This window comes from Xyrauchen texanus, chromosome 50, assembly GCF_025860055.1.
Source record: "Xyrauchen texanus isolate HMW12.3.18 chromosome 50, RBS_HiC_50CHRs, whole genome shotgun sequence".
NCBI classification, from domain to species: Eukaryota; Metazoa; Chordata; class Actinopteri; order Cypriniformes; family Catostomidae; genus Xyrauchen; species Xyrauchen texanus.
The window spans coordinates 19,162,136-19,293,057 of record NC_068325.1 but is presented as its reverse complement, the minus strand read 5'-3'; the positions used below and the strand labels follow the sequence as shown (position 1 = coordinate 19,293,057).

Below are 130,922 nucleotides of genomic sequence, written 5' to 3'. Positions count from 1 at the left end.
ATTACTAGTACTAATTACATCTTCCACTGTTTAATTAGATTACTGTACTAATTACTCTGTCTGAAAAGTAATTGAATTACTTATTTCTAATTACTTTCTAAAACGCTGATCAACCTCGACCAGGTGAAAAATATAAAATAGACATGAAACTCTTTGTTTAATTCTTTCAAATAAATCATATTAATTATTCATGAACTGGCCAAAGAATTTAAAGGGGCAGCGTTCAATTATAAAACATACATTTTAACATTAGACGTTAAATTTCTATTTTAAATTCACTATTGTTTTATATAGAATTGTTCTGTATGTGTCTATACAGTATTTAACAAAATTACATCTGAAGTAACTGTAATTAAATTACTAAAAAATTAAGAGTAATCCCTTACTTTTTCCAATGAAAAAGTAATTTAATTACAGTAATTAATTACTTAGTAATGCAATATATCCAACACTGTATTTAAACACATATAGAGCCTTACTAGTCCCCAAATATACATATATATATTGTTTAAATAATTGTCTTACTATACTTATATGTTAAATATATATTATATTAATTAATCTGAAATTCTCTGTAACCAATGTATTCTTCAACGCAGCATTTAAAGGTACATTCAGTCATTTGTAAAATTAAAATAAAAATTTTTTTAACACCTTTACTCTTACTCAAACTCAGAACGTTCCCCTAATGTTAGCATATGGTTCCGCTTTGGTTATTATTTGGGGACCAACTCCTAACATTCTAGTAATGTTCTTTTTAGGTTATATATTTGTGAATATTTGAGAAAGTTCTGGGAACCAAAAATTATTATTTGGGACTATGGTACCACGGTATAGTGAGTGTATGATATGGTACTCTGATATATAGCAATATTCATTAATAATATGGAACATGTCCAAAACTATAGTGCTACTATTCGGTAGATGTCTAATAAATGAATAGATAAATAGTTTGCCATAATCTCACATGTTTGCCACGTTTAAGAGGGTTCTGTTCAGCAGGTGGCGCTACATTATAACAGAAATCACTTCAGATGTTCTTCAACTCAGAATAAGAGAACAAATTAGCCTATTATATATATATATATATATATATATATATATATATATATATAAATAAAGATAAATGCATTAATAAATATAGAACATGCAATTGTTAGCTTGTTTATCATTGTTATGATAAAGAGTGTATCATTTACAATACCATTGAAAACAGGCATTATTATTATTATTATTTATTTGTAAAGTGAGATATAAATGGTTTAGATGACTGTGCTGTAAAAAGGGCCATTGGGACAGTAACGGTTGTTTTAAGCTATAATAACTCCTAGACATTAATGCTTGTGTTGGTAAGGGGGTCCAACAGAAATGTACAGTCAGTACAGTGAGTGTGTTGGTTACACAAAAACTACTCTAAGAGTGACAGTGAAGATAATAATAATAACAATAATAATCATGCTTGTCATATTGGAATAATTTGCTTTGCTAAGCAATGTCAGAATGACAAAAATGATATTTAAAATAGTGATAAAAATTCAGGCATACTTCAACAATGAATTAACTACAAACATTTGCACATTAAGATTTAATAATAATAAGCGTTTAATATGATTCATATTACTATTTAATAATACATTTAATATTGGAATAGTTTTTAATAATAATAATAATAGTTTAATACTATTAGTATTAAAATATTAATATTGGAATCGTTTTTAATAATAATAATAAGAATAATCGTTTAATTAGCCTACTCCAAAAATAAATATATTTTTAATATTAGTAGTTAATATTAAAAATATATTTATTTTTGGAGTAGTTTTTAATAATAATAATAATCGTTGGTTTTCACAAAGTCTAAAGGGTGTCTCATTGGAACAGACATTATTTTTTCACAAATATTAAAAACATCGCACACACTTGCATGCTTACTCATTCACCGAAACCATTCTTTTAATAATAAAGCGCGTCCTAAGATCACCTGCTCCGCCAGGATTGGCCATTGATTGGAAGAGGAGGAACGACGGAGATCCTGACGTCACACTCATTCAAAGCTCAAGTCACTGCAGTAATGTTCTCCGGTGTGTAGCAGGCGGATCGGGAGGAGAAGTGTTGGATCGGTCTCAGAAAGAGACATGTTACTACTGAAACCCGGAGCACGAAGTCTTAAAGTCATATACCTGCTTTTGACAGTCGAATGCATACTGTGAGAGTCCGAGTGAGGAATAGAAATAAGGTAAGGTCATATACTTCTTTTCTCCCAACAGTTTTGTGTAGAACTAATAATATAATCGCGGTATTTGTTTTTATCACGATATTAGACTTCTAGCGAATATCGGTCACTTTAGCGTCTGCAGATTCTTATTTATTAGTTATTTATTAAGGATTTTTAAGTGGTATTTAAATTATTTAGCATGTTAAATGCACGAGATTGCACTAAAATACAGATAGTTGCTACAGTTACTAGTGTTGTACAATCATAATAAATTAATATGGGATTTTCTTCAAACAGTGTAATCATTTTAAATAATTTTTCTGCCATTTTTTTGCCCATGACAGCAGTTTTTGTGGCAATAATTGTTGTAAATAGGGTATTTTAGCTGAAACTAGAGTTACTATGGAGGATTTAAAGGTCTTTATAATCTTGGTTGATGCATCTTCAAGATAATGATGTTGTGGTGACTGTGTGAAGGCTTTTTGAAGGTTTGCTTTGGTTGATTCTTGTTTTTCATCTCCAAAGTCACCTTATTATGTGCACTGTGTGTGTGTGTGTGTGTGTGTGTGTGTATATATATATACACATATACACACACACACACACACACACACAGGCGGACAAAGTTTGGAATAATCTACAGATTTTGCTCTTATGGAAAGATTTTGGTACTTTTATTCACCAATGTGTCATTCAACTGATCCCAATGTATAGTCAGGACATTAATAATGTGTAAAATTACTATTACAATTTGAAAAAATGTAACTTAAACTACTTCAAAGAGTTCTCATCAGAAAATCCTCAATGTCCAGCAATGACAGCTTTGCAGATCCTTGTTATTCCAGCGGTCAGTTTGTCCAGATACTCAGGTGACCTTTCACCCCACACTTCCTGTAGCACTTGCCATAGATTGTCAATGATTGACTGATGAGTTTCTAGAGAAGTTTCTTTTTTGCCATTTTGACCTAATATTGACCTTAAGACATGCCAGTCTATTGCATACTGTGGCAACTCAAAAACAAACACAAAGACAACGTTAAGCTTCATTTAATGAACCAAACAACTTCAGCAGTGTTTGATATAATGTTAGTTTGATACAATTTAGCATGATTACTCAAGGATAAGCTGTTGGAGTGATGCTGCTATCTAGATTTGATCAAAAATTACTTATGTTCAAATAGTGATGGTGCTGTTTTTTACATCAGTAATGTCCTGATTATATTTCGTTTTTTTCTCCCCTATGTGGAATGCCCAATTCCCAATGTTCTCCAAGTCCACGTGGTGGCTTAGTGACTCACCTCAATCCGGGTGGTGGAGGACGAATCTCAGTTGCCTCCGAGTCTGAGACCGTCAACCTGCGCATCTTATCACGTGGCTTGTTAATAAGCGCGTTACCGTGGAGACGTAGCATGTGTGGAGGCTTCACGCTGTTCTCCGCGGCATCCACGCACAACTCACCAAGTGCCGACCGAGATCGAACCACATTATAGCGACCATGGGAAGGTTACTCCATATGACTCTACCCTCCCTAGCAACCGGGTCAATTTGAGACCTGACTGGGGTCAGTCAGCACATCCTGGATTCAAACTTGTGACTCCAGGGGTGGTAGTCTGCGTCAATACTTGCTGAGATAGCGGTAGTAGGGAGCGGTAGTGTAGCGGTTAGCTTGCTGCGCTATGAACCTGGCGACCTGAGTTCGATTCCCGCTCATGGACAACACCAGTGATGATTATCTGAACTGGTCCCAGGCCTCCCTAGGTTGACTCAGCCTAAATGAGTACCTGGTGCAGTGTATATACATCACCACTTTGGGATGACACAGGTGGTGTGTGTGTGCTGGCCACCCACCCCTTGTGTCCGTTCGGCCTTCATAGGTGCTCGCTAACAGCACTTGCCTCTACAGTCTGTTAAGGCTAAATGGGGGCTCTTTGTCTTTGTTTGTGTATATATATATATATTTAACAATGGTGAAGCAATCATGTTAGGCCTACTTCACTACTTCACTATTGGACTACAGTAGTGTTAGACAATTAAGTTCCAAGGTTCATTCTTCTGTGTATTTTGGTAGGTTGTTATAAAATTGACTGAAATGATAAAATGATTAGCAGTCCAATAGCAGTGACTTTATCAGAGATCAAAGAGGTAGGTGATGATTCATCTCTTGTGAATCATTAACCCTTGTTCTGGAAAGGAGTACAAACTCAAGGTGAACTAAACACTGTAATGCTTTATTGACGGTTAACAAACGATTATGAGTTCACAGAGGTCCAGTGTTGTTTAAAGGATAGTGTAATTACACTTGGAAGTATGATGATACATCCATTGTGATGATTTGAAGTTTTAAACCTTTTCAACAAGGAAACACACTAATCTATGAGGAATCTGCTGGGAAGTAGTGTAGCCATGTGTACCTGTAGCCCAACTGGTGGAAAATGCAGCTTGCAAAGCCGGGTTGTGGGTTTGATTCCAAGGGAACAGACATACTAAAATTTGTTATATATTGAATGCGCTGTAAGTTGCTTTGTATAAAAGTGTCTACCAAATGCATAAATGTAAGTAATCTCACATATTTTGTTTGTCTTTTGTCTAGTTTAAAGATGTCTGTCAGTAATCACGAAAACCGAAAGTCAAGGTCAAGCTCTGGGTCTATGAACATTCATCTGTTCCACAAGACGTCACATGCAGACAGTCTGCTTACTCACCTCAACCTCCTCCGCAAGCGACGGGTCTTCACCGATGTTGTGTTGCATGCTGGACATCGGGCTTTCCCATGTCATCGGTTGGTGTTGGCCTCGTGTAGTCGCTATTTTGAGGCCATGTTCAGTGGTGGAATGAAAGAGAGCCGTGACGCTGAGGTCAACTTCCATGACTCTATTCACCCAGAGGTGCTGGAGCTTCTGCTAGACTATGCCTACTCCGCCCGGGTCATCATTAACGAGGAAAATGCTGAGTCTCTGCTGGAGGCCGGCGACATGCTCCAGTTCCATGACATCAGAGACGCTGCCGCAGAGTTCCTGGAGAAGAACCTGCATCCGTCCAATTGCCTTGGGATGATGCTTTTGTCCGATGCCCATCAGTGCCAGAGATTGTACGAGCTTTCTTGGCATATGTGCCTGGCGAATTTTGCTAATCTGTACCACACAGAGGACTTCCTGAGCCTGCCAAAAGATAAAGTCCAGGAGCTAATTTTTAGCGAGGAGTTGGAGGTAGAGGATGAAAGTATTGTATACGAGGCTGTTATTGACTGGGTAAAAGCAGATATCGGGAGGAGACATCTTGATCTTCCTGACCTTCTGCGGTGTGTTCGCCTCGCACTGCTCCCGGAGACCTACTTGCTAAAGAATGTTGCATCTGAGGAGCTAGTCATGGGGCACAAGGTGGGCCGTGAGATTGTGGAAGACGCCGTCTGTTGCAAAATGAAGATTCTTCAGAACGACGGAGTTGTTACAGGCCTCTGCGCCCAACCCCGTAAGGTTAGCCAAGCCCTTCTGCTTCTAGGGGGCCAAACATTCATGTGCGACAAAGTTTACATGATTGATCACAAAGCAAAGGAGATCACACCCAAAACGGACCTCCCCAGTCCTCGCAAAGAGTGTAGCGCTTGTGCCATTGGCTGCAAAGTATACATTACAGGTGGACGAGGGTCTGAAAATGGGGCTTCAAAAGATGTTTGGGTCTACGACACCTTGCACGATGAATGGTCCAAAGCTGCTCCAATGCTCGTTGCTAGATTTGGACATGGCTCAGCAGAACTTGACCACATCTTGTATGTTGTGGGTGGACATACATCCATTGCAGGATCATTTCCTGCATCCCCATCTGTGTCACTAAAACAAGTGGAACAGTACAACCCACAGTCCAATAAGTGGACATTAGTAGCGCCTCTTCGAGAGGGTGTGAGCAATGCTGCTGTTGTTGGTGCCAAAAACAAGCTCTTTGCTTTTGGCGGGACTAGTGTCAACAGGGACAAGTATCCCAAGGTCCAGTGCTTCGACCCCTGTGAAAACAGGTGGACTGTCCCCGCCACTTGTCCTCAACTCTGGCGTTACACAGCAGCGGCGGTTGTTGGCAACCATGTTGTTGTCATTGGCGGTGACACAGAGTTCTCTGCGAGCTCAGCTTATCGCTTCAACAGCGAGACGTTCCAGTGGACCAAGTTTGGGGACGTCACTTCCAAAAGAATCAGCTGTCACGCAGTGTCATCGGGGAATCGGCTATATGTGGTCGGGGGCTACTTTGGGGCGCAGAGGTGTAAAACCTTGGACTGCTATGACCCCTCTACGGACTCATGGGACAGCATAACTAGTGTGCCTTATTCACTTATCCCGACAGCGTTTATCAGCACCTGGAAGTACCTCCCATCTTGACGAAAATATGTCCCTTATTGGGTGAGTATTGCCACAAACTCCATAATATACATTGTAAGAAGCAGCTATTGTACATTTTTAATTATAACCATTATTAAAGTTAAGGCCAAAGTATACTTCGGTTTTCCGCATAGCGGTAAATCTTGTGCTAGGTGCGTTTGGTGCAAATTTCGTCATCAGCACAGTACGTGCAGACTGTTTGAATGCAGTCTAGTTTTTCTAGGCACCCTGACAGTAAACGTCTTTGTGCGCCATCAGCGTATGCACCTGGTGTTGACTGCTAAAAGAGTACCACAAACAGTGCGTTGAACACATCCATATGGGCTTGTGGTTAAAAGAGGATACTTTGAAAGGCTACGTTCTCGACTGTGTATGTCACAGAATGGCATGCAGGAAAAACTAAGTATATCCTAGCCTTTGAACTTGAAAAAGTAGAGAGTCAAATAGTGTCCTGTACCAATTAACAACATTTGCTTGCAATACAAGTCCCAAAGACCTCTCGTATGTACAAAGCAGTCATTTTGTTTGTTGATTTAAATGTCTAACCCTAATTAGTGCTGTAGGGTGTCAAATAAAGAAGATATGTTGCTTAATAACATAAGAAGGAATGTGGCAGCACAAATTACAGAGTAAAAGCGTTTTGGAGCTCACAGGCTTTTCCAGATGCTTCAAACAAGAACAAAATCAGGTTTGTGCTTGTAGTTATGCCATTGGTTGGCTAGTACTTTTTAGACATTGACCTAAAAAAAAAAAAAAGATAGTTTGTTCGGGTATCTGGCCGATGTTTACAAATCTTCCATCTTAGAAATAAATGGTCTAAAGTAATGTTCTCGCAAGGGCAGACAAAAGCAAGACAGATAACTCAAATAATGGTTTCACATGGATCGGCAATGTTTGAAGGAGGTGGGTTTGTTTGAGATCGAGGGCCAGTGTTTGGCAAAAAGATTCAAGAATGGAGACGGCACCATTACTGGAAGCTTTCAGCTCTGTTTTACGCATCTGACATTAGTACAGAATGTTTCTTATGTTTGTGAGGTCTTTCAAAATGTTCCCTTCATTTATTCTTTAACAGGTACTTGCTAGAAGTCGCCTTAAAGGGTTAGTTCACACAAATATCAAAGTCCTGTCGTAACTGAATCACCCTCTTATCGGTCCAAACCTGTATGGCTTTCTTCCGTGGAGGCTGTAGATCAAGGCACATCTAAAAACAGCCGCTAGCTCAACTTACAAAACAGCCCATTCTGCTTAGCACACTTGAAGCTTGTTGCTGAGAGCTAGGCACACACATAATGGACAGATGCCTAGGGGAAACTGCTGTTTGCCTTCCCTCAATAAACAGATGGCTTAGGTGGAGACGGACAGAGGCAAGCAGGCTGCAAGGCCCCAGATCTGAAACAGAAAAGTCTGTTTTTAGATTGAATATGAAGCAATTTCAGCTCTTTGAATCTCACTCATTTGACGTAGATTTTTATTATGGAGCAAGGCATGCAGAACAGAGGGCGGCTATATTTTGCATTGTTTGGCAGCCAAAATCTAAATCTGTTGCTTCAGAAGTTGTCAGGTCTTAACAAGGGTGAGAAAAGAACTAAAGAAAATCTCCATTGCTTTGATGTTTTACAACAAAACGACTTGCAGTACACCCTACAATGTTGTACATGCATTGCACCTAAGGTGTAAACATGCTTTCATTCGCATATTTTCTCACCAGTCAGTCACGCCTGTTTAATCGCAAATTAGCTTTTCTATTGTCGTTGCATGTCAGCACGGTGAGTCATTTGTTGATTTTGAGTTAGTGTAGGTCAAGTGACAATGTAGCATACTACAGTTTGAAACCGTTTACGACGCATAATGTTTCACATCCCAATTTATTTGTTATCCCCTTTTCTCCCAATTTGGAATACCCAATTCTCACTACTTACTAGGTCCTTGTGGTGGCGCGGGTACTCACCACAATCCAGGTGGCGGAGGACGAGTCTCAGTTGCCTCCGCTTCTGAGACCGTCAATCCGCGCATCTTATCACGTGACTCGTTGTGCATGACACCGCGGAGACTCACAGTATGTGGAGGCTCATGCTACACTCCATGATCCACACACAACTCACCACACGCCCCATTGAGAGCGAGACCACTAATTGCAACCACGAGGAGGTTACCACATGTGACTCTACCCTCCCTAGCAACCAGGCCAATTTGGTTGCTTAGGAGACCTGGCTGGAGTCACTCAGAACGTCGCGACTTGAGGGGTGATATAGAAGGTGTATACTGTGCAGTATTCTTTAAGTAGTAAGCCAATATACCATTCCGAACACAGCCATGTTTACAGTTGAATATCTCCTGTCAAGTCTCTTCAGGCAGCTACAATGTTGACTAGTTGGCAAGACAAGTATCCCAAACTATAATGTAAGCACCAGGAAGGAAGTTAACAAGATCCTCTGACTCTTTAGCTCGCCATATAAACTGGCACTAATCAAATATACACAGCATGAATCTATGTTTGTTGTATGACACACCTGAACAAGGCCAATGGACAGTTCATGCCTCTCCAGATGGCTATTATCCATGAAGCTTAGAGAAGGGGGGACGGAGTGACCCTCACGGTCAATACTAATGTTTTATTAATGTCTGCCCTTTTAAAAGCCATCCGAAACCCAAACAGAAAGATCCTTTATTGTTAGTCATCTGTGTCCTCCAGGCACATGGACATTATTCAGGGTAGCAAGCGTTTTAATTCTGGGTGGAAATGAAAATGACTCAACGAGGCTGTGAGGGATAGAAGTAGGCTACAGTCTCATCCATTGGTTGTGCCGTTGATCATTCTGCTGATGAAATATTGGAAAACTATCCTCAAGATAATCAAATATGAAGCTAGTCTGAATAAGGTCAACGCGTCGCTCCATCCCCTTTCTGCCCCGTGGTGCAATTTGGATTTGCATAAAGTTATTTGAAATGTTCTGACTCTTTTGTCCCTGAAAGGAGGATCTGCTCAAAGAAATGTAATAATACAAAGGCTTTAAATTGGTCACCAGCCGTAACTAGATCAAGCATGTCACCCAACTGCGAGCTCGCTGGGTGTGATTAATTAGAATTGCGTAATATTAATACATCAAAAGAGGTGAAAAGGTTGCGATTCACACACTTACCACCTTTTCTAGCCGGGGGTGCACAGACTGAAAAGACCCTGTTTTCCTGGTTGTTAACAGATCAATTAGATCTCAGCTCAGATATTACATAAATGAAAATGCCAATGCAAATTTGTTAGATTTATATGTTAACATGCTCCGAGTAATAACCCGTAGAGTAGTAATGCTCATTAATAAACAATGCCAGCATAGATGTAGGTGCTGCATAATACAAAGGCCGTTAACTTAATAAATAAGGCTCTAATTTAAAATCGATCTGATAGATGAGTAGATGTTGGATCGATCAGATGAATTGCATAATTAAGGCGAACTGATAGTCCATATGTGGTCATTATTTAACCCCAGTGACCTTACCAATCTAACACTTATCAATTCACTAAGTTGATGAAATAATCGTTTATTTTACGTTTTATCAATCACTAAATCCCTTGTGTTAGTCTAAACAATTTAAAATAAAATAAAAAAAATTAGAAAAAAAATTAATCAAATTTTGGCTGTTTAAATATATTTGAGATGTAAATCAAATGTATTATTAAAATGTATATATTTAGTTTTATTAATCATGAAAATCCCTTGTGTTGTCATCCCTTATAAAATAAAAGCATTTATGTGATTAATAAATCAAATGTATTATTCCAGTTTAAATATTTAAAGTTTTGTTTGTCACCCCCCCCCGATTTGTTTATTTTTTTTTTAACCAAATTTAAGCTATTTTGTCATATTAATCATGAAACAATCTTGTGTTGTCATCCCTTATAAAATAGACAAAATCATTAGGGTAATAAATACAATTTATTTCAAGTTTTATTAAATCACAAAAAAAAAACATACGTTTATAAATATTTATTACCCAAATTCACTCAAATTTGATTAATTATTAAAAACCCCTTGGTTGTCAAATTAATTAAAAGTTTCATCACACAAAAATGCCTGTGTCTGTAAAAAAATAATAAAAAATATATTGTTTTAATAAAATATAAATAAATGTATAATTTTTAATTATTTATCAAATATATCAATACAATAAAGAAAACATTTATATGATTAATAAATAAAATGCATTATTCAAATTTAAATATTTAAAGTTTTGTTAATAACAAAAACTCAGTTGTGTTTCACCCCTTAAACAAAATAAAAAATAACATAAATATATATATATATATATTTAGTTTGATTAATCACGAAAAATTCTTATGTTGTAATCCCGTTTTAAAATAGATAAATACATTTGAGTATTTAATAGAATTTATTATTCACATGTATATATTTCAAGTTTCATTAATAACAAAACTCAACTTTGTTGTCAGCCCTTACAAAAATAAAATAATATATATATTTATAAATATTACACAAATTCACAGATTTCTAAAAAGTTTTATTGATAATTAAAACACCCTTGGTTGTCAAATTTATTAAACGTTTATTCACCAAAAAAATGCCTGTGTCATTATTTTTATTTTAAATAAATAAAATATAAATATAATGTCTACTTAAAATGATTTAGAATCATTTAAATGTATCAATACAATTTATATATTTTTTTATCTTTATATTTCTATTCCATATAATTAATAAACTTTCAAAAAAGTATTAGTGCAAATACTTTACAAACAAGTCAAAAGAGTAATGCAAAATAATACAAATATTTTACTTTGAGAACAGAGACTTCGAAGCATAAACAGTATTTACAGTTTAGGCCTGACTATTAGATGTATTAAACACAAGCTGACTGAATCCCCAGCATGCTTTAGGGTCTTTAGGACTTGCTCTAATTGAATTTCTAAGGGCAACAAACTGGGCCAAAAGTCACCTGCCCTGGTGCTGGTTGAGGGGGGTGAAACCAGTGACCCTTATGGACAAGCAGTGCTTAAACGATCTGAAACTCAAGTTATGCAACACTCAAGAGCTCTTCACTTTACTGAAGCCTTCATGTGGTTTCTGTAGTATAGCCTGTCACTTCTTAAATTAACGTGTCTGCCATGCCACCCAGAAATAACAGGTTTGAAATATGGGATGCTTAAATATAACAGAATCTGAAGCCGCTGTACTTGTTAAATAGTGAGAGCTCGCAAGTATTTTTAATGCTTCTGCAATGTTGATTATTTCAACAATGGTAAAAAATAGGTGCCATAGAGGATGCAATACAACCATCTCTCGGGGTGTCACATGAAACTACAGTAATATTGTTTGATTTTATTTGCTACGATTAAATTGTATTTTATACACATCTGCATTTTATCGACCACTAACCGTTTACATGTACCCAATGCAACCCATGATGAAATCTTTGTCCAAAAATGTCATCTAAAGGATCGGCTTGTTTTATAGGTTCATTACCGGTGTTTTTCGGGGGATGAAAAACATTTAATAGAACAATAAAACCTTTATAGAGCGTGTTTAAATAGCTTTGCTAAATTAAATGCAGGCTTTAACATACCGAAAGTGATCTCATTAGTATTCGTAGGTATTCATGCTTAAGGATTTGTTGTAGTTCACATATATTTTAGTGTTTAGATTTGTACGATATAAATGTATGGACCGATTTTTACACATATACAACTTTAGAGGCGCTTGTTTGTAAACCTTTGTACGTCTCTTTAATTGTTTACATTTAAGAAGCAGTGAATACATTTATGTTGTATCAGTGTCTATCAAAACGTATGCGTACAATTTATATATAAATCCTAATGCGATTATGCCGATATATCAAAAACATTTTGCCCAACTGAGCAAAAGTCTTAAAAACGTACATCTCTAAAGTTGTACATACGTAAAAAGTTGACGTTTTAGAAGCTGTGCATATGTTACTATTTTACGTACCGATGTCTACTCAAACATCCAAAAATTAAATACATTTAAATTAACATATAATTTACGTAGAAATACTAACAAAATCACGCTGACGTTCCAAAAATATTATGTGCATCTAAGCGAACAAACTCTTTACATCTCTTAAGTTGTACGTATGTAAAGGATTAACGTTTTAGAAGCTGTCCACACATACATTGATATTGTATCAGTGTCTGTGAAAATATAAAAAAAATTGTACGTTTACAATTTACATACGAACGCTAACAAAATATTTTGCGCAACTAAGCAAAAGGTAGTCTTAAAGTTACATTCTAAAGTTGTACAAACCTAAAATGTTTGTTTTAGTAAATCCATACATTACTATTTTATATACCAGAGTCTATCCAAACATATATATATATATAAAAATATATTTGACGTACAATTTACTTACAAACACTAAAGATCGTGCTGACATCTAACGAAAAAAAGTTGCATCTATAAATTAGTACATTTAAAAAAGTTTTTAACGGGTTTATATTTTAGATGTTGTCCATATGTTACTATTATACGTACCAGTTTCTGTCAACATATATCCCCCCAAAAATACAATTTTATGTACGAATAATAAGATCATGCTAACATTTCAAAAATATTTTGCGCATCTAAGTTAAAAAAGTAAAAGTTGTACAAACCAAAATTATTTACGTTTTAGATGTCCATATGCTACTATTTTACGTACCACTGTCTATCCAAACATATAAAATAAATAAATAATAAATACATTTGACGTACAATTTACTTAAACACTAAAGATCGTGCTGAGATCTAAGCGAAAAAAGTTGCATCTCTAAATTAGTACATTTAAAAAACTAAGTTTTTAAAGTTTTAACAGGTTAACATTTTAGACGTTGTCCATATGTTACTATTATACGTATTAGTTTCTATCAACATATATCCAATATATATATATATATATATATATATATATATATGCATATATTTTACGTACAAATAATAACGAACATGCTAACATTTCAAAAATATTTTTGTTAAAACAGTAAAAGTTGTACAAACCAAAAATGTTTACATTTTAGACGTTGTCCATATGTTACTATTATACGTACCAGTTTCTGTCAACATATATTTAAAAAATATATTTATATTTTACGTACAAATACTAACGATCATGCTAACATTTCAAAAATATTTTGCGCATCTAAGTGAAAAAAGTTAAAGTTGTACAAACCAAAAATGTTTACATTTTAGATGTTATCCATATGCTACTATTTTACGTACCAGTGTCTATCCAAACGTACATTTTATGTAAAATACTTTTTTTTCTGTATGTAGAAATCCTAACGATCATGCTAACATTAAAAAAATATTTTGCACATCTAAGCAAAAAAAAAGTTGCGTCTCTAAATTTGACATTTTAGACGATGTCTGTATGTTACTATTATACATATCAGTTTCTAACAACATTTGCACATATATAAAGGGTTAACGTGGTGACTACTACATGTATCTGTTTCTATTCAAACATATACAAAACAAATTTACATTTTACATAAAAATGCTGACAAGATCATCGGACTTCCAAACATATTTTGCACATCTCAGCGAAGTTGTACAAAGGTAAAGGGCTTGTGTTTTAGACGCCGTATGTACATTACTATTAAATGTATCAGCTTCTATTAAAATAAATATTATTATAATCATTTTTTAATTTTAAGAATGATTACCTACAAAAACCAATGAGCTCATGCTGACATACCGTGAATATTTTGCCCAACTAAGCGTACGATTTTGTCATGTGTTCAGATTCTCATAGAAATGTGTAGGTGAACCATGTAAAGTTCACAACATGTGTAACTCATTCGCTCTTTTTCCGTCCTTAGATCTTTGGCGTTCTCTGGAATGCTACGGAGTGATCCCCCCCGTAAGGCTTTGGAATGTTGGGGGAAGGGGAGGCGGTTTTCCTACTTCACATTCACATGGACTTTGCACTGGAAACCAAGCCTTAGGTCAGGGTAAATGACGGAAGGGGATCCACGGCAACCGGAGCCTATCCCAGCTCACTTCCCTTTGCCACAGCAACATCACAGCAAATGTTCTGCCTGTAGCCACCAATGCAAAAACACTGTAAACAGATGTGTACATAAACTTTAGACTTTATTTAGGTTCCACTATTCAAGGGTGCAACGGCTTTAGTTTGCATTTTAAACATCTTGCTCACTCACATGGATCCTTTGCATTCATAAGTCAATCATTAACTCTTGCCTCTTGGTACTAAAATTATTACATTGGACTATTCAAAACACTTCCTGCATCTGAACTGTATTCTGGTTTAGAGGTATAACCGATATATCGGTGATTAATCGGTACCGATAGTTCCTTTTTAAAACTATCGGTTATTGGCAAAAATTCCCCATTGTGTTTCGGGCTTGTTTATACTTAAAAATTCCACATTATGCCCCAAATCTTAAAGTTTTCTGGTTATTATTAGGATTTTGGTTGAACAAAAACTGAATCTGGGATTTTATTCATTTTGGAATCTTATTATTATCCCGCCATTATAAAGAAAAATACGTTTTTATAACAATCTATAACCGATTAATCGGTTATCGGCATTTCCCATCACCGTAGTTATCGGTATCGGCAAAATGACTATCGGTTAGGGTTGTGAACCGTTCTTCGTTACTTTCGGTTCCGTTTTCCACCAGTTTTCCACCGATGTGGCCGGAACACCGTCCTTAAATACTCTAGCAGCGCATCTCTGCAGCAGCGCTGCCCTCGACTGACTCTACAGCATATAAAACACAGTTCTACCAGTGTATTTAATTCCCAATCGAACGAGCCTCAAACCGGCTATTTTTAAAGCGCGAAACATAGGCGCTTCCGGTACAGTTCGATTCCCAACATAATTATTCAAAGGAGCCAGTTCTTTTCAATCAACAGCACAAAACGTATGGTGCTTCCGGTATAGTCCGATCCCGAAAGAACCATTCCAATGTATAATTAAAGATACACAAGTTTGGTTGTAATAAGTGGAATTTTATACAATTATTAATGAATTAATGAAATATACCATCACATTTCGTGTTGGTTTAGATTTCTTTATTTAAAATAGTGTAAGGATCTATTATTGGATTGTATTTATGTCTTTAAAAAGTCTGCAAACACACCTTTTACAAGAACTGTATTAAACGTATTTCTGATTTTTTATATCGGTAAATGGTCTGCACTTATATAGCGCCTTTTTAACCTTAGCGGTATTCAAAACGCTTTACACTGCTTCTCATTCACACACACACACACCAATGACTGCAGATGCCATGTAAGGTGCTAGCCTGTAATTGGGAGCAACTTGGGGTTCAGTGTCTTGCCCAAGGACACTTCGGCATGTGGAGTCATGTGGGCCGGGAATCGAACCGCCAACCCTGTGATTAGCAGCCGACCCACTCTACCACCTGAGCCACAGCCGTTCCATAAACAGAACGCAGAGGGTAGTTAATGCAATTAGAATTGCAATTCTCATTTCTAAGGTACTAAAAGAATTACCGAAATCGTTAAGAGGATCGAAATCGTAAAATTCCTTACGATTCCCAACCCTACTGACAATCGACCTCTATTCTGGTTATCATAGTAATAGCCTGACTGAACATATAAAACCAGTCAAGATTATATTTGGGTAATTAATATTAATTAATATTAATATTAATAATAATTTGTGGGAAAATGTAAAAAAAGCTGCAATGCAAAAGATCCTAGTTTTCTTTATGCAATAAAACAATTGAAAAGTACGATTTCTTTCAATCTTTAGGTAAAAGAATACTCGGACATGTTTCCGACTATTAAATAAAGCGTTGTTTACAATGTGAATGACATTTATTGAAAAGCTTTGACTCAAACATTGTTTAAACAAAGTTTTTGTTTTACAATCTCTCCTCAGTGTACAAAAATCTAGCTAACTTTATAATTGTGGTTGCCGTACATGTAGCTTTAATGATTTACTATGGTTGTATGTACATTTGTGATATTTTATTATGTAGATTTTGCACATTTTCTTAAGACGCTGTCCTCCTTGTTGAACGCTCATCTCATAAGGGTGTTTTTCTGAAAATGTTAGACATTAGAATGTGTTGCCCGAGGCCAAAGAAAGCAGCACAGATTTAGACATGTTACCAGCTAAAAGTTGCATTTGCAAGTTTGTTATTTTGTGTTGTTAAATGTCTTAATTTGTTGTTTAAGTGAACAAGTGTACATTTTAATATTTTTAATATCACTGTTTTTAGCATATTTTTTAAGGTTGCCTTTTTAACATGATTTGATTTAACGCCAAATATAATGTCTTTCTAACTTCTTCCAGTAAGACAATAATGTTTTTTAAATAAAATATGTCTGTGAAAACGATAAGCAAGTGTCTTTAGTCCTTGTTCTGTTTAAAAGACCCATGAAATGGATCAGTTTTCTGTTATGTATTGACGAATTTCCTGTTAAAACAGGAAGCTTGTACTGCACATATTGAGAGGATCTTTGATTGGATTTACATTTTTTTGGTCAGGTTGGGTCTGTTTGTCTCGCTATTGCTCGTTACCGATTGTTTTTCTATGTTACTCAAACCACTGGTATACATTTCACAATTTATCAACTGAAATGATGTCATGAATTCACATTTATAGTAATGATACAAGCACATTTTAGCAAACAATTCACAAGGTTGGAACATAACAGTGAAAATAGAATTCCACATATAAAAATTTGACAATGGTATTATAAAAAATATAATTAAAATAATACTGTATCAAAAGTAACGTACAAATTTTTGATTTTGTAAAAACTTCCGCATAGATGCTGCAAGAACCTATTTGTCAAATTCTTCCAATATTTACAATGAAGTTAATTTATTTTTATAATATATTATTATCCCCATTTATAGGTACACATTTATTACACTTACTACATCCATCCATCCATCCATCCATCACACATCTATCTATCTGTCATGTCTATCTATCTGTCTATCTATCTATCTATCTATCTATCTATCTGTCATGTCTATCTATCTGTCATGTCTATCTGTCTATCCATCCATCACACGTCTATCTATCTATCTGTCATGTCTATCTATCTGTCTATCTATCTATCTATCTATCTATCTATCTATCTATCTATCTGTCATGTCTATCTGTCTGTCATGTCTATCTATCTATCTATCTATCTATCTGTCTGTCTATCAGCCTATCTATCTATCTGTCATGTCTATCTATCTGTCTATCTATCTGTCATGTCTATCTATCTGTCTGTCTATCAGCCTATCTATCTATCTGTCATGTCTATCTATCTATCTATCTATCTATCTATCTATCTATCTATCTATCTATCTGTCTATCTGTCATGTCTATCTATCTATCTATCTATCTATCTATCTATCTATCTGTCATGTCTATCTATCTGTCATGTCTATCTATCTATCTGTCATGTCTATCTATCTATCTATCTATCTATCTATCTATCTATCTATCTATCTGTCATGTCTATCTATCTGTCTGTCTATCAGCCTATCTATCTATCTGTCTATCCATCCATCACACGTCTATCTATCTATCTGTCATGTCTATCTATCTGTCTATCTATCTATCTATCTATCTATCTATCTATCTATCTATCTATCTATCTGTCATGTCTATCTATCTGTCATGTCTATCTATCTATCTATCTATCTATCTATCTATCTATCTATCTATCTATCTATCTGTCTGTCTATCTATCTGTCTGTCTATCAGCCTATCTATCTATCTGTCATGTCTATCTATCTATCTATCTATCTATCTGTCATGTCTATCTATCTGTCTGTCTATCAGCCTATCTATCTATCTGTCATGTCTATCTATCTATCTATCTATCTATCTATCTATCTATCTATCTGTCATGTCTATCTATCTATCTGTCTATCCATCCATCACACGTCTATCTATCTATCTATCTATCTATCTATCTATCTATCTATCTGTCATGTCTATCTATCTGTCTATCTATCTATCTATCTATCTATCTATCTATCTATCTGTCATGTCTATCTATCTATCTATCTATCTATCTATCTATCTATCTATCTATCTATCTATCTATCTATCTATCTATCTATCTATCTATCTGTCATGTCTATCTATCTATCTATCTATCTATCTATCTGTCATGTCTATCTATCTATCTGTCATGTCTATCTATCTGTCTATCCATCCATCACACGTCTATCTATCTATCTATCTATCTATCTATCTGTCATGTCTATCTATCTGTCTATCTATCTATCTGTCTGTCTATCAGCCTATCTATCTATCTATCTATCTATCTATCTGTCATGTCTATCTATCTGTCTATCTATCTATCTGTCTGTCTATCAGCCTATCTATCTATCTATCTATCTATCTATCTATCTATCTGTCATCTCTATCTATCTATCATCTCTATCTATCTATCCATCCATCACACGTCTATCTATCTGTCTGTCTATCTGTCTGTCACATCTATCTATCTATCTGTCTATCCATCCATCCATCACATGTCTATCTATCTATCTATCTATCTATCTATCTATCATGTCTATCTATCTGTCTGTCACATCTATCTATCTATCTGTCATGTCTATCTATCTATCCATCTATCCATCACACGTCTATCTATCTATCTATCTGTCTGTCACATCTATCTATCTGTCTATCCATCCATCACACGTCTATCTATCTATCTGTCATGTCTATCTATCTGTCTATCCATCCATCACACGTCTATCTATCTATCTGTCTATCCATCCATCACACGTCTATCTATCTATCTATCTGTCATGTCTATCTATCTGTCTGTCATGTCTATCTATCTATCTATGTCACGTCTATCTATCTATCTATCTATCTATCTATCTATCTATCTATCTATCTATCTATCTATCTATCTATCTATCTATCTATCTATCTGTCATGTCTATCTGTCTATCCATCCATCACACGTCTATCTATCTATCTATCAGGGTTTCCGTTGTCCGGTAATTACCGGACATTGGCCGGTAAAAAAATTAAATGTCCGACAAAATTAAATCTCTCCGGTCAAATTGTCCGATTAAAATTGTCTAATAATCCCGTCCCCCTAACACAATCTGAATTTGAGAATAAGCCTAAAATGTATAAAGCAAAAATACACCGATCTCTTGCTATGTTATAAAGGAACAGGCTCTATCGTTTGAAAGTTATGAAACAACATCGCATGCTGCATTTCAAATAAAGCGCACGCCTAAAACGGCTGCAATATAGACCTAAACAACGAACGATTGAGTGAGACGTTTCAAATATGGCCAGGCCCAGGCAGACTAGCTTTAAAAGCTTTTTTCAGAGGCCAGACGAAGGTGAATCAGGAACATCTCATTATAGATAGATCAGTGCTTCTAATCCGCGCATTCGTGCAGTTTTTTTTCTCTATCATCAAAACTGAATAGCCTATGTTCATCAGTGCATGGTTACAGTCTATATCAAGCAGGGACACGTTTGTGTGCATTTTATTTTGTGATTTCACCGGAATTAATAGAGAGTCTCCGCAACGGCGATAGATTGATACGCGCGTCCTAGTGGAGATTGCGCAACTCGCGCAGCGCGTCGTCCATGCAACTGATAGCAGCGGACACGAGCGCTCAGCTTGATTTCAAAAACAACAGATTTTAGCGCTAGATCTCTTATTTAATAACGGACTAAATGAATGATCTGCTAGTTAACTGGAGATGTTTTATTTATTTGTATTAGGTACATCCGTGCCTCAATGTTTCAAAAAGTGAATGTGTGTGAAACCACAGTAAAAAACAATTGGCGTTGATTGACGCCAATCGGACGTTCATGATTTTTTTTCGTCTATTTGAAAGTTAAGCTAATAATAATATGTTGCATTCTATACGGCCTGATTATGTCATTTTTTAAGTTACATAGACTGCCTCCAGTTTTCCTCAACTTGACTAATTAAGAGGCGATATATTTTACCGGCATATCATCAAAATGTCCGTAAAACGAAACCTCTGCCGGTCACTTTGACCGGCACCATTTTTTTCTAGCGGAAACTCTGCTATCTATCTATCCATCTATCTATCTATCTATCTGTCTGTCTGTCACATCTATCTATCTATCTGTCATGTCTATCTGTCTATCCATCCATCCATCACACGTCTATCTATCTATCTATCTATCTATCTATCTATCTGTCATGTCTATCTATCTATCCATGCCACGTCTATCTATCTATCCATCCATCTATCTATCAGTCATGTCTATCTATCTGTCTGTCTGTCTGTCTATCTCTCTGTCTGTCTGTCTATCTCTCTGTCTGTCTATCTATAATTGCCTTTTAGACACTCAAGGGTCAATATTAAGGGTTCAGATATCTGTTAAATATAAAGTGTGATTTCTGGAACTTTATGTCCTCATGGCAGATAATTAAGTTCTCAGTTTTGGTGATGAAATCAAACCTTCACTTTGCAAAACAATTACCTTTTATATTGTAACCACAATTCAATCATTCCCAAATCAAATCCATGGCTGAGCTCCAAGAGAGTAATAGATCAAAACATTGATACAGAAATCTGGCTATAATAAGAGCCTGATGCCGGCAGACGACTCTTAAATAAGTTATGTTTGCAGAGGTCAGAATCCACGGATCCGTGCACTAATAGACCCGATCAGACGGGGTAAAGAGAGATGCCAGATGGGAGAAATCTCTTAAAACAGCTGGGTGCTATCCCATGGGGAAAAAAACTGACCTTTGCAGACAGATGTCTTGGTGAAAAATTAGAGAAATTAATTAGCAGCTACTGCAGCCGTTGAGAAGACAATAAATATCATGAAACAGCATTTAGAGATGACATTTAAGTCACATTTGGGTATTTCTATGGGCTATATGGACATTTAGAAAATGCACTCCCTTAAAGAAATATTACCTGTTCAATGCAGGTTAAGCTCAACTGACAGCATTGGTGGCATAATGTTGATTAATCGTCCCTCCTTTTCTTTAAAAAAAGAAGCAACAATCGAGGTTACAGTAAGACATTTACAATGGATGTCAATGCAGCCAATCTGTAAACATTAAAATACTCACTGTTCAAAAGTATAGGCACAATACAAACAATATGCATGCTAACATGATTTTTTTTGCCAGCGTAATGGCGTAAACCCTAAAACAACGATTAAAGAACTTTACAGCTCAAATAATACACAAGTTTTACCAGAAGAATTAATGTAAGTGCTTTTATAAAATTATAAACTTCACATTTCTGCCTTTAATCCCTTAAAAAATTGGCACCATTCACTTCCATTGTAAGTGCCTCACTGTAACCTCGATGTTTGAAAAGGAGCGACGATTCGAAATGATATTTTGTGCTTATCAACATTATGCCACAAATGCTGTCAACTGAGCTTAACATGTATTAAAACAGGAATATTCATTTAAAAAATAAGATTGTCTTCTTGGATAACAAGTAAAATAACTTTTGAAAAATCGATATTGGGAGCAAAATTGTTGGTCGTGGTGGAAATTACGCCAAAACGGAGGGACAGTTGTAATTTGTCAACGAAAGAATAATTTTATCATAATAAATTATGAAATTGTGTGTTTGTTTCAATTTTTGTTTAGATTATCACAGTTTTAAGAAGACTTTCATATAGCAAATAGAAAAAAAGTCAAATATGTTTAATAAAAGTCAATCCCTGGGACAAGAAAGTGCCTGTAGTTGAAAAACACCCACTAAGGACTTCAGATGTTAGCGCAGATGGGCAATGAATGCGACAAAACACAGAAACACAAAAAGACACAAGTATGTGAGACATCTTCCTTTCAAAAGCATTCTGGCAGAGTGTGTATGTGCGCGAGTGTTTTTTGTAAAGGGCTGCTGAGACCACTCAAAAGCTCCATTGTCATGCAAAATAAAAACCGGAAAATTCAAAAACATTCTGCCGGCAATGCAATTAATGCGCCTCGGATAAATGGACATTTGAAACTTGGCAGAAGACAAAAGAGCTCTACTGGATGGCCATTGTGGGGTGGGGGGGGGGTTGTGGTGGTTCCGAAAGGAAGAATCTCAACAGCATGGATGGAAAGATGAAGGAGTTGTTTGGTTTGGGGTTAGGGGCCAGTTGGCGTAATCGGCTTCTGTTTGTATAGTTGGTTAACGCTTGTTATGACCCGGCCTAGAAAGGGCGCACTGTGGTGTAACGGCCACAGAGGGGGGAAAGGGGTTGGGAGGGGTCAATCAACCCCCTCCACCCAAATATTGGCGTGTGTCTGCCAGGCGGATGCGTGCAACTGGGGCCCCCAGGAGCACAATGATTGCAAATTAGTGGAGAATCAACATCCAATCGTTGGCTCCCTTGGGGATCTTACCTCGAGGGTCCAGAAGCATCCGTTCTAACCGCCCACATCTGAATCTGTAATCAAACACTATATCAATGAACTAACAATAATATTATGTGCCCTACAGCGACATCCAGCCATGCACATTTGCAATTTACATCTTGTTTATGCTCAGAAAAAAATCAGTAGCCTTAGGCACAGTTGAGGAAAACTAGCGTTCAAGCTGAGGTTTAATGCCCAACCAACAGAGCGATTGCCATTCTTTAAAATAATGCAACAGTCGTATAAAATGTGTTGTTGTCGACACTGCCAGACAAGTCAGTGCAATGCGTATGTTAAGTGTGGCCACAAACAGATGCAATTCAGCCGATCTTTGACCACAAGCAGCTCGAAGTGCTGATCCCTCGTGCATCCTTTGAATTCCAAGGTGTGTTTGTGGTGTCTAGCCGCAGGTACTTTCCTTAAATCGAGTCAATCAGTGAGGAACGTTAATGGTTCTAGTGTACCTCTAGTAGTCCTATGGTTTACACCACACTATGGCAACAGACCTCAAGGTTTGTTAAGCAACACTGTAAAGCTTACTCAGATGATTTTATGAAATAATTGTTATGTTGAACTTTGAAAAATGCATTCTTGCTGAGGTTAATGGATCCAAATCCATACGCAAACTAACATGCTTTAACATGCGTTGCAGGTTCTCCAGGAGCATAAATCTTCCCTCAGCAAAATGCACATCACTCGGCATTAAACACAAAAGAAGTGGGCGTTCGTGGCTTCATCCTCCTTGTCAAAATATCCCTTTGTCTACATGCCATAAAAGAAGCCAACTATTGGTGAAAACAATTGTGCACAGAAATATGAGTCTTTAACAGTGGCGAGAAGCTTCTAAGAGCGTTCCGACAAATACGGGCAGCGAAAAGGAACAATGTTTTGGGGGGAAAACGGTAATCACTGTTTGCACAATGGAGCAATTACGCTGAACAGTTGGAGGGCAGGAAAGCAGCAAGGAGGTGGGGGCTGGGACAGAAGCTTTCGTTGACAGATCTACCAGTGGTTTGAGTAACATTGAATGTATTATGCAGAGATTTCGCTTTGATGTCAGGCTCTTTTTGGTTGATGGCCCAGGGTTGAGGCGTAGCATCACATTCATTAAAGTGCCTCAAGTCTTTATAGGTGAACAAAGGGGGGAAATTATTGCGTGATGAAAATTGTTCCTCTAGGTTCATCTACATGCAGAAGAATATTGAAATTTGCAATAGTTTAAGCAGGAACAAGCCAAGGAATATTACAAGATGAAACCGAATTTACTGTTCCAATGTGGGAAGTGGATTCTTTTCCTCTTTGCTCAAATGGGGATAAAGATGGCAGCTATTCGCATGCCACAGTACTTATTCGCATGCATTCCATGGACGTTTCGAATGTTTGGATGCATGCTTGAAATAGTTCCTCCCCACCATAATACCCATTGTTTGTTTGGGATGAGTGGGATTCAATGCTACTTTCCTGAAGGAAACCAAAAGGACAAGAAATGAGAGCGAACTCGATGGCCCGTAAAAGTCAGAAATGTTGGTATATGACTTAAACACAATGAAAGTGAATAGTGACTGAGATTGTCCCAATCCAAAATCATTACCATGGCAACCAGTGTGAACAAGCCAATTAGAAACATCAGATGTATCTTGATTTAGAGAATTGAAATTGGACCTTTTGTGTGATTTTAAACAGGGTTTGGCCATCCTGAAATGGGTCTGGTTGATAATTATGGGCCACTCAACTGAACAGGCACTTGAAAAGTGACATCAGGATGAATAAAACAACAAAAGGAAGTGTGGCGACTGTCTGTTCCCGTCTCTAGGGTGCTGGTGCGTCAACCTCTTCAACTCACAAGGTTAATGAAGCAGCTGCGAGCAGGGATGGATCGTCTTTTTGTGAACGCTGTGTTCAGTAGCACCACCTGATGTACCCATAACAGCATGTGGCTTATATTTCTGTTAAGCAGTCCACTATTCTGCAAACCATCACAAAATTATATAGTTTTTAAATTGTATATAAAAAAAATGTAATGGGTGGTGATAGGCAATAGATTAGAAAAGCTCACCAAAAGAAAAACAACAATGTTGAAAGCTAATTTGATTTTATGCACACAATGGGCCTCAGTCATGAAACCCAAATGGGTGTGTATATTTTTGCACAATGGTGACAAATTGTTTGTAAAACCATTCTTATGTAAATTGTTGCTTAATGGCAATAAAACATCGTTAAACCATGCCTATGTAAATTGTACATTTTCACATAAACAGTTTTTAAATAAACATTTTTATGGATTTGTTTCCATAATGCACCATTTATTCAAAAATGTTTTACGAAGCAATTTAGCTGCATTATGCAACAATTAAAATAAAAACGGTTTTACGTACCACCCCTAGAGTCACGACTCCAGTCAGGTCTCCTAAGCAACCAAATTGTCCCGGTTGCTAGGGAGGGTAGAGTCACATGGGGTAACCTCATCATGGTCACGATTAGGGGTTCTCGCTCTCAATGGGGTGCATGGTAAGTTGTGCGTGGATTGAGGAGCGTAGCATGAGCCTCTACAAAAAAAAAAATAGAATGACGGTTTTTACAAAAGAAATTCATTGTCATGTGACAATTTACATAAGAATTATTTTACAAACAGTTTTTCCCTATTATGCAGCAATTTATGCAGGAATGGCTAATGAACAATTTTTCCCCATTAGTAACAATTTACGTGACTTTCAGTGACGCTTTTTGTTTTACAAACTATTTTTTGCCATAATTTTACAATTAATTTGTCCTTATCACGAGACAATTTATGCAAGTATAGTTTTAAGAAACATTTGTCCCCATTATGCAAAAATGTACATATGAATGGTTTTACGAACACTGTGTCAACATAATACAATTTGTCATCATCCACGTGACAACTTACGTAAAAATTTGCTGTTCGTCGCAGCACTAAACTGCTGTAACACTCTTCCAATGAAATAATATTATGAGATATTGAAAGCTGTAATGCACTCCACAATCAGATGAGACAACAAAGAAAAAGACCAACAGCGTTCAGTCACCCAGGCCTTTGACATTTATAGATCATACATCTGGCAGGAGCTCTGCTTGGTGTGACTTATTTTCCCCAACAAATATTTGGCAAAGAACGGGAGTGTATCAGCAACTTTATCAGAGACTGTCGTCGGCACACACCAACTTGAACCCAAATAAAGATTTGCCATCCTGTAACTATATACACAAAGATTTTACTATGACAGCACATTCCTCTCAGGCCACTTTACTGGATTACACCTCTACAAACTCATGAATAAACACAGTGTTGCTTCAAACTATCAGCCAGAAGTAACCTTATCTTCATGGACATATTCAGTTATTCCTGCCAATAAACAAATAACAATAATTTAATTCATTAAACATTAGACATTTTTATCAGTCCCATTGAAGAGTTGGCTGTCAAACACAACAAAGTATTATCGAAAAGCAATAAACACAAAGTTGTTAAAGCCGTTTCCATAGACACAGCGGGCAAAACAAAGCAGCACAATGCCCATTTACTTTTATTAGTTCAGGACAGGAAGTTATACAGCCCACATGTGTTTTAAGCGCCATGCTGTTATTCAATCGCTACGAGTGAGAGCACAACAGTGAAGATATTTTAGACATTATCACGCTTGGTAAAGTGTTGGCCTAGCAGCTTGTCTATCAAATTATCACTTCTAGTGTTGACACTGCAAATGCGGAGTCAGAGAAAAATAAAGACCACTTAAATGGAGGTTAAAATGAAGTGATATTATGATATTTAAATATGAGTTTGGGTGTACGTTGCCATTTCTGCCATGTCATTTATTTAGAAATGTTCACAGTTTTTCTTTATTTTCGTTCTCCAATGGGAATGTTTCAAACAAATCATGTTTTCTTGGAAATATTTCAAATATTCAATATTTAATTTGTGACCTATTTGATAAACAGCTTATATGTTTTTCCTGTGTTTTCAATATCACTTTCAATCCTGTTCAAAAAGCCAGTTCCTTGGGGGCCTGGGTAGCTTGGCGAGTATTGACGTTAACTACCACCTCTGGAGTCGCCCGTTCGAATCCAGGGTGTGCCGAGTGAATCCAGCCAGGTCTCCTAAGCAACCAAATTGGCCCGGTTGCTAGGAAGGGTAGAGTAACATGGGGTAACCTCCTTGTGGTTGCGATTAGGGGTTCTCGCTCTCAATGGGGCGTGTGGCAAGTTGTGCGTGGATCGCGGAGAGTAGCATGAGTCTCCACGTGCTGTGAGTCTCCACGGCGTCACGTGATAAGATGCAAGGATTGGCAGTCTCAGAAGCAGAGGAAACTGAGACTTGTCCTCTGCCACCCGGATTGAGGCGAGTAACCGCGCCACCACAAGGACCTAAGTAATGGGAATTGGGCAAAAGAAGAAGCAGAAGAAGAAAAAAAGCCAGTTCCTTAATGACATCATCCTCCAGGAAGTGGCATCATTTTTGGCGGGAAAAAAACAAGCACAAACCTCAGTAAGTATATGATGATTTCTGTGATGTTCTGTGGTATTCAGTTGGTTTCTCTAACTCTAAAACATCCAATCATGTTTAAAATAATTACATTTTAATATCAAAACGTCAAAAGATGTTAAAATTAACGAAGTTGCCACCCTCATGTTAGCCAACTCGCTAACCGTACGTTCACACCAGAGGCGGCGAGAGCGTCAAATCGACCGGAAGTCATTCATTTTCAATGACAGCCAGCGTCTCTCCGCGGCGAGAATTGGGCGGCGTGGGCGTCAGATGGAAGTTCAAGTGCAGTCAACATTATGGTAATGAGCTGTGATGCGGTTCGGCGGCAACCTATTGGATTATAGAAGTGCTCCGCTCTAGCGAAGTCTAGAGAGCACAACCGTGTAAACTTTGGTTCCCACCAAACATTCGTTCCGAAGATAAAATGGAGGAGAAACGAATTATTGCCGTGGCGGGTTTCCCTGTAATATATGACCAAGACCACAGTTATTACTACAAATGTATTTTATTTTTTATAACAAACAACTATAATTTTAATTACTTACTGCCATCGATCGATTAATTATTTTCACATTTTAAAGAGTACATGACGATATACGCTACTTGTGATAGGTCGGCAAAAAGTAAATGGTCGACATGTCTGGATGTTTAAATTGCGGCCCCTTTAAATATAGTTCACAAAACAAAGCATTCTGAACAAACGTTGCCGCCTATTTCAACTACGTCAGAACGTCCACGAGCGTCCTTGAGCGTCGAAGGCAGGGCAGCCAGAGCGAATTTTGACGCTCTCGCCGCTTCTGGTGTGAACGTACAGTAAGCAATGGCCAACTTTAACTCTATATGTCCATTCTGTGAAAATAATAGTTATAATTATTAAAGTTGAACTGATTGAGCTTGACAGAGCATATTTCTGAAAGTCTGCCTCACCCTTTTATATAAATACTTAAATCAGCATATTTATTTCTTAAACGTTACTGAGTTAAAGAAGTACGGCATAACAGGAATGATGCGGCTAGTTTACCGCCAAAACGACAACCAGCATAACACAGACCACACGTAGTTTGTTTTTGTTTGTGGACAAAGCCCTTTACACAAAATAACTACAATTTAAAAAAAGTGACGTGACTACAGACACTTGTGAACCAGACGCGGGTTGCTGTGGGAGGAGAGACTCCTAGCAAAGCATCTAAAATTAGCATAGCACACGGGGACACAGACGGAGAGGAAACCATTACCAGGGACAAAAGCAAGAGACATCATCTGGTGAACAATTACACAGGAACTGGTCACACTACAGTCACATTCCGATTGGATAAAAGGAAAACCACAACACCTGAAAATAGCATTGTTCCGCCACAACACTACAATTAGCATGGCCGGAGAGACGGCCACCAGGTCCTGCTTTGTCTTTCCCTGTGAGAACCGAGCCAGAATCAACACACACACACACTGCCATTACAGTCACGCGCACACACGTGCGAGATAAATGCATATAAAATGATATTGTCCATACACATGAGGATACACTGCAAAAAATGTTTTTAATCAGTATTTTTGTCACGTTTTCCAGTACAAATATCTAAACATACTTTTAAAAGAGATACATTTACTTGAAAAAAAATATATATATATATTTTTAATTTTTTATTTTCTTACCCAGTTGGCCAATTTTTCCAAGCATAAATTCACAAAGGGTTAAAAAAACAAACACATTCCAGTTGGTACTCTGCAAAAACTGCATTAACTACTAATTCAAACTAAAAACCATGTAACTCCAGATTTGGAATTAGGACTGGGCTGAAGCCGAGTCGTTTCTGAGTTATGGTATCAGGTTTGTCCACATTATGCTGACTCACAAATAAGTGCCATCTCCTATCAGACATGTTTGCATAGTGTTTCCCCTTTGCAACAGCAGCATGGGAGAGTTGGGTTCAGATCCCAAGTTGAAACCAGGAAGCAATCATGTTTGCATAATCAGTAATGATCGTTATTCAGAGCTTGCATTTCCCCCCAACACAAAATTTTTACTTCACTGATGGTTCATTTTAGGTTTGGGGGTAAAGTTGATAAATGATGCATTCCTCTTCACTGTATTACAGCCAGTACAGCTGAAAACAACTCGCTTTTTGGCGCCCCCCTGTGGACATTCCTCCCACACTTACCGTTTTCGCCATTGGGGTGAGTGTTTCGAATTTCGGATTTTCGAATTCAGATTTGCATTTAAGCACAGACCGATTATAGCTAAAGAAAAGTCAACATGCCGTTTCCAATTTCACTCTTAGATCAGTCTGGATACATCACAATATTATAATTTTTTTTTGGTGATATTGTCTTGATACTTTAGATCCCTGCATCGATAGTTTATTAATCTATTTGTGTATTCATATCGCGATCAACAGCTTAATAATAAAGAAGTTGGCATTCTAAATAGGACTGGGTATTGATACAGATTTACTGATTTAAATCAGATTAATTTTGGTATATTTCATTTAATCCCATCCGATCTTACTATACAGAGACAGCCATAAGCCGTTTATAGGTTAATTGTCTTGAAAACTGTAAACAGTGTCTCCTCTTGGTGCTATTAAAATTCCTCTTTTTGTTTTGAGCGAACCATCTCGAGAGAGACAATAACATTGACTCGACCAATGGCGTGAGTTGAGGGGCGGGACTATCTGTTTGTTCTATATGTTTGTTTGGTAGCGCAAGTGCCGCAGAAATTACATACTTCAGCTTCAAGTCCATTTTGTTTACATATGAAAAATTATTTTGGAGGTAAATTCATTGGTTTTAAAATTTTTGGTTACATTTTAGCCTTTTACAAATTTACAAACTCCACGATTGCCATCAATAAATGTGACGTCTTTAAATTGTAAACATTATATTACACACACACATATATATAAAACTTGTTTATTGTTTACATGCATAATTTGTACTATTTACAAGAATTTACATTGATATGTAAAACAAGTGCTAAAACGGTGCTGTCTCTTTAAGAAAAGCGGCAGTTCAATATTAACATTAAAGTAGTCGAAAGACTTTTTAATGCATCTGTGTTATGTGTAATTAAAATTTGAAAATTATTATCGTTTTTGATCAACAATTGACTGTAAAGAACAGAAATGGTATTTCATGAAATTGCGAAGATTTCGTCTTTGGACACACATTATACGGAATTAGTCAAACCAAATTTTACTCTTAACATTCAGTGAAAAGATCTCGGTTCTGAATTGTTTACCACTATACCACTTAATCATGGTGAGCCAAATCTGAAAATTTACAAGCCAGTTGTTAAATTTGAAATTTTTAGATTTATCAGAAAATCGATATTTTTACTCAATATGCGCAAACTCTAAAACAGACATTTCTCTGTGTGGGTCGAATCGCTTCAGATTCACTCTTTCGTTCGTGGACACACTGAGTCTCTTTAATTTAGCAGTTTCCATCACAGTCCAATTACGACATTTTTATGCATCACGATTTATTCGATCGTAACATACGTATCGCAACGCATAGCGCTGACATGTGGTGTTTGCCGATACTTAGCCCTAGTTGGCAGTTATTGCATTTTGCTTTTATAGGACAGATTTGTATGACGTTAACCTCATGAAGTCGTTTATTACTAACTCTTCTTAAAATTAAACAACTTGCAGTCACATTATCGCTGTCAATGTGAACGCGTATGCGAGATTATGAGAGGTACGGTGCTTTAAAAGCATTTTCTTACATACACAGTGATTAAGTGTTTTGAACTGCCTCTGAATGCATGAATCAGACACGCAGAGATGTTCTCACATATTTTATTACTAAACCGTCTCTAAAGGCAGCAGTTTAAAGTGTTCACAAGACTATTTTGCCTTCTGAGTAAGTACAGTGCCGTGGTAGAAAAATCACATTGGCCTTGTGTGCTAAAAACTTCATTACAGACATAAAACATCAACCGAAATCCTATTAACACTTGAGACCCCCTTAAAGATTGCTTGTAAACAAAAGTGGCTAGTGTAAATGGAAAGGGAAAAATCATACTTCTTAAGACATTATTGATCATTTAACTAAATAAGACTCTTCATGAAGAAATTATGCTTGTACAATCACAAACATCAAATAGCTACTATATTAGCTATTATACAGTGGCATGACGATGTTTTAGCAGGTGCAAACGAAATGTAGCTCACATCTGAACAGTTATAAAGCCGAGGTTAAGTGCACTGCAGCTACAAGAGTGAGAGAAAAAAAATGGAAAATGTCACTGAAAGGCTTCGTTAAACATCATAAACACTGCCGACATTATTTACGATTTGCGGTTGTTAAAGTGGTCAAAAACAAACTGCTACAGAAAACGTTCATTCACTTGCCCTCTGGAAAACTCATGCAACAAAATGTTGGATAAAGTCAATTCAACTGGCCATTTTTTAACTCGATTTTATACAATGGAGTTTTCTTTTTACATCAAGTACAACAGGCGAAATATTACTCAAAAGCAATGCTGTATGGGAAAAAATAACCAAACATAAAAATGGTGCCATAGCCATCTTTAATTCCAGTGGTCATATGACATCCTTTCATAATATCTACATATTAACTATGTTAGAACGAAACAATATGTACAATTGAAATACATACAAATCACATGGTCGTCACTTTCGACTTCATACTTGCAGCTCGTGGGTCAAGATTTAGTTTAAGAGTGCTTTAAGTCCTAGTCTTTGGTGGCATTACTCTGAAATTCAAAGTAATAGGAATTATACCACACATTTTGTTACTTGGTCAGCTGGAGAATACTTGACAACTTTAGGACATGAAATTAGAAATGGAATGAAATGAATGCGGCTCAGATTCAATGCAATAAAAAACTGTTTAGTGAAACTAAGATTAAAAGAAAGCATTTCATTTTGAAATGTGGAAAAACCAGGTTTGTGGTATACAAGTCAGTGAGCCTATATATATATATATATATATATGCCTTATTTAAAACTAACAAAAAAAGTTGCCAAAAATTACATTAGTAACTCATACGCTATTTTCATGCTTATGTTCTGTTTGGCACTAAACTTTAAAAGAAACTGTTGGTTAAATCTCATGCAGAACTGGTCAGGTTACATTATACAGAGCATTCAGAAAGTATTCAGACCCTTTCATTATTTTCACATTTTGTTGTGTTGCAGCCGAATGCTAAAATGCTTAAAATTATATATTTTTTTCACATTAATCTACACTCCATACCCCATAATGACAAAGCAAAACACAGTTTTTTGATAACTTTTAAAAGTAATGAAAATGTATTAAGAAGAAAACACTGAAATATCACATTGACATTAAGTATTCAGACCCTTAACTCAGTACTTGGTTGAAGCAGCTTTGGCAGCGATTACAGCCTCGAGTCTTTTTGGGTATGATGCAACAAGATTTGCACACCTGGATTTGGGGATTTTCTGCATTCTTCTCTGCGGATCCTCTCAAGCTCTGTCAGGTTGGATGGGGACCGTTTGGTGAACAGCCATTTTAAGATGGGTTCAAGTCCGGGCTTTGGCTGGGCCACTCCAGGACATTCACAGAGTTGTCCCTTAGCCACAATCGTTTGCATTGTTTTGGCTGTATGCTTAGGATCATTGTCCTGTTGGAAGGTGAACCTTTGGCCCAATCTGAGGTCCTGAGTGCTCTAGAGCAGGTTTTCATTAAGGATATCTCTGTATTTTGCTGCGTTCAGCTTTCCTTCAACCCTGACTAGTCCCCTGCTGCTGAAAAACTCCCCCACAGCATGATGCTGCCACCAACATGCTTCACCGTTGGGATGGTAATGTGCAGGTGATGAGCGGTGCCTGGTTTCCTCCATACATGATGCTTGGCACTGAGGCCAAACTGTTCAATCTTGTTTCATCAGACCAGAGAATCTTGTTTCTCACAGTCTGAGAGTCCTTTAGGTGCATTTTTATGTGTCTTGCACTGAGGAGAGGCTTCTGTCTGGCCACTCTTCTATAAAGCCCAGATCGGTGGAGTGTTGCAGTGATGTTGTCCTACTCCAAGTTTCTTCCATCTCCACACATGATCTCTGGAGCTTAACCAGAGTGACCATTGAGTTCTTGGTCACCTCTCTTACCAAGGCCCTTCTCCACCAATTGCTCAGTTTGATCAGCTCTAGGAAGAGTGCTGGTACTTCCAATCTTCTTCCATTTAAGAATTATGAAGACCAATGTGCTCTTGGGAACCTTCAATGCAGCCAAAGGTTTCTTGTAGCCTTCCCCAGATCTGTGCCTCGACACAATCCTGTCTCTGAGCTCTGCGGGCAGTTCCTTTGACCTCATGGATTGGTTTTTCTCTGATATGCATTTTCAGCTGTGGGACCTTATATAGACAGGTGTGCGCCTTTCAAAATCATATCCAATCAATTCAATTTGCCACAGGTGGACTCCAATCAAAGTGTAGAAATATCTCAAAGATGATCCACAGAAATGGGATACACCGGAGATAAATCTCAAGTGTCATAACAAAGGGTCTGAATACTTATGTCAATGTGATATTTTAGTTTTGTCAATGTGATATTCAAGTTTTTTGCTTTGTCATTATGGGGTATGGAGTGTAGATTGATGGGAAAATAAATAAATAAAAGCATTTTATCATAAGGCTGCAACAACAAAATGTAAAAATGTCTGAATACTTTCTGAATGCACTGTATATTACTTAAATTAAGTTTTACATTGCCCCCCAATTGTCATTAGTGTAATATAAAACAAATCACATTCTCGTTACTGTAATTCAGTAAAATAAAAATTACTATAAAGTAAAAGGCAATACAACAAATAGTACCATTATATCCTCATTATGGTCATGAGAATTTGGAAGGTTAATTTGCTCAACTATCATGAAAATTGTCACAATGAAAAATAAACAAACAAACAAACAATTGTCCTTAAAAAAAGGCTTGATTTTCTATATGAAATACTTTTTCCCCTGACCATTTCCATGAGATTCCCCCGGTTATTTTTCAAAGCCAAAATTACATCTAGACATTTATAATCATTTGGCCATTGAAGCCAAATAAAACATTTATGCTATATCAAGCTAATTTTAGGATGTAAAATATCTAGAACAAAGCTATTAACATAGAATATAAAAATAACATGTTGTTTACTAAAACCTTAGTCTCTTGTCACTTTTGCTATAGTTAATTTTGTGATTACTTGGAATACTCTATAAAAAAATAAAATAATGCACAAATAAAACAACAAAGTTTGAACTGATGTAGAGTTATCCCAAAAATCCAGCCAACTTGTGGACAATTCAATATCTAGAATGAAAAACAAAACTATGCACATGAATGCAAACAGGCCAAGTATCTTCTTCAGGCCCAACTTCGAAGCATTTGTGCTTTTTCTATAAGCGATAATGTTCAGGAGTGACCACAACGGTGCTAACTGTAATTGAAAACAAAATGATCCAGCTTCTGTGGAAAACTGTTGGCCTACATACAGTATTTGCAATGAAATGGGACATTGCTGCAGTGCAATATTGCTTCCCACAACAAAGAGCCACCCAAAAATGTCCACGTCGTCTTTATTTAATCCGTTTGTGTTTGTACGCTACAGAAGTGTGACACATGCCTTCATTAAGTAACTTCACTACCATGAAGTCACCTTCATTTATACAAACTGCACTCTGTCAAAGTCTTTGGATTCTCTGGGATGTACAGTGAGCATATGTTGTATTTGTACATACAACCTAAAACATTTTTCTTTGTCATATTTATAGACTTCAATCAAAGTTGTTTGTTGTTAAGATTGGGTAAAAATCTGCTCTTTTTTTAAGTAAAAACATTTTTAAAACAGGCCTGTTCATTTAAAGAGCTAAAACGTGGTTGCAACACAGCAAAATCAAATTCTTTCCTTTGAAAATATCTAAACATCCTTGGCAACATGATTCCCCAGCATGCAATGTGGCGTTCAGAAAAAGATAACGTCTTCCTTGGCGGCTTCATCGCTCACAGTGTACGGTAGGGTGTGCTGGGACGTCTGGGGTTTGAGAACAGCGGGTGCAAGGCTGGACTGGGCATCCAAATATGTGTCTGGTGGGCTGAGGGATTCTGTAGGGCAAGCAAACAAAACAACAGGGCTGTCAGCAGGGCAAAATGACTGTTTACACAGTGGAATGAGTCTGGTTCAGGCCCGGCCAGGAATGTCGGGTGGGGCTGTTTGTTTTACCTGGGTTTGTTTTAACAACCCCATGTTGTGGATGGGGGTGCTGCTGGTGGGGGCTTATGGGCCGGCGTGCTTTGAGGCTTCCGTCAGAATCTCTTGTTGTCAGCTTGATGGGCAGCATATGCTTCATGTCAACGGAGGCTGTAAAAACATGGAAGACTGTTTTAGGAATCATCGAACTGACTTCCAAACAATCCTGCAGTTCATTGGTGTTGCAAGGTGGTTGCTAGTCAAAGGAGTCCACCCCAAAGTCTCTCTAAATAAAAACATTTTTTGGGGTGAACTATCACTCTTTCAGTGACACTCGTGTGTGCGGTACTGACCTAAACTATCGGTGCGGTGTGAACTTTTGCCTTTTCCACTCTTTTCTTTGCCCTTGCTGAGGGCGGCGAGTTTGGTTGGTATCTGCTGCTGGACGCCGCCCTGTTTGTGTAACTGGTTGGTGGTGCTGATGAGGTGGATGGGGACCTCTGTCTTCACCGGCAGGGTGTTGCAGGAGTTCTCACGGCGTGAGTGGACTTCAGGACGCTCTGGGTAATCGGCGGGGGAAGCGGAAAGAGTGGCTCGCAGGAGCGACTTTTGAGGGAGGGTTTGGTCCCCAAGCAATAGCTCGCCATTGAAGCTAGTGGAAAGCAAAAGCTGAAAAATAAAGAAATGCAAATATTTAATAGTCTTAAAATCCAGACGTGGATAACAACAAGTCCATGCAGAGGGGTTACCGTTTAAATGTAAACTATAAAACTTCTAACTTCTAAAGCGAAGCATGAGGTAAAGATTATGATAGTTACTCATCTGGCTACCCGCCAACCAATTTAACCCAAAGGGACATAGTGTACACTATTTGGAGGTGCAGTTCACCTGGGACAACTGGAAGGTAACATGCCTTGCTCAAGGGCCCAATGGTTATTTATGCAACTTCTGGGATGTACCTAGAACTAAAACTTAAAAATGTAAGCAGTCCAAATCATTAACCGGGAGGCCACCAACACCCTAATAATGTGAATATGGAACAATCATGTTACTGTCCATAACATGTACTTAAAGGTGTGGAGAACATTGGCCTGAAACTAATGCCACCCTCCTGATTCCGTTCATCATGTTCCCACAAGTCAAAATTCCACCCTACAATTTACATAAAAACAAATACAATACACAAAGAGGCCCAGCTAGCATGTTGTGGATGTACCAACTTAAACCTAGCCATGTGCTGTCCAAGACAACACCCAATGGGATATTCCTTATTTGGTAGCTGATATTGCAAAACGAAACAAAGATAGTCGGAGCAACTAGTCGACAAAGATCACTCTTAAGGAATCCCTGTATAATTAGACTTGTTTCGGGTTCACCTGACCCCAACATGTACATTTACATTTATGCATTTGGCAGACGCCTTTATCCAAAGCGACTTGCAGTGCACTTATTACAGGGACAATCCCCCCGGAGCAACCTGGAGTTAAGTGCCTTGCTCAAGGACACAATGGTGGTGGCTGTGGGGATCGAACAAGCAACCTTCTGATTACCAGTTATGTGCTTTATCCCACTATGCGCCACCACCACTCCAACATGCACTTAACACGTAATTCTTCCTTTCAAAAGCAGTTTGATAGAGCGTAACGTAAAGGAACAGAATGCAGTCTCGACGTTTTTAAAAGATGGACTATTTTCAACTTGGCATGCCAATTTAAAAATGCAACGCTCGTTGCAAGGCGCTAAAAAAGCAGTGCGACACGCCACACAACAGACAAAGACAAACGTCTGGATGTGTATGGCATGTGAATTTAAATGCAACTTTTTCAAGAGGGTTTTACTTTGCACAGCTAATGCACGGCATGCCGTTAATACGCTAATTGAAGAATCACCACTAAACAAATAAAAACTAACAAAAATAAAAAAGAACACCCCCCACACCACCCCCAGATAAACTAGTCAACCTCACTAATCCACTAGTCAGCTGTTGGACCAGCCAACCATGGTGACCTGTTCCTATTAGGCAAGAGACGTTCTTCTGGAGATGTTTTTTGGAGCCTCATTCATTTAGCATCCATCAAGAATTTGGAAAAGCATGATATTCTCCAACTCAGCCAAGGTGCTCTCAGCTTGAACCAGTGCATAGCAGGGCCTTTGTGGAACAAGTCGTTTTCTCAAACAGCAGAGTCCCAGTACAGATGCTCTATTGTTTATACTCCTTAAGGTGCCTTCAGAAAATATGAGGTTTCCTGAGTGTTTATGAGGGGTGTGCACAGGGTCGTGCAGGTTTTGGGCACAAAGACTTGACTGACATCACATAAACAGTTAGCATTCCAGCACTGGTATTAATGAAAGGGTGCTGGCAGGTATTATATGTTGTGGTTTCCCCAACCCAAGGTTTCCCCAGATACTTCAAGCAAATATTCATTTGGAGCTTTTCGACTGTGCACAGGCTGGTGGGAAGAATGTTGCTTCCCAAAATGTGGCTCTTAAATCATGGTGCTAAATACCTGTTTCTGAAGGGTTGTTTTGCTTTTTAACCCCAGAAACTGGAGCCCTAAAATGAAGTGAGTGGAGGCACCACAAAAACTCCAAGGCAAAAATTGAACTCCAGTTGAGTTAACATATATCTTCCTAAAGTAAATAACATTTTAATAGGACTAATTTCGGGTAATCTGATTACAAGTGGTAAATGCTAAGTACAGGTGTAAAAGCAGTCCAAAATGTTTTGTGATATTATAACTCAAAACACATTTGAAGGTAAAAAAAAATGGCATCAATTGCCACATTTCCACTATTGGGCCAGTGCGAGCCAGGGCTGCATGCCTACCATTTGGCCAATAGCCCAGCAGGGTTGCCCCAAAACCTGCCCTTAATACGCAGACCTGGTGCCAACTTAAGACCTTGCCAACCATTTAACAAGCAAAAGGGAAGCTCAAGCTGAGGTGTCAGACTGTGGAGACTATGTAGCCCTTGAAAAGAACATGGTGGAGACTGAAGCTGCCATATGTTTGCTTATTTTGTTCTTTGCTTGGTGGAAAGTGAGACCTGACTCCGCCTTTGACATTGACCCCGCCTCAATCACCAGTTGGCTTTCTTTGGGCCAAGGGTAATCGACAGGCCAAAGGTGCTTGGCCGTTGGCCCCCAGGAGGTGTGATGAAGCCCCGGAAGTGACAGCGGAAACACGGCTAATGACCACGTAATTTGTTTTTTAATTGCTAATCTGTCCTGATGTGTCCAAGACAACATCCAAGGGGCACCCATCACCTGTCAATCATCCACTGCACTAAAACAAGTGCTTTAAAGTTTAAAAATGGCAACTGTTAAAAGGAAATACCCGTCCAATCGAGAAGAGAAAAAGAATTGCCACATTAGCACGCAAGACTATTCTGGGTTTGCAAACACAAAGATCATATGAAGCTGGATTTTAATTCTAAATGAAACATTTGTGGGTAATGCAGTATGTAACTGGATTAAACCAGATGCATAATAGTATCAGGTGTAAACAGGGACTATGACCTTGTTACAGAGATATTTCTAAAGCAGAGGGAAGAGAGAGATTTAACGATATTTCAGAGTTAAGCCCAGCTAGGAAACTCTATAGCTTGAAAAAGGAAATTACTTAAGCCGTAACAAAAGCACATGTCTCGCCCAGGTCAAACAACTGCAATATATCCAACTTGCCAGTTGACACTGAGACGGACAATAAAACAATATAGTGGACGATAAATCAAATCAGAGCGGAACATTGTAACTCAGAACAAAAGACGAACGGCCCAATTAGAAGACCGTAAAATCGTAAAAACGCTATATGTAGCCCGGAGTGCCATTTGGAATTATGCTAATATGGTTCTTTCTCTCGACTAACATCCGGGGGGGTGGGGGTACATTAAGATGTAGACTGCGGGTTATAACCTCTGAAGATAAATGCTCTCAAGTGCTCATTTGGAGACAAAGCTTCCAGACAGACCGTCTTAAATGAACCAAAAAGAGCTGGTTGGGTCAAAAAAACCAACCCTACAAACTATTAAATGGTGTAAAGGGACTGTTTGTACCACTGGATATTCAGAGAGTGGTAACCAGGCACAAATGAACTTTTCCAATAACCCCTGAATTTAATTTTCAGTGGCATTTTATACCTTTAACAGGGCTTTTTTCTTCGGGTAAATATAAGGTGTTGTCCTTTTATGCCAAATACTCACATTTATTCAATTGGTTAACATCAAATCTCAATATGAATAACTAGATTGAATTTGATGGGAAATAAATGATCAATCAACACCAGCATAATCTATGCAATAATATGCACCTAAATAGAGGAATTCATTATGGAGAATATTTTTGCCCCCATTTTCTTTTTAATTTTGGGGGCATTTTTGTCACTTTCAGTGGCGTTTTTTTCCATGTGCCATTTTTAAAAATGCCTCATTGGCCCTACAATAGCCTTCACTTTCAACTGAAACATTTTATTACAATAAATTATAATATTATATGATTTTTAATTATTATTATGATTATTTTCTATTATTTAAGCCTTCGCGGTGCCATTTAAATAATATCTGAATGGCTCCAAAATAGCCTTCATTTTCAATTTAGGCATTTTATTATATTATTACAGTATAATATATTATAATATTGTTTTTATTATTTTCAATTATTTAAGCCTTACATATAAACATTTCTTGATATTTTGTTCTTCTGGAATTTTCCTTTAAAGTCCATCTAAAAACTGAGCTAAAATGTAGGGCACTGTTTATATAACACAGTTCTTGACCTGTCGGTTCTAATAAAGAGACACAGTCTCAGTTCTGCTGAGAATTTGCAGAGCAGGTCAGCTGATCACACAATATGTCTTTGTTATAATTCCTGTTTACAGAGACTGGCTCTTCTGTTTTTAATATGGTTACGACTGTTCAAATAACACTTGTCCGAGTGTCTTTTTTCCCAGAGAGCAATCCGAGAAATCTGGCAAGCTCATCTGCAAACAGGTAGAACAGGGTGGCAGGTAACTCCGCAAGGCTTTAGAAGGAAGCTGAGCGGTTTCTATGTTACTTCACAGTGCCACATTGTTCTGCTCGATTGTACTGGTACAGCAGAGCAGAAAGAGCGTGGGAAAGGCAGATGCGCACTCATCTGGCACACCTACACTTAAAGGTAAATTATCATAACATGTGACATTAAAAGGGACCAGAAATGTGACACCAATCAAATTTTAAGTTGGCCAGCTTGCATTTCTTTAAACGCTATATTACATTAATTGTGGCTAATAAATCATTTGTACTGCAGGTACAGTATAACCCATACATTAAGCTGTGTAAATGTACACATGTATGATAATAATTACACGGCTCTCTGGAACCCTTGATTCCGATTGGTCAATCGCGGCACTCCGCGGTCAGATATTTAGAATATTGATGACTAGATTCTGCATAATTTTAGTCCCAAAAATATAGAAACCATAGTTAATAATCATGGTAGTGAGGTGTTTTGGTAATAATTAATACATTTGATACTTTTTGGTGTTATATAGGACAAAGCTTGATACTGTTGTCACTTACTTCATGGTGATTGTGGTGATTTTAGTAACATCCCTGAGACAACTTTGGATGTTTTTATGTCTTTAGCTTGTGGTCATTCAAAAGAAGCCATTTTTTATACTGACATAACATGGAGATGGAATGTTAATGTTGCTTTAGCTTGTGACATCATCATAAAGCGTGAAACAAAGAAACTAGAAAGGCCCGAGTCTAGAGCCATGTGGCACACCCTCACCTGCCCAGCTTCCTGTGCGTACAGCGCTGCCGTGTTCGGTAATGTATTGTGCTTCTTCAACTTCCTCTGCTGTTCGAGTCGTTCCTTCTCTTTCTCAACAGTTCGCGTCGACTCTCTTAACCTCTCTAGGTCATGCTGGTAAGTCTGCCTTTGCTTCTCCAATTCCTGTCTCTCTTCGGCCAACCGCATCTCCAGTTGCCAACACTCCTCCTCCCGCTCTCTTAGCCGCTGCTCGGCCACCTCGGCCTGTCGTCGCTGCTTCTCGCGCTCTCGTTCCCACCGCGCCTGCTCCTGCCGGTGCTGGTTTTGCAGCCGCTGGAAGTTAGCAAGCTCCTCACGGTGCTTCTCTAGGTTGCGCTGTTTCTCCTGCTTGAGGAGCAAGTTGGTGCCGCGGTTACGGCTGCCGGGCCGGTCCCGTTCAACAGTGAGGAGCGACGCTCGCTGGACCTCAATGTGGCTGTCCTGCTGAGAGATGATGGCCTGAAGGAGATGAAGGGGAGAGAATAAAGGACTTGTTTGGATAGCTGTTAAAAGCTTCTTGGTGATTAATGCTTAGCAGCTTAGAAAGTGTTATGTAATCTTTTTGTCATTGTATTTGCCAATGACATGATTTGTACACTGTATTCTAAGTAACGTTGGTAAAAATCTAAATTTCAAGCAATGTGAACAGGAATGAAGGAAGGAAAATAGACAAAGAAAGGACAAATGAAAGCATAAAAGACAGAAAGACCAAAACAATTGAACAAAATAAACAAAAGAACAAATAAAAGGAAGAAATAAACAGAAAAGAGAATGAAAGAATAAAAAATAAGCAAAAAATAGAGAAACATAAAGACAAAAAACAAAAGAAAGAGCAAGAAAGAGACAATGAAAGAAACAAAGTAACAAATGCGCAAATTAAAGACAGAAAGAACAAACAAACGAAAGACAGAAAACAAACAAAAGCACCAAATGAAATAAATAATAAATGAGCCAATAAATGCCAGAAGGAACAAAAAGACAAGAACAAACAAATGAAAGACAGAAAGAAAAACAAACTAACAAATATGCAAACGAAAGAGCAAACAAACGATAGAACAATAGAGTGAACAAAAAACAGAAAAATATTATGTATAGGGTGGGGGGGAGGGTCATTGGTCTGGCATATTTCCCCCAACATCACTCAGTGACCAGAGAAACCTTAAGGTTGAAATTCCTAAAACAAAGACATTTCCCTTCTTGCTCTTATCTTGACAACATTATGGGGTGCATTTCCCTGTGAATATCTGGTGATGATGTTATCTGCTGAGACATCAGTGTGGTCATTCTGTTTTACCTGTAAACTGTACAGCTTCTGAGACAGCAGCAGCACTCGCTCATAAAACTGGTAAAACAGGAACACAAGGACGATATCAGTGCCAGGATTATTTAAGCATTCATATTCAAAGCCACATTCCTGCCAAGTGTGATAAACTGGGTTTACAGCCAATAAGGTGCAGTGACCACAAAGGTTATGATTTGAAAAATGCATTAGGTGGCTTATATGAAACAATGTCGGCATGTTTTCTCACGGGAAACTATTAAACAAAACTAAACAAGCAATACCAACATATCCAATCCAATGTGCTTTGTTACCTCTGATTCTGGAAATTTAGAGGCGGAGCAAATTTTGTTCAAGCAAGGTGAGGAGGCCTCATCCTGAGAAAGACAAATAGACAGCAGTTAAACTAGCGATGCTTCATATAATTTACACTATATAATCTAACAATGATGCATTGACATTTTGAAAGCAAAAATGAAAACAATAGGAATATTCCAGCCCAAATCACCCGATCTGGTTGCTCTTATTGTTTAGTAAACACCAAATCATATTGTTGTTGTGTGTTGGGGAAACAGGAGGAGATGTATATTCATAGGAGTCTGTATGTGTGCACTCTCACTACCTCGTCCTGATCCTGACACGCATACACCTCTTTGAGTTGTGGGTCTGAACTTGCCCGTTGACCTCTCTTTCTGGTCCGACCCGCTGCACCGGACAGCTTCATATCCATACTGCTGTCTGTGATAACACACACATATGCACGCGTATTACTAAATAATATAACTAGAGTCTAATCACATAAAAAGGAATAAAAGACATAAATAAAAAAGTGTGGTTCTAACTTTTGGGCAGAATGGTAGGAATGCTGTCGTAGCCACCGAAGGTGTCCGCTCTGCGTGGAAGCATTCCTGATCCTGGACTCTCAGTCTGTGGAGATGATTCCTTCACACCAGATGCCAGGAGATTCTGAAGGTTCTCCACTATTAGAGATGCAGAAATACACTTCACTAAATACACCTGGGCATCATGGTTAGTCATGGAGCAAGTGCAAGAGTTCAACAAGAACCCAATGCTTAAGACTACACATTGACTAAGTTGAACAAGGTTTGGAACGAGCCGAACTTTGATCCTTCTGTTGTGCATTGTGAATTTTTGTGCAGGCCAACTTAAGCTTCAAAGCACTTCAACAGACCCTGGAACAAAGCGTTATGCCCAGGCGTGTCACCTTCAGTGATGGCTCCTTTGAGCAGTCGCTCCCCCTGCTGGAGGTCAGAAACGTCCCCACGCAACAGCAGACGAGAGCGAGATCCGCTGTCTTCCAGACCGGCCACAGATTCAGCCAGCTCTGCAAACAACTGGAGCTTCTCTGTGAGACTCTGAGCGATCTGAGCGTCCTTCAATGTCAGACGCTCTAGAAAGGAAAGAATGAGAAATGATAAGGAGCCTGAACAGTAAAACAGACATAGAAGCTAAATAAAACACAAGGAAAAAGACAACAAAAGACACGCTCAGTTGTGCAGGTTTTCAGTATGAAAGTGCAAGTGCGCCCTCTAGTGATACAAGATCCTCAAAGCTTGAAAGGAAAACTGTATCAGTGTGAATCTATCAAAGAACCCCCAGAAAGCTGTTCCAGATCAGCAGATTGACAGAATGACATAACGACTGAGGAACTTACCGTAATACTCTTGAATTCTGGCGACGCTGGCCTCCTCCTCTTCACTAAACAATCTCTCCTCTGTATGTGGACAGCTGACAGAAGAAAACAAGAGTGGAAGAATGATTAATAAACGTAAACACCAATGCCACCGTTGTTTTTATTGGTAACGAAAACTAAGACTACATTCATCCGGATAAATGTGAAAGCGCAACGTTTTGGCCTTCCGTCCACACCGATACGGCGAGTTTTGTTGTCCAGCAAAAAACTGAGCTTTACGAAAACGATCTCCTAAGTAGATACTTTTGAAAACGGCATATTTGCGTTGTATTGCAGACTAGGAAAACTGAGATATTCATATACGATTACAAATTTGTTGTCATGTGATCCAATCAACCCAAAATAGTCAAGATGGCCGCCCTTCTTGTAGCGGCGTTGTCGTGTCTGCTAGCCGCTTTGATAGCGTTGTTATTGATAAACGGGTAATACTTAATACTATACAATAAGTTTCCATTTGTTAACAATAGTTAATTGCATGAAGTTTCATGAACTAACGATGCATTTTTTAAACATCGTTTATAAATATTTGTTCGTGTCAATTTGATAGTGTTCATTGTTGGTTCAAGTTGCATTAATTAATGTTAACATACAACTTTGAATTTTTAAAATGTGTTCGTAAATGTTGAAATTAACATTAACCAAGGTTAATAAACGCTGTAAACGTATTGTACATTGTTAGTTCGTAGTTAACGAATGTTAATAAATGGAAGCTTATTGTAAGTGTTACCGAAAACCTTCACATTGCATGCCTTCAGAGGTGATGGGGATTTCAATCGGAATTGCTGCCTGGTGGCGAAACACGAGGACAATTGCATTGCATTGCGAATTTGCATGCACAGTACAGGGATTTAAGCCTTTTCAGACATTTCGAAGTCGTCAAGCAACTTTTGGAAAACGCTTGAAAACGGCAGTATGGACGAGAGTGTTTCAGATTTATACAGATTAATGTGGATGTAGTCTAAAACGAAAACTTAAAATGATAAAATTTTCGTTAACTGAAATAAAAATAAAAACGTAATTAGAAAAAAGCGAACTATACTACAATGCATACACGACTTTCATTTTAGGTTTTGATTCATTACAAAATTTGAAACCTTTCAAACTTGCCTTCATTAAACATGAAAATGCTTCTAGATAGCAAAAACACTGAACCGCCCTTAGAAATGTATTGTTGTTAAATATATATAAATTATATTAATTTATGCATTAATGTTTGCCGCTCTAAAATACTAAAACTAAAATAACAAATAAATATACTAAAACTAAAAAACACTGGGAAAACTCAAACTGAACTAAAACTAACAAACATAAGAGTGAAATCTAACAAAAACGAAAATAAATAGAAAGATCAAGCTTAAAACAATATAAAAACTGTAATAGAAAAATATACAAAAATCAATAAAACTAAATAACCAAATTTTCTAAACTAAAATAACCCTGACATGAACAACAGTTGGGAACCACTTTATATCAGGTGTCTTTAATTACTGTGTACTAACATTAAAATACATACAATGCAATTTATTTATTGTGTAACTACTTTGTTCTGCAATATTCTCGCAAGATTCACATTTGCTGCTACGGAGGTTGGGGTAGGGTAAATGTTGGGGTAGGGTTAGGGTTAATGTTGAGGTAGGGTTAGGGTAAATGTTGGGGTAGGGTTAGGGTAAATGTTAAGGTAGGGTTAGGGTAAATGTTGGGGTAGGGTTAGGGTAAATGTTGGGGTAGGGTTAATGTTGAGGTAGGGTTAGGGTAAATGTAGGGTTAGGGTAAATGTTGGGGTAGGGTTAGGGTAAATGTTGGGGTAGGGTTAGGGTAAATGTTGGGGTAGGGTTAGGGTTAATGTTGGGGTAGGGTTAGGGTTAATGTTGGGGTAGGGTTAGGGTAAATGTTGGGGTAGGGTTAGGGTAAATGTTGAGGTAGGGTTAGGGTTAATGTTGGGGTAGGGTTAGGGTTAATGTTGGGGTAGGGTTAGGGTAAATGTTGGGGTAGGGTTAGGGTAAATGTTGGGGTAGGGTTAGGGTAAATGTTGGGGTTGGGTTAGGGTAAATGTTGGGGTAGGGTTAGGGTAAATGTTGGGGTAGGGTTAGGATAAATGTTGGGTTGGGTTAGGATAAATGTTGGGTTGGGTTAGGGTAAATGTTGGGGTAGGGTTAGGGTAAATGTTGGGGTAGGGTTAGGGTTAATGTTGGGGTAGGGTTAGGGTTAATGTTGGGGTAGGGTTAGGGTAAATGTTGAGGTAGGGTTAGGGTAAATGTTGAGGTAGGGTTAATATTGGGGTAGGGTTAGGGTAAATGTTGAGGTAGGGTTAGGGTCAATTTTGAGGTAGGGTTAGGGTAAATGTTGGGGTAGGGTTAGGGTAAATGTTGAGGTAGGGTTAGGGTCAATTTTGAGGTAGGGTTAGGGTAAATGTTGGGGTAGGGTTAGGGTTAACAGTGTAACTACAGATATAATCAGCCGTTTTCCATTATCAGGCCAGAGTGTACCAGGGCTATCAATAGCCTCGAACCTCAAGACCAAAATCGATCTGCATTCCCACCACTGGGCCAATAACTCTGCGTTGCCCAAAAACCCGCCCTTAATACGCCGCTGCGGTACTAACTCATTTGCCATCATTTGGCCCGATAGTGGAAACGTGGCTATTAAATGTAAATATAATGCTTATGTACATAATATTACATTGAATCAAATGCTTAAGTACATAATAGTTAAAGACATGTAATATAAAGCGGGTCTCAACAGTTTAATACACATGTACCTCTCCACAGCTTGACGAATTTGTGCGATCCAAGTGTTGCGGTCTTCTTTTGAAGCAGTGTGGATTTCGTACATCTCAGGTTCATTAGAGGAGGCACAAATGAGGAACATGGCCCGTTCTTCATGCGCCACCTCACGAACAATCAACTTCTGAAGCGAAACCACGGATGGCTTATTGTCCTAGTGGAAATATGACACAGCCATGTCAGTTAAGATATGTATAAATCGCATGTTCTGCACATACATGGAATATAACACGGCAATTGTACCCACCACAGTTGAGAAAACGTATCTCTGATCCTTTTCTTGCAATAACACGAGAACATCTGTTAGCAGTAGAGCTAGAATATCTGAAATGAAAGCAAGAGAAGAGTCAGATAAATAGATAATCCACATAGTTAACATTACATGATAAAGACAATCCTATCGTATATATACACACAATACAGAAGAGATCAGTACCTTTGAGTCGACCAGAGGCAGCTTTCCAGTAGACCGTGCCCTCGTACAAGAGCCTGCGGCGACCCTTAGAAATGTCCTCCTTACGGAACACACGACCGTCCTTGATCTTTCCCAGGGTCTTGGGCTCCATCTTGGAGGAGATCTCTCTGAGGCGCACTTCCTTCTCATATAAACTGACCTGAGAATCCACATGTACGATGGTATCCTTGATCAGACAGAGAGCCTGTGCCAAGCCTTCATGCTCTTCTGTTCCAGCTGGAATGATGCAAAGAGAAAGTTCGAGACACTGATTCCCAAAGTGAGCAATAGTAATGGTTGCCTTTCTAGAGAACACTGAGAACTAATGACAAACCTTCTGTGTTGAGTAGGATTCGCTCTAGTAGTACTGGATACTTGGTGATTCGTTGTGTCACCAGCAATATGCACTCTGGAATCCCTAACCGCCGTACAATTGATGAATTACTTATTTTCTAAAACAAAACAAAAAGCAAAAGAAACCATTCAAAACAGTGCTGAGGACAACAGAATTGAAGTTGGTTAAAGCAACATTAAGGTCTCTTAGGAAGTGCATTATGTACCTTCATGAGGTTCTGGAACTTCTTGTTGCTCTGCAGTTGTTCTTTGTAATAGTTCACCGCTTCAGTGTGGCGACTGCAGAATTCCCCATAGCTTTCCTTCATCCGCTCTCCAAGCTCTCCGGAAAACTAAACAAACCAGATGAATAAACAAATGATATAAAATTAGACTATAAAGGGAAAGCAGACCACAAAACCATCATCGATAAAACGGGTCCTTTTTAAATTATAAAGATGCAACATTTACATCCGTCCTTGAGCCGTTACCCCGGATACTGATTCAAGTCCGCCATCATGAAGGACGTATCAATTCTCTAAACGCACCATGAGGAGGTGAGGATCAAGAACAGAGGAAACTTCCAAAAGAAGCTTAAGCAAAGAAGCACAGGAGTATCCTAGGCAGAGGTCTTTTTAGTCAAAACACATGATCAGTTCTCCTCCCACATCACATCTGGCACAACAGTTTCACCTTTGCAGTTGTAACATACGTCAACAGTGCAACTTGAATTAGTAGGCTTTATTCTCAATATATGAATAACTGAAGTTTCAATAACATAACGACAAGCACTTCGAGGTAATGCGGCTGTGCAAAGACGGCATTCTAAAGTGACATGCGTGAGCAGGACATTTTATTTTAAAATACATATTTCTTCGATATCTTCATCTTCATTTATTTTCCTTGAATCCTCTCCTCGTTTCAAAGACTAAGAGGGTGGCGCTAGGAAGCAAGGAAAGGAGACAAGGATGCAGGACGTGTAGGGCAGGAAGTCTAACAATGGGAAATGTGAAGTGTGCAGCAGGAGGTGTACAACAGGAAATCTCAAGCAGGAAACGTAGTAAAGGTAGTCTAACAACAGGATGTATAGGGCAAGAAGTCTAAAAATGGACAACGTGAAGGAAGTGTGCAGAAGGAAGTGTACAACAGGAAATGAAGAGCAGGAAGTGTTACAACAGGAAGTATGGAGCAGGAATTGTACAAAAGGAAGTGTAAGCCAGGAAATATTGCCAGGAAGAATAATAACAGGAAGTGTGAAGTAGGAAGTGTAGGGCAGGAAGTATAACAACAAGAAATGTGAAGCAGGAAGTATGGGGCAGGAAGTATTGCCAGGAAGAATAATAACAGGAAGCGTGAAGTAGGAAGTGTAGGGCAGGAAGTATAACAACAAGAAATGTGAAGCGGGAAGTATGGGGCAGGAAGTATTGCCAGGAAGAATAATAACAGGAAGTGTGAAGTAGGAAGTGTAGGGCAGGAAGAATAATAACAAGAAGTGTGAAGTAGGAAGTATGGGGCAGGAAATATAACAACAGGAAATGTGAAGCAGGAAGTATGGGGCAGGAAGTATAACAACAGGAAATGTGAAGCAGGAAACGTAGTCTAACAACAGGATGTACAGGGCAAGAAGTCTAAAAACAATCAATGAGAAGGAAGTGTGCAGAAGGAAGAGTACAACAGGAAATGTAGAGCAGGAAATTTACAAAAGGAACTGTAAGCCAGGAAGCATTGCCAGGAAGAATAATAACAGGAAGTGTGAAGTAGGAAGTGTAGGGTAGGATGTCTAACAACAGGAAATCACCCTAAACGCATCAACCTCGTACATCTCTCCTGTCATAAAGCTGCAGAAAATGTGAAGCAGGAAGGCTAACAAAAGGAAATGTCAAGCAGGAAAGGTAGTCTAACAACACAAAGTATGAAGAATTTAGAGTAGTATAGAGCAGGAAGTCCAACAACATGAAGTGTAGAGTTAGAAGTCTAAGAACAGAAAATGTGAAGGAAGTGTGCAGCAGGAATTGTACAAAGGGAAGTGTTAGCCAGGAAGTGTAGCCAGGAAGTATAACAACAGGAAGTGTGAGGTAGGAAGTGTACAGCAGGAAGTCTAACAACATGAAGTGTGAGGTAGGAAGTGTACAGCAGGAAGTCTAACAACAGGACGTGTGAGGTAGGAAGTGTACAGCAGGAAGTATAACAACAGGAAATGTGAGGTAGGAAGTGTACAGCAGGAAGTCTAACAACAGGAAGTGTGAAGTGTGCAGCAGGAAGTGTACAACAGGAAATGTCAAGCAGGAAACTTAGCAATAGTAGTATAACAACTGGAAGAAAAAATAAAGTATAGAGCAGTAAGTCTAACAAGTGTGCAGGAATTGTACAAAAGGAAGTGTAAGCCAGGAAGAATAACAACAGCAAGTGTGGGGCAGGAGGTATAACAAGAAGTGTGAATGAGGAAAAGTGGAGCAAGAAATGTGACAACTGGAAATGTGAAGGAGGAAGTGAAGGCCAGGAAGCGATCGGCAGTTACCTGTGATATAAGGATGTCTGAGAGTCTTTGTATGGCATAATTGTGCTCGCTGCCTGACTGCAGGGACTCTGTGCGACGCTCCTTGAGGCGGGACAGGAAGTGACTGTGCAGCTCTAGCAGGCTGTCTAACCGTGGGAACAGACAGTCCAGCCTCTTGTCGTCCAGCTGTAATCCCTCCCGCAGTTCTCGAGCATACACACGCAACATTATCTTGAGCGTTCGCACGTGATGCATCTCAGTCTGGATGAGCTCTGGAATAGACAGGGAAAATCTCGGTCTTGGATTTTATATTGAAAATGTCAAAGGATAAAACCACTTGAGAAGAATGAGTTGCATTTAGGAGCAATGTCTTGAGTAGGTCTGTTGTTCTTTTATAACACTAACCATATATAACGTCCTGCCTCTTGGTCATTTCCTTAGAATGTTTCTTTAAGAAGTTTTGATCCACGGCCAGACTCCAGGACTCCACCTCCAAATCCTGCGCAATAGCGTCCAATTCCCCTCGCACAGTGCCATAATATGCATCTGCACACAAAAAACGTTTAAAACAACATTTGTAGATTCCTACAAATGGTCTGCACTTATATAGCGCTTTTTTTTTTTAACCTTAGAGGTTACCAAAGTGCTTTACACTGTGTCCCATTCACACACCAATGGCGGCAGAGCTGCCATGTAAGGTGCTAGCCTGCCATTGGGAGCAACTTGGGGTTCAGTGTCTTGCCCAAGGACACTTCGGCATGTGAAGTCAAGTGGGCCGGGAATCGAACCGCCAACCCTGCGATTAGCAGCCGACCCGCTCTACCACCTGAGCCACAGCCATATCAGTGTTTAATCAAATGTTCTGCTTGTCGTCTATTTTGTGGCTCTTATAAATGACCTCTCACCTTCAACGATGAGTGATTCGGGTGTTGTGGAGGCAAGAGATATGGCGTCCTCAGCGGAGCGCTTCACCCTGAACGCATCAACCTCGTCCATCTCTCCTGTGATAGAGCTGCAGGAGAACGTGAGCAAGCAAACGTTACAGTAATTATGGGAGATTGTTCTCCAGTATTCTACAGCATCTATATGCAGCATGAACAGTAAGAGTTAAAAAGCAATGCGTGTTATGAACATCACTTTATTCTCTAAGACAATTTGAGTTGACAATTTTGTGCTACAAGATTAATCAAGCTTAATTTCTACACATTGATGAGTTCTGATGATATATAATGCATATCCAGGGTCTGTTTATAGCCGTTTATAAACTAGGTCCAAGAAATAAAGTTTTTATTATAATTAACTTTTAAAAAATAAAACTGCAATAACCACTGACAAGGCTGTAAATTATGGTACTGCTTGTGGAACCGATTATCGGCCAAATCTTTTTTATTATTATCACCAACTGGAAACGGACAAAATTATCAGTGCATCCCTAAATCCTGTAAGTATTGCATTGCAAGTTTAAGCACCAGATTCCAGATTATACAGTCTGTGTAATAATACTTTTGAACTGATATAAAAGGGAACTGTTAATGGGTCAAGTGGACTTTAGGGATGCTTCGATCAATCGGACACTAATTGGTATCGTTCGAAATACACATCCTATGACTCGAATTTGGTGAACGGTAATTTGGCCGATCGCATAAATCGATCGCACATGTCGCAAAAGATGCGTTGCTCCTTTAAAGCTTCAGTAATAGTGCTGGAAGACAACAAACTTAATTCAGCAGTTAAGAACGATGCAGTGGGAGAGATATGGCGAATATGAAACGTTTGTGTAATTTAATGTCCATGTGGTGCTTCACATGCGACAAACGCAAGGGTAAAGCAGCTTCTCTGTCTCCGCCGGGCACAGGCATCTCGGTAATAAAACGAGTTACAAGATGTGGTGTATTTCAAACATCTTTATTAGATATTTCCTGATTAAATTACATTAACAATAGTAGCACCCGTAGGGTCCAGAACCATGCACGCTTTCATCTCCTGCCCTCACGAAAGAGCGTGTTCACTTCATTGAAGTTCAAGCAGCAACATGTGAAATATTAACTATTAATACAATCATCCGACTAAATGAAAAGGCAATGAAGGAATATATAAATATAATTATTTATACAATATTAAGAATACATAATATAATGTATTAAATATAATGCAAATCTAAATAAAATGAGGAATAATAATTTGAAATTGTTATTTAAAAAAAGTATTTGTCAGTAAAAACTACGATAGCTAAATTCTGGCTTATTAACAATTATATTATTGTTACTATGAGTATTATTGCGACTGCTTTGAATATTACACTTTTATACAGTAGTAATATTTTTCTGTCGTAATGTCTTCAATTTCACGCAATCAGTTGAGTAGAGCTCATATTTGATCAGGACTTTTATTTTGATTCTTCCTGTTTGTGAAGAGTTCGTTATATCAAGATTCCCGTGACACGCGAGCTGAAATCTCCGGGCTGAAATGGAGTGTGTTAATTTGAGAGTTTGCAGCCGTTTATACACTCAAAACACTGATCTGTGGATCTGCAGATGGATACTATTGGACACATTGCATGAAAATCAAGCATTGGTAGTGTGTTGCGTTTGTGTGTGTGTTAGTGTACGTGAATGAGTGTGTGTGTGTGTTCGTGTGCGTGCCTCTTTGAAGGAGATGACAGGGCAGAGAGGCACCTCTTATTCATACTATGGCGCGCAGTGCATTTGAGTGTATATTATTTCATTAAATGACATCCTTCTGATGTTTAATGATCACACTTGCCCATATAGAGGCTTTTTCATTATTATTTTCAAATGGTCTTTCATTTAATCTCAAAACTCTCACATTACATTAAATTTAGCTAATGGCAGCATACTTTAATATGGTACTGAAATTAACAACAAGATGATATCGTACCATTAAAAATTTTTTGGTTTTGCAATATTTCGTTAGTACTGGAATACAGCGCAATTATACTCTGCAATTATATCAATTACCAGCCGTAACACAAAAATTATCAGCAATTGGTATCAGACAAAATCTTTATATAAGTGCATCCCATGTCCTGGCTGGTGTGTGTCTGAAACCAACAAAAATGCCATGCTCCAAATCACGGAGATCACATTTTTTCCCCATTCTGATGTTTGATGTGAACATTAACTGAAGCTACTGACTCATATCTGCATGATTTTATGCACTGCTGCAACACGATTGGCTGATTAGATAGTCGCATGGCATGATTGTTGGTGCCAGACGGGCTGGTTTGAGCATTTCTGGGTTTTTCACACACAACAGTCTCTAGAATTTACTCTGAATGGTGCCAAAAACAAAAAACATCCAGTGAGCGGCAGTTCTGCAGAATGAAATGCCTTGTTGATGAGAGGTCAACAGAGAATGGCCAGATTAGTTTGAACTGATAAAGTCAGCAGTAAATCAGATGAATCTCTGTACAATTGTGGTGAGAAAAATATCATGTCAGAATGCTGTTCTTAGATGCGGGTTGGCACTGCTATGGTGGCACGAGGGGGCCCTACACAATATTAGGCAGGTGGTTTTAATGTTGTGGCTGATCAGTGTCTGATAGAAGATACCCTTACTTACCCTCTGCTGTTGTTATGGGTGATTGACGAGTTGCTGGACGTGGCAGGCTGGGCGCTGTGTCCTTTAGGTGGAACGGTCATACCTGCAGCACAGGGAGAGGTACGAGACGAGCCATCAACGGCGGGCGTCAGGGCAGAGCAGGACTCCCGCAGAGCTGCAGAGAAACGAGTCGGGTGAGTGCGGTAATAGTGCCCCAAAACCGAGCGAGGTAATGAATTGAGGAAACGACAGGTGAGGAGGTCTCGATGGAGTAGAACTCGAACCCCAAGCCTGCGAGAGAGACCACAGGAGGCCGGGGGATCAGCGTTCTTCCTCTGAGAGCCACGGACTTTGGGTAAAGCCAATGCCATGATGTCTAAGTCAGAAGTGAAAGACACTACCTAGAAACGAGAGCACACTGACAGAGCAGAAGGTTGCCACTCAGCAAGCGGTGGGCTTTATAACGTGGCAAATGGGTTCTAGAAATCACGCATGCTCCGTCGCTCCTCAGTGTTTCTCTCTGTAGCTCTCCTGCATCCTGCAGGATGTTTTGATGCAGCAGGTGAGAGTCAGTGTCTCTCAACCAAATTAGTGTGAGCAAGTAAACCATTAAGCTCTATTATCATCTCCAGAGAGAATCGCACGCTTAATAACAGCCTCATTTGTCTGGTACAGATCTACCTCTTCACTGGCCAGTGCAAATGTAATATTTAATTAATATTAATCGTGTATTAAATTAAATATGACTGAATATTACCGTAGTAAATTATATTCAATGTAATATTTAAAATGTAATTTGCTATTTACTTCCTGCATATCATAAATGTAATCTTTTTAGCCCATGCAGAACAACAAAAGTGATTCAAATGAAATAAAGGGACCATCTACAAGCTTCAAAATTCAGTGATCACAACATCCCATTTATTTCCTATTACAATAAACACGTTTTAAATAACAAAATATTAATATTCAATTATTACAAAATTTGACTTTATATAAATAGATTTTTCATAATTTAAAAAAACTTTTTTTTTGTTTGTTATAAATACTTAAATCTTAAACTATAATCCTTATTAAACCTTAATTAGCCCATGCAGATTAAACAACATTTTGTCACCAAATAAATGGCTTTTTCAAATAAAATTAGAAATCGCCATTCCCTTAATGAATTACTTAATGCGCTCATTAGCATGATAAAGTGACAATCCTGTATAAACTAAAAATTATGTTGTGGATATTCTGTGCATTTGCAAGCTCTTCCAGAAGGTTCTGGGTGACGCAGGAAATTTCTAGATATTTTCTGCCAGTAAGGGAAGCATTACAAGTTTTATCCACGCTTCTTCAAGCAATTACCACCTCAGCCGCAGTCACAGTGGGGGCCATGTAACAAGACGTCCAGAGCTCTGAAGTAATCACCGCAATAACTACTGTGGCAAATTGATAATCTTCAGTATACAGAAGGGTCATCCTGCAACTGGACTGAACAAACTGAGTGTTTGGCAAGGAATAAAGGAGCTCTAGAAGGAACGGTTCCTTGACGTAATTTAACCTTCTTTCTTAACGATTGTTGAGCATGATTTGTACAGTAGCCTGAACTTTACAATTGCGAACAATGCCGCCATACCAGTAGCATGAACAAAACAACGTCTGAGAGCCAAGATCAAAGACAGTGAGGCGCCATCAACCTCTTTGTACACAATTTACAAATATTGGCCAAGCAGAACAAAACATTACGGGGTATTTAAACTTGGTCACTTCACGCGTTTGTCCCCAACCTGACAAGATTAAGTGCCTTCTAATACGCATTCGAGATGGATTGCAATCCGATCACTCAAACCATCTCAGGAAGCTTTTTGAGACATACAAGACAAGTTCAAGACGCGACCTGCATACGTCTAGCCACATACGTAATCTTTTCTCCAACCCAATCATTCTAAGCACTTGAGTAAACGTACAAGTAGCATTTCCATTATAACACTGTTTGGTTCGGTATGATTGCACCAGTTCCTTGCACAGATTTCTCAGAATGGTTAAGGCTAGGTTATACTTTGTTTTTCTGCCTGCCATTTCATCTTGCGTGTGGTCGAATCAAGTCATTTACTGAGAGCCCATACGGTCGCTTCCGAAGCATGCGCAACTGCTTTGTGACACTCATTTAGCAGAGTCAGTGACCGGTGCGTTCGACAAACTCTGCAAAGTCTACGCGTACCATGCTAATGATGAAATTTGCATCAAGTTCACTGTGCGCGAGACGTAGCGGCATGTGGAAAAGCGAAATCTACTTTGGCCTTTATCTAACCGTACAAAGAACTGTGCTGGTGGAACGGCTTTAGGTGGATGCTGTATTTTGGCTTCGCTATACGAGACGCATAATTTAAATGAATTTAAACGGCCTGATCTCAGTTCAGGAGACTCTGTGCGGTCAGTAAAAGGTTACAGTTTCAGGGGCCTGGGTAGCTCAGAGAGTAAAGATGCTGTCTACCAGCCCTGGAGTCACAAGTATGAATCTTCCCAATTTGGAATGCCCAATGCGCTCCAAGTCCTCGTGGTGGCGTAGTGTCTCGCCAGTGTCAATCCGAGTGGCGGAGGACGAATCTCAGTTGCCTCCGCGTCTGAGACCATCAATCCGCGCATCTTTTCACGTGGCTTGTTGAGCGCGTTACCACAGAGACGGCACGTGTGGAGGCTTCCCGCTATTCTCCACGGCATCAACACACAACTCGCCACGCGCCCCACCGAGAGCGAGAACCACTTTATAGCGATCACGAGGAGGTTACCCCATGTGACTCTACCCTCCCTAGCAACCAGGCCGATTTGGTTGCTTAAGAGACCTGGCTGGAGTCACTCAGCACATCCTGGGATTCGATCTCACAACTCCAGGGGTGGTAGTCAGCATAGAAGTTTGGAGATCAGTTGACTTCTCAAAAATGCCAGAATGAGTTGATGCCAGAGTTTATATACATTTTCATGATGTTGCAGAATTCTGACCACACCACAGCAGCAATGAATAATGGCCGATTCCTTGAAAATCTTCATCAGATTTGCAGGGTAATTAATTGGGGAACTGTGATTAACATTATAATTGCTTTTTTGTGCAATTGTGAAAGATAAATCGCAGAGAACAACAGCCAGATAACAATAATTTGCTATCAGGGGACTCTAATGAGCATGTGCCTGCAAAGCATCTATTTAATCCACCAATTACACATGAGATGACCACAAAACAAGCCCAAGATAATTGTTTTCCTGCAGCTGCAGACATGGACTACAGCATGCAGCCTTGCAGAGGAAGATCTCAGGAAATTAATGCCTTTGAGATCTTATTTCTCATCAGAAATGTGTAAAACACGTTTAAATTCAAAAAACACATGCGACACAAAGAATTACGACATCTGGGGCTTCATTTCGCTACACATTTACTTCTAAATCGTTGCACGTGTGCAAGGGAAAGTATGCAGTTGTCACAAATGAGATCTCTTGGTGAAGTGGTGTAATTGTTTTAACATAAATATACTTTAGTTAACATGCAGCGTGAACTTCAAGCAGTTTGGTAGGTTGCTTTCCCCTTTACATCTTTCGCGGTTTAAAAGTTGTGTACCTCTGCGGTAGATAATCAAATTATTGATCCCCAACACTGAACTCTGCAACATCATAAGGTGCTATAAAACAATCACAAACATGCTTACCTTGATTATACGACTGAGCTGCAGCAGTTGGCGCCTTCTGTCCTGAATCTTTTGTCTGCGTTGTGGAAAAAGCAAGACTTTACTAACACCGTAACGCAGTGACCCTCTTGTTGTGGTTGATCATTTACCACGAAGCGTACGATGACACACCCTTCCGCTCCTCTAACCAAAGACAAACTCTTTTATCCTCTTAAAGAACTCAATTAATTTGGTTCAACACATAAAGAGTGCAGTTTTGCATGTTTAGACTTCATTAAACATCCATTAAATCTATTCAAACATTACCAGGCATCTAATAAACTTAGAAATCAATTCTTTAGCCTATAAAACAGTGATCAAATAAGGTTAATGCATTTCAGATATTGAACAAAAGAGAAGTTTTAAATGAAATGTATGCATTTAAATGAATCTTACCTTGTTTTTACTGCTACACTCAGGCAGCAGACTTTTACAGCTCTTGTGGACATTCACAGCGCAGTCTGTCGAGTCAAACACAAATCACAGCGGTTAGTGTTTTCCTGATCGAAACCAGTTTATTAGCATGCAGGTTGTTCTCAAGGAACTGGGTTGCTGTCGTAAACATTACGGCACTGGAGATTAATATAACGTTGTTTTTCGCAAAACATTATGAATGTGTACGAAGGAAACACCTGCTGAATCTCTACCTTAAGGAAGCTGTATCAATAATAACTAATATATATATATATATATATATATGCAGTTATTAATGCAGTGGGACCCGAAAGTCCACATTGAAAATTGAAGATTCAAGATTTTCAGTGTAACTTTTCACTTGAATTGTTATGCTGATTTATTGATATAATTGTTTTTTTTTCGTATAATTTTTTTCTCTTTATTTTTTGCCCAATGTGCTCCAAGTCCTCGTGGTGGTGTAGTGACTCGCCTCAATCCGGGTGGCGGAAGACCAATCTCAGTTGCCTCCACGTCTGAGACCGTCACTCCGCGCATTTTATCATGTGGCTTGTTGAGCGTTACCGTGGAGACCTAGTGCGTGTGGAGGCTTCACGCTATTCTCCACGCACAACTCACCACGTGGCCCACCGAGAGCGAGAACCACATTATAGCGACCAATGTGACTCTGGCCCGGTTGCTAGGAAGTGTAGTTTGGTTGCTTAGGAGACCTGGCGGGAGTCACTCAGCACGCCCTGGATTCAAACACGCGACTCTAGGGGTGGTAGTCAGCGTCAATACTCGTTGAGCTACCCAGACCCCCCAATCTATATAATCTTGACATTTTAGGGATATCCTGATTCCATTCGTTTTTTTGGAGACCGAGTACGAGTACCGGTACTTTTATTTTTTTGGTACTCGCCGATACAGTGAATAAAAATAATATATCGCGATAATCTTGACATTTTTGGTCAATATCGCAATACATCATGAAATAAATAGACATTTTTATGGAAAGTGATTTAAAAACGTCTAAAACATAATAAAAGTTATTTAAAAGTAAATAACGTAAAGTATAATGAAAGCGCTGACATTCAAGGTCGCGAGAATCTTTATTTAATGCAATAAAATAATGGAAAAGTAACTAATGACGGATACAAATAATACAATGATTATAATTTAAAAAACAATTTGTAGCGCAACCTCGGATTGGACAGCATATTCCCAACTATGCGCCGGCAATTTTCACAACCGCAATAGAAACGACACTAAAATAATCCTAGCGGTTGAAACATTTCTAAAGGTATATTGATTTAACCAGTATATTGCCCACCACTAGTAAAATAATATAATCTTTAATTTACATTTATATATTTTTTATTTATATTATATATATTTATAGAGCTGGGGAAAATATTGATTATCCAATTAATCACGATGCTAATTTGAACAATGCCAATTTCGATTCTAAAAATCCCAAGATCGGTCATTTACTTTATGTGCAACCCTCTACAAGGCAAGTAATCACAATCATTACTGGGCACACTTCACAAGTAATTATTTCATGGATTGTATAAAATGCATGAATAAATCTGTAAGCTATTTGTATTTCAATGCATCTCGGACATGAAACGTTGTTTATTTCTCCATAAAGCTGTTTTTTTTACCAATCTCTATTGGTTTATTACGGATAAAGAGCTTTCACAGTACGTTAAAGTGTTCGTTAGCCATTCAAAAGACCTCAGCTGTGCCCTGCAGGCCATTTTTCACTCCCCCCCACAAAGTGACAGATTCGATCCATTTAGTCAAACCCAAACAGAAAAACATCAACTGATCAATGCCTACTGCATCACAGGACCTCCTATCAGCTCATAGATGTTCATTTAAAGCAGAATACATCAGGAGTTTTAGATACATTTATAGGGTTTAAATATCATGTCACCCATTAAAACTGTGACTTTCAGTCCATGTTTATTCGTTTTAAGGCTATTAAAATACTCGGTCTGTGGTTTTTGTAAACTGTAAATGCTAATGTTGTCATTACTGGAAAAAATCAAGTTGTCTTATTAAAATATTCTACTTGAAATGTCAAGTTTTGGGCTCATAAACAAAAAAATGTAACCTTAAATGTATTTATCACAAAAATCCATAGACTTAAGACTGTAAGTGTTAATAACTCAATATATATGCCTTTCTGTAGAGGATTACGTTTATTTAATAATTAATGAAACCTAGAATAAGTTTTCAATCTTTGTATTTTAAGATGTATTATTGCATGTTCTAAATTTGAGTCCAATTAATTACAATTATTAAGTAGAAGCAACAACAGTTAAATAGCAAATCTGAGTTAAGCCAACTTGCATCTAGTTACCTAAACTTAAATAGTTAATTTCATTCTATATAGACACCCAAGTTAAGTGAACTTTGGAGACGCCATTACTCGATTCAACTGTGGGAATGAGTTAACTCATTTAATTGAGTAAAGTCAACATAGTAAGGTTTTCAAACTGGTGTCCAGAGAGCGCTTGGGGCCACGGAGAGAAAATAAAAAGATTTTACACAAAGCTGTTTTGGAAGGAAACATTTTACCAAAAAACTATATCAAGAGATTGACAAATAACTTTCTGGACCGTCACACCAGCTTGAAAACGGAAGAGGAACAAGAACTCTGTGATAAGCTTCACAAGGATCATTCATAATCCTGTTACCACATGATCTGCTCGCTGGAATGTGAACGTAGGCCAAATGCGAACCCTGTTTAAAAAGCATGATGGACAAAGAGCCAAAAAAGCTTGTGTAAACAAACCACATGCATTACAGTCATTAAAAAGCAACTTCAGAGCATGCCGATGGGACTTATGCACCTGACCGGGTAACTAAGTTCAGCTGTGGGTGTGAGAAAACTTTCAAATGAAAACAGCAAGAATTGAACATAATTTAAAATATGACACAGTAACAATCAAGCTTACGATTTTTGCCAAACTCACAACCAATTTGGTGTATGTGCATTTACTGGTACATTAGCTGTTAGCACTACAAAAACAAAAAAAATGCATTATGACATATTTAACCAAAGACATAAAATGAGATGTAAACATGCAAATGTAATCACAGCAAATATACAGAATATATATCTCATATTTTTTTTATATATAAATGCAAAATACCAAATGTATAAACATTTTCAAATCTATTTTTATTATAGAAATATAAATGTAAAATATAAAAATATTACAAAAATATATATTTACATTTTTTAAATAAACCGTTTTCATTTCGGATTTCAAAAACAGCTTAAGTTTGAAAAATAAATATGACATTTAATTACATAAATATTTTGTAGTTTTTTGTCATATTTTCTACATATATACATGGATTTACGTGGGTGTATTAAATAATAATAGTAAATGGTTTTCGTTTCTGTATTTAATTTTCTATAAAATACCAAATGTTAAATCTATAAATATTTTTTTGATACATTTTCTATATAATTTCTTCATTTTTATATAAATTGATGAGATAGAAAATTATACATGTTATTTGGATTCTATATATTTACTTTTTATGTAAATATTAAAGTGTTACATAAAATATTTTCAAATATATATACAGTATATATATATATATATATAAAATACTTTCTCCATGTTTGCACTGATATACAGTAAATGGAAGGATGAGATTAACATTATTTATATTGTAATTATTATATTTTATTTAGTTTATTTTTGCACAGAAAGTATTGAATACATATGCTTATTTGCACATTTTTGAAGGACAGCACTGTAAAACGTGAAATAATAACATTGCACTATATAAAAAAATGTGTTAGCTATGAATTTTAGTTACTTTTAGCACTTAATAAATACATTCTGATGGACAACTACTGTTGAAGTCAGAAGTTTACATACACCTTTGCCAAATTCATTTAAACTCAGTTTTTCACAATTCCTGACATTTAATCGTAGGAAACATTCCCTGTCTTGGGTAAGTTGGGATCACTACTTTATTTTAAGAATGTGAAATGTCAGAATAATAGTAGAGAGAATGATTTATTCCAGCTTTTATTTCTTTCATCACATTCCCAGTGGGTCAGAAGTTTACATACACTTTGTATTTGGTAGCATTGCCTTTAAATTGTTTAGCTTGGGTCAAATGTTTTGGGTTTCCTTCCACAAGCTTCCACAATAAGTTGCTGGAATTTTGGCCCATTCCTCCAGACAGAACTGGTGTAACCGTGTCAGTTTTGGAGGCCTCCTTGCTCTCACACGCTTCTTCAGTTCTGCCCACAAATGTTCGATCAGATTGAGGTCAGGGCTTTGTGATTGCCACTCCAAAACCAAATGATAAATATATATATGCCTATATGAAAGTCATTGTCCATTTGGAAGACCCATTTGCGACCAAGCTTTAACTTCCTGACTGATGTCTTGAGATGTTGCTTCAATATATCCACATCATTTTCCTTCCTCATGATGCCATCTATTTTGTGAAGTGTACCAGTCCCTCCTGCAGCAAATCACCCTCACAACATGATGCTGCCACCCCCATGCTTCACGGTTGGGATGGTGTTTTTCAGCTTGCAAGTCTTGCCCATTCTCCTCCAAACATAGCGATGGTCATTATGGCCAAAAAGTTCAATTTTTGTTTCATCAGATCAGAGGTCATTTATCCAAAAAGTAAGATCTTTGTCCCCATGTGTGCTTGCAAACTGTAGTCTGGCTTTTTTTTATGGTGGTTTTGGAGCTGTGGCTTCTTCCTGGCAGAGCAGCCTTTCAGGTTATGTTGTTATAGGACTTGTTTTACTGTGGATATAGATACTCGTCTACCTGTTTCCTCCAGCATCTTCACAAGGTCCTTTGCTGTTGTTCTGGGATTGATTTGCACTTTTTGCACCAAACTACATTCATCTCTAGGAGACAGACTGCGTCTCCTTCCTGAGCGGTATGATGGCTGTGTGGTCCCATGGTGTTTATACTTGTGTACTATTGTTTGTACAGATGAACGTGGTACCTTCGGGTGTTTGGGAATTGCTCCCAAGGATGAACCAGACTTGTGGAGGTTCACAATTTGTCTTTTCTGAGGTCTTGGCTGATTTCTTTTGATTTTCTCATGATGTCAAGCAAAGAGGAACAGAGTTTGAAGGTAGGCCTTAAAATACATCCACAGGTACACCTCCTATCAGAAGCTAACTGGCTAATTGTCTAAAGGCTTGACGTAATTTTCTGGAATTTTCCAAGCTGCTTAAAGGCACAGTTAACTTAGTGTATGTAAACTTCTGACCCACTGGAATTGTGATTATAGTCAATTAAGTGAAACAATCAGTCTGTGAACAATTGTTGGGAAAATTACTCGTGTCATGCACAAAGTAGATGTCCTAAACGACTTGCCAAAAGCTAATATTAAATCTTTGGAGTGCTTACAAAGTTAGTTTTAATGACTTCAACCTAAATGATTATAAACTTCTGACTTCAACTGTATAACCAAAATGTATAAACTGAGACGTAAACATGCAAGACTTTGAACTAATGACTGTTGAATGGTCACTTTACATTCCAAACAGCCAAAGACATTTTATGTACAATCAAATATAATAAATCCTTCCGACTCTGACATACCTAACATAAAAAAAAAATCACTTATAATATTTTATTTTGAACCCAAAGTCATGCGTATCATGCAACTGACCAGCCAATCTAACATAAACACTCTGACCTGTTAGCCAGCACCTCTATAAACTCAGCTAACTTTCAGTTATATTAAAGGGAAATGTCACAAATAAATCACACAGGTAAAACAGACACCTGCTACTCAACATTCGCCTGTGTGGAATTAATAAAACGCGTTCATAACTGGTTTTAACGTGTTTTAGCAGCTCTGTTTAGCTGCGTTAGCTCGCGGACAAACACCTGCTACACAGAAACAAACTCACCGTTCCGCGGGAAACGCGTTAATGACGCCGCCGGACACTTTTTACGTCTCAGTGCGTCACTTGAAAGAGCGTCCGTGTTACTATGACGCCAGCCGCTCAAAAACACAACTGAGCGCCAATCGCGAGCGCTGTATTCACATTCACTTTCTGTCCCCGATGACCACAGCACGGGATTGTGGGAGATGCGGCGCATTCCACAGGCTGCTGCTCATATTTAAAGGGACAGTACTGCATTTATAGAACTCATTTCATTGTATGGAAAAAGGATGCAATGAAAGTGAATGGTGACTGAGGCTAACATCGAATAACATCTGAATAAATATATATAACATCTGAATATATATATATATATATTCAGATGTTATATATATTTATTCAGATGTTATATATATATATATATATATATATATATATATATATATATATATATATATATATATATATATATATATATACATATATATATATATATATACATATATATATATATATATATTTATTCAGATGTTATCCGATGTTCACCTCAGTCACCATTCACTTTCATTGCATCCTTTTTCCATATATAATATTATATTTATATATAAATCCTGAATAGATTCCATTAATCATATTGGTGGATGAAATAAAATAATAATAATAATAATAATTAATGGTTTGGTTTCAGATTTCAGAAATAGCTAATGTTTTTCGATTGGCCAGGTTTGTAAAATAAATATATTATATATAATTATTATTATTATTTAAATGTAAAACACCAAATGTTAAATCTATAAATATTTTTATATCTATAAATAAATGTTCATACATTTTATTTTTCTCTCCATATTCTTATATGATTTTATATGAATTGATTAGATTCAAAAATATTATCTGTAATATGGATTCTATAAAGTTAGTTCAATATATTTACACCAAAATGCTAAATAAAGAATCTTTTTTATAATTTTATATGTATTGAAAAATATGTAGAACATATGAATATGTGAGATTTTTGTATTTAATATTTACATATATTTCTGAAATGTAAAATAAATAATGAGATACCAAATATACTAAATAATATGAATATATGTAACAGTTTTTTTAGAAATCTAAAAAACTAAAAGTTCATAATAGGAACACACATTTATCATTATATTAGTTTATTAAAGGAAACTTTTAAAATGAACTTTGATATGGTTTTAGTTTCATATTTCTAAAATACAGGTACATATATTCATATTATATAGTATATTATCCCAACATATATTTGTTATCCCATTATTTAATGTACTTTTCAGAAATGAAAATATATGTAAATATATTTAAATATAAAATACTAACATTTGACACATTTAAAAGTTTTTTATTTATTTATATTTTCAATACTTCCACTGATCTAGATGGATGGATCACAACACATTTGCACAAAACACCACAAACAGTTCCCCATACATCTATATTTCTACCTCTTTATTTACTAATATGTCCAGGTATTCATCCATTGAAATCTGCTGTAGATGATGTCATGTTCTTGCATTAGTGGAACCAGTTTATGAACTTGTAATATTTCAGCCGCACATTAATAATGACAGTGTCTCTCCAGTAATAAAGCTGTACTGCTGAATGTCCTCAACTGCTTCTAATAAATTAGACATTGGACAGAGAGGGACCCCCTGCCCTGGAAGCCTGAAGTCTGAGCATATACATCAGCATGACTTGTTTAATAAGCAGTTCTATGCTTAAAGTCATAAATAATATTTCCCAGTCACCACCTAATGGCTTTAGTTGTACAGTTGGCACTGGGTGATTGTGTTTTTGTCACTCTGAATAAACACAGAGTCCCTCTTAGGACATGCACTTCTGAGACACTGTCGGTTACCCCCACTGGCATTAAAACAATTCCAACTTCCTGTCGTTTGATTGGCTGTATACAGCCTTACTTGCCTTCCCCAAAGCTAAATATGCCTTTTAAAAAGTGTATTTGATAGAATAGAACGTCAGGGGATTTCCCAGGGTGTTGAAAACTTAAAAGTAACAGACCACAAACAGTAAAACACATCTGAATTAAAGTCATATATTTCTGTTTCTCCTTTTCTGTAAACAGCTGAGTATGAAACTGAAGCCCTGCCACGATTTACAAAGCACTGCGTGTATAAAAAGGCCAAAATAGGGAAACAAACAGTCAACAAATGAACTGATGGTTTCAAAATGAACATCTTAAATGACTTACTGTAATGAACTGCATTTAGAGTAAACAATTATTTACTTGGTAGAGTATTACTAAAGTAAAACTTTTAGTGATTAGCTATTTATTGTTGAACAAAAATATTTACAATGCATTTCTTACTAGACTAAATGTCATTAACAACAATAAAAAATCACTTACATTTCTGCTCAATGTCTGTGTCCATCAAGCACAGACTAAGAACTCTTTGTTCATTCTATAAATTGAATTTAAAAACTATCGTCCGATTAATTTGTTATCATCTATTTTCACCACCATAGTTATTTGTTTTGGCTAAAGGCACTATCGGTTGTCCTATACTTGGAATATGCCCACATGGGACACTTTATGATACTTTCAAGGTGCTTTTTTGTCATTATGTTGGCTTGACAAATCCAGACATGGTTTGGGGTTTTTTCAAAATCCCTAAACAAAGACCAACATTTCTGACCATAACTCCTCGTAGAGCTTTCAAGCTACATTCACCAAATTTGGCACAGACCTTCAGACTGTTCTGACATGGGCTGCTATCTATCATCTATCTGTCTGTCTGTCTGTCTGTCTTTCTGTCTGTCCATCAGTCCATCCATCATCATCCATCCATCATCATCATCATCCATCCATCATCATCATCCATCCATCATCACATAGCTATCTATCCATCCATCATCATCATCATCATCATTATCATCATCATCATCCATCCATCATCATCATCATCACATATCTATCTGTCCATCCATCATCATCCATCCATCATCATCATCCATCATCATCATCATCATCATCATCATCACATATCTATCTATCCATCCATCATCATCATCATCACATATCTATCTATCCATCCATCATCATCATCATCCATCATCCATCCATCATCATCATCCATCCATCCATCATCATCATCATCATCATCCATCATCATCATCATCATCACATATCTATCCATCCATCATCATCCATCCATCCATCCATCATCCATCCATCCATCATCATCTTCATCATCCATCCATCATCATCATCATCCATCCATCCATCATCATCATCATCATCCATCCATCATCATCATCCATCCATCCATCATCATCCATCCATCCATCCATCATCATCATCATCATCATCCATCCATCCATCCATCCATCATCATCCATCCATCATCATCCATCCATCATCATCATCCATCCATCTATCCATCATCCTCATCATCATCATCATCCATTCAACATCATCATCCATCCATCATCATCCATCCATCATCATCATCCATCCATCCATCCATCATCATCATCATCATCCATCATCATCATCATCCATCCATCCATCCATCCATCATCATCATCCATCCATCCATCAACATCATCATCATCCATCATCATCATCATCCATCCATCCATCCATCCATCCATCCATCATCATCATCCATCCATCCATCATCATCGTCATCCATCCATCCATCATCATCATCCATTCATCATCATCATCCATCCATCCATACAAATTTTATTTGTATAGCGCCTTTCACAACACACATCGTTTCAAAGCAGCTTTACAGAATATCAGCATTAACAGACGATAATGCTGATATTCCGTAAAGCTGCTTTGATGATCATCCATCCATCCATCATCTTCATCATCCATCATCATCATCCATCATCATCATCCATCCATCATTATCCATCATCATCCATCCATCATCATCATCCATCCATCATCATCATCATCCATCCATCATCATCATCCATCCATCATCATCCATCCATCATCATCATCATCCATCATCATCATCCATCATCATCATCCATCCATCATTATCCATCATCATCCATCATCATCATCATCCATCCATCATCATCATCCATCCATCATCATCATCATCATCATCATCCATCCATCCATCATCATCCATCATCATCATCCATCCATCATCATCCATCATCATCCATCCATCATCATCATCCATCATCATCATCCATCATCATCATCCATCCATCATCATCCATCATCCATCCATCCATCATCATCCATCATCATCCATCCATCCATCCATCCATCCATCCATCATCATCCATCATCATCATCATCCATCCATCATCATCCATCATCATCATCCATCCATCATCATCCATCATCATCCATCCATCCAGCCATCCATCATCATCATCATCATCATCATCCATCATCATCATCATCCATCCATCATCATCCATCCATATATCCATCATCCTCATCATCATCATCATCATCCATTCAACATCATCATCCATCCATCCATCATCATCATCATCATCCATCCATCATCATCCATCCATCTATCCATCATCCTCATCATCATCCATCCATCCATCATCATCATCCATCCATCTATCCATCATCCTCATCGTCATCATCATCATCATCCATCCATCATCATCCATCCATCTATCCATCATCCTCATCATCATCCATCCATCATCATCATCATCATCATCATCATCATCCATCTATCTATCCATCATCCTCATCATCCATCCATCCATCATCATCCATCATCATCATCCATCCATCATCATTATCCATCCATCATCATTATCATCATCATCATCATCCATCCATCCATCCATCATCCATCATCATCATCATCATCATCATCATCATCCATCCATCCATCCATCCATCATCATCATCATCCATCCATCATCATCATCATCCATCCATCCATCCATCATCATCATCATCCATCATCATCATCCATCCATCATCATCCATCATCATCCATCCATCATCATCATCCATCATCATCATCCATCCATCATCATCCATCATCATCATCCATCCATCATCATCCATCATCATCCATCCATCCATCATCATCCATCATCATCCATCCATCCATCCATCCATCCATCATCATCCATCATCATCATCATCCATCCATCATCATCCATCATCATCATCCATCATCATCCATCCATCCATCCATCCATCATCATCATCATCATCATCCATCATCATCATCATCATCATCATCATCATCCATCCATCATCATCCATCCATCTATCCATCATCCTCATCATCATCATCATCATCATCCATTCATCATCATCATCCATCCATCCATCATCATCATCATCATCCATCCATCATCATCCATCCATCTATCCATCATCCTCATCATCATCCATCCATCCATCATCATCATCATCCATCCATCTATCCATCATCCTCATCGTCATCATCATCATCATCCATCCATCATCATCCATCCATCTATCCATCATCCTCATCATCATCCATCCATCATCATCATCATCATCATCCATCTATCCATCATCCTCATCATCCATCCATCCATCATCATCCATCATCATCATCCATCCATCATCATTATCATCATCATCATCATCCATCCATCCATCCATCATCATCATCATCCATCCATCCATCATCATCATCATCATCCATCTATCCATCTTTCTTTCTTTCTTTCTTTCTTTCTTTCTTTCTTTCTTTCTTTCTATCTATATATATTCAAGGCTTTGTCAAGCCACACTCAAAGTTTGTCTTGAAAAAAACTGTACCTACTGTATCTAATTTGTGAGTTTGACAGCCCCACTCAGTTTCATTACATGAAGAAAAAGAGGATATTCTATAAAGGTCACAAGAACATGCCATTCAAACATCCACATAAAGAGCTCAGTTACTCGGTAACCTGATAAAATCAAGCTCTGTTAGTAGACCTGCACTTTTCTGCTCGTTGCAAAACAACTGAAGCCCGAACAATGCAACATCATGAGAACGAACATCTCACAGCTGAGATAACGTTATTAGCTATACCAAAAAAAAAAGAAATCACACATCTGATTGATTTTCGACACGTAAAAAAATAAGAAATAAGAGCAAGTCTTAAATTTACAAATTTGTGGCTTGCAAAAAATAGCCTACTTAATTTTTATAAATATATATAAATAGTTCATATACACTAACAATGAACAATACTTATACAGCATTTATACATCTTAATAAATGATATTTTTATAAATATACTGATACATTTAACAGTAAACGTTTTATGCATGATAAACAAACACGAACTATCAAAGAATGAGTATATTTACAAATCAACCAAGATGAATAAATGTTCTTCATTGTTAGTTCATGATATTTAATGCATTAACTAATGTATATTAATGTATCGTAAGTGTTATCAAAATATGTTATTGGTTCTTTGATATATAGGGATTATTTAATCACACTTGTTCTTAGTGTAATATAATTAGCTGACTGTCTAGTTCAAAGAAGATGTCACAACCTCCCACTAGCATGCGTATTCTAGTTTAAAATATGAAGTAAAAAGGGAAGTTCCAGTCCGTTCTCAATGCAGCGTGGGAATATAGTCCTTATAATGTTCTGAAAATGCATCAAAGATGCAAAAGCCGCACTGGAGAGAGAGATGTTGGGGTTTACTGCTGTGGTAAAAGCAGAATGGTGTGTGTGGCGTGGGTAGCGAGCGACATGCGCGCATGCATAGGTGTGCGTTTGTGTGTGTGTTTGCAGTGGTGTGTTACTCACTCAAACACTGCAGGCCATGCTTCCTCTGCAGAGTTTTACTGCACAGTGAACATGTTGCCCAGCTGGAGAATGAGCCACGCACAAGCTGGTGACCGCTAACACTGCTGCGACGCACTTTCTCTCTCTCTTTGAACTCTTTCTCCCTCTCTCTGCTTTTCTCTTTGTGTTGCTCTTTCTCACGAGTCTTACCCTGAAAAATGAGAAATCAGAGAAATGAAGCGTTAGCTTGATACTTTCGTTTAGACAAAGGAGCTCTGACTGTTTGACTGACCTGTGATGTTTTTAAATATTAAGTTCATGGTTCATGCAAACAAATTAAGACATTATTTTCACGACTGTATTGCATTTAAGTAAAAATTATGGATATTTGTTTGCATTGCAGTAATAACAATAACTGTTTTTATTATGCAATTTAAGAGAAATCTTGGGGCAAAATGTGCTAATTTGAATGAAAATAATGTCACAATGTGCAAATATTAATGTAATAAAATTAGACACAATATACTATATATATATATATATATATATATATATATATATATATATATATATATATAGATAGATAGATAGATAGATAGATTATCTCTCTCTCTCTCTCGATTCTCTCTCTCTCTCTCTCTCTCTCTCTCTATATATATATATATATATATATATATATATACAAATAATTTAAATAATAATAATAAAAAATAAATAAAAATAAATTTATATATATATATATATATATATATATATATATATATATATATATATATATATATATATATATATATATATATATATATATATATATATATATAATAATATATAATACAAATAATTTAAATAAATAATAATAATAAAAATAAATAAATATATATATATATATATATATATATATATATATATATATATATATATATGTATATATACAAATTGCATTTTAATGCTTTTTAAACATTATTTAAGTTCATGGCTCTTATAATAAATAAATAAATAAATAACTAAATTACTGTATTATATAAAATGTCTAAATAACTGATATTTTTCACATTATAGCACTAATAATAATTTTTTTTTATGCGCTTTAAGAGAAGAATTTGGGGCCAAAATGGGCAAAAATGGGATGAAATTAATAAAATAATGGAAAAAATCTTAATGGTCATAAAATTAGGCTCCATATTCATTTCTCTATTCCTTTTTTCTGTCTTTAGACTTTGGGGTGATATACGGACATTTATTTGTGAGATTTACACAAGTCATACATTTGAAACAAATTAAAAATGTGCGAGATTTAATTTTAGTAATATATCAAAAATTATTAGAAATGTTGGTGATACTTTACAACAAGTTTCTGTTTGTTAAGCAAATGCATTAGATATCACGAACTAACAAAAAACTAGAAGAAATGAATCTTTTAATGTTCATTTATAAATATAACTATGGTTCATTGTTAGTTCATTATACATTAAAGGTATTGTAAACAATTTTACTGTAAAAAATACATCATTATACAAGTAGAAATTAGCATAAAAATAGATTAATTTATGGTGTAAATGTTTTATTAATTGTTAGATTTTAAATATTGCATTATAACTGGGTTCAGTACAAGTTAAGGTCAATCAACAGCATTTGTGGCAAAAATGTATTTCGACTCGTCCCTCCATTTCTTTAAAAAAAGCAAAAATGGAGGTTCCAGTGAGACACTTACAATGGAAGTCAATGGGGCCAAGTTTTGGAGGGTTTAAAGTCATAAATGTGAAGCTTATAATTTTATAAAAGCACTTACATTAATTCCTCTGTTAAAACTCATGCATTATTTGAGCAGTAAAGTTGTTTAAATCATCATTTTTACAGTTGTTTTAGGGTTTGTTGACATTATGTCATCATGGCAATTAAGTTGTAAATTTGATTATAACACAGATGAGGTTAGTAAGAGATTTATCAAAGTAAAATCATGTTTACACACATATCCTTTATGTCTTGTGTCTATACTTTTGAAACAGTGAGTATTTATAACGTTTACAGATTAAACCCCATTGACTTCCATTGTAAGTGTCTCACTGGAACCCAGAATTGTGCTTTTTAAAGAAAAGGAGGAACGAGTTTTGTGGCGATCAACATTATGTCACAAATGCTGTCGACTGACCTTAACTTGTGTTGAACCCGGAATATTCCTTTAACTAATGTTAGCAGCTCATGTTAAAAATGACCGCCATATTGTATAATGTTAAAAACAATTGCTTATTTAATAAAAATGATAATAAACAATTGGCACATTGTCTGATTCAAAGAAAGGTTTGCAACTTCTCCCTAGTTTGCATGAAGTACGTTTACTTTAGCTCTTTTCTAAAGGCGGTGCATTGAATGTCAACACATTCAAGAAAAGGGGAAGTTTCTGTGACACAGAACTTGCAACAATGTTCTGCAGAACTGGACGTGAGCATTAGTGATGCCAGTGCATGTGTGTTTAATTACTTTGTCTTTGTTGAAGGATCCGGTCATTCGGTTCCTCAGTGAACTGAGAGTACGCTTGACTTTAATGCCTCTTTCCGGACGCTCTGGCCTTCCCTCCTCTTCCTCGTCATTTCTATACAAATGCAATTCAATCCAAATGAAAATTTAAGAGGTTTGTTACAGAATGAGAGTAGACCCACTACAAATGCACATGATAATCGTTTAAAGGTGCTGTAAGATTAGATAGTGTGCATAAACAGCACAAACGAGTTGGGCGAGCCAGAAGCAGAAACACTCTCTGCATATCAATCAGTTTGTGCGATCAGGTTTGCTAACATCAGGTTGGCTGACATGTCTTTGGAGGGCGGGGTTTTGAAGTTAAATTCCGGAGGTTAGCAAAATGGCTAAAATCGCTTAAAGCACCCTTAAACGTATTTCAATAGACAAAAAAGGCGAATGACTTACTCGTTGGAGAGAAATTCATACCACGTAACATTCCCAGGCGACACTTTTCTTTCTGTGTTTGAAGTTCTGCGCTTAACTCTAAAAGAAATCAGGATTAAATTAATTCAGTATAATAATGCATGCTTAATACAAGAACACTATGTATGTTCGAAATGGCATTCTACCATACTGCGCATCAGGGCCAGTACTAAGATGCCATTTTTGGGGGGCATTTTGATCTTTAGGGTGGGCAAGTGGTTGTCTCTTCATCAGATAGGGAGCAGGATGTCAGAACTCTGGCTTAGACCTGGCCATGATGAAAATACTATTTTTGTAGTATGCAGTATGTACAGAAAGTGTGACTGCACGAATGGATCCATATAACCTACAACATTTGCCAAAATGTGCAGCATACACACCGTACCCCACCAAGCAAAGTGCTCGAATCGACCTTTATTTTCCAACGTGACAAATTAATTGACTATCAACCCCTGGAGTCGCGAGTTTGAATCCAGGGTGAGCCGAGTGACTCCAGCCAGGTCTCCTTAGCAACCAAATTGGCCCGGTTGCTAGGGAGGGTAGAGTCACATGGGGTAATCTCCGCGTGGTGGTGATTAGTGGTTCTCGCTCTCAATGGGGCGTGTGGTCAGTTGTGTGTGGATCGTTGAGAGTAGCATAAGCCTCCACATGCTGTGAGTCTCCACGGTGTCATGCACAACGAGTCACGTGATTAAGATACACGGATTGACGGTCTCAGACGTGGAGGCAACTGAGACTTGTCCTTCGCCACCCGGATTGAGGTTACCTTGAATAACCACGCCATCATGAGGACCTACTAAGTGGTGGGAATTGGGAATTCCAAATTGGGAGTTCCAAAATTCCAAAAATGCAACGTTCAGTAGTGAGGTCATATGACAACAATGTAACAACAAATAAACATGTAGTTCTAATCATACATGGATGCGCAACAGAAACCAAGCATGTCTTCTCTTGTTATATGCTCTAGTCTTAAAGCGACAGTACAGATTTTACACATGTTCTACGTCAATGTAAAAACTTGTAATAAAAAATTATGCAAGTAAGCAAAATATATATGCAAAATGATCTATGCAATTAGGGTTAGGATTAGGTTAGGGTAGGTTAGTTGTTGAGCATGGGGCAGGGGGGGTAGGTTTGCTATCCTTTTCTGCATATCGTGTCGCCATTTTGTGGTTTGTTCTGCATTACGCAGCGGCTCATTTTAGGTTTTCCCGGCCCATTCGGCTCGTTTCGCGGCCAACCCACCAGCCCGCTCAGTTCTCCCGATGGCCAGTCTGCCCCTGATCACCCCAAAGTGCGTCTGCCCACTGGGAAAATGCATGGTATACCAGATTACCAGTACAGCCCTGGATGGAATAGACTGAATTTGAGTGTTTTTCACAAGCTAAAATGTGACAAATTTGATGAAAAATCAATTATAAAATGTTATTAGTAAAATGTATATTTTTGAGTTGTACCTAGAAGGCTCCTTTATAAGAGCATTAGCTGAAAGAGCATCTCTTTCATATGTAAGCAAAATGAACATTGTAACAGAAATGTACCAATATCGAATCGAGAGCAGAATCGTATCAGGAAAACTGTATCAATACCCAGCCCCAGTTTTAACTCTTTAAAACAATAGCATGCAGTATAAAGTGTATACTACGCAGTAAGCAGTACTCTAGCATTTGATCAGTTATCATGCAAACATTTCATGACCTTGTTAAAAGCACATTCAGGTTTCATGCATGAGTTTGAGATAAAACAAAACAACCCACCAGGATTCAAAATATGTCATAAACATGCAAACATACACGACAAGTTCAATACAGCCAGGTGACAAACAATGCTTTGCTTTTCGGCCCTGTAAACACACTGCAGGCCAATTCCGCTCGTGTTAGTTAGGACAGGTGGGCGGCAGGCTTCCTTCACACTCTGTTTACTTACCCATGATACTGCTTAAGCTCTCGCAGAAGTCTCTGTACCATCAGCCTAAGACAAACAAGACACCGAGCCTGAGTAGGTGCGGCAGAGAGGAGGGCACATGGTACGGGCCGCTGTCCAAATAAAACCAACAGCAAAACAACACTACTTTGCCCGGCTCACATATACAGGGCCACACAATTCCCCTATGACCTTTCCTTGACCTTAACCCTGAGTAACACTATAGAGTTCCCATTCAAACAGCACATGGTCATCTTGATAGATCCAGAAGTTTTTCAGTAAGTCTTCAGAATTATATACGTAACTTCACTGACTCAATATTAGGATGCTATATAACTCTTCAGCTTTATGGTGTGTGGTTACATAATTGTGGAAACTTACACATGACACTGTCCCTCCACAGACTGAATCCCCTCTTCTGACTCCTGCACTTCTGGAATCACAAAGCAACAACAACAAAAAAAATCAGGAATTATTTTTTAGCAAACATACTAAATACTATGTACTTAATAATTGTATACAATGTACTACTTATGTGCATATGTGTTATTACAATGTACTTCCATTTCATTACATCTGTATTTACAGCGTTAACCTTACCACTAACCCAACCCTTACCCTAAACACTAACCCATAACTCTAACCTAACACTTACCACTTACTCTTACTTAATACTAACACCTGACCCCTTAACCCCTTACTCTAACCTAATACTAACCCCAAACCCTGAATCTCAACCCTTACTCTAACCTAATACTAACCCCAAACCCTGAATCTCAACCCCTTACTCTAACCTAATACTAACCCCAAACCCTGGACCTCAACCCTTACTCTAACCTAATACTAACCCCAAACCCTGGACCTCAACCCTTACTCTAAACTAATACTAACCCCAAACCCTGAATCTCAACCCTTACTCTAACCTAATACTAACCCCAAACCCTGAATCTCAACCCTTACTCTAACCTAATACTAACCCCAAACCCTGAATCTCAACCCTTACTCTAACCTAATACTAACCCCAAACCCTGAATCTCAACCCTTACTCTAACCTAATACTAACCCCAAACCCTGAATCTCAACCCTTACTCTAACCTAATACTAACCCCAAACCCTGAATCTCAACCCTTACTCTAACCTAATACTAACCCCAAACCCTGAATCTCAACCCCTTACTCTAACCTAATACTAACCCCAAACCCTGGACCTCAACCCCTTACTCTAACCTAATACTAACCCCAAACCCTGAACCTCAACCCCTTACTCTAACCTAATACTAACCCCAAACCCTGAACCTCAACCCCTTACTCTAAACTAATACTAACCCCTAACCTCAACCTCTTACTCTAAACTAATACTAACCCCAAACCCTGAACCTCAACCCCTTACTCTAAACTAATACTAACCCCAAACCTCAACCCCTTACTCTAAACTAATACTAACCCCAAACCCTGAACCTCAACCCCTTACTCTAAACTAATACTAACCCCAAACCCTGAATCTCAACCCCTTACTCTAAACTAATACTAACCCCAAACCCTGAACCTCAACCCTTACTCTAAACTAATACTAACCCCAAACCTCAACCCCTTACTCTAAACTAATACTAACCCCAAACCTCAACCCCTTACTCTAAACTAATACTAACCCCAAACTCTGAACCTCAACCCCTTACTCTAACCTAATACTAACCCCAAACCCTGAACCTCAACCCCTTACTCTAACCTAATACTAACCCCAAACCCTGAACCTCAACCCCTTACTCTAAACTAATACTAACCCCAAACCCTGAACCTCAACCCCTTACTCTAACCTAATACTAACCCCAAACCCTGAACCTCAACCCCTTACTCTAAACTAATACTAACCCCAAACCCTGAACCTCAACCCCTTACTCTAAACTAATACTAACCCCAAACCCTGAACCTCAACCCCTTACTCTAAACTAATACTAACCCCAAACCTCAACCCCTTACTCTAAACTAATACTAACCCCAAACCCTGAACCTCAACCCCTTACTCTAAACTAATACTAACCCCAAACCCTGAACCTCAACCCCTTACTCTAACCTAATACTAACCCCAAACCCTGAACCTCAACCCCTAACTCTAAACTAATACTAACCCCAAACCCTGAACCTCAACCCCTTACTCTAAACTAATACTAACCCCAAACCTCAACCCCTTACTGTAAACTAATACTAACCCCAAACCATGAACCTCAACCCCTTACTCTAACCTAATACTAACCCCAAACCCTGAACCTCAACCCCTTACTCTAACCTAATACTAACCCCAAACCCTGAATCTCAACCCCTTACTCTAACCTAATACTAACCCCAAACCCTGAATCTCAACCCCTTAGAATCCCTAGTCAGCACAAAAATTGTGTCTCCAACTTAATATTGGAAATTAAAAAAGCAATAACACACCTCTCTTCAACAAGGCGCACAATTTTAGGTATGATTAATTTCTGTAGCACAAATGGTGCGGGACGTGTTACGCCCCACAGTTTAATACTTAAGGTCAGGGGTTTGTTCAAATTCCTAATCTTGAATATGAGTGATAGTAATATGGGCTGCTTGCCCTTAACAAACACCATTCATTACAATATTGTATTTTTGCTCTGGCTTTACACCTGTTTGGATCCATTAGTGGTCAATATATTGTTTTGGTCTTTTGGTCCTGGGACTGACTTGGCATGTGAATCCGTGCCTTTGAAATCTCAGTTTTCTGTCTAATTGCAGAACTGACCTCCTTCTTCTCTGGCAGCCTGCTTTGAAGTTTCCAGTATGCGCGAGACTCTGTCTGCTTGAGATTGTTCATCGGTGGCGAGAATCTCAGATCTGGAATACACCGTCCTGCCTGATGTGGGTGGCTGCTGACATTAAAACCAAACCATGTGAAAAAAATGGTTATTAAACAAATTAAGTATTACAGTCAAGTTTATGTTACAGTCTTAAGTTTGTGTTAAAGGAACAGTTCAACCCAAAATTATAATTCTGTCATAATTTACTCATGATTACATAATTCAATTTGTGGAAGAAAGAAAGGCATTCAGGTTTGGAATGACATGATGGTGAGTAAATGATGACAGAATTTTCATTTTGGGCACTATGCCTTTAAGATGCAGATTTGTGATAGTTACTGGTGTTTTGGGGCTTTCACTGTCCACGGTGTTGGGTGTCTCTTCAACTGAGCTCTCGGAGAATGAGGAAGAGGGTAAATGGGAACTTGTGACCAGACTCTGAACATCTCTTTCTCCATCACTGTCAATGCCGGTAGTGTCTAGACTGAACCTACACACACACACACACACACACACACACACACACACACACACACACACACACACACACACACACACACACACACACACATTAACAAATGCGTATGCATTCATATTTACAACCAGTGACTCTTCAAGTCACATAATTTACAAGACTTGTTCTTCACCAAAACATTTAAGAAGTGACATCACATTTCTGGAAATTTTACTGGTTGTGTAATGAAACAAACAAACAAAAAACAACAAACCCCAGAAAATAAAATTTATTTATTTAATATACTGTATACAATGTATGAACTGTAACAATTTATGTAAAAAATGTTTTAGCTATTTGACAATAATTCATGTGCCAAAAACTGACATGAAATGTATAGAGGTCCCTAAAAGAATTTAAAGACCTTTAGTGGACAGAAAGTTTATGTTTCCTCACAAAAATGTTTGCTCTCCCTCGTAATAGTTTGCATTCCTTAACACCAAGTTTTGCATTCCCTCTCAATTATTTTGGGTTCCCTCACAATAAGTTCTGTGTTCCCCCTCACAATAAGTTCTGTGTTCCCTCACAATAAGTTCTGTGTTCCCCCTCACAATAAGTTCTGTGTTCCCCCTCACAATAAGTTCTGTTCCCCCTCACAATAAGTTCTGTGTTCCCCCTCACAATAAGTTCTGTGTTCCCCCTCACAATAAGTTCTGTTCCCCCTCACAATAAGTTCTGTGTTCCCTCACAATAAGTTCTGTGTTCCCCCTCACAATAAGTTCTGTGTTCCCCCTCACAATAAGTTCTGTTCCCCCTCACAATAAGTTCTGTGTTCCCCCTCACAATAAGTTCTGTTCCCCCTCACAATAAGTTCTGTGTTCCCTCACAATAAGTTCTGTGTTCCCCCTCACAATAAGTTCTGTGTTCCCCCTCACAATAAGTTCTGTTCCCCCTCACAATAAGTTCTGTGTTCCCCCTCACAATAAGTTCTGTGTTCCCTCACAATAAGTTCTGTGTTCCCTCGCAATTATTTTGGGTTCCCTCGCAATAAGTTCTGTGCTCCCTCGTAATTATTTTGGGTTCCCTCGCAATAAGTTCTGTGTTCCCTCGCAATTATTTTGGGTTCCCTCGCAATAAGTTCTGTGTTCCCTCGCAATAAGTTCTGTGTTCCCCCTCACAATAAGTTCTGTTCCCCCTCACAATAAGTTCTGTTCCCCCTCACAATAAGTTCTGTGTTCCCTCGCAATAAGTTCTGTGTTCCCTCACAATAAGTTCTGTGTTCCCCTTCACAATAAGTTCTGTGTTCCCTCACAATAAGTTCTGTTCCCCCTCGCAATAAGTTCTGTTCCCCCTCACAATAAGTTCTGTGTTCCCTCGCAATAAGTTCTGTGTTTCCTCACAATAAGTTCTGTGTTCCCTCGCAATAAGTTCTGTGTTCCCTCACAATAAGTTCTGTGTTCCCTCGCAATAAGTTCTGTTCCCCCTCACAATAAGTTCTGTTCCCCCTCGCAATAAGTTCCGTGTTCCCTCGCAATAAGTTCTGTGTTCCCTCACAATAAGTTCTGTGTTCCCTCGCAATTATTTTGGGTTCCCTCGCAATAAGTTCTGTGTTCCCTTGCAATTATTTTGGGTTCCCTCGCAATAAGTTCTGTGTTCCCTCGTAATTATTTTGGGTTCCTCGCAATAAGTTCTGTGTTCCCTCGCAATAAGTTCTGTGTTCCCTCGCAATTATTTTGGGTTCCCTCGCAATAAGTGCTGTGTTCCCTCGCAATTATTTTGGGTTCCCTCACAATAAGTTCTGTGTACCCTCGCAATTATTTTGGGTTCCCTCGTAATAAGTTCTGTGTTCCCTCGCAATTATTTTGGGTTCCCTCGCAATAAGTTCTGTGTTCCCTCGTATTTATTTTGGGTTCCCTCGCAATAAGTTCTGTGTACCCTCGCAATTATTTTGGGTTCCCTCAATAAGTTCTGTGTTCCTCAATTATTTTGGGTTCCTCTAATAAGTTCTGTGTTCCTCGCAATTATTTTGGGTTCCTCGTAATAAGTTCTGTGTTCCTCTAATTATTTTGGGTTCCTCTAATAAGTTCTGTGTACCCTCGTAATTATTTTGGGTTCCTCTAATAAGTTCTGTGTTCCTACAATTATTTTGGGTTCCTCAATAAGTTCTGTGTTCCTCGCAATTATTTTGGGTTCCTCAATAAGTTCTGTGTTCCTTCGCAATTATTTTGGGTTCCCTCGCAATAAGTTCTGTGTACCCTCGCAATTATTTTGGGTTCCCTCGCAATAAGTTCTGTGTTCCCTCGCAATAAGTTCTGTGTTCCCTCACAATTATTTTGGGTTCCCTCGCAATTATTTTGGGTTCCCTTGCAATAAGTTCTGTGTTCCCTCGCAATTATTTTGGGTTCCCTCGCAATTATTTCTTTGTTCTGTGCCAAGTAATGTGGTTCTCATTCTCGATGGGGTGCATGGTGAGTTGTGCGTGGATGCTGCGGAGAATAGCGTGAAGACTCCAGATACGCTACATCTCCGCGGTAACACACACAACAAGCCAACATGCACGGATTGACGGTCTCAGATGCGGAGGCAACTGAGAATCGTCCTCCGCCACCCAGATTGAGGTGAGCCACTACACCACCACGAGGGCTCAGAGAGCATTGGGAATTGGGCATTCCAAATTGGGGGGGGAAGAACACATCAAACTACTATATGCATACTATATTTTATGTAATTATCTGTAATGTAGATTGTGAAGAGCAGTATTAAATAAATCAAAAATATTTTATCTCTTATATTTGTATAAATTATGAAAGGGGTGTGAGCATTTATGAGACTAAAGGGAATCTTCTCAACTATATATACTGTTTATTAAACCTCTGATTAATGGGTTATCAGATTTCTTCCTTTTCTTCTGCTTTCTATCTTGATTTTGTGATTAAAAACAGCCATTTGGCGCCTTAGTCATTTTTTTAGTCTGGAGTCCTGCCTCGCAATTACTTTTGTTTCCTCGCAATAAGTTTTGCATTCCATCACAATTATTTGGGATTTCCTTGCAATAGCTTTATTCATCCCTTATGAACATTAATTATCATAGTTGAATTATGCAATTTGTAGTAAAACTATAGTTACCATAAAATTTACCATGGTTTATTACAGTAACTATATTTTAAACTTTATATTAATAGCATAACCACAGTAATAATACAGGAAAACCAAACATATGGTAATATCATAATCAAAATGATAACCCCCCCCCCCAATAGCACAAGTGCTCTTTCAAAGCAAAATATGTCTGTCTGTTTTGGGGACCTGTCCATAGTCAATGTGATTAACTACACTTGTCGTTCCTCTGCTAGGGCACCGGTGTGAACAGAAATGTCTCTGAAAAGTGAAGTTAGTTCTGAAAGAAACTCTAGCAGCAAGTGCGCCACTTGCTTTGATCTATTTTGTTAATGCAATGATATTCAGACATTTATAAAGTGCGACTTGTGTGCTTGAATACATCTTACCTTCTTCCCAGGTCAATTGGAGAAACCGGTACCTCCCAGCTGTGTCGACGTGATGTGGACATGGACCGAACCAAAATCGGAATGTTTTCCATGTCTGAATAATCATCTTGCTCGGATCCAGGATAATCCTCGTACTCTGAGGTTCTGATGGCAACCAGGCGGTCCATAGCTTCACCTTCTGGAGAAATCACAGTGTGCAAAGGTTGTCCGGTGTGGAACTGCAGGTAGGATCCACTCTCTGACGTTGTCTGAGAAGGTAACGCCGGTAACTTATCACCCAAAGTTGTGACCAAGACAGGAAACTGATCTTCAGATAGGTGTGCAGTCGATGTGGATCCAAGCTGGAGATCTCTGTAATACTCTGAATCTCTCAGAGAACAGCTGAAGTCCAAGAGGTCTTCTCCACTACTGCAGTCGCCGTCACTCTCGGCCAAGCAGTTCCTCTAAAAACAGGAAGTTAATAAACAAGTGACCTTCTTTAGTAGCTCTTAAGATGCAACAATGAGGTCATTGTATGACTAATAATGTGAATTCTGAACTGAAAGAGTCCCATGCTGTCATTGGATATTAGTAAATATGAAGACATTTAGCAGATGATTTTATTTAAAGGAACTTATGGTTCAACCTGTGGTTAAGGACTTTGCTCAATTTCACAATGGTCATAACTCATGACTCGGTCCTTGTGAGTTTAACAACTACGCCAGATGACTGGAACTCAACTAAATATAATTATAATATAGCACCTTCAAAGTATAACACAAATGGTCCATATATCCTTCCAAGCCTTCTGAAGCCATGTGGTGGCTTTGTTACATCAGTGACGTCAAATATCATTGATGCCCGAGTTTCTCATGTCAGCGTTTACATGCACTTTAAAAGTTGCACTAAAACAATAATTCCTCTTTAAATTCGTCATATTACAGCTTTTTTGCAAAGTAATATTTTTGCGAAGTTGTAGGACTTAGATAATGCGATGGTAGCTTGGCTTCATCCACCACTTCCTCTGACAGATATATCATATGGTTCCAGAAGACTTGGTATGTAGCGCACGAGTCATACGGGCCACTTTTACGGTACATTTCCCAGTCCCCATTCACTTTGGCTGTACTACAAAGAGCAGTGCTAACATTCTTCAAAATCTCTCTTTTTGTGTTCCACGGAAGAAAGTCATACAGGTAATAAACGACATGGGGAGAAAGTAAATGTTGACAGAATTGTCCTTTTTTGGGCGAACTGTCCCTTTAACTCTTGGATGTTATGGTACAATTATATCATTATTATTATTATTTTCATTTGATCCACATTTCTCGCCAATTTGGAAAGCCAATTACCACTACTTAGTAGGTCCTCGTGGTGGTGCGGTTACTCACCTCAATCCGGGTGGCTGAGGACGAGTCTCAGTTGCCTCCGCTTTTGAGAACGTCAATCCGCGCATCTTATAACGTGGTTTGTTGTGCATGACACCGCGGAGACTCACAGCATGTGGAGGCTCATGCTACACTCCATGATCCACACACAACTCACCACACGCCCCATTGAGAGAACCACTAATCACCACCACGCGGAGGTTACCCCATGTGACTCTTGACCCTCCCTAGCAACTGGGCCAATTTGGTTGCTTAGGAGACCCGGCTGGAGTCACTCGGCACACCCTGGATTCAAACTCGCAACTCCATGGGTGGCAGTTAGCGGGTACAGTAACATTATTAAACATTGGCCTCACCTTGTCCTCAGGAGTACTACTAAAGAAGATGCCTTCTGGGATGGAGGCCGGAGACAAGGAAGAGGATGAGCTGGTCGTGGAGATGGGAACACGAAGCTGGGTGCATGGTTTGCAGTCTGATCCTGAAACACAAATACCACAAATTTAAATTATTTTAAATGTAAACGTGGATGAGATGGACGTTTTTGTCCATTGCGCTGCTTTTTTTGCAGCATCTCATGCCCGGAATGATGCTGTTTTTAGATGCCGTGTCAAGATAAATCCTTCAAGGGTTAAGACCACATCTGAGACACCTACGAGACACCTAATTTTCAATACAGCAAGACGTGTTCTTTGTGAACGGCCCCTTAATCATGAACTCTTGTTCTTAGTCAGTGTTGACTTTGGTGACGTTTATTAGCACTCGCTGCCACTTGTCGTGCACCAGACAAAACAAATCAAGTGGCGTGACATTTAGGATACTGTGATATCTAATTACATCATGCCTCTTAGTTTATGAACGAGGACTGACAAAGCAGAATAGAGATACAGTTCTGGAGAGCCAGAAGGGCTTTACTTTTCCTGTATCTAGAACCACTTTTCCAATACGAACCAAAATGCTGATCTGAAGAACAAACTATGGATAATCAAGAAGCTTATTGGTTTTCTTATGGACCACTGAAGAACCATATTTTATAGTTTGGAGGCACAAAATGCTCCGTGTCATCTGAGTTTTGCGTTTTGCATGCTTTTTTGGAGATACATTTAGGGATGACCCATCTATTATGAGGCGTTGCATAAGAGACCTTTCTGAAGCTCAGAGTTCCTGTTGAATCCTGAATTATGATTATGATGGTGTTGATGATGACAAAACCCAGACACCAAAGTCCAGACCACTACTTAGAAGCCGTCTTCTCCAACGATGTTGCCAATACGGCCTGTCCCGTAAGCGGTGAATGAACCGTACAGCATTTTCAAACGTAAATCATCTAGACGGATGACATAGTCCAAGCATGGCGAAGTTGTTTGTATCCGAGTTAGACGCGTGATATGTAAACTGTACAAGTACTATGATGCTTGTCATGTTCAAATATCCTTTTATGGCTGGCTCCATCTTATACGCTCCAACGTGAATACTTAAACAAAGGGCCTCTCAGTTTTTACAAGGGTTAGATGGTCTACTGCAGAAAGCTTCTGTTTTTTCACATACACACTCAATTAATGTCCAAAGCTTTATTTTGGTCTTAATAACAGAAAAAAGTCTCTAAATAGCTCCACTGTGCCGTCCATTTGGAGTGAGGTAAATGATTGCCATGTAAATCTGTTGAAGTATGAAGTCATGCTAGTTAAATTAAACTAATTCAAACTAATAACTGGCAACCCAAAAGGTGGAATGGTTGCTGTAGATTCAAAAGAATCAGATCATTAGAGTCATTCGTTTAGTAATCGGACTACACCGGTTACGCTGAATGTTTTACGCTGTAGATTCAAAAGAATCGGATTCAATTCAATTCAATTCAATTTTATTTGTATAGCGCCTTTCACAACACACATCGTTTCAAAGCAGCTTCACAGAACATCAGCATTAACAGACGACAAAAACTGCAACGTCCATAAAGTCGATTAATCATCATTGTGTAATTTAGACAAAATTTGATTTTAATGGTTTAAAAATAATTAAATGATAATTATATTAACTCTTTCCCTTCCAAACACGGAATTTTCCGGGTTTTATGAAAAAGCTTCCGCCAAACACGGAATTTTCCTGGTATCCGTGTTTTAGGTGGAATACGGTAAGAAAGACCAAGACGCATGTTTTGAAAGAGTACGCAACTCTTTGATCAAAGAAACAGACTGCGATCGTCTTAAACGTAAAGTGGAGTTTTGAGAATGTAGCTCAAAATGTAGATAGAAATGCCTTTTTCTCAGCTTTTTGTCCGAAATGTTGTTTTTGACAAAGCCTACCTTTAATGCCTTAATGGCATTAAAAATAACAAATGAAGATAAAATAAAATCGTTTTTTATTTGCCTAAAAGCAGAGGCTCAGATCTTTATTTTGATATATAGCATCTTCATATATTCATGGAATTAAATATTCTATGGGCCATTAAATTTTTACGAAAATCGTCAAAAACCCTGGCGGTGGCTGGCAACTTTTTTTTTTAAAACGCTGGCGGGAAAGAGTTAATAACCCCAGTGAGCAAGCCGTAGGCTGACTGTGGCAAGGAACACAAAACTACATAAGATGTAGATTAATGGAGAAAAATAACCTTGGGAGAAACCAGACTCACTGTGGGGGCCAGTTCCCCTCTGACTAACATTATGAATGTAATGTAAATATTAATTATGTATAGGTAAAATCATGTTTTAAAATCATTAAACTAAGTGTTAAGGTGTCAGTGAGTAAAAATCGATTGTGTTTGAACTGTAAGATTAATGACCAATGTCTTTGAAGTCCATCTAGATTAATTGTAGAGGTTCACATAGATGCAAGTGTCCCTGTCAATTGGCCGACGAAGGCTTTTGTGGGACTACACCGGTTACGCTGAATGTTTTGCGCTGTAGTTTTAAAAGAATCGGATCATGAGAGTCATTCGTTTAGAAATCGGACTACACTGGTTACGCTGAATGTTTTACGCTGTAGATTCAAAAGAATCAGATCATTAGAGTCATTCGTTTAGTAATCGGACTACACTCGTTACTCTGAATGTTTTACGCTGTAAATTCAAAAGAATCGGATCGTTAGAGTCATTCGTTTAGTAATCGGACTACACTGGTTACTCTGAATGTTTTACGCTGTAGATTCAAAAGAATCGGATCGTTAGAGTCATTCGTTTAGTAATCGGACTACACTCGTTACTCTGAATGTTTTACGCTGTAGATTCAAAAGAATCGGATCGTTAGAGTCATTCGTTTAGTAATCGGACTACACTGGTTACTCTGAATGTTTTACGCTGTAAATTCAAAAGAATCGGATCGTTAGAGTCATTCGTTTAGTAATCGGACTACACTGGTTACTCTGAATGTTTTACGCTGTAGATTCAAAAGAATCGGATCGTTAGAGTCATTCGTTTAGAAATCGGACTACACTGTTACTCTGAATGTTTTACGCTGTAGATTCAAAAGAATCGGATCGTTAGAGTCATTCGTTTAGTAATCGGACTACACTGGTTAGGCTGAACGTTTTACGTTGTAGATTCAAAAGAATCGGATCGTTAGAGTCATTCGTTTAGTAATCGGACTACACCGGTTACTCTGAATGTTTTACGCTGTAGATTCAAAAGAATCGGATCGTTAGAGTCATTCGTTTAGAAATCGGACTACACTGGTTACGCTGAATGTTTTACGCTGTAAATTCAAAAGAATCGGATCATTAGAGTCATTCGTTTAGTAATCGGACTACACTGGTTACGCTGAATGTTTTACGTTGTAGATTGAAAAGAATCGGATCGTTAGAGTCATTCGTTTAGTAATCGGACTACACTGTTACTCTGAATGTTTTACGCTGTAGATTCAAAAGAATCGGATCGTTAGAGTCATTCGTTTAATAATCGGACTACACTGGTTAGGCTGAACGTTTTACGTTGTAGATTCAAAAGAATCGGATCGTTAGAGTCATTCGTTTAGTAATCGGACTACACCGGTTACGCTGAATGTTTTACGCTGTAGATTCAAAAGAATCGGATCATGACAGTCATTCGTTTAGTAATCGGACTACACTGGTTACGCTGAATGTTTTACGCTGTAGATTCAAAAGAATCGGATCATGAGAGTCATTCGTTTAGTAATCGGACTACACTGGTTACGCTGAATGTTTTACGCTGTAGATTCAAAAGAATCGGATCTTGAGAGTCATTCGTTTAGAAATCGGACTACACTGGTTACGCTGAATGTTTTACGCTGTAGATTCAAAAGAATCGGATCATGAGAGTCATTCGTTTAGTAATCAGACTACACTGGTTACTCTGAATGTTTTAAGCTGTAGATTCAAAAGAATCGGATCATTAGAGTCATTCATTTAGTAATCGGACTACACTCGTTACTCTGAATGTTTTACGCTGTAGATTCAAAAGAATCGGATCGTTAGAGTCATTCGTTTAGTAATCGGACTACACCAGTTACTCTGAATGTTTTACGCTGTAGATTCAAAAGAATCGGATCGTTAGAGTCATTCGTTTAGAAATCGGACTACACCGGTTACGCTGAATGTTTTACGCTGTAGATTCAAAAGAATCGGATCGTTAGAGTCATTCGTTTATTAATCGGACTACACCGATTACGCTGAATGTTTTGCGCTGTAGTTTTAAAAGAATCGGATCATTAGAGTCATTCGTTTAGTAATCGGACTACACCGGTTACGCTGAATGTTTTACGCTGTAGATTCAAAAGAATCGGATCTTGAGAGTCATTAGTTTAGTAATCAGACTACACTGGTTACTCTGAATGTTTTACGCTGTAGATTCAAAAGAATCGGATCATAAGAGTCATTCGTTTAGAAATCGGACTACACAGGTTACGCTGAATGTTTTAAGCTGTAGATTCAAAAGAATCGGATCATAAGAGTCATTCGTTTAGAAATCGGACTACACCGGTTACGCTGAATGTTTTAAGCTGTAGATTTAAAAGAATCGGATCATGAGAGTCATTCGTTTAGAAATCGGACTACACCGGTTACGCTGAATGTTTTAAGCTGTAGATTTAAAAGAATCGGATCAAGAGAGTCATTCGTTTCATAGGCAGAAGTACAAAATAGTTTTGTTTTGGTTTCAACATATTTCCTCTTTTTCACACAAATTACAGTAATTACAGTGCACAATTATTCAGTATTGTTAAGACTGTGAACATGTGGCAGTGTGTGTGTGAATACATACTCTCTCAAGTCATAAGAGCCGCATGCAGTGTGTCATCCTCAGTCGCATCCCATTCGCAATGTGACCAGTCCAGCACACCACTGATACACCACACTTTTACGTAATATCTGATAACTAGCTCACTCAACCACATTCTTGACTGGACAAAATGAACACACCTCCTCAACTATTTAAAGTTACCACACTAACTAACAACTGCAGAATACACATCTGTCATTTAGTTTGATTCAAAAGTCCTCAGTGGACTTTCACAACCAACAACTTCCACTGTTTTTAGGTCTGTTATTGTAAAAAAATCTCGACACAGAGTAAAAACAGCACAGAAAAAGTGCTGAGGAGAGGAAAAGCAAAGTTGACATGGATTTTGCAAAGGACAGAAGCCTCCGCTCTACCTCTTTTGAAGGACCATCGCTTCATCCAGGAGAACGAGGGCCAGGAGTTGTGCAGAGGTGGATCTGCCATGTGGATGGTACAGGTCCCGTAGAGGAGTGAGCGAGAGAGGGATCAGAAAAACTAGAGTCCAACAGCCGGATCAGATGAGAGAACCGGCAGGGATTAGTAAACATATGATTCAAAGTCAAGAGGCACTGGGGCGGGGGCTTACACCGAGACAAAAAGAGGGAGGGAGTACAAGAAAGCAAGCCTGGATGTGAACTGGAGGGAATTTTGCATAATAGTAACCTTACAAAACGTGCTGTGATGTTATCATGGTACACTGATGGTATCAGATGGTAATATCATATATAGAAACACCATGACACTGTATGACCATATTCATATAGCACAGTATAGCGCTCTCAAAATGGACAAAATCTGCTGAATTAATCGGCAAGGGCTAAAGCATCACAAGCTTTAGATGATTGTGGAGACCATTGTCGTCTACTTAGGCTTACAATGCTTTTGGGAAATGCAGCCTAGGCCACTAAATACGATCACTCCGAAAAATTGGCATGCTGCTTCCGAAAATTCATGCACCCTGAAATCGGCCTATTCTCCTAAATTACTGATAAGTGGCACCCCCCCCCTCCAAGACCGGCGTTCTTGTCATCACGTTCACATAAACAATATAAAATAGCGAGATTTAGGGGTTTAGTTTTCACTCTCGGTTAGGGTTAGGGCTAATAAAATATATTCCTGTTGACTGTCTTACATCAATTACAACTAAAAATACAAATCACTTTTGGCGCCACTCTGTGGACATTTCACCCAGAAACTTCCAAACTAACAATAATGGGTGTTTTCCAATCTGTGGGTGTTTTCAAAACAGGACGGGCGTTTCTAAACTATACAATGAAAGTAGCGAATCTCAATGGTTTGAAAACGCCCATTGATTTTGTTCTGCAAAGTCATAAGTCTCCTGAAACTGCCACTCGCATGTGGCTGAAAGTTCCAGCTTCGGCCACTGGGGGCAGGGGTTCGTATTTTGTTAAACATTCTAGATTTTAGGGTACATTCACTGGCGGACTCAGGGGGGGGGGGGGTCGCCCCCCCCTTGGTGCCCCATGTTAGAAAAGAATGCAGCAAAAGTGCCCTCTTGGATGCCCTTATGGTAAATAAAACATGATAAAATGCCCTCTAGGGTGCCCCAACGTGCGAGAAAACATGATGCAGTGCCCTAATGGCCGCATTTTCATTGGAAAATATTGGATGCAGTGCCCTCTAGGGTGCCCCTGTGTGTGAGGAAATGTGGTAAAGTGCCCTCCAAGGTGCCCCTATGTGCAATAAATGTGATGAAGTGCCCTCTGGGTGCCCTTCCATGTAGTCTGCCCTATATGCTAGAAAATTAGTTGGCCTCTAAGCTCCTGCATGCAAGACTACGTGCCCTCATTGGATGCATCTATCGTGGAAAATGCCCTCCTGGTGCCTCTTTATATATAAATAAATCCTTTTGCATGATTGAACCTCAAATTCATTTCTGTTTGGAGCGAAAGAACTCATCCAGAATCGTTAGCATGGAGAAGTTAAACGTGTCTTTAGAAGAAAGAAAAAAGTTAAAACTGCCTGGATGAGATTATTGATTCCAAATGAGAGTGCAAATGAGAACCAACTATTGGGTGGAGTGCCCCTTTATTTTTGGTACAATCCTCACACACACACACACACACACACAGTACCTTGCTAGGTGTCAGGGTACTAATGTGTGTAGACTGCATTTTCTGGTTTGGTTTGTTTTTTAAGCTGTATACAATGATACAATATGATAGAGGATGCCTTGCTACGTTGCTATGTAGCTTGCTTAGCCATGCTAACTGGTGGACTTGATCAAACTCAAAACAAGCACAAAGTGTAATAATATCTTTAAAGTTTACCTTACCTAAGGGATTAAAGAGAACTATATGAGGGTAAATTGAAGACTTGCCAAGGTATCATGTTACGGTATATTGCCCGGTATTACCGCTGGTTGGATGCTAAGTGATACTATGGGATTCGTTAAGCAATAGCCTACGCCATAACGCCATAACGCCAGGCGGCTTGATTTCGAACTCTGAACTTAATTTTTGTATTTATTTAAACAAAACATTAAGTGCAATTAAAATTGTGTTGTTCAACTTTTTGAAAGACGGCTTTTCAACAGTTGTGAAGGGCAACAACTCTTTGAACCGTCACCCGTGTATTCTCTCCATCATGGGCGACTGGTTGGGTATTTCGTTGTATGGGCAAATACATCACTTATTGTGGGTTGTTGCAGGTTTAATGTTGGTGTTTTATTACCTTTCATCCCAGGACCCAGTTTAGCTGCTTCGGAAGGGGTAATGACTTAATGTGTGTTAATTTATTATTAATTTGTTTTGTTCCCTCCAATGGGAGATCACAATATCTAATTACATCATCAACCCTCCAGCTGAGGGGTCATTGAATATTCTTGCATTGAAAATTAAATTCATTTATTTAAAAAAAAAAAAAAAAAAAAATAACTTAAACCAGACATTTTTAATGATTAATAGTTCCCTGTGTGTTTTTATTATACATATTATTATATATACCATAAATGCATCACAAATTTCTGCATGCTGGTGCCTCACCACATGCAGCTGGTGCCCTTTTAATTTTTGTCACCCTGCCTAACAGACTGTCTACCACCCCTGGAGTTCTCTAGTTCACTAGTTTGAATCCAGGGCGTGCTGAGTGACTCCAGCCAGGTCTCCTAAGCAACCAAATTGGCCTGGTTGCTAGGGAGGGTAGAGTCACATGGGGTAACCTCCTCGTGGTCACTATAATGTGGTTCTCGCTCTCGGTGGGGCATGTGGTGAGTTGTGTGTGGATGGCGTGAAGCCCCCACATGCACTATGTCTCCGTGGCAACGTGCTCAACAAGCCACGTGATAAGATGCACGGATTGACGGTCTCAGATGCGGAGGCAGCTGGGATTCATCCTCCACCACCGTGTTTGAGGCGAGTCACTACAAGACCACAAGGACTTAAAAGCACATTGGGTATTGGGCATTCCCAATGTGCCACCATTGAAATTATGAGTCAAAATGGGGGAATTGTCAACCAGGTTACCGTCAACTATGTTACCCTCTAGGTCAATTCTTTGGCAACATAGTTGACGTGACCCAACTGTGTCCACTGATGTACATTGATGATAATAAATTATTGTCCATAGATCAGTTTTTTATTTTTGTGAATTTAAGCCTGTATGTGTCAGAGGACACTGAGGGTGCGTGCCGCCTCGTGCATGTGTGTGCATGCTTGAATCATGATGATTAGGGATTAAGAGATATTTAATTGGTATCACAAAATGATCTAGATATTGTTCCTTTGCCAGTTAAAATGGTGTTTTTAATGTAATATTTCTTTTTCAACTGTTATTTTCAATGTCAACAATGTTATAGCTGTTTTTGTTTTTACATTTCAAATAACAAGAAAGCTGCTTCTGATATCCATCAATGTATATATTTTACAAGGTTGGAGTATTGCATAACAGCTCTTAAAACTGCCAAAATGATATTTAAGGCAGATTTATGATAAACAAATATTTTTTTTACGGTCACTAGTGACCGTTCTGAAAATATCACATGCATATCTGCAAAAAATATAAAATTTTTACAATTATTTTAAAAGTAATACTGCACATATGGCAGAATAGACAGAATAACTTTTAATTATGCGTTACTTGAAGTGTAGCATTTAATCAGTGTCTGTAATGACATGCAGCTTGTCCGTAACATAGTTGACAAACTCACTTGGGAAAACATCCTTTCCTTTCCATGTGTTGTTGATGTGAGTGTCTGTGTTTCCCTGTGTTGCCATGATGGTTTCTCGTCATCAGCGGCACCTGCCTCCAATAACCAGCACCTATATATTCTCTCCTTTGTTTTGCTGTGTTGCAACTCTATCAGCATGTTCTGGTCTGTTCCCTGTTTCAGTTGGTCTAGTTTCGGTTTTGTTTTTGGTTGGTAATTCTTCTCTCTGGTGAGAGTTTTGATTTGTATTTTATTCGTTTATTTAATAAATGCCCTATTCTGCCTTCCTGCATTTGGGTCCTTGTCTCATCACCACGTACTATGACCACATTTTTATCACGTTCATTATTCTCTTGATCTTTTTCACCTTGTACTATGGTGGTAAAAGATGGTTCTTTCATATATACCATAACACTGTATGATGACCAAATTCATACAGCACCATAGTATTTACATGGTATGCCAAGGTACTGAAAATAATACAATTATGGAGTACAGAAAACATGCTTTATCTATGGTAGTGTGCAAACAACATGGTAACACAATAATACTTTTGTGTAAGTGCAAGATGAAGTATTTCAGATATATCTGAGGTGGAGTTTAAGACTTGAAATGGCAGAGTTGGTTGTTTTTTTCAAGTTTCCAGCCCACCAAGATGATGCCATTCTCGATTATTACCACAAAACCTGTTCAAGGTGAGCACAAACAGCATAACTGTGACAAAAATAATGTCATTTGGACTTCAACGAAATCTAGAGTAACTGGAAAACATCTGCGATGCACCAATGAGCACAAACGGTCGTCGTGTTGGTTCCTCGTGAAAAATAACACGCTCATTTCAAGAACTAAATAATTCAGCCAGTATCATGCACATGAATTGTGTTTTTCTACACTTTGTCATGAAGTTGCAACACACTAGCTGCACGCTAATACAGTATTTCTGCTTAGACAGTTCCTTAAATGAAACTTTGACAAAGAGAGAGGCAATAATGGCCGAAAAGCATCAAACCGAGCTCATGTTGCGCTCATAGGGGTACAAATATCCATGCGTCATTTACAACTCAAGGATAGAAACGCTACAGTAAATTGCACGATAACTTCTCAGCTGTAGTTTTAGAAGGCAAAGTGCACATAAAATGACAAATTACACACATTGAGATGCATTTGTTCATACACGTGATTCTGTAGGGTAAAAGTAGATGAAGTGGTATCATAATATCTAGTATTGATGTAGCCATTTGGACCACGGCAACGACAAATGGCGTCCGACTTTACCAGTATTCACCCCACTGTATAAAATACTGTCAAATAAAGGTTTTTAACGTACATCAAGGCAACACAGACGCACAAAAGTTACTCACCAAAAGCAACGATATGAAGAATCCCCAAGAATTCACAAATTGCAAAACGCCCTTTACTGAGAGTGTGTAAAGTGTGCAGCCGTTCTGCGCTGGCAACTTTCTGCCAGTTTTAAGCATGTGAAAAAAGTGTGCCGTGTCAACCACAGCTTAAAATGCACAATTCTGTTACAACTTCCTCTTTAGACTGAAACAGTGCAGGCAGCAGCACATATTGCCTTTGACAGATCTCATGTGGCCCTTCTTACATGCTGAATTCATGTTAATGACGGACGTTACGAGTAAGACTATAGGAAAACCAAACTCTTGACCACAGAGGTGTTTTGCTTGTGCATTTGATGATTTGAGGTTTCTCTGCAGAGTTCTCACTCAATAGTGAGCACAGTTAGGACAGGTTGCTAAGCGGAACTAGAGCAGAGGTGGTTGAGGTGGTGAAATAACCAGTTCAAAGAGTCAATCTTGCTAACACTAGCTTTGTTCACACTTTACAGACTGTTACAGCTAAAATAGTTTCGTAGACCGTGTTGCTATGCATTTCAACCGTTCTTTGGACATATTTTGGGTTTACTCGCTTTATAAAGTATTCAAATCTTTTTAAATTGAATTCACAATAGATCAAATCTGACATAATGTTGCATTTTACTAGCTGAAATTAGCAATACTTGCAGAGTTTTAACATTGGAGTGTGTAATTTCTGTAACATTCGATGGATTGCAGAAAATAATGGCTTTCAGACAGCTTTCCCACATACTCACCCCATCAGCCATTGGTCGACTGAATCAAACTGTGTTTGGACATGTAGCATGGCAAGCTTCTTTTTATGTTGCACTGACACCTAGAAGCATATTTGTAGTATCACATTAAAGCAGAAGGCTTTAGATGTGCAGTTCACAGACAGCCTGGATACATTTATTCTGCGAGTCAAAGCATTCAATTACAGTACTGGGATTATTGAGATAAATCGTAACATTTTGGCAGCCCAGATAGCACGTGTACATCTTTCAGATCTGTTCATCTGCTAAACATCTGAAAAGGATCAGATTTACAAACAATCTGGTGGTGGTGTAGTGGTCTAAGCACATAACTGGTAAGCTGGTAATCAGAAGGTCGCTGGTTCAAGCCCCACAGCCACCACCATTGTGTCCTTGAGCAAGGCACTTAACTCCAGGTTGCTCCGGGGGGATTGTCCCTGTAATAAGGGCTCTGTAAGTTGCTTTAGATAAAAGCGTCTGCCAAATGCATAAATGTAAATGTAACAATCGAAACCATAAACATCTTTTGCATATCTTATAGACGTATTGCACACGAGCAAACAGCATAAAAGAATATGTCTTACAGATGATGTCTGGGTGATGCATGTGTGCTACCAAGGAGTATATAAACATAAAGAATAAAGCAGCTTTTTTGTTCATTCATATCAATGTAAAATATATATAAATACTAGTATATAAAAATACAAAACTTTAAAGTTCACCTTTAAAGGGATAGTTCACCCAAAAAATGCAAATGCAGTCATTGTTTACTCACCCCTGTGTTGTTATAACTCTATATGACTGACTTTCTTTTTCTGAACACAAAGGGAGAAATTGTGAATAAATGTTGTTCTCAGTGATGTCATAAAATGTCAGTTTATGGTGACCACGTCTTCAATCTTCAAAAGAACACAAAAGTATAATTCAGAAGTCTGATCATTTATTCCATGAGACTCATGATTGTTATGAAAGCATGCGATAAGGTTTGGTGTTAAGCAAACTGAAATATAATGTGATATTAATGAAAATATTCACTGACTGTTGATCTCCCGTGAGCAACAGTTCACACAGCCATATTGGGGCGTTCAAGTAAAAACTAGTTTTATTTATCTAAAAACAGGTCCTCCACAGCGATAGCGACAACAGAACACAACACAGCTGCACACAAAACACTTACTAAACATTTCTGAATAGTTTGTTGTTGCAGAATTGATGCATTTCTATGCCCAGCCTTTTTTTTGTTGTTGAATGGAGTATTCAGAATTCAAATAGAAACAGAGGAGCCTACAGTCACACTCTGTCCTAACCTGATGCAAACGAAACACGGTAAAAGGAATATTTTCTACAGTAATCATAGTAATACAGTTTTTGTCCTAACCAACTGTGACGAGCGACGTAAATTCTATCTATCGCTTGTTTTCTATTTTTGGCGCCGCGCGGGTAACTCCTTCCGCTGTGAACGGGCACCGGTCCAAAAACAAAGGTTAAAATAATAAGGCTGGACATAGAAATGGAACAATTCTTTGACTACAAACCGTTCTTGTTTTTAGATATATAAAATGAGTTTTCGCTTGTACGCCCCAATGATGCTGCATGAACTGCTCTCGTGTCCTTTCATGAACGTCAGTGAACATTTACACTAAATAATACATTATATTCTCACCAAAGCATAACAATCATGAGTCTCATGGAATAAATGATCAGACTTCTGAATTATACTTTTGTGTTCTTATGAAGCTTGAAGACGTGGTCACCATAAACTGACATTTTATGACATCACTGAGAACAACATTTATTCACAATTTCTCCCTTTGTGTTCAGAAAAAGAAAGTCAGTCATATAGAGTTATAACAACACAGGGGTGAGTAAACAATGACTGCATTTGCATTTTTTGGGTGAACTATCCCTTTAATAATAGCTCTGCCTGCTTTCAGAATTGGTGAAGCTGTGAACTGACAGTTAACTTGCTAAGAAACCTTCATACAGAGTCAAATATCGAGACAAATTTAAATATACATCTTTTTCCACCAGATGGCGCCATGTTTCTAATGTTTAGCCTATGGAGCATATTCATACTTTCCCTCTATTTTATGTTTGCTATATTACAGAACAATGCAGGCCAATTGAATAAATGATGCTGATAAATGTGTGCGTGCGTGTGTATTGAGAAATTTGTGTATGTGTAAAAAACAACACTGGCATTATGTAAACAACCTGGCATTTAAAGGGTTAAAATCCTGAAAATGAATGAATATTTGGTAGTTATGATCAGGACTGATGTTGGTTAAAAATTAACTCATTGAAAGTATAAAATAATATGAATGTATAATATTATGGAAGTTTGATGTGGACATTTTTGTCCTCAAAGTACCCTGGAATAATATGATACCATCATGTTACTGCCACAGTACTTTCTACTGTAACAAAAAGTGCCATATATGGCAACAACTTGAAGTACCTTTTCACAGGGGGTTTCGATGCCAAGGACCCCCAGATTTGATGATCCCTTCGCAAGGGACGCTTTCCCTAAAATATAAAGGCGGTTAGGAGAAATCATTTCATGTTAAGGCCCATTTAAGTGTAATATTATAAAGACAAAGTGAAAATTGTAACTTTGGTGAAATGTTACATGTAATAATGGGCTTTTATATCGCTCTAAAACAATTACAATTAATACAATTAACTAACTTTGTAAAAGAGACAACCGCAAGACATTTTTTCCCAATAATTTTTAATTCATAAATTTCATATTAACAGTTAATTGTTGAATAATTTACACACAGCAAGAATTATTTTCCATATCATTTTCAACACTTTCTGTACATCTCACTGCTCGGCCCTCCTGGAAAAAGTAAACTGTCGATCGGCGCTAGTTAATCATGGCACAGTTTGATCCTGGTCAGATGTTTATTTCTTTAAATGCATGACTGTGGATTTCTACATGTGAATGCACTGTAATGTAAAAGTATAAATGGCACAAATTCAACCAGCGAGGGGAAAGTGTGGCTAATACATCTACACATAAACATCCCCTGCATATGTGCATTTATGATTCCAAATAAAATATACATAATGTATAATATCTTCTACCATACAGGTGAATGACAGGACACAGACAACAGTTTTGGGGACTGTCTATGTGCACAAAGGTCAAAATAATAATACAAACAAGCAATGAAACAAGAAGCAGCTGGGACAGAACGAAATGAAACTTTCAACTAAATAGTAGATTGATGCTTAAAATGGTGCACGCCAGAGATCTGAAGACCACTCCTTCGCATATGCACGTTAATCATACTTATAACTTCCCAAAGATGTCAAACTAAGATAATAAACACATTCAGTATTAACAGCAAGCACATGCCCAAAACAGCAACTGTGGGCCGATATGACATTTAATCCCAATCTGTATGTTGTGAACTGTTTTAGACGTCAACTGTACTTTTATTTTGCGTAACTGTAGCTTATAAGTCAGTCACGTCCTTAAGGGAACCGCAGTGGTCTTTTCCATTTGGGTTTTTCCATTTATTCAAACGGTCATCTTATGAATTTGTCATGTTGAGAGATTTCCCGTATTATACACAGTAAAGGGAAACACTTTACAAATAGAAAATGCTGACAAAGGATATGCAATCATTCTTGGATGGCAAACAAGCAGCTGAACATGAAATAAAAAAATAAACATCAATGCTATGTCGTGAAAGAAGATTAGCCTATAGGTCAAACGCAGAACGATTGTTTCATCCGAGAAGTTTCGACCATTTTGGGGAGTTAAATCACCAAATGTATATCTCTGAATCACAGTGTAATGCCATGAACACAATACATCACACTTTCATTGCAAAAGAAAGATATATACATTGACAATGTTCATTCTATACTGTACATGAATAGTAAAAGTTTACAGCCAGAAAAGTAATTGAATTTGCCCTCCCGATTTTGACAAGTGTAATACATTTCCTCTTAAAAACAATAAAACACAAACAACGCCTTGCTCTTGACGTGATCTGCTTTTGTAGCTTGCGTTCGTACATTTATGCGACTCCAATTAGGTCGATGGACCGTATTTATCAAAATGACAAACTCTCTGGAAGTGAGTTTTTACGAGCTGCCAAAGTTGTCATTTGGGTAACAGTGAAGGTATCCTACGAAGTTGGGCGGTAAGCAAGCCATAACAAACCCAAGAGAGAAGTTCAGCTTAATTCCAAAGATTCAACTAGAGGAATATCATTCACATCTATACCAACACGGTAATAATGAAGCCAAAGATTTCATTATTCATTATGACCGGAAAGGTTTGCGTTATCTGTACCTACGTTGAGAAATCTGTACAATAGGCTGGGCGAACACAACAGTATTTCGAAGATTGGGAATTTTTCCGTTTCAAGAGTAGGTGGAAAAGGGAGTTTGTTGACCAGGTTTGGCTTGGAGGATATTTAGGTTTGTGCAAGGCACTATGGATCAGAGCCGCAGCATTGGCTGTCCATCAAGGGGCGCTCACATTATTCCCCAAAATGCAATGGAGGCAACAAATGAGATGCACGACCAGCATCCAAAGACAGGACTGTTTTTGCAGTTCTCCATTTGATTTTAGCCACCAAGCGAACGGTGGATGATATTGATGCTCCTCCAATAAATGAAACCCAAAGCTCAAATCTCCCGGAGGAAAAAACAACAACTTTTGTTTTCCCTCTATGGCACATAGGATTGTCTGCAAGAAAACCTACAAAAGATCACACATGCATAAGGAGTGGCAGGTAAAGCCTGTTTTTACTATAAACAATGGCATTGATAGACATTTTTCACAGTAGAAAAACACAGAGGGACATGGAAAAAAAGACAATCACATTCGGAGCAAACGAACACAAACGATCAGTGAACACCATTTTTGGATTTCGAAAACGGTTCGAGATATTGTGGCGAGCAAAGGAAGAGTTGTTTCGCAAAGAGAATCACTAAATGAGAGAATATATAGAGTAACATATGGCGTCGTTTTTTTGAGCGATAAACTGTTCAGTAGTAAATAACTCGCAGGAAGTAACTTAAAGTTGTAATGTTTCCCAATAATTCAGCTTAAATCACAGAAAACATAACTGACATGAGTATTACCGATATAAGTGGCTTTAAAGATAAAAAAAAATATAGATATATATTTAAATAAGTGCTTCTTGTAAAAGATAAGGAGATAAATAATCCTGGGAACTATTCGTAATACCTCGTTCTGATTAGTTGTACACCGTGTCCTAACGATACACACTGAATGCAAAGATGCTTTTATCTCGTCAATTTAGTCGCACCTGGTTCGGACATGGTGTTAAAAAGCCAAACTAGGAACCATTCAGTAAAAACGTGTTTTTCCACTCATAGCACATCTCATGTTGAGTATATTTTAAAGGAATAGTTCACCCAAAAATGCTCATTCTCCCATGATAGACTCACCTATAATCCATCCCAGATGTGTCCGTCTTTCCGTCTTCAGCAGAACTGAAATGAAGATTTTTATAAGCACATTTCTGCTCTGTATGTCCATACAATGCAAGTGAATGGGTGCCATGAGGCTGCTGGCTGTTTGACGGTCCAAAAGGCATATTTAGGCAGAATAAAAGTAATCCACGCGACTCCAGTCGATCAATGAATGTCTTCTGAAGCAAATTGATAGGTTGGTGTTAGAAACAAATTGACAATTACAATGTTTTTAACTCTAAATCGTTACTTCCTGCCTGCACTGGGATACTGCTTGAAATGACCTAACTCTCTCGCATGACGTTCATTCCTCTGTTGTAAACAAAGTGCACGCTTCTGACTTCTCGCGTGAATGGGCCATTGTGCTTACGTTACGTTATGGATTACATTTATGCAGCCTAAATATGCCTTTTGGATCATCAAACAGCCAGCAGCCTCATGGCACCCATTCACTTGCATTGTATGGACATACAGAGCTGAAATGTGCTTATAAAAATCTTCATTTCAGTTCCGCTGAAGAAGATAAGACAGACACATATGGTAAGGCTGAAAGGAGAAATTTTCATCATTTTTGGGTGAACTATTCCTTTAAGATGTGGCTTCGTAATACTGTGGGGTTAAACTTTCACTGGCCCTGCATATTTCGAGCAATTCAAAAGAAGGATGTCACCCGTCAAAGTAAATCTTTGGGTTAAAAGCTTCTTTCCAAAAGAGGGGCGGGTGGGGGGGAATAAATAAATAAATACAATCGTACAATCATCAAATGGGAACAGATTGATTGCAAGAATCTCACTAGACTAGTGGCCACATTAGGTATTGCAGGTGTGTTATTTGTTGGTCAGGGTACCCCGAAACAAGCATGTAAAAAAAATGTTTACAACTAAAGAGAGATGCACTTGGCTCTAATAGATTTCTAACAACATACTGAGGTAGACTGTGTCCAAACAACCAACTGAAAGGTTGTATCTCTCTTTAATCAAAAAATAAACACCTTAAAAGACTAGTTTTACCCGCCTTGAAGTATTGACATGAAAGCTAGCTGGGCTTTACATAATTATGCGGATCATACAATAAATAAAATATTAATATCTGCCTTTTCAAAGATATGGTAATCTTGTAAATTAGGATAAATGGTATAGATTGTAAAGTCTGTTCACTGCTACAAGCAAAGAAAAACTATTCTGAAAGGTACATTTCTTCGTATTATTGCACGAAGAGCTACGGAGCAAATCCTTGTTTTATTTCTTCTATTCTGCTATGTACACGTTCAAAACAGAGCCAATAAAACAGAGCAAGGGAACATTTTATCAGGTTACTTTAGTAATGTCTCTAAGCAATGAGAGTATTTTAAGATTTTAAGAAACCAAAGCTAAAAAAAATAAAAAAAAGATGGCGAAAACGTTTAAAAGGTCAAGCGTGGATTTTATCGTCCGGACTCATTTCCTACCAACCACTCACAAATAAATACACATATACGCACATACATGAAATGTGCACATTTCTGAGGACAACAAGCAGAATCTAGAAAACATGCCGTCTTTCTCTTGCCTCGGGCGATCGGAGAAGGCACGAAGTTGAGGAATTGAGCTTCTATCTACAAAATTTGTCTGCCATGAAGGTTAACAGCAATATTTCTTTTTTTAAGGGGTTACTGGTGAAAAGCATCATTCTAACAGAGAGAAGGGAGCTTAATTAACCTATGGCCTTCTAAGACTTCCTTTCACAGAACTAGACAGTAAACGTCATTTGTATTCAAGGTGAGAAGGACCAACAGCGTTATAGGAAACTACACTCAATTTTGGATCCTTAACAGGTACCGTAGCCACCATATTTTGATCTGGGATAACTTGAAGGAATGTTTTGACCGATTCGATTCAAATATTGTCCAATATTGATACCTGCTTCTGATATCTAACCCAAATTGTAAATTATTCAGTGCTTTGCCTTCGCTGTCTAGGGGTACAGGCTCTCTTGTACGAAAGTAACAAGTAGACGTTCTGTATCATTTCTGCTTTCGAACTTCAAACAACTCTGTATTCCTTAGGTAGTCAACATTATCTCTTACAATAAGAGCACAAATGCACCTTAACATCCAAGAAAACCAACTCAAATCGACCTAAAGTTACGCCAAAGACAACCTTTCAATTCCCACTAGTGAAACCAATTCTCAAAACGTTCCCAAGACATTCTCCACTACTCGGAATCCCAATAACAAAACATCAACACTTCCTACTGAGGAAGTATGAAAATGTAATTCTCTTCAATGTAGGCCAATTTGTTGTCCCAAAATGAAACCTTCTTTTTAGAATTTAGGCCCTCCCCCCCACCAACCCCCCAACCAAAGCAAAAACGCTCCCCTCTGCATGTTGGAATATCACTGTGAGTCGACCTGCGCAATAATGACATTTTTTTTTGGTTAGACATAAAAAAAACAGCTCATAAAAAAGAGATATTGCAAAAAAATTTCATATAAGCAAAACTTATGAAGACATTATGTACAAAAGTTCAGATGTTGTGAAAATTATTTTTAAAATACTGATACCAATCAATATTTTATACATATATATATATACATATATATACACATACTGTATATATATATATATATACACACATACTGTATATATATATATATATATACACACACATATATATATATATACATATACACACATATATATACATATATATATATATATATATATATATATATATATATATATATACACATATATCTCCCCACTATATACTGTATCAGAGCAGCAGCTATTGGTCAGTCTGAGGAACTCTTTTGTCCAATTCATAACTGTTAAATATCCTTCAGCTGGTAAAAAGGACACAGGAGTTTTAAAGCTCAGAAAAAGGAGTAAATCAAAAATAATAAAGCAAATAAATTAAAACTCATTCACCAGTATACCATGTGACAATCATCTATGTGACGTCAGGAATTCTCCAGGACAAAATATAGTCATTCCTCTACAAAAAAACCAAATGTTTGTTCTAAAAAGAATATATGCCATCCCACAGTTCCACACTGTAAAGTCATTGTTCTTGGGTAAATAACATAATTACATTGATAGACACTTTTCTTTGTTTATAGGCCACTTAATAAAAGGCCACTATCTTAAAAGATTTTCACTTGGAAAAAAACAACAACAAAAAGACAGGAACGAAGCATCCGTGGGAAAAGGAAGTATAGTCTGAGGTCGATGTAGCTGGAGCAGCCTTGTGGTTGATATAGTGAAGTTCACAGTTTCTTTTTCCCCATCACCAAACTGTCTTGGAAACTTGGCAAAAGTGTAAAAGAGTATCAGAAAGCAAACAGTGTATCTGATGATGGGGGGAAAATGTCTGCATCCTTGTAACCATGCTAGTGACGCAATGAGGAGGCAATGACAACAAAAAAGACCTGAGATCTGTATCTTTTTTAAGGGCCTCTGCAAAAATAATGCATTTAAAAACTTTTTAAAAAAATGAGAGAGAAAAACACTGAGGCATATGTTAGGACGGACTGGATCTGGGTAAAGACAGAATTCGGCCATTTTTCTTTCCACCGTTCATATGCGTGTAGGGCACATGCTCCTCATAGTTGCCCCGTAAGCCCACCGAGGGGCCATTGTCTCTACATAGGTTCTCCTCTTGTTGGGAGTAGGACGAGGGGTCCAGTGGTATGCTCTCCATGTTCTCAAAGTCCATGTCGAACTCCTCGCTTTCGGGCTGTTTGTTCTCCTCACTGTAGAAGAAGGAGACCTCTTGGTACGTAGGATGCAGGTCCTCCTTGATCATCTCGATGATTTCATGGAAGGTCGGCCGCATCTTGGGGTTGTACTGCCAACACATCTGCATGAGGGTGTGCCTGGAGAAGTGTAAGAGCAAAACAGAAAACAATCTTACAACACAAACATCCTCCTGCATTGGAAGGGCTTGTCTTGTCCTACAAAGTCAAGGTCTGTACCTCCCTTGACTGCCCACCAACACTTGATCTTGCTTGGTTATGCCGGTACATCTTTCTGCATGCACTGTCCGCATACAGCCTAGTTTCTCTAGACACGTGGACAGTCCGCATCTTTGCACGTTGTTGGCATATGCGTCTACCGTTGATTGAGCACTCGACCATGTGGAAAAGCAAAGTAATACCTAGCCTTATTTGGGAGGGGATTTTCTCTCCTTTACTCCCCAATTTGGAATGCCCAATTCCCAATGCGCTCCAAGTCCTCGTGGTGGCGTAGTGACTCGCCTCCATCCATGTGGCGGAGGACAAATCTCAGTTGCCTCCGCGTCTGAGACCGTCAATCCGCGCATCTTATCACGTGGCTTGTTGAGCGCGTTACTGTGGAGAAGCTTCACGCTATTCTCCGCAGCATCCACGCACAACTCACTACGCGCCCCACTGAGAGCGAGAACCACATTATAGTGACCGTGAGGAGGTTACCCCAACGTGACTCTACCCACCTTATCAACCGGGCTAATTGGTTGCTTAGGAAGCCTGACTTGTGACTCGAGGTGTGGTAGTCAGTGTCAATACCCCCCCCCAATGTAATACCTAGCCTTTAGACTTGGTCAACCAAGCTTCAAAAGAAAGGTCCAGCAGCTTTACAGTCTTAGACCAGCATGAAAACCCATGTTTGTCTATCCAGCAGGACTGTACCCCAGCTTTAATGTGATTTACTTACAATCTTTCTTGACAGTTCTCTGGTCTGTCCAGATATCCTCCATCCATGACAAACTTGAGCACCTGCTCGTTCGACAGTCCTTGATAAGGCTGCTCAGCAAGCGTGCTGATCTCCCATAATACCACTCCAAAAGACCTGGAAGCCAACAGAAGAATTACATCAACATAAATGTGTTCAGTGAGCGCTAGGAGTCTACACCTGCATTCAGTTTTTGGTGACTTGGCACTTCCCCATCCTTTGATCACTGCCGTTCTGCAGGGCACTTCTCTTCTAGATCAAAATCACCTTAAATCACCCTCCCGCAAAATGTTCTTTATGTTCCTCCCCTGGAAATGTGGCAAGCATAAAATATTGTACATGCATAATCCGCTTTATCAGAGTAAAGTACCCACCAGCAGTCTGAGTGTGCAGTGAAAACACCATCTTTAAGAGACTCTGGTGCCATCCATCTGACGGGAAGCAAACCCTTCCCACCCTTACGATAGTAATCAGTCTCGTAGATGTCTCGGGTCATGCCGAAATCTGAAAAGATAGAAATCAAGATGTTAAAAACACCCTTTCAACCACAAATATAATTCCAAATATTTTTCAAAAGCACTAATTGGTGTAGCTTTATAAACACGGTTTATAAAGCTTCTTTGATAAAACAACCAGCGATAACTTTTTTTGTTGAGTTTCTGTACAAACAAGCTGCGACCGGTTTGGTTGCAAATTTCACTGCATTGCACTACGTAGCTCCACCCACAGTATCCTTATGGATAATATGGAATTAAGTCAAACTTTGGAGAGTGAGATGCTTTTTACACAACACAATTCATGTAGCGAGATTCTGAATTATTCTGTGTTTTGCCTGATGAGACCGGGAAAAACCATCTGCTGTGAGTTTCGACAGAGTTTAAGTCAAGGGGGGAAACACCAGCAACCTTATTAAACATCTTCAGACACATCCCACTGCCTCTGCAGAATACACATGGGTTAGTGCCACTTCATTTAACTTAAATGCTTTATCTTAACATTTACAGATTTACAGTTTCTCTGAAAAATCGAACATTGCACTCGTTGAATTCCCCCCCAAGTACAAATGCATGGTGGCGGTAACTTTGCGAAGTTTGCACTTATGATTAGATCACGTCCCTGAGCTGTGCAATCAAACCGGTGTATGTGTGTGTGTGTAATCTGCACTCGTGCTGCTGGGAGAGAGGGGCTGAAGTGGTTGCAATAGATCTTTTTCACACTCCAGGTTTTGGAAAGCGGATGTAAACTATTGCAGGGTAAACTTTGACAGCGGTGAATGGGAGACCACAGCAAATATTATTTTCACTTTACCCATTTGCTCAAAGAGTAAAAGAAAAAGTCCACTCTTTCCAGAAGAGTTAAAAAAATAGAGAGTGGTGTATTAAGACAGATGGGAGAAGATGCCAAATTTACGGTCACTCTCTTAGCAGCTGTAATAGAAACCCCCTCTCAGCTGTGGTAATTAATTTTTTTAAACTAATTACAGTGTAATATAACACAAAGAGTAATGTTATAAACTTACACTCAATATTTAAAAAGGTTTGCTAGATTTACACTGCTACGGCAGAAACGCGTCATCACAGCCTGTAAAAAGGTCTTTAATGAAACAGCTGCTCAAATCAGTGTTTTTTTTAAATGTTACAATATCTTTATTTTTCTGTTACCAACAATCAAATAATCAGAAATAATGGAATAAAAGTTTAAAGCCGCTGCCGTTTGAACTGGCTGTTTTGATGTGGCGAAAATTTTAAGTCAAACCAAGAATGTATTCGGTAACAAGTCCATTTGACCCTTCTCCCAATTCATCCATCAGTTAATTTCACCACTTCCGGAGCAACAAGTGGAATGGCTCATTTCTAAGGACCACCTTTGCTATGATAAACTGTGTTAAGAATTAAGAATTAACACACTATCTTGTGGTATCGTGATACTTTAGCTGGTATAGTATCATAAGATATGATTATGGTATTGTGACAACGCTAGTATAAGGGTGAAATTTAGAATCAATGTATTCTTTACCTCCAATTTTTACGGTGTAATCTTCAGCCACCATACAGTTTCTGGCAGCAAGATCTCGGTGTACGAACTTCTTAGCGTTGAGGTATGCCATGCCATCTGCTATCTCCGCCGCCATTTGGATCATCTCCTTAAGGGTTGGTGGTGGACGGCCTGGGTTATTCTGTTAAAAAAAGGACATAAATGATCTCAACTACAGGCTTAACAGCAGATGGTATCATATAATGCATTTTACGGTTACAAGCCCTTCAGGTGGACAGGCTCATGTAAGAGAAGAGGTGGAACAAAATTGGGGGCTCGTCCGGGATATGAACCCGGACGTTTTGAAAAATTAAGACAGTAACACAAACATAAGGATTGTTCTTAAACAGGAATAGGAAATCTTACTTCAGCATCAGGTCTCAGGCAACGCAGGTAGCTTTTCAGATCTCCATGGGTCATCAGCTCCATGACAACCAACGATGGTTGCCCCTTAGATACCACACCAAGCAAACGAACCTAGGCGAACACGTAAAACCAAGTTGTTTTAGCCTTGAAAATGCTAATGCCCCAATAAACAATGATTTTGGGTCTCACAAATATTTGTGACCGTCCACACTCACCACATGATGGCAGTTAAAGGCTTTCATGACAGATGCTTCATTAAGGAACTCGATCCTCTCCCGCAGACTTGCCGACTCGTTGACGGTTTTCACGGCCACTCGCGTCTCAGGTTCTCCCTTCACAATGTCTTTAGCGATGCCTTCGTACACCATTCCGAACGAGCCTTGACCGAGTTCTCTCATAACATTGATCTTCTCGCGAAGCACCTCCCACTCGTCTGGAATGTACACTGCGAAAAAATAGACAAACTCAATATTACTACGACAAATCTGAAATGGACATGCAACATTTTATTCTAGTGCTGCACTTAACAACTATTTTGAAAATCGTTTATTCTTTGATCATTTTAAAGATTCATCTTATTTTATGCTCTCCATTGAACAATGTGCTAAATTTAGGGTTATTAAATAATTAAAAAACATGCACATTTACACACTAGATTGTGTGTAAAAAAAAAAAATCATAAACAACACTTTCAAAGAATGGACCAAAATATAAGATATTGACATTCATTATTTTGCACAATTATGCTTTTTTAACATTGATTTTATTAGTTCATTATTGCAGCCTTGTATTATTCCAGTATTATATCTTACCATCATTTGCGCTTAAGTATTCTGGATTGGAGGATGCAATTAAGGGCCCAGTCGGTCCTTCGGTTTGTCTAGGGGAAAAGACATGTATATGAATAAATTTAAGAGGCCATTAAATGTGTTAGAAATAGTAATTTTTTGGCTTCTTTTATACATACTTCTTCTTAAGGATGATGACGATTGTACTGGCCAGAAACAGCATAACAATGAAGCAGATGACCAGGGCGACAATGATTTTCATGTTCATTTCCTCTGCAAAATACGGCTTGCATTAAAGACCAAAATGGCCAAAATAACCGAAGACAAGTAAACGATAGATAAAAGTAAAAATGGTCAAGCTTACTGTCTGGAACAAAGAAGTATGCAGGCTCTGTCCAGGAACCGTTACTGGTCAGCGAGGTGGCGCGGATTCTTACGCTGTAGTTCCCAGGATGCCCAACTCTTAATCGACAACCATGATGTTTCTCGTAAGTGATTCTGGAGACACAAATTTGATCCTCCTGCATGATAGAGAGGAAGTAGAATGATGTGTTTGAAGACATTTGATTATTTTGTGACGTTTGGATTGGAATGCATACTGAATTATATTTCCTCTTGTTTACTGTGCAGAGATGTACGACACAGTGCATTTGGCCACACATGTTTAGCTACTTTTTTTCCCTCCCCAATTTGGAATGCCCAATCCCCAATGCGCTCCAAGTCCTCGTGGTGGCGTAGTGGACGAATCTCAGTTGCCTCCATGTCTGAGACCTCAATCCGCGCATCTTATCACATGACTTGTTGAGCGTTACCGCGGAGACCTAATGCGTTTGGAGGTTTCATGCTATACTCCAGGGCATTCAGGCACAACTCATTACACACCCCACCGAGAACCATATTATAGCGACCACGAGGCGGTTACCCCATGTGACTCTACCCTCCCTAGCAACCGGGCCAATTTGGTTGCTTAGGAGACCTGGCTGGAGTAACTCGGCACACCCTGGATTCGAACTCGCGACTCCAGGTGTGGTAGTCAGCGTCAATACTCGCTGAGCTTCCCAGACCCCGTTCAGCTACTTTTTTAATGCTACCCCATTCTAGTCAGTTCACACTGTTTGCCATAGCAACAGAAATACTAATACAGTTCCATGTTTTTAAAAAAAACACACACATCTTCACCTGAAATATACTTAGTCACAAGTACTAAGTGTAGAAAACACTTCAAAATAGCTTAATGATGCAAGCCTTTGCCATGAAACTCAAAATTGAGCTCAGGTGCATCCTGTTTCCACTGATCATCCTTGAGATGTTTCTACAACATGATTGGAGTCCACCTGTGGTAAATTCAGTTGATTGGACATGATTTGGAAAGGCACACACCTGTCTATATAAGGTCCAACAGTTAACAGTGCGAGTCAGAGTACAAACCGAGCCATGAAGTGCAAGGAATTGTCTGTAGACCTCCGAGACAGGATTGTATCGAGGCACAGATCTGGGGAAGGGTACAGAAACATTTCTGCAGCATTGAAGGTCCCAATGAGCACAGTGGCCTCCATCATCCGTAAATGGAAGTTTGGAACCACCAGGACTCTTCCTAGAGCTGGCCTCCCGGCCAAACTGAGCGATCGGGGGAGAAGGGCCTTAGTCAGGGAGGTGACCAAGAACCTGATGGACACTCGGACAGAGCTCCAGCATTTCTCTGTGGAGAGAGGAGAACCTTCCAGAAGAACAACCATCTCTGCAGCACTCCACCAATCAGGCCTGTATGGTAGAGTGGCCTGACGGAAGCCACTCCTCTGTAAAAGGCACATGACAGCCCACCTGGAGTTTGCCAAAAGGCACCTGAAGGACTCAGACCATAAGAAACAAAATTCTCTGGTCTGATGAAACAAAGATTGAACTCTTTGGCCTGAATGGCATGTCTCATGTCTGGAGGAAACCAAGCACCGCTCATCACCTGGTTAATACCATCCCTACAGTGAAGCATGGTGGTGGCAGCATCATGCTGTGGGGATGTTTTTCAGCGGCAGGAACTGGGAGACTAGTCAGAATCGAGGGAAAGATGAATGCAGCAATGTAACCTGCTCCAGAGCGCTCTGGACCTCAGACTGGGGTGAAGGTTCATCTTCCAACAGGACAACGACCCTAAGCACACAGCCAAGATAACAAAGGAGTGGCTATGGGACAACTCTGTGAATGTCTTTGAGTGGCCCGGCCAGAGCCCAGACTTGAACCCGATTGAACATCACTGGAGAGATCTGAAAATGACTGAGCACCGACGCTCCCCATCCAACCTGATGGAGCTTGAGAGGTCCTGCAAAGAAGAATGGGAGAAACTGCCCAAAAATAGGTGTGCCAAGCTTGTAGCATCATACTCAAAAAGACTTCAGGCCGTAATTGGTGCCAAAGTTTTTATAAATTTGCAAAGATTTCAAACAAACTTCTTTCACGTTGTCATTATGGGGTATTGTTTGTAGAATTTTGTGGAAAATAATGAATTTAATCCTTTTTGGTTTAAGGCTGTAACAAAATGTTGAAAAAGTGAAGCGCTGTGAATACTTTCCGGATGCACTGTAAATAGTCAAAACCCTGCTACTTATACATTGATTTTTTTTGCAGGATGCTGCGACTGACCAATCAGAATCAAGTAATCCAGAGTGCTGTGTAATAAATGTTTTAACCTTTGTGTGAATTACTTTGAGATTAACAAATTTTATTAAAATAATATTAATTTATTTTACACTTACATAGTTATCGGACATCCTCAAGTACTTGACTTCATACAGTACGATCATGCCATTGGGCGCTCTTGGCTCCTGCCATTTGATATAGACAAACTCTGGTTCTTCAGGAAGAATTTCGTGGGTCACCAAGCCAAGGATGTCATCCGCTTTTACTAAGTACAGACAATTAAGCAAAAGAAGTCGACTAATATAATAGGACAGGAATTCAAACCTCTCGATGTACTGCATTCTAAAATCATGTTAATGGTAATGCCACCTTGTGGCAAAGAGATCCTACCTTCAGGCAAAGTGCGGGCTTTGATGTATGTAGCCATGCTGCAGCGGTTCGGGTCTGTGGGATGGTTGCAAGCGTGGATCTCGATCTGGTAGTTGGTGAAGTGGCGCAGATTGGAAATGACAGTGGATTCTTTGGAGCTGACTTTGCGCAACGTCTTCGGACTCTTGCCCTCCACTGGGCTCAGTGTGGTGGAGATGATAGGCAGGGTGGAGGGCGTGGTCAGAAAATTTGGTAAAGTACCGTTAGCAACGCCCACTGAGCGGCGACGTCGAGAGGGTCTGCGGATTGAGTGCAGATTGGATATGTGAGTCCCAGCAAACAGACCAAAATTAACATTGCTAACCCTGATGGCTCGGTCACATTCACCCTTGCATGGTGGAATTCTGTGGGCGACATTTCCCTACGCGGATTTCGTGTTGGGTTTAAGTTTGGTGACATGCAAATTTGCAGTGATGACCAATAGCAGTAGCTTGGTTTGGCAGTGACCTCTGTGTGGCCAATCCTTTGTGCATGTAGTTCTCATACCCACACGCCTTTTTCACCTGCAAAATGTTACTGTGCAAGGGTGAAAGTGCAATGAACCAAAATACCCCAGCTGAGAAATTGATGATTTGCTTTTAATGCAATGATCAGACGTTTTAACAAACTTCCAATTCACACATGATACAAGGGCTGAAAAGATTCATTGATGTTATCGACAACAAAAAATTGTCTACAAAAATTTCCGTTGTGGAATAGTCGTTTGATCTCATTTAACGTAACATGAGATCATATGAATCTCTAATGATGGTGCGAGAGGAGCACTTCAGCTTGCGCCTGATTGAGGAGAGGAAGACAACAAATCAACGATGCGCTCCAAACTTTCCAAACAGCTTCAGGTGATGTAGCTCGCAAAGTATGAGAGAAATGTACAAAAATACTAAATGAGTAAATACAGAGACACTTGCGTTGTGAGATGATGCGGTGCCGGAGTTGTCGTTCCGCTTAAGCAAAACTTGCGTGTCGAGCGTTATATCTAGTATGCATCCTTGTTTAAAGATCAAGTAATAAGGAAGCAGGTCATGTAAATGAGTATAAACTCTGAAACTGGCATTTCTCTGTGCGGTCAGCGCCGCTTTTATGAGTAGCGTGAAGAGACCCGATCTAAAGGGGAGAGATTGAAACTGCGCCAGGCTGATGCTCGTCCCTCGCGTGCACACTCGCAGCTAGATTATAACCTGATGGCTGTGTCACTGTGTGTTTCATATCATAAAGGAGAGAGTTTGTTTTTTCGAGAGTTAAAGATGGATTGAAGTAAACAGAAAGGTGAGAGAGGTGAAGTCTTCACCCCATTAAACACGGCAACAAAATATGTTTTTAATTCGTCTTTCTATTGGCTTGTTAGCCAATATAAATATCTAAAACTCATTTAAAACAGTGTGCATTTAATTTAGCAGCTGTACTGAAGAACAACAGTGTTTTCTGAGAATGTTGAATATAATAATAAATATTTAAAAAATCCTTAAAAACATTATTTTTAAATGATGCATTCACCTGAGAAGCAGCATATAAGATATATAGACGTGCTTTTAGAGAATGCATCTTGAATTTAAATCTATTTTGTTTTTAATGCACTCGCAGAAGTATAACAAAGTGAAAAATACACTTATAGACAAAATACACTTACTGTATATTTAAGATACATTCTCTAAAAGCAAGTCTAAATATCTTATATGTTGCTTCTCAATTAAATGCATCTTGTTTTAAGGATTTTTAGAAAATTTTAAATGGGAAAACAAGACAAAAACACTTGATAACAATAGCAACTACTGAATTGTACTGAATTTAACTTAATACCTCTCATTCACCCGTTAATTCAGTGAATGTCATTTAGAGGTATTTTTAAAAGATGCTGTTGGCCTCTTTATTGTTAGTAAGCATGTTTAATACAACCTGTTAACTCGGAACACAAGCAGAATAATCGGTTAATAGCTAACAATTAATCGGTGCAATAATCGCCGTATAATCGTTAGATTAGTCGACTACCAAAATAATCGTTAGTTGCAACCCTACATGATGTTAGTAAATACAATTGAACGCATGTTGCATTGGACGTTTCCAGAGTAGACAGCTTCGATGTTTACAATAGAAGTGATATCATTTGGTGTTATCTAGATATGGTCAGTCTTGCCAGATTAAGTTGCTGTTGTTCTGAATGTTATGTGCTTCTGTTGTTAGAGGTTCCTGGTTCAAGACCAATGGGTTTTAGGTGCCAAAGTGGAGCCAACTTTCCTCCTTCCTCAACCGTATTTTCTACAGTGGAACCATTATAGATTGGACTTGTAGACTAGTACCCGCATTGGCACACAGTCAGTGGAAAAAATGGACTTTTGTTTTATAATAAAAGGTTGGCTAACCTTTGAAATGTTCTTTCTATCTTGGAACAAACATTAATGTAGAAAACCAGTAGATGGAGCCATAGATCCTTGATGTTGACCAGCTTGATAAAGACCCATCTAATACTATAGCAGTCAATTCATTCAACCGAGAACAAGATTTTACCACAGCAGGGAAATAACTGGCAGGACATTAGTCTGTATGGCTGCGCTCCAGACTGGCACACACAGTTCTGGTACTGGCAATTTTTGCTACATGATGAGTTTTCAGGGAAGCGGGCACTGAATGCCCTAAACCAAATGACCAATGGGGCAGATGGGCAGGAGGTCTTTTAATTACAGACTTTGTGACACAGCCAGTGTTGGGTAAGTTACTCTAAAAAAGTAATTCATTACTAACTACTAATTACATCATCTAAAGTGGAATTAGATTGCAGTACTAATTACTCTGTTCTGCATTACTTATTACTAATTACTTTCTAAAACACTGATCAATCTCGACCAGATGAAAAATACAAGGACTGACATGAAACTGTTTGTTTAATTCTTTCAATCAAATCACATAAAATCAAATAAATTATTCATGAACTGGCCAAATAATTTAAAGGGGCGGCGTTCAATTAGGAAACATACATCTTAACATTAGACGTTCAATTTAGATTTTAAATTCACTATTTTTTTATATATAATTGTTCTATTAATGCAATTACATCAGAAGTAACACTAATTAAATCATGGGAAAATTAAGAGTAATCCCTTACTTTACTTTTTTCAATGAAAAAGTTACTTAGTAACGCATTAAACCCAACACTGCTTACAGCACTTGAGTTAGGCCTCCCAGCTGGTGGGATAGCACCCTGCTGCACTGTGTCAATTACTAGAGAATAATAAGAATAGTAGAAACCGTCAGGACAAGAGGATCATACTTGGGTTCAAAGACTTCATTGTGGAGGTAGTTCTCGAAGGTCTTGCGGAACTCCGTCTCTTCGGCTTCCTTCTTCAGCTGAGTCTCAGTTTTGGGGCAGGCACAGCAGTGGCCTTTCTGACCAGGCACTTCAGTCTGGTTCCACTTTAGTTCTTCCTCAGTGTCGTAGTGCGCAGACGTACGAGACGGCACTTTCATCCCTGTGGGGAGAGGATGCAAAGGAATGAGACGCCAGTCTGCATTACAATCAAGACCGGATGTGCCAAGTTAAACATTCAGATTTTGCGTTGAATGGAATACAGCATTGCAATAAGGTTTCTCATGTTTGCCAGTTCATGGATTATTTCGCATTTAATGTACATACCTTGCTGGCAGTAGTCATACTTGTAGAATTCGATGTCCTCTTCCTGTTTCTGGTAGAAGACCAGGTAGTGGGTGATGTTGCCGTTGGGTTCAGAAGGAGGCTTCCACTTGAGAATGATCTGCGAGGAGGAGTTGGAGGAGGAGAAGGGGTCCAGAGGTACTGAGGGTTCTGTTACACAGTAAATAGAGAAGGACAACATCAGTGATGTGGGAAAACGCAGCTTTTGGTTCTCAGATGACAAGCTTTCACGAGTCATTTAATCCATGTCAAGGGTCTGATGGACTGAACCAATATAGTGACGTTTTCGTTTACCTGTGGCCAAAGAAATCAAAAGGATACGTTTTGATCATGTGGTTTTTTTCCCGACTTTACATAATCCAGGCTCAAACCCCCGCTGCCAATATAAGCACCAAGGCTTAAGCACCAAGGCTTAATATTTTGGAGCATACAGTATGTGCTAACCACTATGCAACAGCAAGTTAAAATAGATTTATTACAGGGAAAGTCACCTCTAGAGTAATTTGGGGATTGGTGCCCTGCTTAAGGGTAAAATAGTAAATGTTTATAACCTATAACCTTTCAATAGGCCAACTCTTTAACCACTAGGCTACACCACCGCACGAACTTACGTGTTGCATTGGTACGGACGTAGATGATCTCGCTTTTGGCGCCACGGACCTGGTGATCGTCAGAGGCGGCGAGCTGGGTTTTGACCATGATGGCGTACTGGGTCCAGGGTTTAAGAGGCATGATGAGATGGCCCGGTTCTTTCTGCAATTTGCTCTCTGTGGTGCGTTGCGGCGGCTCAACGTCAGCTATTGCCCAACTGTTAGAGCCACAAGCATCCTGACCGTCGTATTCGGTCACATTCTTATAAGGCCTGAAGGGAAAGGAGATATCAGATGGTCTTTCCGTGCTTAATGATCAAGGTAAAGTACTGTGATATCGTCATAGCCATGTATAACGTAGACAACATCAACCATTCTGTTCTTAGAACACCATCTGAATACTCACGCTTCCTTATAGAAGACCATGAACCCCAGCAGGTCTCTAAAATCTGGTGGCCAGAACGGCTCCCATCTAATGAGCATCTTGTCGTGGGATGTGCGGATTTGAGTGAATCGGAGAACTTGATTTTCACCTGAAAGACAGGATCTATGTTAGTCACTCCAGATCTGGTTTGACATGGAGGTCATATTGCACTTATCTGAACTGGGAAATTACAAACACCCTGATAATAAGGGTCTTACAAAAGGCCTGGTCTCCATAAGTGGGGATGTTGATTTCATTTCTTGGGACCCTGTCTTTGGTCCCGGTCACCTCTTCCATCCGGAGGATCTCAGATTTGCAGAGTTTTGAGTTGTGGAGGAAGAACATCCGGCCCTGATGGATGGTCAGGTTGTGTTTGGACCAGTCCCACAGCTGTCTCAGGTTCTGGTTGTCCAGAGCATAGAACGAATAGTTCCTGGAAAGACAATTACCAATATTCGTTAAATCAGTTCCGTTGGCGCTCTACAGTGTTGGGGAACACTTACATTAACGAGTGTAGTTGTGTAAATGTTAAAGGTAACTTTTAACATTAACACGTTACTGCCAATACTAGAGCTCACCATTACAAAACAATGGTGTTACATACCCGGCTTCCTGGGTTTCACCGCGGATTACACGCAGTTTTTGGAGGAAGGAGAGAGAGACGAGTGCGTATGCTCTGCGGATACTCAGGTAGCCTGTGATCTCTTCCAGCTGTCCCAGACTGGCTTCCAGCTCCGCTGCGATGTTGTCTACGGAACAGAAACATGGATTAGCCCGCGTCGGTAACCTTCACATATGTCATTTCACACATGACTAAGCCCAGCGACACCAGCTATGTACATACTGCTAATTTAGCCACAATATTTGATTCTGATTGGTCAATAACAGCAATCTGCAGACAGATGTTTTTGTATAGAGAGCTCTAAACTCTGTGTAATTGACCGTTGTCTCCGCTAACTGATTTCCTACATTGTTGTACTACTTTCATGTCTCTTGTATCACACTACGCTATCTTCTCACATATTAAAACTTCAGCTCAAATCAATGTTTGATAAATCAAATTGGTAACACTTTACAGTAAGTCACCATTAATTGATACATTAGGTATAATCAACTAACATGCTGGTTAATGTTCATGTTAGTTCATATTGTATTGACTAATGTTAACTTATACAACTTAATGTAAAAATGTGTATGTAGAAATTATCAATATACTCACTTCCACCACGGATTTTGATGATCAGACTTCCGTTGAGAATCGTGCAGCCTCGAAGAGCCTGAGCCGCATTTACGGAGTCAACCGTCCTCACTCCCGTACACAGTTTGGGACAGCGACTGGCACACGGAGTGCAGTTCAGCCTAAATAAAAGATAAAGAGAATTTGAAGTAATTTCTAACATGTTATTATGTTTGACATATTGCAGACAGGGTGAATGTTTGGGGAACATTCTGGAAACGCTCAATATTTTGGCAATTCTTCTTAGTGATGCTAATGGCACAGAAATGAAAAACAACACCTTTAAGGGGAATCAGAGAACATCAAACAATAGAAGCATGTCTGAAGATGTTCAAAGATGTCTGAGGCTTAGTGCACACATTTACGATAACGTCATGATACGCAAGCTGGTATTACGAGAAGTTTTGCAATTGCAATTTCATGCAATAGCCTCGGGGCAAAACATATTGTTCCTGACTAGCATCACGTCACCTGCGATGTTGTTATTGTTATGTTTGGAACAAACCCAAATATGGTGTAACGGATTACGCACTCCATTTCAATTTTGCTTAAATGCAAACATACATTGATTTCAAGAGATACGGCGGCAGTTCCGTAGGGGTCATTGAGGGCAAACACAATTCCAATGAGACAAAACAAAATGCCAAAGATAGCTGTGTTGGTCCAGACTCAGAAGAATGCACTGGCTGCAGTCATTGAGTAGGATCTCTCAGGCAGCTTTCCAGAAATGGAATTTTACAAGGAAACTTATAGGCCGCTTGAGTGTCTAGCAAACGCCTTGAAGTATGCAACCTCCGCATTACGGCAAACACCCAACTCTATTTTTCCATGCAATGTTATGAAAACAGGAGCAAACTAAAGAGAAGAGCCTTCAAGGCCCCCTGACGCAACTTTTGTACATTTTGCACTAAAGAGCATGCACCATCTATTTTTACAAAATGTTACATAGTACATGAGGAATATTTCAATAGCATTTTAAAACTTTTTTGTAACCAAAAAATAGCCAAGTATGGATATTCACCAGCTGCCCAATACACCTTTGTGAACAGAATTTGTGTTAGCCTGATGAGGTAACCATATAGCGACAATCAGGGCTGGACAGGGAATAGAAATCGGCTTCACTGTCCTTTTCTGCATATCGTGGCGCTGTTTTGTGGTCCATTCTGCATAACGTGGCCTATTCGGCACGTTTCACGGCCATCACACCAGCCCGCTCAGTTCTCTCCCGAAAGCTAGTCCGCCCATGATTGGCTCCAAAGTGCGTCGGCCCACCGGGAAAATGCCCGCTATGCCAGATTACCAGTCCAGCCCTGGTGTGAATTAAGGCTTTAATCCCCCCCAAAGGATGTCAAAAAAGCTTTTTTCAAGGCAAGTCAGTCCACTTGGCAGCCAAGTTTGGAAAGCTCCTAGTCAGCTATTTTCTACGCATATAAGCGGCATACAAGTACAGCTTCTAGCTACTTGAATGGGGAAAGACAGAATTTTCCAAAATGGTGGGACAAGATCGATTAAATTTCAAATCAGCAGTAAAATATGTCAACAATAGTATCATAAATTGTGCTCCTTTAGCTCAGATCATGCTAAAATGGCTTAAATATACAGTGACTTTACATAATCTCACTCAAATCTTGCTAAAATGAAGCAAGGTTGCCATGGGAATTGACTGTCATAATGCACCAAAGGACTTGTGTGCTCATGGTGTGAACGGCTAGAATAATGCCTGACTGAATGTCAAAAGTACATACACTATATAGTTTTACATGTTATGTAAGGAACATTTCAGTAGCATTTTGAAACGTAAAAAAAATAAATAATAATAATTTGTCAGGAGTGCGCATTTTCGCCTGTCGCCAAATAGACGTTCTCAAACAGAAACTGTGTTTTCTTCGCTGCAACCAGAGGTGGAAGTCATCCAAATATGGGCAGAAAGGATCGTTCATTGTAATTACATATGGCCACCAGGAGATGGCGCCAAGTGCATAACTCAATGATGGCTCAAATGACACAGAATGGAACTGAATGAGATCTCGTTACTCACGCCTGCATGCTTTTGAGAGAGAGCATTTATTCATTGTTGAGTAATTAGTTCTTATGTACAATTATTATGTTTATTATATACTTATATATGTTTGAAGAGGCTTTCGGACTGTAGGATAAATTATTTTGCAATGCTTTAACTTTTGATTGCTTTGTCGAATCAACAATAAATTGTACTCAGTAACAGGTGACATGATTGAGAACAAAACAAATCAGTATCTACACCATGAGATGTATAATGTAAATCAGAAAAATATTTTTGTTGACTCTTGGGGACAGAAGCAGGTGAAATTGGAACGTGAAGATCACATAGAATCATCACCATCTTTCTAAGGTTTAAGAAAACTGCATTCCCATTTCAGGGATTTTGTTTCTTTGAAAAAAAAACAACAACAAAAAAAAAACACAAGACGTCACGGAAATGCTCAAGAGGGGCAATAGTTCATTCACAGATGAGTGTTTCTCTGATTTCTTTCCTTCCCATTCTTTAATCCCACTTCCAGTTTTTGAATTCCAAGGTTACACAAATCTGTTTACAAGTTAAAACCTAAGATAACGATGCCTAAGGCGATCCACATTCAAATGAACACATCCGGCGTGACCTAAAGATTTTTCATTTTAACCCTCTGTTCAACTTTCGGACATACCCCTGAAATTATTCCCACTATGCCATATTTTCTTTAGGGAATATAACAGGGGTGGAATATGGAAGGAGCCGAAGCAAAGGATCGGGGCACAATGTTATGGAACGCGACTTATTACCGCATGACCGCCTCTCACAAAGGCGAAAGGTGGCCGGACGAGAAAAACAAGTGAATTACGTCACTCAAAACAAAATTCCTGGAAAAGAGATATGTTACCAAGCTTCCTAACCACAGTGCCTCAAATGTATGGACAAAAGGTCACTGCAAAAAGGACACCTTTTTAAAGCACCCCGAGACCCTGCTGCACGTTAACAAAGGCTGCCATTGTCCCTGTGAGGCTGCGGTTTACCAGCATAGACGGCAGTTTGCAGCGTTAATTCTGTGTTTATTCGTGCGTTAATAACACCCACACATCAAGTTGGACATGGAAGCCAGCATGAGTGAGAGCTTCCGAATATTTCAGGGCCAGACTCTAGTTCAAACAGGGCCACGGGTGTCGCCTTCTGAGATGCAACGTTGTTGTGGTTTGGTGTGCAATTCGCATCACACGTCCTGAAAGGCTCATTATAGTTCTGCTTAGTCTGACAAATTGCAAAGGACTATTTTTTTTATCTGCTTATTTTCAATTTGTCATGACTGACAAAAAGACAAAACAATATTATGAATTCTCCTAGGCATTTATACCCTGTTGGTCCAGTTGTGTGTGACAACTGGTTCATTAATTTTCAAGATAACCAAAACAAATAACAGCTTTATCCAGAAATGGGTATTCATGCCTGCTGAACACTGGCATATATAAACTTTAGATTAGAGTTGAGCAGAATGACCAAAAGTTTATACACTATCACAGAATTAGTCATTTGTTATCATGGTATACATTTCCCTATAGTTATTTTCGCTGGAAATTCAAGGAAAATAATGTTTATATTTGAATAATTATGCAGCGATGCCTATTTTTAACTGTATGGACACCAACCAAATACCAAAAGATACGATTGTTAATAAATCATTTCATCATCACAGCAAAAACAACTTTACTTTATACAACAATAGCAAAACTAATATTACAAAACATACAAGCGGTTACGAAATGTACGCGGTTATGGCGATTATGCACAAATGCATTGAATTCTATATTAATGTGGCAAGTTGCAATGTTGCTCGACAACCACAAACAACTAAAATTGCTTTGAGTTCTTCCTCGTCTTAACTTGTTTGAGAAACGTTATGCTTTGAATGATACTATGTTTCTTTTTTCCTCCCCAATTTGGAATGCCCAATTCCCAATGCTCTCCAAGTCCTTGTGGTGGCGGAGGACGAATCACAATTGCCTCCACGTCTGAGACAGTCAATCCGCGCATCTTATCACGTGGCTTGTTGAGCGCGTTACCGTGGAGACCTAGTGCGTGTGGAGGCTTCATGCTATTCTCTGCGGCATCCACGCACAACTCACCACACACCCCACCGAGAGCGAAAACCACATTATAGCGACCACGAGGAGGTTACCCCATGTGACTCTACCCTCCCTAGCAACCGGGCTAATTAGTTGCTTAGGAAACCTGACTGGAGTAACTCAACACGCCCTGGATACAAACTCACACCCTCAAGGTGTGGGAGTCAGCACCAATACTCGCTGAGCAACCCAGGCCCAACTCAATGTTTCTTCATAACCGTCACTGGTAAATAACGTTCAGAAGTCCTGCACACTAATAGACACGCAAATATTTCAGGATCTACTATGCACAGTCATACTGCCCAAACCTACTGTAAAAGGATGTCTAAAGCCTTGTTTTTACTTTCACCTGGCACTGCAACCCACGACAGCCCGAGGCATTTATACTTGACACGTACCGCGGTTGCACACTTCTCCAGATGACAGATGGCAGTGCATTGAAACTATCAGCTAATCCATCAGGAAACAGCAGTGAAGAAGCGTTTTGCTGAACTGCACATTTCCATAGCCAAGTATGATAATAATAGTTAATGTTGAACTAAAGTGAACAGAACAAAAACAATTAAAGGTGCACTCAGCATTTTTTTCCTCATTAAAAAAAAGTTTAACTCCTAAAGACATGAATTGTAACCGTGCAATATATGTAGGAAATCATGAGCACTCACATTAAAATGAAGACTCCAGTCATATCAGTAACCTTAAAAAAGCTGTTTTATTCTACATGGAGAGGGTCCACACATGGTGGCGGCCATTTTAGATTCACATGACCAGCCGAATACAACTCGCTTAATCTCAGTAACCGTCCTGTTATTGGACACTTTCACTCATAGATTAAAGTAATCATGGCTGACTGTGAATACTACATTTCTACAATGACATCTGAAACTGAAAACTATTGGTCAGTGTCAGTCCAAGATACAAAGTAACAAATAATAAGTAACTGAGTGCACCTTTAAGAACCAGTTGTTTGTATATCTGACCATGGCTAAACTCAAGCACTTACGTTTACAGTTAAGATATTAGTTTTTATATCTAGTGCCTTGTCAAGAGGATGACTTTTACATTTAAAATAGTTGTCTGAACTCCAATAATATATAACCATTCAAGCTCTGAGGGTGTGTTCAATGATGTTGAATGTTTCAGTGGCATACCCAAAATTAAAGTTTTATAACTTGACCAAAAAAACAAAAAAAAACAAAGAGGGTCAATTGTTTGGTATCATTTTAAAGTAGACTTTTTAAAATGTGTATTGATATAGATCATGATGATTTACGAGACTCTCAGCCCAAGAAATGGCTGAAATAATAAATCACCAAAAAACGATTTTCTGATTTGACATTATATATCTCACGGTGTAAATAAGGCAGTTCCAAAATAATCAGAAAAGTATTTTAATTTGTTATCAATTGTGTCAACTCTAACGGAGTAAAATTCTGTGTTGATACGACAAAGCAATCAAAAGTTATAACATTACACAAATAGTTTATACTACTGTACAAAAAATGTCTCCAAGTGTCAAAAAGCCACTCTAAACAAATTAAACATAATACTTGTACATAAGAACTCTTTAAACATGCAAATGCTCATCTCTATGGATATGCTCTCTCTCCAAAGCATGCAGGCATTAGTAACGAGATCTCATTCAGTTCCATTCTGTGTCATATGAGCCATCATTAAGTCTTTGTCATGCACTTGGTGCCATCTAAGATCCTCTCTGCCCATATTTGGAGGACTTCCACCTCTGGTTGCAGCAGTCTGAATCGTAATATGATTGGTTTAGCATTCCATGATGCTGCACAACAAACTACATCATTTCCAATGAAGTCATCTGAACATGTTTTATCAAGATAGCACATTATGTACTGTGTGCACATTGGTTATTTAATGATCTATGCTTCCGATTGCGTTGTGTGAGCTTGTTTTAATGGGAACTCCCTCATCTGAGTAATGTATGTGACATTTTATGTTCTGTTTTTTTTTTTTGTGAAGTTATAAGCGAAAACGCAGCTTATAAGCAACGACTGTTTACATGTAACATGTATGTCAAAGACATGTACTTCGCTATTAGTCGCTATATTTTTGTCCTTTAGTAATACAAATGAGCTGGTTGTATTCTACTCTTTGAGAGCTTCCAATGACATATGACACATGACTATTGATCAGTTTGATGTTTTTACCGATTACAATAATACATACAATACACATGTTCAGTTTTGGTCATAATGCCTACATGCATTGAAAAGTAGAGCTTCTATGCTTTAAAATGATACCTATTTTGTGTTGGTCAAGACTGTAGTTATTAATACTTAGATTTTGGTTTCTTGCGAGCCCGCTGGCAGGCCCATCCGAGCTTAAAGGGTTAAACACATTAATAAAAATGCTTTTATTTTACACAGTATAAAGAGGTGTTCAATAACATATTACTGAAACCAAGACCTTTTAGACCTTTTTTTATTCAGTGTGCAAAAGGTAGTGGAAAAAAAGGCTTGTCTTTCTAAACAAGAATAACTGAGGTGTTGCAACAGGTATTTTCACACTGAAAACGTTGTTCTTTTAATACTATTAGTAATAGTTTTACTCTGGCTCAAAAGTACAGGCACATCTGCCCTGCCCCTTTCCTCGATTTTGTCCAAAGGGACCAAAGCACCCACTGCACGAAAAGTAAACAAAAGTGGCATGTGAATGACTGTGCAATATGGAGCCTCACAAAAGGCTAGGCAACAGCTGTTATGACGTCACTTTGTGCGCGCCAACCAAGTAAAACTTGTAGGAACTAGTAAAACTTTTTCAGATAACTTGCATGTTCACGGTGTAAATGTCAACATGATAAATCACCAAATGTTTGCATTTATATCTATTTCAAAAATGGTACAAAAAAAATAGTACAAAAAAAAATGGTACATACGTGGTGGAGTTCATGGTCGTGTATCCAGAAGGGCATTCTGGGATACAGGCCCCGTTGTGAATGACATACTCATGGCAATCGCCGCTCTTGCCCTTGCACTGGTTGTGTAGGTCCTGGCAGAATTTAAAGGACACACAGCGCCATCCCTTGAAGGTGTAGTAGCCCAGCGGGCACCGATCCACGCAGGTGTCGCCAAACAGGAAGTTGCGACAAGCAACGCATTTGGTTGCGTTCTCCGGCACGGAGCAGCCACCCACACACTGGTAGTGACAGCACTCCTTATGGTGCGTGCAGGCACCATGCTTGCATTCGGGAGGGCAAACTGGGGAAAAAAAGAGAGAAAGAAAATGAAAGTTACAAAGACAGTCATTACCTTAATTTTACGCAGTATTGTAAATACATTTGAAACTAGGATTAAACTCTTTGGACTCTTAGGAGGAATATTCCGGGTTCAAGTTAAGCTCAATCAAGTATGAAAAACGACATCGGCCAAAATGTGCAGTATACAACCGAACCGAGTGTACTGTATCATGAAATGTGCTCGACTATGTGTTCTTTATTACTGACTTTGGGACAATTTGGAAAACACGAACGGAATAGCAGAATTTCATGGAATTTTAACAATTTGGAATGAATGACAATTTTCAGAAAGATTAATTCTGTACAGAAAGATTTAATACTAAATGTTGTGGTGATACTACTACTACTAATAATAATACAAATTTAACATTAACCTTCCTGCTTACACATGCGTGGACGTTGTATTGTATATATTTTGGCTTCGCTATACACAACACACAATTACATCTAAACAGGAGACTCTGTGCTGTCAGTAAAGGATTAAACTTTCATGTGACCGAACAACATGGCGCTGACCACAGCGGAGTTTGTCTTTGGGAGAAACGCCAACAAATCTATATTTGATAAGAAACTCAATGAAGTTTTTACATGGAATCCTGTTTGAGTCTCTTGTTTCATTCGAAATGCAATTTTAAAAATTGGAGTGATTTATAGCGAAACGCCAGACTGCTAAACACAATGTACACTAATGCGCACTTTAGCTAATTTTTTCCTTAGAAATCCTTTATTTACAGTGCATTATCACATGGGTTCATCCAAAAGCTGAAAAATTTTGCTTTCAGACGCTTTATATGGAGTTAGGATGAAAATAAGGTGCATTTCAAACTGTTATGAGACCAGTGCAGACAGACAGCACACTGGAGGTTAAGTCATTCACTAAATAGGGAGCAAGGGAGCATCCTATAGCTCTATACAGCTAAGGGCACTCAATCCTAAAATCTGATCAAAAGTTCAGTTTCAGCTGCAGATGATGTTTGGATCACTCAACATGTTTGACACACATGGGACAATAATCATCAGTACATAGATTCACAATTTATAATTTTATTTTAACATGGTTGGCAGTGATTGGATGATGCTGGATGATATGGCCTCGTATTAATCTCCATCCCTGAATTGGCTACATCACTCTACTATCTCCTCCCCACCAATAGCTGGTGTGTGGTGGGCGTTCTGGTGCACTATGGCTGCCGACGCATCATCATCCCTATGCTATGTAAAGTGCTTTGAGTGCCTAGAAAAGCGCTATATAAATGTAAGGAATTATTATTATTATTTATTATTATTACTTTGAATCAGAATTAATTATGCTAATTTCTGTAATGTTAAAAAAAAATAACCAACACACCTGGAAACACTCCTGGTATTATTTAAATTTTCACATGTGTGGACATCAATTTTTAGCAAAACTTGCACTAGAAATTTTTATTTATTTTTGCATATTTATTAGGTGCTACTAGAAGTAATTAAAAAGCTAAATGGAGAATGCACACAGCAGTCAAACTCAGGTTTGAGGAGGTTATAATTGTTTCATATTAAATATTATTATTATTATTATTATTATTACTATTACATTTAAGCAATGCCACAAGCAAGACTGTACAGAAGTGTGCCGTAGGAAATCACATTTTTTTCCAGTAATATTTTAATATATACTGTTGGGCGACACTTTATTTGACCAAATATAACTGCAATGCTTTTGTTGAAAATGAATGATTATACTTTCATTTGATTAAAGTGTCATGAATTCATTCGATGATTAAAAAAGTAACTAAAACATACGACATGGAATTTGTATGAAAAACTGGGACTGATTTCATAAGGCCCAACTGACTGTTTACTTGGAAAAATGTGAAGCAATGTTAACTTAATTGAGAAATACTTGAAAGCTACATGCCACTCTGTTAATGTGTTAACACATGAAAACTGCCATTTTTAAATAAAGATGCATCTTCAATAGCATATCAGTTTTTGCTGTAGTATCAAAATTGGTAAATCTGTGAAATTTCACTGCTATTGTCATCGACGACTACAATTTTGTATTGTGACAAACTTAGTCTAAAATATACCTGAGCAACTATCTGTCTGCTTTGCAAGGTCCAGCCTCTAACAACATTCCCCCTCCTCACTAGATCAAAGCAAGCCAGCAACACACGCTACAACCGACTCCCGATCCAGTCCGGAGATTCACACCAGCCTCAGATCCGCCCTCACCCTTAACCAATGTTTTTGCTGTCCGTGGAAGGCAGCCATTCAATGGCTTCTTCCAACAGAGCAAGAGATCCGCCCAGCATTAACTCCTAGTGTGCCGGCAGACATGCGGTAGACACTGGAAAAACACACATGGGCAGGCAGAAGCAAGCAGACGGGTGCAGCCTCCTGTCTCTCAGCATTCCACACATACACAAACGGTTGCGGACACCATAACACCAGCCCCCCTTCCTTCCAAGGCAGCCTACGCGTCCCCAAGGATGATCCCTTTTGTAAACACACGCATGTTCTCTCTGCGACTTTGTAGTCCCTCCTGTTTTCATTCATAAGCATTGTTTTGCTTAATGGAGAGGACGTCCAATTTTTATTAGATTTATTGTTGCCGCCAACTTTATAAGCAGCTGGCAGTAATGTCTAGAGCTAGCCGATGTATATTGAATATTCACACTAAATGCATAACGTAAAATTAGGCAAAATAGCAAATATAACGGTTACCTCTATGTGCTATTTATTTGGTCATTAAGCTTCCTAAAAAGTGTACAAACAATAGAGTGCAACGGTCTGGTTCTGGAAGTAAAAATCCCATTAATATGTTCGATAGACGATTTGAGTTTCAACGCTAACTTATAAACCTTTAGAAGACAGATGTATCGTGAGCTTCGAGGTCGTTCATCGATGGTAAATGCCTCCGTTGAAGCTGTCCACCAACTTCTTTAATAGTGGAATACCAGTTGAACAACTACATTACCCATAGTCCAGCAGAGAAAGCATCACCAATCAGAGAACGGTGGCCAACAAAGCCCACAAAATAAGCCCAGAAGTGACCGCCCACTCCCATGACGCACTCTGAACGTCTCCTTACACCCTCAAACTACTTATGTCGGAATATTTCACAATGAAAGTAAACTATATTGCTTCTAAACTTATCATCAACAACCTAAAATCAATAGTTTGATATATTTCCATAGATGTATATTCGATTACGTAATTCGCAATGCTTCATGGGATTGTAGTCCGTGCCCTCATGAAAGACGGTAAGTACACAGTTGTGTACCGTTGTCTTTTTGTCGGATTTTAAAATACTATTTTGCCGTAGAACAAAGTTTGTAATGTTGCGATTCACCTCGGAGCTGGTTGGTTTGGTTCATTGCTCAACTCTTTAATGGTGTGGATTATATGAAAAGTCTCTAGAAGAAATAAATGGGAAACATACTAACAGAACTGAGACGGCTGAAAACGTTGCGCTCTATAGTGTGATCGTAGTTCAATACACATATTCAACATATTCAAGCCATTCGTAGGTTGATTTCCATGTAGAGTGTAAACAGTGTTGCGCTATCAAAATGTCACGGTTTGAGCGTCCAGCCCAACACGGTAATATGGGCTAAACCAATGGGGCGAGTTTGGGGCAGGGTTTTTTCCCCCCAATTCTGTCGCACAGAAATGACATCCTTTAGCCTTAACCGGAAGTGATGTCTCCAGCTGCTCAATATAAATCCAATATTCACGATATTTGATTATGCGAAGAATTCGCCAGCGATATAAACTTACATTGCGAAACTTTTGCTCAAAGACTTCTCTAGGTTTCAGTAAAACAACCACATAATGAGCTATTTGGGTCCAACCCAAGTGTGCAGCACAAGCCCTCAAAAGTGAAGCCAAAACGTCTCGATTGCCCCCCGGTGACTGGTCCTAGTATAGGTCATAAACCCCACCTCCCCATGTTATTCAACGTTATGTTTTCAAAATAAGTTTGTTTTTAGTTATTTGATGCTATAAAAACGGTGCTGTGACATCATGATTGACAGCTGTGATTGACAGGTTCTCTGAGCGAAGTAGTCACTGAAGCACCAACTGACTTTTTTTCGGGATCTTCGGAGGACTGAGGAGATTGGAGCTTTAAATGTAATATCTACATTTCTATAATTAATTATTTCACACCGTCATAAGTCAAAAGTCAAAAGTGCAGGGGCGTGTGCTCGCAATTGATTCAGCGAGAGTGAGGGCGGGGCCTTGATTTCGCGGCTTTACTTCCTGCTCACTACTGCGCAGGTCTGGTCCCGAAATCGCAACTGCGCAGACTCAAGTCCCAAGATGTCAGCGCCATATCGGGACACTGGCGGCTTCAGTTCTCACCAATGGAAAAGAGCGAAGGGGCGTCGTCCATCTTTTTACAGTCTATGGCGCCAACCGTGTTTGCTTGTGAAATCCTTGGAATTTATGACCCTCTGATACCAAGTCACCTTTACACTTCCTGTTCACCTGCCTTGCGTAATTCGACGGTATCAGCACGCAGGATGACTCCTTTGAAGCTTGTTTTTGTTCGCCAAGCTCTCGAACTTCTGTTTGTCACATTTATTTCTGTTTTCCAGGGAAAGGTTGCATGAAGAATGGTCTACTACTTCTAGACCAGGTACTTTAAAGGGATGGTTCACCTGCATTTTTCTGTAGTTCTGAGTGAACCATCCCTTTAATAACTTCAGGTTTTTATTAGATTCTAAAGCATGAGACTTCAGCGCCTCGAGTCTCTGTTCCTCCCCTATTTACGGGTGTTTACATTTCTCCCCCGCAGACTTCCTCTACTCTCGTAGCTGCACGCCTCCAAGCAAATGATCGGTAGCACTTACAGTAAATCTTTTGAAGCTGTAGATACGCAAGTGCAGCCAAATATAGTCAAAAGGAATCCAACTGCGCCAATATGCAAATGTTTTTATGGGGGAATCTGCACGAGTTTTAAGTAAAAGGTGACTGGTGACCGCAGAGTGAATGCATGGCAATCAACTGATATCAAGATGATGTTAGGTAGAACGTTGATCTCAGTCACCATTCACTGCATTACATTGCAAATTTTTTCCATACAATGAAAGTGAATGGTGACTGAAGCAATCAGTCCATAAGATTGTCAAACATCTCTTCTTTTTTTCTTCTATAGAACAATATGGAAAAAACCTTTAGACAATATTTGCTATATCTAGATATTTACGTATTTGCTCTAAAAATTGCATAAAAGTGTAACTTAAGTTTCAGTTCAAAACCATCATTTCTAGAAAACAGCCAGTGTGGCCAAGCAGATTAAAAATGTTAATGGCAAGACGTAAAATAAAAACAGAGTAGCATAAGAATTTGTCTATTAAACAAATCCAAGACATTTTATTCTCATAGCATCTAAGAATACTACCAGGTCACTTCTAGTTATATGGGCCTATTTAGACTTAAAGGAATACTCTGGGTACAATACAAGATAAGACAACATTTGTAGCATAATATTGATTACCACAAATTCATTTTGACCCTCCTTTTCTTTAAATAAAAGCAAAAATCGAGGTTACAGTGAGGCACTTACAATGGAAGTGAATGGGGGGGTCAATCTAAAAATGTTAAAATACTCCCTGTTTTAAAAGTATAGTCACAAGACAAACAATATGTGTGTTAACATGATTTATTTTAATGTGATAAATCGCTTACTAACCTTTTCTGGGTAAAGTTAAAGCCAATTTTACAACTTCGTTGCCATGATGTAATATCAACAAACCCTAAAACGATTGTAAAAATGACAATTTAAAGAACTTTACAGCTTGAATAATACATGAGTTTTAACAGAAGAATTAACTAAGTGCTTTTATAAACTTATGATCTCACGTTGCTGCCTTTAAACTACAGGTTGACCGAAAGTGGATTTTGCCGATACCGATAACTAATGAAAGGCCGATAACCGATTATCCGGCCGATAG

The 130,922-nt window shown here is 38.5% G+C and overlaps 3 protein-coding genes across 6 annotated transcripts in view; 1 reads left to right on the top strand and 2 right to left on the bottom strand.

The window, feature by feature from the left end:
* Positions 1–2,084: 2,084 nt before the first annotated feature.
* On the top strand, positions 2,085–16,921 carry LOC127641314 (ectoderm-neural cortex protein 1-like). Its single transcript, XM_052124242.1, has 3 exons — positions 2,085–2,236; positions 4,806–6,603; positions 14,414–16,921. Exon 2 carries the CDS (start codon positions 4,813–4,815, stop codon positions 6,580–6,582), a length of 1,770 nt encoding a protein of 589 aa, XP_051980202.1. The 5' UTR covers positions 2,085–2,236; positions 4,806–4,812; the 3' UTR covers positions 6,583–6,603; positions 14,414–16,921.
* A 17,227-nt stretch (positions 16,922–34,148) lies between these two features.
* Positions 34,149–94,670, bottom strand: LOC127641415 (rho guanine nucleotide exchange factor 18-like). Of its 4 annotated transcripts, none has more exons than XM_052124418.1 (31): positions 94,537–94,670; positions 84,140–84,261; positions 82,417–82,859; positions 78,796–78,946; positions 78,402–78,528; positions 76,029–76,080; positions 75,651–75,695; positions 73,707–73,784; positions 73,263–73,374; positions 70,806–70,995; positions 58,119–58,183; positions 57,705–57,759; positions 54,040–54,193; positions 51,363–51,469; positions 50,863–51,003; positions 50,479–50,729; positions 48,188–48,313; positions 47,962–48,079; positions 47,610–47,864; positions 47,421–47,497; positions 47,149–47,327; positions 44,352–44,425; positions 43,902–44,087; positions 43,519–43,656; positions 43,299–43,414; positions 42,991–43,053; positions 42,692–42,739; positions 41,377–41,856; positions 35,960–36,275; positions 35,640–35,777; positions 34,149–35,521 (listed from the first exon to the last, which is right to left on the bottom strand). In XM_052124418.1, the coding sequence occupies exons 3-31, from the start codon at positions 82,581–82,583 to the stop codon at positions 35,382–35,384; spliced, it is 4,149 nt and encodes a 1,382-aa protein (XP_051980378.1). In that variant the 5' UTR covers positions 82,584–82,859; positions 84,140–84,261; positions 94,537–94,670; the 3' UTR covers positions 34,149–35,381. The 4 variants fall into 4 exon arrangements, with proteins under 4 accessions (XP_051980378.1, XP_051980379.1, XP_051980380.1 ...); XM_052124419.1 differs by having other exon boundaries at positions 78,402–78,525; XM_052124420.1 differs by lacking the exon at positions 75,651–75,695.
* An 8,818-nt stretch (positions 94,671–103,488) lies between these two features.
* The window catches only part of LOC127640914 (insulin receptor-like), a 93,254-nt gene continuing 65,820 nt past the window's right edge, over positions 103,489–130,922 (bottom strand). The window contains exons 3-21 of the mRNA XM_052123628.1: positions 124,621–124,942; positions 117,564–117,703; positions 116,949–117,093; positions 116,563–116,777; positions 116,327–116,453; positions 115,942–116,192; positions 115,313–115,480; positions 114,950–115,148; positions 111,649–111,926; positions 111,375–111,523; positions 108,992–109,148; positions 108,807–108,900; positions 108,652–108,719; positions 108,055–108,284; positions 107,840–107,950; positions 107,456–107,615; positions 105,814–105,943; positions 105,422–105,556; positions 103,489–104,604 (exon numbers count right to left, since the gene is read on the bottom strand). Coding sequence (XP_051979588.1) covers positions 104,250–104,604; positions 105,422–105,556; positions 105,814–105,943; positions 107,456–107,615; positions 107,840–107,950; positions 108,055–108,284; positions 108,652–108,719; positions 108,807–108,900; positions 108,992–109,148; positions 111,375–111,523; positions 111,649–111,926; positions 114,950–115,148; positions 115,313–115,480; positions 115,942–116,192; positions 116,327–116,453; positions 116,563–116,777; positions 116,949–117,093; positions 117,564–117,703; positions 124,621–124,942 — 3,434 coding nt within the window. The 3' untranslated portion in view covers positions 103,489–104,249. The remainder of the gene's footprint in view (positions 104,605–105,421; positions 105,557–105,813; positions 105,944–107,455; positions 107,616–107,839; positions 107,951–108,054; positions 108,285–108,651; positions 108,720–108,806; positions 108,901–108,991; positions 109,149–111,374; positions 111,524–111,648; positions 111,927–114,949; positions 115,149–115,312; positions 115,481–115,941; positions 116,193–116,326; positions 116,454–116,562; positions 116,778–116,948; positions 117,094–117,563; positions 117,704–124,620; positions 124,943–130,922) is intronic.

Excerpts from the sequence above, each read along its gene's own strand:
- LOC127641314 (XM_052124242.1), top strand. The coding sequence starts at position 4,813 with ATGTCTGTCAGTAATCACGAAAACCGAAAGTCAAGGTCAAGCTCTGGG.
- LOC127641415 (XM_052124418.1), bottom strand. The coding sequence starts at position 82,583 with ATGGACCGCCTGGTTGCCATCAGAACCTCAGAGTACGAGGATTATCCT. Across the intron at positions 47,328-47,420 it reads GATACGTTTTCTCAACTGTG|GACAATAAGCCATCCGTGGT; the intron begins GTGGGTACAATT and ends TATTTCCACTAG. Across the intron at positions 43,415-43,518 it reads TCCTACCATTCTGCCCAAAA|ACAGCAGTATGGATATGAAG; the intron begins GTTAGAACCACA and ends GTGTTATCACAG.